The 106,973-nt window shown below is 47.3% G+C and overlaps 4 protein-coding genes across 8 annotated transcripts in view; 1 reads left to right on the top strand and 3 right to left on the bottom strand.

The window, feature by feature from the left end:
- Positions 1–20,684: 20,684 nt before the first annotated feature.
- On the bottom strand, positions 20,685–46,970 carry ABTB1 (ankyrin repeat and BTB domain containing 1). 2 transcript variants are annotated; one of them, XM_073575044.1, is made up of 12 exons: positions 46,703–46,970; positions 35,489–35,551; positions 32,027–32,082; positions 31,739–31,883; positions 30,917–31,076; positions 30,561–30,606; positions 30,325–30,441; positions 30,049–30,164; positions 28,000–28,098; positions 26,368–26,535; positions 22,658–22,858; positions 20,685–21,695 (listed from the first exon to the last, which is right to left on the bottom strand). In XM_073575044.1, exons 1-12 carry the CDS (start codon positions 46,756–46,758, stop codon positions 21,489–21,491), a joined length of 1,434 nt encoding a protein of 477 aa, XP_073431145.1. In that variant the 5' UTR covers positions 46,759–46,970; the 3' UTR covers positions 20,685–21,488. The 2 variants fall into 2 exon arrangements, with proteins under 2 accessions (XP_073431145.1, XP_073431147.1); XM_073575046.1 differs by lacking the exon at positions 32,027–32,082 and having other exon boundaries at positions 46,703–46,720.
- A 14,516-nt stretch (positions 46,971–61,486) lies between these two features.
- On the bottom strand, positions 61,487–80,133 carry PODXL2 (podocalyxin like 2). Its single transcript, XM_073575043.1, has 9 exons — positions 79,916–80,133; positions 79,373–79,594; positions 77,907–78,203; positions 74,925–75,472; positions 74,426–74,500; positions 70,344–70,500; positions 69,653–69,714; positions 64,370–64,549; positions 61,487–61,750 (listed from the first exon to the last, which is right to left on the bottom strand). Exons 2-9 carry the CDS (start codon positions 79,398–79,400, stop codon positions 61,556–61,558), a joined length of 1,542 nt encoding a protein of 513 aa, XP_073431144.1. The 5' UTR covers positions 79,401–79,594; positions 79,916–80,133; the 3' UTR covers positions 61,487–61,555.
- Positions 80,134–91,493: 11,360 nt separating this feature from the next.
- Positions 91,494–99,246, bottom strand: MCM2 (minichromosome maintenance complex component 2). Its single transcript, XM_073575038.1, has 16 exons — positions 99,104–99,246; positions 97,570–97,760; positions 97,323–97,492; positions 96,967–97,230; positions 96,628–96,847; positions 96,330–96,537; positions 96,109–96,243; positions 95,494–95,685; positions 95,307–95,400; positions 94,866–95,116; positions 94,656–94,782; positions 94,462–94,574; positions 93,525–93,767; positions 93,056–93,238; positions 92,764–92,919; positions 91,494–91,984 (listed from the first exon to the last, which is right to left on the bottom strand). Exons 1-16 carry the CDS (start codon positions 99,107–99,109, stop codon positions 91,874–91,876), a joined length of 2,664 nt encoding a protein of 887 aa, XP_073431139.1. The 5' UTR covers positions 99,110–99,246; the 3' UTR covers positions 91,494–91,873.
- A 97-nt stretch (positions 99,247–99,343) lies between these two features.
- Positions 99,344–106,973, top strand: part of TPRA1 (transmembrane protein adipocyte associated 1) — a 16,135-nt gene continuing 8,505 nt past the window's right edge. The window contains exons 1-5 of one of the 4 annotated variants that reach the window (XM_073575041.1): positions 99,344–100,050; positions 101,310–101,379; positions 102,072–102,295; positions 106,492–106,624; positions 106,944–106,973. The exon at positions 106,944–106,973 is cut by the window's right edge and continues 57 nt beyond it. In XM_073575041.1, coding sequence (XP_073431142.1) covers positions 102,129–102,295; positions 106,492–106,624; positions 106,944–106,973 — 330 coding nt within the window. In that variant the 5' untranslated portion in view covers positions 99,344–100,050; positions 101,310–101,379; positions 102,072–102,128. The other 3 variants (XM_073575039.1, XM_073575040.1, XM_073575042.1) reach the window with 3 other exon arrangements.

Below are 106,973 nucleotides of genomic sequence, written 5' to 3'. Positions count from 1 at the left end.
ACTACTATAATACTGCCCCCTATGTACAAGAATATAACTACTATAATACTGCCCCTATGTACAAGAATATAACTACTATAATACTGCCCCCTATGTACAAGAATATAACTACTATAATACTGCTCCTATGTACAAGAATATAACTACTATAATACTGCCCCCTATGTACAAGAATATAACTACTATAATACTGCTCCTATGTACAAGAATATAACTACTATAATACTGCCCCTATGTACAAGAATATAACTACTATAATATACTGCTCCTATGTACAAGAATATAACTACTATAATATACTGCCCCTATATACAAGAATATAACTACTATAATACTGCCCCCTATGTACAAGAATATAACTACTATAATACTGTCATCTATGTACAAGAATATAACCACTATAATACTGATATGTACAGGAATATAACTACTATGCAGTTGTGGCCAAAAGTATTGACACCCCTGCAATTCTGTCAGATAATACTCAGTTTCTTCCTGAAAATGATTGCAAACACAAATTCTTTGGTATTATTATCTTCGTTTAATTTATCTTAAATGAAAAAACACAAAAAGAATTGTCCTAAAGCCAAATTGGATATAATTCTACACCAAACATAAAAAAGAGGATGGACAAAAGTATTGACACTGTTTGAAAAATCATGTGACGCTTCTCTAATTTGTGTAATTAGCAGCACCTGTAACTTACCTGTGGCACCTAACAGGTGTTGGCAATAACTAAATCACACTTGCAGCCAGTTGACATGGATTAAAGTTGACTCAACCTCTGTCCTGTGTCCTTGTGTGTACCACATTGAGCATGGAGAAAAGAAAGAAGACCAAAGAACTGTCTGTGGACTTGAGAAACCAAATTGTGAGGAAGCATGAGCAATCTCAAGGCTACAAGTCCATCTCCAAAGACCTGAATGTTTCTGTGTCTACCGTGCGCAGTGTCATCAAGAAGTGTAAAGCCCATGGCACTGTGGCTAACCTCCCTAGATGTGGACGAAAAGAAAAATTGACAAGAAATTTCAACGCAAGATTGTGCAGATGATGGATAAAGAACCTTGACTAACATCCAAACAAGTTCAAGCTGCCCTGCAGTCCGAGGGTACAACAGTGTCAACCCGTACTATCCGTCGGCGTCTGAATGAAAAGGAACTGTATGGTAGGAGACCCAGGAAGACCCCACTTCTTTTATCTCGAGACATTAAAAAAGCCAGGCTGAAGTTTGCCAAAACTCACCTGAAAAAGCTTAAAATGTTTTGGAAGAATGTTCTCTGGTCAGATGAGACAAAAGCAGAGGTTTTTGGGCAAAGGCATAAACACAGTTTACAGGAGAAAAAAAGAGGCATTCAAAGAAAAGAACACGGTCCCTACAGTCAAACATGGTGGTCGGTTCCCTGATATTTTGGGGTTGCTTTGCTGCCTCTGGCACTGGACTGCTTGACCGTGTGCATGGCATTATGAAGTCTGAAGACTACCAACAAATTTTGCAGCATAATGTAGGGCCCAGTGTGAGAAAGCTGGGTCTCCCTCAGAGGTCATGGGTCTTCCAGCAGGACAATGACCCAAAACACACTTCAAAAAGCACTAAAAAATGGTTTGAGAGAAAGCACTGGAGACTTCTAAGGTGGCCAGCAATGAGTCCAGACCTGAATCCCATAGAACACCTGTGGAGAGATCTAAGAATGGCAGTTTGGAGAAGGCACCCTTCTAATATCAGGGACCTGGAGCAGTTTGCCAAAGAAGAATGGTCTAAAATTCCAGCAGAGCATTGTAAGAAACTCATTGATGGTTACCGGAAGCGGTTGGTCGCAGTTATTTTGGCTAAAGGTTGTGCAACCAAGTATTAGGCTGAGGGTGCCAATACTTTTGTCTGGCCCATTTTTGGAGTTTTGTGTGAAATGATCAATGTTTTGCTTTTTGCTTCATTCTCTTTTGTGTTTTTTCATTTAAGACAAATTAAATGAAGATAATAATACCAAAGAATTTGTGTTTGCAATCATTTTCAGGAAGAAACGGAGTATTACCTGACAGATTTGCAGGGTGTCAATACTTTTGGCCACAACTGTAATACTGCCCCTATGTACAAGAATATAACTACTATAATACTGCCTCCTATGTTGTGAGTTCATTCTCCCCTTCACCTTTGATGTCTGATGAACTCCCTCTGCTGGTGAAGAGAGGTAGTGAAATTGATTGGGATGGGAAGAACCTGTCATCTGAACAGGCGGAGTGTGATTGGACATCGGGAATTTCTGAGTGGATATAAGGCAGCTGACGCCCTGCAGGGCTGCTGGTGATCCTTTCTGCTCTGAGATCTTGCATCCAGCTTAGTTCCTGTCTACTAAAAGCTAAGTTTTTGCTCTACTATTATTCCATGAGATTTTGTCTGGTTTCCTTAGCGTTTCTATTCAGCCAGTCCTGGTTGGGACTGGCTGAATTCCATTTTTGTCTCTGATCAGTTGATCTCTTTGCTCCTGTTTTCAGAATATACCTGAGTGCTGATATAGTGATTTTGAAGTCTAGCGACTTCAGGGCCTTTTTCCCTATCAGACGGTTGGGACATTTTTGGTAGGTTTTGCGGATTGCAGCCAGCATCTTTTCTGTCCTTTTCTATCTAGTTAGTTGGGTCCCATCATTTGCTCAGCCTGTCTTTCTGTCTGTGTTTGTGTTTTCATCTGTTTTTCACCGACAATACATGTTGGGGGCTGTCTATTGCTTTGGGGTCTGCTCTGGGGCAGTTTAGATTTCCCCTTTCCTTCTTTAGGCTTATGTAGTTCTCCGGCTGTGACGAGGGGTCTAGGGCACCGTAGGAACCCCCCACGGCTACTGTTAGTTGTGGTGTATAGGATCAGGGGTCTGCAATCCGATAGCTACCAACCTCTCCGGTTTTCTGGACTTAGCTTGTATTTTTGTTTTCTCCTCCTCTGGTGACTCATTCATAACAGAGAAAGGGGAAATCTAAACTGCCCCAGAGCAGACCCCAAAGCAATAGACAGCCCCCAACATGTATTGTCGGTGAAAAACAGATGAAAACACAAACAGACAGGCTGAGCAAATGATGGGGCCCAACTAACTAGATAGGAAAGGACAGAAAAGATGCTGGCTGCAATCCGCAAAAAACCCTACCAAAAATGTCCCAACCGTCTGATAGGGAAAAAGGCCCTGAAGTCGCTAGACTTCAAAATCACTATATCAGCACTCAGGTATATTCTGAAAACAGAGCAAAGAGATCAACTGATCAGAGACAAAAATGGAATTCAGCCAGTCCCAACCAGGACTGGCTGAATAGAAACACTAAGGAAACCAGACAATCTCATGGAATAATAGCAGGACAAAAACTTAGCTTTTAGTAGACAGGAACTAAGCTGGATGCAAGAGCTCAGAGCAGAAAGGATCACCAGCAAGCCCTGCAGGGCGTCGGCTGCCTTATATCCACTCAGAAATTTCAGATGTCCAATCACACTGCGCCTGTTCAAATGACAGGTTCTTCCCATCCCAATCAATTTCACTACCTCTCTTCACCAGCAGAGGGAGTTCATCAGACATCAAAGGTGAAGGGGAGAATAAACTCACAACACTCCTATGTACAAGAATATAACTACTATAATACTGCCTCCTATGTACAAGAATATAACTACTATAATATTGCCCCTATGTACAAGAATATAACTACTATAATACTGTCCTTATGTACAAGAATATAACTACTATAATACTGCTGTCATGTCGGACGCTGTTCACACCACAGCATCCGGCAGGCAGAGGTAGTTCCACCTCCAGCCACTATAGCCTCAGTGGCGCCGGCCTGATCTTCAGGCTCTCGGGGGTTAATCCTGCTGGAGACCAGGTTGGATGGTTAGTCACGCCCACGGTCTTTAAATAGTCATGCTGGCCTATGGGCGTCGCCGATTATAGCTTGTGTTTCATACCAAGTGGTTCCGGTCTGGAGTGGAGGTGTTCAAGAGAGAGAGATTCATATCTGGTGTCGTATGATCCGTCGTTATCCTTTCTCCTTCCCATATTTGTGTTTAGTTGTGCCCTGTTCACATTACTGTATATTCCTGTGTGTGTGCGGCGCAGTGCAGTTTAAGTTCTCCCTGTCTGTCATTATTTGTGTGGGAGCTTTGGTGGTGACTTCTCACTGGGTGGAGGGTGGAGGGTTAAGTGCAGGGCTGAGCAGGAGATAAGGAAAGGTCGGAGGCTCAGGCATTTGCACCTTCAGCAAAAACCCTGGGTTGAGGGTCAGACAGGGTTTCCCCTAGTAAAGGGACACCACAGGGGCCCCGGGTCTTTCAGCCTTAGTTGAACTTAGCCCCCGTGACATTATAATCGGCCCACATTTTTCAGGAGTCCATGGATCCATTAGATTCCATAACCCGCCAGTTGGCGGCGCTGTCCATACAGGTCTCCGAGTTGAATGGGGCAGTTCAGCAGCATGGCCTGGTAGTAGCAAAGGTGCAAACGGCATCTGCAGGTATCGGTGCAGAGCCGAAGTTTCCGCTGCCAGAACGATTTTCAGGCGATCGCAGCAAATTTGTCGTATTTCGGGAGGCCTGCAAATTATACTTCCGCATGCGGCCAATATCCTCAGGTAATGAGGCCCAGCGAGTAGGGCTGGTGTTGTCATTACTGAGTGGTGACCCCCAAGCATGGGCATTTTCCTTACCACCTGACTCTGCTACATTTCATTCGGTCGATAATGTTTTTTCTGCCCTCGGGCTCATTTACGATGACCCTGACCGACTGGCTCTAGCGGAATCTAAAATCCGCGCCCTCCGCCAGGGGGAGCGCTTGGCAGAAGACTATTGTTCGGAATTTCGCCGCTGGGCTGTAGACACACAGTGGAATGACCCAGCACTGCGGAGCCAGTTTATTCATGGGGTATCAGGGAGGGTGAAACAAGCCCTCCTGATGTATGAGACTCCGGCATCATTGGAGTCTGCCATGAGTTTGGTGATACGTATTGATCGCCGTTTTCGTCAGGGGGCACAGGAGACGCTACCTCTGGGGGAAAACAGAGGTGCAGGTGTGGTTGAAGTAGATGAGTCCCCTGAACCTATGCAGATTGCTGGCGTGGCACAGGTTCGGCCTCGCGCTCCGGGAGTCCGGAAGTCCGGAGCATGTTTCTACTGTGGTAAAGGTGGTCATTATGTTAACGTTTGCCCGGTACTACCTAAGAGGGTCACACCGGCGGAAAACTGTTAAGCTCAGAGGGTATGGAGGAGACCCAACTGAGCGTATGCATATCCTCCATGATGGTATCTCAATGTATGCTCCCTGCCAAGGTTATTGTCGCCGGCAGAGAGCTACCTATATCAGTGTTTGTGGATAGCGGTTCCGCCACCAATCTCATAGATGAGGAGTTTGCACACACCGCCGGGTTTAAGATTGAAAAACTTCCTCACCCCATACAGGTGGTGACCATTAATGCTGTTCCCCTCCCTCAAGGGGAGATTACTGAGTTTGTGGCAGAGGTGAAACTCCACATTGGGGTCCTACATTCTGAGTCGGTTACATGTAGGGTCCTCCGTAATCTCCCAGCTCAAATGGTCCTGGGTTTTCCATGGCTGTCCAGGCACAACCCGGTAATTGATTGGAAAACTCAGGACATAGTACAATGGAGTGGTTTCTGCCAAGACAATTGCTTGGCCACATGTGTGTCCGCCGTGACGCCCAGCCTGCCGGAGGCTTTGCAGGATTTCGCGGATGTTTTCTCTGAGAAGGGTTGCTCAGAACTGCCTCCACATAGAGCCTATGACTGTGCTATTAGGCTAAAACCCGGGGCCAAATTACCTAAGGCCAGGATGTTTAATATTTCTGGTCCTGAGAGACAAGCTCTGAAAGACTACATCGCGGAGAGTCTGAGCAAAGGTCACATCCGGCCTTCGTCCTCGCCTGTAGCCGCGGGGTTTTTCTTCATTAAGAAGAAAGATGGGGGGTTACGCCCGTGTCTGGATTTCCGAGAGTTAAACCAGATTACTATCCGTGATCCCTACCCAATGCCGTTGATCCCGGATTTGTTCAACCAGGTAGCGGGGGCAAAATGGTTTTCCAAGCTGGACCTCAGGGGGGCGTATAACCTCATAAGGGTCCGTCAGGGGGATGAGTGGAAGACGGCGTTTAACACTCCTGAGGGTCATTTTGAGAGTCTGGTTATGCCGTTTGGGTTGACCACCGCGCCTGCCGTTTTCCAACATTTTATTAATGATGTCTTTGCTCATGTCCTGGGGAGATTTGTGATTGTATACCTGGATGATATCCTCATTTATTCTAGCGATCGGGACACTCATTTGCAGCATGTTAGGCAGGTGTTACAGTTGCTCCGGGAGAACCAGCTCTATGCTAAGCTGGAAAAATGTTTATTTTTTGTCCAGGAGTTGCCCTTTTTGGGATATATTGTGTCCGCAGCTGGTTTTAAAATGGACACCGCTAAGGTGCAAGCGGTGTTGCAATGGGAGAGGCCGGAGAGTCTGAAAGCACTCCAGCGGTTCCTGGGGTTTGCGAATTATTATAGGAAATTTATAAAACACTTTTCGACTGTCGCCAAACCGCTCACGGACATGACAAAAAAGGGTGCCGATCTGGCGAACTGGCCTGAGGTGGCTATACGTGCATTTGAGCGTCTGAAGAATAGTTTTGCTTCAGCCCCCATTCTGGTGCAACCAGACGTGTCTAAACCTTTTGTGGTAGAGGTTGATGCGTCGGAGGTGGGAGTGGGGGCAGTACTGTCTCAAGGCTCGTCCTTGAGCGAGATGCATCCATGCGCCTACTTCTCCAAGAAGTTGTCGCCGGCCGAACGGAATTATGATATCGGCAACAGGGAGTTGTTGGCCATCAAACTGGCTTTTGAGGAATGGCGACACTTCTTGGAGGGGGCGGCTCACCAGGTCACAGTTATCACCGACCATAAGAATCTGCTCTACCTGGAGTCGGCCAAGCGTCTGTCTCCTAGGCAGGCTCGCTGGGCATTGTTTTTTACTCGTTTCAATTTTCTTGTGACGTACCGTCCCGGGTCTAAAAACACCAAGGCGGATGCTTTGTCTAGGTGTTTTCCGGGGGGAGAACCTCGGGAAGAGCCGGTACCCATCCTCCAGAAAGGGGTAGTGGTCTCGGCTCTCACGACTGAGGTAGAGGCGGAGATTGCCGAGGCCCAAGAGGAGGTACCACCAGGACTTCCCGCCAACAAATCATTTGTACCCCTGCATCTTCGGCCTAAGGTGTTGAAGGAACACCACGATTCGGTACTGGCTGGTCACCCAGGGGTGAAGGGCACCTTAGAGCTGGTATCGCGTCGTTTCTGGTGGCCCAAAATCCGGCAGGACGTGGTCTCGTACGTGGCAGCTTGCATCACGTGCGCTAGGGCTAAGTCACCCCGAACCCGTCCTGCTGGCACGCTACAGCCTCTGGGGGTACCCAATAGGCCATGGACAGAAATCTCCATGGATTTTATCACTGACTTGCCAGCCTCGGCAGGGAACACGGTCATCCTGGTGGTGGTTGACCGTTTTTCAAAGATGGCGCATTTTGTGGCGTTGTCTTCTTTGCCCAATGCTAAGACGTTGGCTCAGGTATTTGTGAAGGAGGTGGTCAGACTCCACGGAATACCGTCTGACATAGTATCTGATAGGGGTACGCAATTTGTGGCGAGGTTTTGGAAAGCTTTTTGCTCAAGGTTGGGGATCAAGTTGTCACATTCATCGGCGTTTCATCCACAGTCTAATGGACAAACTGAGCGCATGAACCAAAATCTTGAACAGTATTTACGATGCTTTGTGTCCGACAACCAGGAGGAGTGGTCTACTTTCCTTCCTCTGGCCGAATTCGCATTAAATAATCACCGCCAAGAGTCATCAGGAGAGTCTCCATTCTTTTGTGTGTACGGTCAACATCCTCAGTTTTGTACCTTACGTCAGGGTGACTCCGGGGGTGTCCCGGAGGAGGATCAGCTAGGAGCCCAATTGTCATCAGTCTGGAGGCGGGTGAAACAGCGTTTGTTGAGCATGAGTGCCAGGTACAAACGGGTGGCTGACAGTAGACGCGTGCCAGGTCCGGACCTGTGTGTGGGTGAATGGGTGTGGTTAGCTACGAAGAACATAAAACTCAAAATCCCTTCTTTAAAACTGGGTCCAAGGTTTATTGGGCCTTTTAGGATTTCTGCCATCATTAACCCAGTGGCTTATCGGTTGGAACTTCCCGCAGTGTACAAGATACACAACGTGTTTCACAGGGCTTTATTGAAAAAGGTGGTAGGCTCTGTGGACACAACGCCGATGCCACCTCCAGTCATGGTGGATGGCGAGTTAGAGTTCGAGGTCGCCAAGGTAGTGGACTCTCGAGTAGTACGCCGTACTCTTCAGTATTTGGTGCACTGGCGGGGGTATGGTCCAGAGGAGAGGTCTTGGGTTCCAGCCTCAGACATACATGCGGATCGGCTGGTCAGTTCTTTTCACCGTCGTCATCCGGACAAGCCGGGTCCTATGAGTCTTGAGGGCCCTGGGGTCCCTCGTAGAAGACGGGGTACTGTCATGTCGGACGCTGTTCACACCACAGCATCCGGCAGGCAGAGGTAGTTCCACCTCCAGCCACTATAGCCTCAGTGGCGCCGGCCTGATCTTCAGGCTCTCGGGGGTTAATCCTGCTGGAGACCAGGTTGGATGGTTAGTCACGCCCACGGTCTTTAAATAGTCATGCTGGCCTATGGGCGTCGCCGATTATAGCTTGTGTTTCATACCAAGTGGTTCCGGTCTGGAGTGGAGGTGTTCAAGAGAGAGAGATTCATATCTGGTGTCGTATGATCCGTCGTTATCCTTTCTCCTTCCCATATTTGTGTTTAGTTGTGCCCTGTTCACATTACTGTATATTCCTGTGTGTGTGCGGCGCAGTGCAGTTTAAGTTCTCCCTGTCTGTCATTATTTGTGTGGGAGCTTTGGTGGTGACTTCTCACTGGGTGGAGGGTGGAGGGTTAAGTGCAGGGCTGAGCAGGAGATAAGGAAAGGTCGGAGGCTCAGGCATTTGCACCTTCAGCAAAAACCCTGGGTTGAGGGTCAGACAGGGTTTCCCCTAGTAAAGGGACACCACAGGGGCCCCGGGTCTTTCAGCCTTAGTTGAACTTAGCCCCCGTGACATTTGCCCCCTATGTGCAAGAATATCACTACTATAATACTGCACCTTTGTACAAGAATATCACTACTATAATACTGCCCCTATGTACAAGAATATAACTACTATAATACTGCTCCTATGTACAAGAATATAACTACTATAATACTGATATGTACAGGAATATACCTACTATAATACTCCTCCTATGTACAAGAATATAACTACTATAATACTGCTCCTATGTACAAGAATATAACTACTATAATACTGATATGTACAGGAATATAACTACTATAATACTGCCTCCTATGTACAAGAATATAACTACTATAATACTGCCCCCTATGTACAAGAATATAACTACTATAATACTGCCCCCTATGTACAAGAATATAACTACTATAATACTGCCCCTATGTACGAGAATATAACTACTATAATACTGCCCCTATGTACAAGAATATAACTACTATAATACTGCTCCTATGTACAAGACTATAACTGCTATAATACTGCCCCTATGTACAAGACTATAACTGCTATAATACCGCCCCCTATGTATTGGAATATGTATTTTCAGGTTACCATTCGTGTACCTATTCGACCCGGGATTAGTGATTGTGCCGCCATCCGTTTTCTTGTCTCCTGGTGTAGCGTTGACCCCGCTGATGGCACTGATCATATGAACCATTACGATGCATTGCAGCAAACTCGTTTGGAATTCATCCCCCATTTTGTCCCCCCCCCCGCGCTTCGCTCTCTTCATCACTAATCATCTCTTCTCTTTTTCTGCCATGTCTGCTTCAGCGGTTTTTTTTCCCCCTCATTTCCTTTTTTTTTTCCATGTGTAGCAGCACACACTCTCCCCCCTCCTTCATTCACAATCTGCAGCTGTGACGCCATCTTCAGCCCTTCACCCGGGCGTTAGTAATTGGCTGACAAATGCGCACACACGCTGCTGCGTTCTGGGCCTCTGCTGCAGGAGAAGTGGGCTCAGGGTCCGTTCCCCCCCTTTGTTACTTCAGGCCCCGCGCCGCACTCTGTAGTTATAGGGGGGCCGGCGTCAGATGCTATAAAAAGCTTTTTTTTGCCCTAAAATTGCTGTGAAGCAAATTAATACTCCAAGGCCGCTCCTGAGCGCAGAGGGGGCATCGATTTCTCGGGTTTATTTGGAACGCATTGTGCACTGATCCTGCAGGGTTTGACTCATGATGAACGGTTGGAAGAAATATTTCTTCCCATTTTTCTACTGTTTTCTCCGTGACTGAGAAATCCGCAGCTGTAGGTTTGGATTCCTCCTCGTATAGTTTTCTCTGTAAATTCCACTCCTGGTTTTGGTATCAAACACTGACCAAACACTGATGTATGAACGAGGCCTAAGATTTGGAATGCTGATTATCTTTCGGTCTCCTGTGACTTGTCCGGCCCATGATGTGTGGCTCCGGCTCGCAGACAATGGCATATCTACAGTCTGATGGGCCCAGAAGCAAAATTTAGACCTGGGCCCCCACAGTAGTAAGGGCAGTAATGCCCTGATGGCGGCACTGCCGATGAGCTCTGATGCAAAATTTAGACCTGGGCCCCCACAGTAGTAAGGGCAGTAATGCCCTGATGGCGGCACTGCCAATGAGCTCTGATGCAAAATTTAGACCTGGGCCCCCACAGCTGTATGTTGGTAAGGGGGCACCAGACCCCTCACAGCAATTATCTGTGCAGGGTCAGACCCCACAGAATTCATGGTAGGAACTGAACGCACAAACGTTTCTTTTTTTATCTAACTTGCCTCATTTTTAAAATATTAAATGTGTTGTCAACTAAAAAAAAACTAATAGCTTTGAGATGGAGCAGACCGCATTTAGGTTTTAGCGTTTGGTACCAACCGGTTCAGAACATTATAGCCCACAAAAATAATAAAAAAAACAACAGAATTTTATCGTAAGGGAACAGAAAAGTGTGAAAAACAAGCTATGACAAATACCGGAATGTTCAGAAAATATCGATGTCATCATTTCTACAAATCACATGATCTATGACGACATAAGAGAACACAAAAGAACTATTATAGTAATGACACAAGTGGGCCAGGCTTCAGTGTGCCACCTTGTGTACAGAATAGGGTACTGCACCAGAGTTGTTACATTACATAAACAATAATAATAATTTTATTTCTATAGCGCCAACATATTCCACAGCACTTTACATTATAGAGGGGACTTCTACAGACAATAGACGTTACAGCATAGCATAGCAATAAATAGATCAAAACAGATACCAATAGGAATGAGGGTCCTGCTCGCAAGCTTACATTATATAACAGAAAAGGGGAGACACGAAAGGTGGATGGTAACAATTGCTTTTATTGATTGGACCATCCTTAGTGTAAAAATGCACCCGTGACGAAACCCCCCCCGTACAAAAATGCATCTGGGACGAAACCACTCCCCTTTATGTAAAAATGCACCAGGGACGAAACCACCCCCCACTTACGTCCAAAAAAAGCATCCGGGATGAAACCACCCCGCCTTACATAGAAATGCACCCGGGATGAAACCACCCCACTACGTCCAAAAATGAACCCGGGACGAAAACACACCCCCTTGCGTAAAAATGCACCCGGGACGAAACCACCCCCCACTTACGTCCAAAAATGCACCCGGGACGAAACCACCCCCTTTACGTAAAAATGCAACTGGGAGGAAACCACCCCCCCTTATGTCCAAAAATGCACCCGGGTCGAAACCACCCTCGTTATGTAAAAATGCACCCGCGACGAAACTACCTCTCCTTACATTCAAAAATGCACCTGGGACAAAACCACCCCCAATTACATCCAAAAATGCACCCGGGATGTAACCACTACCCCTTATGTAAAAAAGCACCTGGGACAAAACCACCCCCCTTACGTCCAAAAATGAAGACGCGACTAAACCACCCCCCTTACGTCCAAAAATGCATTCTGGATGAAATCACGCCTTTACGTAAAAATGCACATGGGACGAAACCACCTCCCCTTATGTCCAAAAATGTAGTTGGGACGAAACCACCCACCTTATGTTAAAATGCACCTGGGACGAAACCACCCCCCCTTACATCCAAAAATGCACCCTGGACAAAACCCCCTTACATCCAAAAATGCACCCGGGACGAAACCACCCCCCCTTACGTCCAAAAATGCACCATGGACGAAAAAAAAAACCCTTACGCCCAAAAATGCACCCGGGATGAAGGCACCCCCCCTTACGTCTAAAAATGTACCCGGGATGAAACCACCCCCTTACGTCCAAAAAGCACCCGGGACGAAACCACCCCCCTTTACGTAAAAATGCACACGGGACGAAACCACCCCCCCTTACGTCCAAAAATGCACCAGGGACAAAACCACCCCCCTTACATCCAAAAATGCACCCAGGACGAAACCACCCCGCTTTACATAAAAATGCACCTGGGACAAAACCACCCCCAGTTATGTAAAAATGCACACGAGACGAAACCACCACCCCTACATACAAAAATGCACCCATGACGAAACCTCCCCTTCCTTACGTCCAAAAATGCACCTTGGACGAAACCACCCCCCTTATGTAAAAATGCACCCAAAACGAAACCACCCCCCTTACGTCCAAAAATGCACCTTGGACGAAACCACCCCCCTTTATGTGAAAATGAACCTGGGACGAAACCACCCCCCTTACGTTCAAAAATGCACCCGGGACGAAACCACCCCCCTTAGATCCAAAAATGCATCTGGGACTAAACCACCCCACTTTACGTAAAAATGTACCCAGGACAAAACCACCCCCTTATGTAAAAATACACCAGGGACGAAACCACCACCCCTTACGACTAAAAATGCACTCGTGACGAAGCAACACCCCCATTTGTCCAAAAATGCACCCGGGACAAAACCACCTCCCTTATCTAAAAAGGCACCTGGGACGAAACCACCCCCTCTTACCTAAAAATGCACCCGGGACAAAAACCACCCCCCTTGCGTAAAAATGCACCCGGGACAAACCCCCTCTTAAGTTTAAAAATGCACCCGGGATGAAATCACCCCCCCCTTACGTAAAAATGCACCCAGGACAAACCCCCCCCTTAAGTCCAAAAATGCACACGGGACGAAACCCCCCCTTACGTCCAAAAATGCACCCGTGACGAAACCACCCCCCCCTTACGTTCAAAAATGCACCTGGGACGAAACCACCACCACCCCTTACATCCAAAAATAAACCTGGGACGAAACCAGTCCCCTTTAGGTAAAAATGCATCCGGGACGAAACCACCCCCCTATGTCCAAAAACAAACCTGGGACGAAACCAGCCCCCTTTACGTAAAAATATACCCGGGACGAAAAACCACCCCCCATTACGTCCAAAAATGCACCCGTGACAAAACCACCCCCCCCCTACGTCCAAAAATGCACCCGGGACGAAACCACCACACTTACATCGAAAAATGTATTTATATATGCGGTTGGTGTAACATGGGCATCTCCTGTATATCTAATATATAAAGCTGTGTGTGTGTGTGTGTCCGGGATAGGCATCCACACCGTCGCAGCTACAGCCACAAAATTTGGCACAGTCACACGTCTGGACCCCGAAAGCGTCCTAAGCTATGTTGTGAGGCGAAATTTTAACCCCGCGCGTTCCAATTCACCAAACAATTTTGCCCCTATCTTCATACTGGGGAAACAGTGTGTGCGTTTCAAGCCCCGCCCCTCATTATGATGTCACAATGGTTGCCATGGTGACGCTGATGTCATCAAGCCCCGCCGCTCATTATGATGTCATAATGGTTGACTATGGGATGGAGGATGTGTGATGGGTATATGGGCACTGGACTATGGGATGGAGGATATGTATGATGGGTATATGGGCACTGGACTATGGGATGATGTGTGATGGGTATATGGGCACTGGACTATGGGATGGAGGATATGTATGATGGGTATATAGGCACTCGACTATGGGATGGAGGATGTGTGATGGGTATATGGGCACTCGACTATGGGATGGAGAATATGTATGATGGGTATATGGGCATGGGACTATGGGATGATGTGTGATGGGTATATGGGCACTGGACTATGGGATGGAGGATATGTATGATGGGTATATAGGCATGGGACTATGGGATGGAGGATGTGTGATGGGTATATGGGCACTCGACTATGGGATGGAGAATATGTATGATGGGTATATGGGCACGGGACTATGGGATGGAGGATATGGGCATGGGACTATGAGATGAAGGATGTATGATCGGTATATGGGCACTGGACTATGGGATAGAGGATAAATGTAATTTGTTATAACTAACCACAGTTAGTTACTATGCCCGGGCAGTGCCAGGCTCTTCAGCTAGTTTAACATAAAAATGCACCTGGGACGAAACCACCCCCTCTTACCTAAAAATGCACCCGGGACAAAACCACCCCCCTTGCGTAAAAATGCACCCGGGACAAACCCCCCTTTAAGTTCAAAAATGCACCCGGGACAAACCCCCCTTACGTAAAAATGCACCCGGGACAAAACCACCCCCATTATGTCCAATTATGAATCCGGGACGAAACCACCCCCCCTTACGTAAAAATGAAACTGGGAGGAAACCACATCCCCTTACGTCCAAAAATGCACCCGGGATGAAACCACCCCCTTTACTAAAAAATGCACCCGGGACAAAACCTCCCCCCCATTACGTCCAAAAATGCACCCGGGATGAAACCACCCCCTTTACTAAAAAATGCACCCGGGAAAAAACCTCCCCCCCATTACGTCCAAAAATGCACCCGGGATGAAACCACCACCCTTACATCGAAAAATGCACCTGGGAAGAAACAAGCCCCCTTTACGTAAAAATGCATCCGGGACGAAACCACCCCCCTTACGTCCAAAAATGCACCCAGGACAAAACCACCCCCTTACGTTCAAAAATGCACCCAAGACGAACCCACCCCCTCTTACGTAAAAAAAACACCTGGGACAAAAAAACCCCCCCCCCTTACGTCTAAAAATGCACCCGGGATGAAACCACCGCCCCTTACGTCCAAACATGCACCCGGGACGAAACCACCCCCTTACGTAAAAATGCAACCGGGACAAAACCACCCCCCCTTACGTCCAAATATGCAACTCGGTATCCTGAAGCTGTGGCCCTGTCCAGTATTACAGCAGTAAAGGTAGCCGAGGCCCTTGTTACCATCTTTACCCGGGTAGGGTTTCCTAGTGAAATATTGTCGGATCAAGGCACTCAGTTCATGTCAGATCTGGTCCAGTCCCTATGGCATACCTGTGGTGTTCGAGCCATTCGCACCACCCCATACCACCCGCAGACCAACGGACTATGTGAACGCTTTAATGGAACCCTAAAAAATATGCTGAGGGCTTTTGTTGACGTTGAAAAAGACTGGGAAAAGTACCTGCCACATCTCCTCTTCGCCTATCGGGAGGTTCCCCAAGAGTCCACAGGGTTCTCTCCCTTCGAACTACTGTTTAGCCGGAAGGTCCGTGGGCCTCTCACTCTTCTGAAAGAACATTTGGAGGGAGACATCTCAGATACCGGAATGCCCATCGTTCCCTATGTTCTAGAGCTCAGAGACCGTCTCGCCCAGCTAGCTACCTTCGCTAAAGAGCATCAGCGAATGGCCGAGTCCAGACAAAAAACCTGGTATGACCGTAATGCCAGGAACCGGGAATTTATGGAAGGACAGCAAGTGCTCATGATTACTGCTTCCCCTGCCAACAAGCTTCAAGCAGTGTGGGAAGGCCCTTACCAGGTTGTCAAGAAAATTAATGACACTATGTTATTGCCCTGGACTCTAGTGGTCGATGACAGAAAACCGTCCACATTAACATGCTGAAAGACTACAACGACCGATCTCTGCCTGTTCTAGCTGTCTGCCACCCCCCTGGTGATACCGCCGACGACGAGTATCTCCCAGATCTCCTCCAGGTTGCCCAAGCGGGAGGATCACTGGAACAGGTGCCCCTGGGCTCCCATTTATCGGATATACAAAAGGACGATATTGTCGCCGTACTAAGGCCGAGGGCTGCTGCTTTCTCCTCAAAGCCGGGGAAGACTACTCTCACCAGTCACCATGTGGAAACCCCCGGACAATGCCCCATCCAGCAGGCTGCCTACCGGGTTCCAGAGGCTGTTCAAGGCATGATAAAGAATGAACTGGAGGAGATGAAACAGCTGGGAGTTATTCAGCCATCTCACAGTTCTTGGGCCTCTCCTGTCGTCCTGGTCCCCAAGAAGGATGGTACAACACGATTCTGCGCTGATTACAGACGACTAAATGATGCCACCAAGAGTGATGCTTATCCCATGCCCAGGATTGATGATCTATTGGATTGTCTGGCCAGTGCCCAATTTGTGACCACGTTAGACTTGAGCAAGGGGTACTGGCAGATACCCCTAACGGAGGACGCTCGGGAGCGCTCAGCCTTCATTACTCCATTTGGGCTTTATGAGTTCCTGGGAATGCCCTTTGGGATGAAAACTGCCCCCGCTACTTTCCAGAGACTGGTGGATCGACTGTTACAACAATGTCAGGACTTTGCCTGTGCTTACTTAGACGACATCGCCATTTTTAGCACAACCTGGGAGGAACATCTTAAACACTTGGGCATAGTGCTGGACTGTATCCTTACTGCAGGACTGACCATTCGCCCTAAGTGCCAAATAGGGAAGGCTGAGGTGCAGTACCTCAGGCATAGAGTAGGGGGTGGGACACTAAGGCCTGAGCCTGCCAAGGTGGAAGCCATTAGCAACTGGTATAGACCCCAGACTAAAAAGCAGATACTAGCATTTTTAGGAACTGCTGGTTACTATCGAAAATTTGTTTCTAATTTCAGCACCTTGGCCAAGCCCCTAACCGACCTGACCCGCAAGAACATGCCTAGGAATGTGACGTGGACGACGGCATGCGAGGATGCCTTTTCAGCGTTAAAGACCGCTCTCATCACTGCTCCTGTCTTGGCTGCCCCTGATTAAAGCGCAGGTTCCTCGTGCAGACAGATGCATCCACCTTTGGGATTGGGGCAGTACTTAGCCAAGTGAACGCCGCCGGAGAAGAACATCCTGTTGCTTTTGCCAGTCGGAAACTACTGGATCGGGAAGTTGCCTATGCCACTATTGAAAAGGAGTGCCTTGCCATCCAATGGGCGCTAAAAAAATTGCAGCCATACTTGTATGGCAGAGACTTTACAATTGTTACAGACCACAACCCCCTCACATGGCTGAATCGCGTATCAGGGGACAATGGAAGATTGCTGCTGTGGAGCATATCCTTACAACCCTACAGCTTCTCCATCCAATACAAGCGGGGAAGCCAACACCAGAACGCCGATGGACTGTCTCAACAAGAACCATAGGCTATACAGTAATACAGTAATCATCGGTGACATTATGCACAGGAGCTCTGTATATAGTGTCAGTGTACAGGTAATACAGTGATCACCAGTGACATTATACACAGGAGCTCTGTATATAGTGTCAGTGTACAGGTAATACAGGAATCACTGGTGACATTATACACAGGAGCTCTGTATATAGTGTCAGTGTACAGATATCACAGGGATCACCAGTGACATTATACACAGGAGCTCTGTATATAGTGTCAGTGTACAGGTAATACAGTAATCACTGGTGACATTATACATAGATCTGTATTTAGTGTCAGTGTACAGATATTACAGGGATCACCAGTGACATTATACACAGGAGCTCTGTATATAGTGTCAGTGTACAGGTAATACAGTAATCACTGGTGACATTATACATAGATCTGTATTTAGTGTCAGTGTACAGATATTACAGGGATCACCAGTGACATTATACACAGGAGCTCTGTATATAGTGTCAGTGTACAGGTAATACAATAATCACTGGTGACATTATACACAGGAGATCTGTATATAGTGTCAGTGTACAGGTAATACAGTGATCACCGGTGACATTATACACAGGAGCTCTGTATATAGTGTCAGTGTACAGGTAATACAGTAATCACTGGTGACATTATACACAGGTGCTCTGTATTTAGTGTAAAGGTAATTCAGTGATCACTGGTGACATTACAGATAATTCGTTGATCACCAGTGATGTTATACACAGGAGCTCTGTATATAGTATATAGTGTGCAGGTAATAGAGTGATCACCAGTGACCCCTGTGGGCGCAATAAAATAATTTGTAGGCACACTTGTCATCGCCAGCCCCTACAAATCTCACGCACATGTACTGCAAATTTCTGCCGCATCACTGCATCTAGGTGTAGGCTTCCCGGCTTCAGAGGCACACTGAGCATAACCGGAAGACAACCTTCTGAATTTCCGGACCTGCGCTTTGCGCCTCTGTTCCTCGTGAAAACATGGAAAGAGGGCTGACTAGTCAGGTGCAACTAACGCCCCATTGACTAGTCAAAGCCCTCATTAGCATAGGAAACGGGAACTATATAAATGTTTTTTTTAAACCTCATTTTTACAAACGATATACAGGGATGGTTAGGCAGGGAATTCACTCATAAATAAGTGAATGCTGCTGAGTTGGCAGGCATGATGCTGTGGCCAGATCAAGGGACCTAGGGGGCACTGTCAGGGCAAAGGGACACAGTGACCCTATGTCCCTGTCTGTGCCCCCTAGGCATTACATTTCAGCACTGTGCACTGGCTCTGTACTGCCCAGATGCATTAAAGCAGTTCATCTAAGCTGACAGAATTGTGAGTGCAGCTCTGAAGTATAACACCGGCTGTCACACTGCAGTAGGACATTTGCGCCGACATCGTGTCTCCGTTCTCTGACCTTGTAATGTCACATCAGCAGCGACCTTAATAATCTGATAATTTATACGTCTGATCTTCTCCTCCTCCAGGAATAACTGAAGGTGAATGTCTCCATCTGATACAAGGATGACGATCTCTTATACGCAGATTGAGATGCGAGACGCCGGATCATTGTATAACGGTTTGGCGGTAAAATTGCGACCGGTAAAAAAAAAAAAAAAGACAATTTTCCTCTATATTTATTTCATCTCTGGCCGAGAAAAAAAAATAAAAGGAGGAAACAAAAAATAATAATTTATTTTCCAGAGATGTCAAACAGCGACACAGGTTTGAGCGCCGCACAGAAGAACCGCAGGGAACCTCCCGAGCCTTTATAAATAGCCAGCCTCGCTCTGCTCGCTAATTAGCCGCCAGACCGGATGCAAAAAAAAAAAAACAAACAGCAGAGCTGGTGATAGAATTGTAGGATTTTTTTTTTTTTGCTTCTAAACATTTACATGCAAGATTTAATGAAGACGTTGTGCTGACTGCATCTCCCCGGGATGGCAGCGACGAGGCCGCGCGTCCTCCGGGCATTTGTGAGCAGAAGCCGAGAATCTGTTACCTTAGTCATTTCCTAAGGAATTAATAAGACAAGGTTAGGACTGCGCGAGAAGACTGGAGGGGATGTACTGCTAATAAAGGCCACGGGGGTCCGTCGTTTAACCCTACAGGTGCCAACGGGACGGCTAAAGCCATGCCCGACCCTGGTGGAGTCACTGTGTACATACATTACTGATCCTGAGTTACATCCTGTATTATACCCCAGAGCTGCACTCACTATTCTGCTGGTGCAGTCACTGCGTACCATACATCACATTACTGACCCTGAGTTACATCCTGTATTGCATTATATTACTGATCCTGAGTTACATCCTGTATTATACTCCAGAGCTGCACTCACTATTCTGCTGGTGCAGTCACTGTGTACATGCATTATATTACTGATCCTGAGTTACATCCTGTATTATACCCCAGAGCTGCACTCACTATTCTGCTGGTGCAGTCACTGCGTACCATACATCACATTACTGACCCTGAGTTACATCCTGTATTATACTCCAGAGCTGCACTCACTATTCTGCTGGTGCAGTCACTGTGTACATGCATTATATTACTGATCCTGAGTTACATCCTGTATTATACCCCAGAGCTGCACTCACTATTCTGCTGGTGCAGTCACTGTGTACATGCATTATATTACTGATCCTGAGTTACATCCTGTATTATACCCCAGAGCTGCACTCACTATTCTGCTGGTGCAGTCACTGTGTACATACAGGATGTAACTCAGGATCAGTAATGTATGTACACAGTGACTGCACCAGCAGAATAGTGAGTGCAGCTCTGGGATATAATACAGGAGGTAACTCAGGATCAGTAATGTAATGTATGTACACAGTGACTGCACCAGCAGAATAGTGAGTGCAGCTCTGGGGTATAATACAGGATGTAACTCAGGATCAGTAATGTAATGTATGTACACAGTGACTGCACCAGCAGAATAGTGAGTGCAGCTCTGGAGTATAATACAGGGTGTAAATCAGAATCAGTAATGTAATGTACACAGTGACTGCACCAGCAGAACAGTGAGTGCAGCTCTGGTGTATAATACAGGATGTAACTCAGGATCAGTAATGTAATGTATGTACGCAGTGACTGCACCAGCAGAATAGTGAGCGCAGCTCTAGAGTGCTGCAGTGCCAGTGATTACCTTGAATTTCTTATTATTGAAGACTCTTCATCATTATTATTGGTGGGAACACAACATACTTTATTTGGAGGTCCACGGCTATATACTCTACTTCAGACGCCTCCACCGAATCATGTCACATGCAATGTAACCAGCAAAATAAAGGTACAAAAGAAGATGCGGTTCACACAGTGATGGCCAATGGTAAATGCAATAAATAGATCCCCATAAAAGGTTAGTGCGTCTGCTGACCCAGCAGAGTCTGAATAAGAGGTACAGCGGTGTCTTAAAGGGGTATTTCAGCCTTAGCAAAACTAATAAAAAACTGGAAAACTAGAACTTTTCATTGTATCAATTCCTCAAGATCTCGGCTTGCTGTCACTGCACAGGAACCTTTCCCTTCCCGCGAGCTGAATTCAGTCCTAGGACAGATGCAGGATTTGTCAGTACCGTTATCGGAGTGGAGCCTTGGAACGAGCCGCGCGCCCACAAGGTCACAATGTCGTCTGTGAAAGTATCTATTGAATGACAGCAAGCAGAGATATTGAAACAGCGAGAAACTTATACAGAGAACTGGAGATCTTTTCATTCTAAAGAGGGAAACAAAAACAGCAGCAGTTTTATTAGCATTACTGGAGTAATGTGCCCCTATCAACATTTACAGGGTTTGATCATTAATGCATCTCTGGCCAGGTATCAGGTCTCCCAGGACACATTACATGTAGGTGCAGGCAGCGCGGAGTAATTCTACAGTCTACCAGAATGAATGCATGGGAACGGCGAGAAGGCAGGACAAGTAGAGCGCGGCGTACAGAGCGGCGGACAGCGCGGCACAGCATAAAGCGATCCTTCCCGCGCTCAGCACTCCAGCCCTAGGCAGCCCAGCAGTCGCTCCAAGGCCTCCAGCCGCTGGTTCGCCTCTTCGATGGCGCTGTAGGTCTGCACATTGCTGGTGATGTGGAAGCGAATATCATCGATCAGCGGGATGGAGTCCGTCTCCTGCCGCTCTTCTACCGCCGCCGCGTCTTCTCGTACCGCAGAGGCAAACTCATCCGAATCCACCAACTGCAGAGCAAAAACGGGGAGAGGAGGCGTCACGGGAAACGCAGCAGAGCAAAGAAAACTTCTGCAAAAGTTACACAACTTCATGAAAGGCGCCGCGTGTCGAATCCGCGCCGTTTATAGAGTTTCTGTAGCCAAAAATATATATTTCAATTCAATGACGGCAAAACCCAGGAAGAATCCAGTCTCACGGGAACGCAGCAGGATCTCCTAATAAAGCAGTTTTACGACTGTCATATCGGCCGTTTTTCGCGTTCTCGCCGTTTTTAGGATTCCACCTTTCTGCTGGTAAATTGGAAGGAGCCAAAAATATAATTTCAATTTACTGGCTGAAAGGAGAAGTCCTAAAAATGGCGAGAACTCGAAAAACGGCACAGATTCGAAAGCTGCGGAAGCTTTCTTTAGTCGGAGATTCTGCTGCATTTCTGTAAAACTCGACTCTTCTCGGGATTTCAGACTCTGCAAGCAGCCAAAAAATAAAAACCCACCCAGACAGACGCAGAGCTGAGGGTTTGCTACAATGCGTCAGGCATTTACCGTACATTTTACCTGCACCGATACATTGTAGCAAACTATCAGAACAATCGGAGATTTGCGCTGCTGACGCTTTTAGCTCAGAGAGGATTCTCTAGATCAGATACAATTGCAACAAACCCTCAGCTAAGAGAAGAATTATTTTTTTTTATCTCTATAATCAAACATCAATGTTTCCATTCCAAGACATGGAACAGAGATGTTGAAAATCAGACGGCACAGTGATACAATGTATCCGTGTATAGCTACAGTCTGCAAGTGCGCATTTAGAGGTGAAAACCGCATCCCGTGTGTTGCCTGCACTGCTGAAGGTTTGTCACAGTGTATCAGTCTGGACAGAACCTGAACAACCCCAAGGTTAGAAGAAGCCTTCAGGCCCTCGTCTGCGATTGTGACATTTCGTTCCAATGTGTCAGGCAGGCCCCCTGTACCTTCTCGATGATTCTGGCCATGTACTCCGTGGACTGATCCTCCAGCCGCGTCAGCTGGAAAAGCTTCGCCGTCTTCCAGATCACGATCACATTGTCCTCGTCCAGAATCTGCGCCAAGATCTTGCCGCAAAGTCGCTTCAGCCCCGGGAGCAGATACATGTCAGCGACACAGAGCACCTCGTGAGCGTTCTCGGGGGACAGCTGCGGAGACCCCAGAACACACAGGGGTCAGAACGGGCGGTCACCGCCACAAACAAGAGCTCATTTGTAGGAGAAGGCGGTGAGGTCGGCTGGAAGCGGCCGTAAAGGGGATTTCTCATGCTGGACCAACCATCTCGGGAGGGGAGACTCCCAAAACTTTAGCCCCCACCAAAAAAAGTTTACAAATTCTTAAAATATGATTTAATATTTGCATCTTTTTATCAGTCTGCGGCGACTTTACATCTTCTCTATCCATAGGATAGGGGATCACTTGCTGACAGCGGTTGGACCCCCAGCTGAGACCCCCCCCCAATAATTGGGGCTCTTAATCTTAAGAACTTGGGTGCGCACCCCCACCCTGAGTGGGACATAGGAGCACATGCTCAGCCTCCACTCCCTTCACTGCTGGATATAACAGAGCGCCGTAGGTGGCAGTCCTATAGACAACTAACACGGCGCCGCTCCACGCAGGATGGGGCTGCAGAGTTCTCATGACAGCAGTCAGACACCCGGCAGTCAGCAAGTTCTAAGCTGTGCATAGGAAATACATAGCTTTTTATTTTATTTTTTTTGGAAGGGGGGGGAGTAACCCTTTAATTCCACTTTCAAACTCCAACACTGATTTGTCCTGATCATAATGTTCTGCTGCCACCTGCTGGTAGAAAATGGGATGTGACATCATACTGATGATTTCAGGGGACCCAAGTGAATTCTCTTAATAGCCAAAAATGCTGGAAATAACAATGCCACAGCCGTACAATGCAAGCCCACGTATAAGCAGGACGAGAGGTGGGCAACGGGTCACCCGTGGCCAAATATGTAATTATTTTATATTATTTACATAATTAGGATATGCATTATCAGCAAACTTCCTAATAAATGACCCTTGGGTGCCCTCTCAACATTACACTAATATAATTAAAAAAAAAATAATTAAATTTAAATATATATACACATATACGAGGGCTTAATGTTTGCAGTTATGAATGACCCCATTCATACTGAACCGTATAATATACTGAACAACAAGGAAAAAAAAATTCAAAATTGTGGTAAAAACTCATAATATAAAATTATCATTATTTAATATTATTTTATTAATTATATTATTTAATATATTTTACAACAGTTCCGCCCTTGTGTTTTGGGGGGAGGGGTGGGGGATATTGAATTTACAATGTTTGTGTGTGGTTTTAAAAAAAAAACAAAAAAAAAAACCACACCATACAGAACATATGATGTTTTCATTGGGTTTTTTTCAGTGGTTTTTTGGGGGGATAGTGCAGAGGTTTTTTTTTCCCACCTATTACTGTTTGGTTTAAATAAATAAAAGAAAAAGGTTTTAAAATTAATATACAAAACAATACAAAGCTGCGCAGCACTGAACAAATGTAAGAACATCGCAGGTTCAGCCCGGGAACCAGAGTAAATAATAATAAGGACATGGATTATTTCGCTATTTTGTTGCTATTAACTTTTTAATAAAAAAATGAACAGATTTATAAAAACAGTCTAAAAAGAATAAGGGCCTCACTTATCAAACCGAACAGTAAACCTGGCCTTGTTGCCCCTAGCAGCCAATCACAGCACAGCTTTCATTTCATTTTTGCTCTTGGAAAAACGAAAGCTGCGTTGTGATTGGCTGCTAGGGAAAGATGTACTCCTAGAGAGGTTTAAATAGTGCGGCCTGTCTTCTGTCACCTACAGTGCGGAACAGAAGTATTTGTTACTCTGCTGATTTTGCATGTTTCCCACCTACAAAGAATGGAGAGGTGTGTAATTTATATCGTAGGTACACTTCACCTGTGAGAGACAGAATCTAACAATAAAAACAGAAACTCACATTGTAGGATTGTTACATAATTAATTTGCATTTTATTGCAATAAGTATTTGATCACCGACCAACCAGCAAGAATTCTGCTCTCACAGACCTGTTAGTTTTTCTGTAAGAAGACTCCTCCTCTGCGCTCATTACCTGTATTAATTGCACCTGTTTGATCTCATTACCTGTATAAATGACATCTGTCCACACACCTACACTCCAACCTCTCCACCATGGCCAAGACCAATCAGCTGTCTGAGGACCACAGGGACTAAACTGTACACTTGTAAAAGGCTAGGATGTGCGACAGGACAATAGGCAAGCAGCTGTGGGCACAATTATTAGAAAATGGAAGAAACAAGATGACTGTCAATCTTCCTCGGTCTGGGGCTCCATGCTAGATCTCATCTCGTGGGGTAAGGATGATTCTGAGAAAGGTCAGGAATCAGCCCATAACTGCAAGGGAGGACCTGGTCAATGACCTGAAGAGAGCTGGGACCACAGTCATAATATTACCGCTAGTAACACACTATGCCGTCATGGATTAAAATCCTGCAGGGCACGCAAGGTCCTCCTGCTGACGCCAGCACATGTCCAGGCCCGTTTGAAGTTCACCAATGACCATCTGGATGATCCAGAGAAGCCATGGGAGAAGGTCACGTGGTCAGATGAGACCAAAATAGAACTTTTTTTTATATCAGCTCCACTCTCCGTGTTTGAAGGAAGAAGGATGAATACAACCCCAAGAACACCATCCCAACCGTGAAGCATGGTGGGGGAAACATCATACTTTGGGGATGCTTTTCTCCAAAAGGGAAAAGACGTCTGCACCATATTGAAGGGAGGATGGATGGGGTCATGTATTGTTTGATTTTGGCCAACAACCTCCTTCACTCAATAAGCGCACTGAAGATGGGTCATGGCTGGGTCTTCGAGCATGACGAGGACCCAAAACACAGAGCCTGGGCAACTAAGGAGCGGCTCCATAAGAAGCATTTCCAGGTCCTGGAGTGTCTTAGCCGGTCTCCAGACCTGAACCCAATAGAAAATCTTTGGAGGGAGCTGAAACTCTGAAAGATCTGTACGGAGGAGGGGGCCAAAATCCCTGCTGCAGTGTGTGCAAACCTGGTCAAGAACTACAGGGAACGTCTGACCTCTGTAACTGCAAACAAAGGTTTCTGGACCAAATATTAAGTTCTGTTTTCTTTTGTATCAAATACTTGTTTCATGCAATAAAATTCTAATTATTTATGTAACAATTCTACAATGTGATTTTCTGGATTTTATTCTTAGATTCTGTCTCTCACAGGTGAAGTGGACCTATGATAACAATTACAGACCCATCCATTCATTGTAGGGGGAAAACTTGCAAAATCTGAAGTGTATCAAATACTTATTTTCTCCGCTGTATAGGAACCTATTAAAGCGCAGCTTTCATTTTCCAGAACTGTTGGAGAAATTAAAGCTGAGCTGTGATTAGTTGCACAGGGCAAGAAAGGTGATATTTTGATAAATGAGGCTGTGGTGGTTAAACAAAGAAAAGGGGCCATATCGACCAATCAGATATCAGTTTTCATTTCTTATACAGGTCTGAAAAAATGAAAGCTGAGCTCTGATTGGTTGTAACGAAAAACAGTTTCATAAGTCCTCCCCACACCCTGACCTGATCCCCAGCGGAGGTCTCACCTCTGTGTCGTCACTGTATATGTAGTACAGGAGCCGGGTAAACGTCTCCTCGCTGATGTTGTGCAGGGTGATGACCGGGATGCTCGGCTGTGTCTGCAGCTCATGGCTCTCGCAGAAGTGATCTTGTAGCAGAGCCTTAAAGTAGTCGCTGCGACCACAGAAAAAAGACTGGAACGGGAGAGGGGAAAGGGTTAACTTCAGGGCAATATGGCGGGTGCATACTCGATACATCACAAAGAGGGGATTACTGCACCTTTAATAATGGGAACAACACCAGAGAGCCAAATTAAAGGGATTATCCAGGAACTGGATATGGATGACCTACATCAGACTGGCGGGGGTCCGACATCGGGCTGTAAACAAGGCTGGATGTAAGCAGTGACCGGAGCGGAAACAGCAGCACCATACACTGTGCCGCGGCCGTTCTGGGTACTGCAGCTCCGCCGCCACTGATGTGCCGCAGCCATTCTGGGTACTGCAGCTCCGCCGCCACTGATGTGCCGCAGCCATTCTGGGTACTGCAGCTCCGCCGCCACTGATGTGCCGCAGCCATTCTGGGTACTGCAGCTCCGCCGCCACTGATGTGCCGCAGCCATTCTGGGTACTGCAGCTCCGCCGCCACTGATGTGCCGCAGCCATTCTGGGTACTGCAGCTCCACCGCCACTGATGTGCCGCAGCCATTCTGGGTACTGCAGCTCCGCCGCCGCTGATGTGCCATGGCCGTTCTGGGTACTGCAGCTCCGCCGCTACTGATGTGCCGTGGCCGTTCTGGGTACTGCAGCTCCGCCGCTACTGATGTGCCGTGGCCGTTCTGGGTACTGCAGCTCCACCGCTACTGATGTGCCGTGGCCGTTCTGGGTACTGCAGCTCCACCGCTACTGATGTGCCGTGGCCGTTCTGGGTACTGTAGCTCCACCGCTACTGATGTGCCGTGGCCGTTCTGGGTACTGCAGCTCCACCGCTACTGATGTGCCGTGGCCGTTCTGGGTACTGCAGCTCCACCGCTACTGATGTGCCGTGGCCGTTCTGGGTACTGCAGCTCCACCGCTACTGATGTGCCGTGGCCGTTCAGGGTACTGCAGCTCCACCGCTACTGATGTGCCGTGGCGGTTCTGGGTACTGCAGCTCCACCGCTACTGATGTGCCGTGGCAGTTCTGGGTACTGCAGCTCCACCGCTACTGATGTGCCGTGGCAGTTCTGGGTACTGCAGCTCCACCGCTACTGATGTGCTGTGGCCGTTCTGGGTACTGCAGCTCCACCGCTACTGATGTGCCGTGGCGGTTCTGGGTACTGCAGCTCCACCGCTACTGATGTGCCGTGGCTGTTCTGGGTACTGCAGCTCCACCGCTACTCATGTGCTGTAAACGGGATCTGAGCTGCAGTACCAGAGAACGACCACCGCACGGCGCTGCGTTATTTCTGCTCTGTTCACACCCGATAGACACCGGAGCAGCAAACAACTGATTGTGGGGGCGCCAGGTGTCGGACCCCCCATTGATCTAAGTCCTAAGAACACCCCCTTTAAGGCCGCGAGCCCGATGATCCCTACTGGGGCTTTATTTTGGCCAAGTGATGGATGACCCTTGTCGCTGACTTACACTATTTTCTTCCCTTTATGGCGGGTTGTTACCTTGTGACAAAGGAAATTGTAGCCCATTATCTGGAAGCAGACGTCGGGGTAGCTGGAGAAATTATCGGTGCTATTGAATGGCAGCTGCCCGAATCCGACCTGCAAGAAAAACAGCATCAGACAAGTACTTCCTCCGCAGCGCCTCCAAAAGGAGAGAGTCGGTATTACACAGCACCCGCTTCCATCAATCGTGTACACAGGACAGGTCACAGACGCACTTTGCTCTCCATTCTGGCCTTGTGATGTGTCCCTTTAAATCCTTAATAGTGTGTATGAACATTAGGCTTAAAGCAAATCACCCCGTTAAAAATTAAAAAAAATAAAGTGGGGGAGGTTTGTCCAAAACCGTCATCTATATGGAACCTACTTGTGATCAGTGATCACCAAGGAAAGCGACACGCTCTCCTACAGCGGCCACTGCAGGAAAAACGTGGTATTACATGATGCCCATGTATTACAATGTCACACCAGAGGAAAAAAAAACAAAACCTGTTCCTTACTGTGGATAATGGAAGGGGCTTCAGAGCAGGTCACCTATACGGCACCGATACACCCCATCAGGCCATATGAGGGGGGGGGGGGGTTATATTGGGATCTCCCCTTTAAGTGCGTGTATTTGTACACCTGGCAATAGCGGCTTTCCAGCAAAATAAGACGAGTTCATCATGGAAGATAACGAGTCTGCGATCGGGAGCAGCGTCGCACAATGTGGATTATGGGACGATGACAAGAAAATGGCAGAATTAAGTACAGGGAAGGCGCAGAGCGTAATTACACGCTGCACCTTTACCAATCCCGGGGGCGCTGCTGGGGCGAGACACGCGCCCGGACTATTATAGGAGCTTACGAGATTTCTATCTGGATCATTCACATTTTCCTCGCAGATAAAAAGAGAAGTGGAGTCTCCATCTATGGCAGAACTACAACCCCCAGCATGCTAGTCCGAGACCATTAAAAGGGAACATGAATGAAAAGCCCTATGAGGTGGTGAGGAAGAGCGCAGCGCATCAGCAGAGGCAGGGGGGGGGGGGGGGGTCACATGACATACTAAGGAGTCCAGGGGGCGGAGCTAATGTCTGGACTAGATCAGCAATCGTTAGTGGGCCAGCAGAAATAAGACGGAATTGTATCAACAAGTTGATGTGTCATACTAAAGAGGGGGCAAAATTATAAATCAATGACTTCTTTTTTACCAGAAACAGCGCCACTACTGACTACAGGCGGGTATTGCGGTTTGGCATCAGTCAAGTGGCAAATGGATGAGATGCAAAACTACACACAGTCGGTGGCCTTCGTCTACGGTACTGCAGCTCATCTATAGACTAAACTGCAATACTAGACACAGCCTGTGGAAAGAGGAGGCGCTGTTTTTTGGGGAAAAAAAATGTAACACGAGTTATTTCATCCTGTCTTCAAAAGGGGAGTGCGGTTATTTGTAAATAACATGTTGGTTTCAATTGTTAAAACCTCTGATTGCTGTCAGTGAATGGGAACAAAGACAACCAATGTCTAGAACCAGATTTCAAAAGGAGGGCAATAGACAATGGTGGCCATACTGGAATACTGGCGGGTAGACTGCTCTTAACAAAGCCGCCTGGATCCCTGGCAACTCTCGGCCCAGAGGGTAAAGACATTCTGTTCCTGAATCGCCGGCCAGTCTTATATTTAGAAGCCATCCGGGTCCAGAAATCGTTTCCCGTGGACCCCGGTGGAGGGAAAATTCACATCAGTTCCAGAAAACGCTGTGTGACCACAGGACAAAAAGTTCTGCAACTTTGTAATAAACTTTGGGCTTCAATGTTCCCCACCGCTCTCAGCACCTCTGCTTGCTGTCAGTGGACAGAGAACGCCGGTTGCAATGTATCAGGGCAGAAATATCCCAGGAGTGAAGCTAAGGCACAGCACAAGCCTGTATCCCGGACTCCACTATCATACAGCCGCCGGGGTTTACCATTCACAGACAGCAAGCAAAGATGTTGAAAGCAATAACGAATTGAAACTGAAGAGTTTGTGTGCTCCAGGGATCATCTTAACGGACGGGACCCTCACCCGGAGCTCGGACGGGAGGGCGCAGTCAGCGAGCATGGCCAGATCCTCCTGCAGCCGTTCATTGCCGGAGGGCTCGATGGTCAGGACCTTCACACACGTTCCAGGCTTGGAAGACACTGATGGGGTGGAAGGAGATGTAACATTACAGATATAATCTACCCGGATGGAATAGTGTCATACCCAGGCAAAGCATATCAGGCCAGAACATCCCTTTAAGAGACCCCCCCCCCCCCCCCCCCCCCCGACTACCTACACATCAGCAAGGTCTCCACTTACCAAACTCGTAAACTTTTTTGCACTTCTCCTCCAGCTCTTCGATGAGATCCTGCAGGCGACATTGCTTGGCCAGTCTCTTACAATCCTCCACATGCTCCACATCGATGTCCATCCGACCTGGTGGGGAGAAAACAAAAGGCACAGGCGGCGCCACAGTCAGTGAATAGAAGCTGCGGAATGGTAGTCACACCCCGCCGATCCATCAAACCTGACGGTTTTCCTGGAAGCTCACTCACCTTTATACAGGTACTGGAGAATGGCGCCAAAGGCAGCTGGATTGATCTGCGGAGACAGAACTGACATTATAATAAACAAGGCAAAAAAATGTTGTCAGCCCCCCCCCTACTATGTGCAATTTATAGTACTGGAGTCCCCTCAGTCACCAAGACCCCTACTGCTGCGCCCCCTATGGATTGAACCTGCTTTGCGAAAGTTCAGCGTAAGACATGCATCAGGTGCCATCTAGTGGCTATAAGGTGGTACTACACAGACGCATTCTCCAAATCTTTTTGTTTTTTTTATTTTAGCCCCCCCCCCCCCCCGTTATCACCACTTTTTTTTTTTCGTTCTCTCCAATTATACCCAGTCTTACCAGCGGATGCTTCAAAGCAATCATTTTTTTCCCCTTCCACTTGGTCTCAAACATTTCAGCAAAGTAGGGGCTGCGAGCGCTGAGGATGCAACGGTGGGCGCAAAACGACTCCCCATGGACGAGAAACATGGTGTCACTATAGAAGCCTTGCTCCAGGAGTCTGTCGATGGAGAAAACAAAAAATTAGGGAAACAGCAGAGTAGGACTTTGCATATCTATGGCGTCGTGGGACGAGCAAATCAGCTTTTCAATAAATTTAAAGGGATTGTCCAGGATTAGAAAAACCTGACTGCTTCCGCTACTTTCATCCAGACACAGCGCCACCTCTGTCGTACGTTGTATCTGGCGTTACAGCTCAGCTCTAATGGAGTGAAAGGGGCCTGAGATGCAGTACCGCTAACTGCCTGGAGTCATGGGTGGTGCTGTTTTCCTTGAGGAAAGCAGGCAGGTTTTTCTATCCTAAATCGCAAAAGATGGAGACAATGGAGACAAGACACAAAAACCTTTTTTTTTTTTAAAAAATACAAAAAGTTCCAACTTAGTTTTAACCACTAAAACATATTAAAGAAATCCCTATAAGTTGGGTATCGTCATAATCGTACTGACCTACAGAAAAGCGCTACCGGGGTTCTTCACCCCGCAAAATGAACGCTGTAACTACGAACCCTCAGAAAATGTCAGAAGACAAGCCCCAGTACAGCTTCGCAGACGCAAAATAAAAAAAAGTTATGGCTCTTGAGAGAGGTTAAAAAAAAAAAAAAAAAAAAAAAAAATGGCTGTGGCAGGAAGGGGTTAAGTCGCTCTCACTTCTCGGCCAATCACCTTTGCAGGAAGTCATCGTAGAAATCCCTCTGCATGCACTTGGCCGTGATCTGCTTGTAATCCTTCAGCAGCCGGCGGATGGCGTCGCTCAGGGCTCCGTACAGGCAGCGCTCGCCGTCAAACGTGTTCACCGCACACTTCGCTCCTGAGACGGCAAATCATTAGATTTAGTAATAAGTGCGGGCGGATCAGCTGCATGTGTCAGTGGGGGGGGGGGGGCAAAGAGACACGTCATAAAAATCTGTCCACCTGCAGCCAACACTAGGGGGAGCTCCTCCACTGACTCACCATTGGCTAGAAGATACCGGACAAGCTCTTCATGTCCACAGAGACAGGCATAGTACCTAAGAGAGAAGACAGGCGCGGATCACAGCCAGTCCGGGGGCGGCGTCTGGTGTTCAGGAGAACAACCCCTTTAATAAAACAATGGCAGCCCCCAGGGGTCTAAATAAAGAGGGTCCCCGTGTCAGGACTCCCATGAAAACGAAGCGCCGCGATACAGAGACATGAAAACTGCAGCCGCGATCATTATAGAGAAAATGTAAATATTTTCAATATCTCTGCTTGCTGCAAGTAAATGGCAAACAGCCGAGACTGAGAAACTTTACACACAGGAAACTTTTTGAAGCCGGAGGAATTTTACACTTGTATTCAGTGTAGAAGCCGGAACTCAGAGAGATACATTGTAATTAGCAGCGAGGAGGAGGAAGCTGGAGAAGGATCAGGATTGTATTCAGTGCAGAAGCCGGAACTCGGAGAGATACATTGTAATTAGCAGCGAGGAGGAGGAAGCTGGAGAAGGATCAGGATTGTATTCAGTGCAGAAGCCGGAACTCGGAGAGATACATTGTAATGAGCGCTGGAGAAGGATCAGGATGGTATCCAGTGTAGAAGCCGGAACTCGGAGAGATACATTGTAATGAGCGGTGAAGCTGGAGAAGGATCAGGATGGTATCCAGTGTAGAAGCCGGAACTCGGAGAGATACATTGTAATGAGCGGTGAGGCTGGAGAAGGATCAGGATGGTATCCAGTGTAGAAGCCGGAACTCGGAGAGATACATTGTAATGAGCGGTGAAGCTGGAGAAGGATCAGGATGGTATCCAGTGTAGAAGCCGGAACTCAGAGAGATACATTGTAATGAGCGGTGAGGCTGGAGAAGGATCAGGATGGTATCCAGTGTAGAAGCCGGAACTCAGAGAGGTACATTGTAATGAGCGGTGAGGTTGGAGAAGGATCAGGATGGTATCCAGTGTAGAAGCCGGAACTCGGAGAGATACATTGTAATGAGCGGTGAGGCTGGAGAAGGATCAGGATGGTATCCAGTGTAGAAGCCGGAACTCGGAGAGATACATTGTAATGAGCGGTGAGGTTGGAGAAGGATCAGGATGGTATCCAGTGTAGAAGCCGGAATTCAGAGAGATACATTGTAATGAGCGGTGAGGAGGAGGAAGCTGGAGAAGGATCAGGATGGTATTCAGTGTAGAAGCCGGAACTCAGAGAGATACATTGTAATGAGCGGTGAGGCTGGAGAAGGATCAGGATGGTATCCAGTGTAGAAGCCGGAATTCAGAGAGATACATTGTAATGAGCGGTGAGGAGGAGGAAGCTGGAGAAGGATCAGGATGGTATCCAGTGTAGAAGCCGGAACTCAGAGAGATACATTGTAATGAGCGGTGAGGCTGGAGAAGGATCAGGATGGTATCCAGTGTAGAAGCCGGAATTCAGAGAGATACATTGTAATGAGCGGTGAGGAGGAGGAAGCTGGAGAAGGATCAGGATGGTATTCAGTGTAGAAGCCGGAACTCAGAGAGATACATTGTAATGAGCGGTGAGGCTGGAGAAGGATCAGGATGGTATCCAGTGTAGAAGCCGGAACTCGGAGAGATACATTGTAATGAGCGGTGAGGTTGGAGAAGGATCAGGATGGTATCCAGTGTAGAAGCCGGAATTCAGAGAGATACATTGTAATGAGCGGTGAGGAGGAGGAAGCTGGAGAAGGATCAGGATGGTATTCAGTGTAGAAGCCGGAACTCGGAGAGATACATTGTAATGAGCGGTGAGGCTGGAGAAGGATCAGGATGGTATCCAGTGTAGAAGCCGGAACTCGGAGAGATACATTGTAATGAGCGGTGAGGTTGGAGAAGGATCAGGATGGTATCCAGTGTAGAAGCCGGAATTCAGAGAGATACATTGTAATGAGCGGTGAGGAGGAGGAAGCTGGAGAAGGATCAGGATGGTATCCAGTGTAGAAGCCGGAACTCAGAGAGATACATTGTAATGAGCGGTGAGGCTGGAGAAGGATCAGGATGGTATCCAGTGTAGAAGCCGGAATTCAGAGAGATACATTGTAATGAGCGGTGAGGCTGGAGAAGGATCCAGGATGGTATCCAGTGTAGAAGCTCCGGAGAGAAAAATTGTAACGAGGGGTGAGGAGGAGGCTGGAGAAGGATCAGGATTGTATCCAGTGTAGAATCCGGAACTCCAGAGAGAAACATTGTAACAAGCGCTGGAGAAGGATCAGGATTGGTGCGGAATGTAAACAAGACTGTTCTCATTCACTGACAGCAAGCAGAGATCCGGGGAAGCCAGGAGCAGCTGGAGATACAACTACTCTCCCCATCGTAGACTTACATACATCGGGGTCCCACTTGTCTACAAATGGGGGCTTCCTGACCCTGGGGGTATTACTGCCGGACACACAGGTGGCTCCTCCATTCACGTTTACGGGAAGTGATCATTTTCTAACACGAGTTAAAAACAAAACCCCGGAGGTCAGGGGACCCCCAGTCTAGAAAAAGATGAGGGTCTCGCGCAGCTCAGACACATCCTGCAGATTAACCATAGACAGTATTATCACACGAGAAGTCCCAGATTCAATAATAAAGACAAATACTCAAAAATACATTGAAACCACAAAGAAGGAGGGAGTCTATAAACTACCGCCCAAGAGTATAATCCATTAAAATAGGATTTTATTAAATTATTCACTAAAAATAGGATAAGTAATAACCAACTGCTGAACACCAGTTTCACAGGGACAAGAGTTATCAATAAAATGCAAGAAGTCTGTTATGAAACGTGCGTTGGGGCGGCAGAGACACTGCGGTTATCCTTAACAACCAGTGAGTTGCATTTCCTATATCTCCTACACGCGTCACTGTATGTCTTAACCCATTGTGGGTTGTACACTTGTCACTAATCAGTGTACAGCACCTTTTGTGCAACCAGCGGTTTGGCACTAGGCACTTTAATGTGTCCAAACATCAGCAAAAGTAATGTGCTTGTTTCTTACATAAGTCCATCTTTAATTGGTCCATGTGTTATTTTATTCTTTACTTGATTATTCCAATGGAGCATTGCATTATGAACGGTCTTTAATTAAATTTCCCTTTTAGTATGCATTATCACTGATGCAATTTTTTGCACTTTTCTCTATTTTTTTGTTTTGCTGCTAAACCTATATAATGTATTAGTATATATGGAGGTGTACTTATCCGGCTCTGTTGACATGTTTTGCATTTTTGCATTTTATTGATAACTCTTGTCCCTGTGAAACGGTGTTCAGCAGTTGGTTACTATCCTATTTTTAGTGAATAATTTAATAAAATTCCATTTTAAAGGATTATACTCCTGGGTGGTAGTTTATAGGCTCCCTCCTTCGTTGTGGTTTCAGATTAACCATAGAGTGCAGAAATTAAAACGGCCCTCCCCTCCCGGGCAAAAAGAAAAACACAGAATCCGGCACTTACAGCGGAGTACTGTCCCACTTGTCCCGCACGTTCAGTTCCACGTCTCTCTGCTCCACAAGGTATCTGAGGAAGAAAAGACAAGAGAGTAAATGACGGATACAACCTGCAGAAAAAGACAGCAAGAGCAGAAAGCAAAGTGCAGCTCGGGGGAAGGGAGAGATCTCATGACAACAACATCCTCCTCATATCACAGTCTGGAGATACTCTGAAACAGCAGAGAAGGAATTCAGTGAGCACAGTGACTGCACCAGCAGAATAGTGAGCGCAGCTCTGGGGTATAATACAGGATCTAACTCAGGATCAGTAATGTAATGTATGTACACAGTGACTGCACCAGCAGAATAGTGAGTGCAGCTCTGGAGTATAATACAGGATGTAACTCAGGATCAGTAATGTAATGTATGTACACAGTGACTGCACCAGCAGAATAGTGAGTGCAGCTCTGGTGTATAATACAAGATGTAACTCAGGATCAGTAATGTAATGTATGTACACTGACTGCACCAGCAGAATAGTGAGTGCAGCTCTGGGGTATAATACAGGATGTAACTCAGGATCAGTAATGTAATGTAATGTATGTACACAGTGACTGCACCAGCAGAATAGTGAGTGCAGCTCTGGAGGATAATACATGATGTAACTCATGATCAGTAATGTATGTACACAGTGACTGCACCAGCAGAATAGTGAGTGCAGCTCTGGAGTATAATACAGGATGTAACTCAGGATCAGTATGTCAGGAACACAGCACTGAACTTGCTCACTGAGCCAGTGCGCGTGTCCTGAGTAAAACAAACTGTGCTCGGAGATACCTGTGGAGCGGTCAGCAGCAGAGAAGGTGCGTACTTCAGAACAGCATGACCTGAAACACGTGACTGCTGGGGGCGTGGCCTAAACATCAGAGAGCTAGGAGCTGCAGGAAAACTAGCAGGGTAACTACGGGACAAAGTTACCAAGGGGCATAGACAGGAACGAAAACAGATCAAGCTGGGGTCAAAGCACGAGCTAGCATGACAAAACCAGAGGATTAGACAGGAAGGACAGTCAGGACGTAGCCAATGAGTCATACACGGAGATAGCTGCAAAGTACAAGAGGGACGAGCAGAGAGTAGTCAGGTCACAGGCAATGAGTCATACACAGAGATGGTAGCGCAGTACAAAATCAACAGGCAAACTCACAACGGGGAACAGAACCAGGTCAGAACCATATAAGCAAGCTATAAGACAACGAACAGGCACACAGGGGTCAACACACTCGGCCAAAGGCAAAAGTATAACTGACAGGGACTGGAGTTTCTCAGGGGTATAAGAAGCTCTCCCTGAACCAAAGAGAGGCCACAATAATTAACCACAGGCGTGCAGGTCAAAGCCTGCACTGGGCTCCAGACATTAACCCGTGACATGCTGGTCAAAACCTGCACTGGGATCATGACAGTACCCCCCCTCTCAACGGGGGGGCCTCTGGACCCCCAGGCTTCCCGGGGTATTTGTCATAGAAAGCCCAAACCAGGCGATCTGCATGTACAGAGTGAGCAGGGACCCATGAGCGCTCCTCTGGTCCATATCCCTTCCAGTGGACCAGGTACTGCAAGGAGCGACGCACCCGCCGAGAGTCCACAATATGTCCGACTTCATACTCCAATTGACCCTCCACCAACACTGAATGACTCGGAGTCCTCCTTGACAGACCCTACGGGTTTCAGAGATTTATGGAACACATTGGATATTTTTAAAGAGGCGGGGAGACGCAACCTATATGCCACTGGGTTGACTATCTCCATAATCTCATACGCACCAATGAACTTTGGTCCCAATTTAGCTGACGGTACCTTTAAGTTGATGTTACGTGTGGAGAGCCAAACCTTCTCCCTCACCTGAATCATGTCTCCCGGGGCTCTCTTTTAGTCAGCAAAATATTTGTACCTCCCCTGGGCCCGAGAGATATTACGCGTGACCTCAGCCCAGAGGTTTTTTAACTGTTGAACGGACCCCTCAGCCCCTGGACAACCAGAATCCACCCGTGAAAACTCCCCAAAATGAGGATTAAACCCATAGTTAATCAGGAATGGGGACATGTTGGTGGACTGACTCACCCGGTTGTTAAAAGCGGATTCCGCCAACGGTAACGCATCACACCAATCCTCCTGTCTGGCGGAGGTCAGACACATGAGAATTTGTTCCAGGGACTGATTGGTGCGTTCTGTCTGACCATTACTCTCCGGGTGATATGCCGATGAGAAGGAGAGTGAGATGCCCAATTTCATACAGAATGCCCTCCACAATTTGTCCACAAACTGCACACCTCTGTCAGACACAACATTCAGGGGTACCCCATGCTATCGGACCACATGCTGCACAAACAACCTTGACAATGTTTCTGCTGAGGGTAATGCTGCCAAGGGAATGAAATGGGCCTGTTTCGAAAACCTATCCACCACCACCCAGATCACGGTATTGCCCCTGGAAGTCCATGGAGAGATGAATCCATGGCCTATCAGGAACCGGTAAAAGTATGAGTTCCCCAGCCGGCCGGTTATGCGAGTTTTTGGAACGGGCACACACACCACAAGCAGAAATAAATTTCTTGACATTGGACTTCAGTGAAGGCCACCAAAAACCCCTGGCTAATGCCTCTCTAGTGGCCGTGATACCAGGATGAGCACTCAGCCTAGACTCATGAAACTCCTGCAGAAGTCTAGGTCGCAATAAATCTGTAACAAACAATTTATCCCCTGGCCTGGTTGCCGGAGCTAGGGCCTGAGCCCTTAAAATTTCTTGTTCCAACTCTGATGAGACCCCCGCCACTACCACCCCTTGGGGAAGAATGGAGGACTGCAGCTCGGGGGGAGACACCAGGTCAAAACTTCTGGAGAGGGCATCCGCTTTAACATTTTTGGTCCCCGGTCGAAAAGTAATGGAGAATTGAAATCGTGAAAAAAAAAGTGACCAACAGGCTTGTCTAGGAGTAAGCCTCTTAGCAGATTCAAGGTATGCCAAATTTTTGTGATCCGTGATAACAGTGATAGGGTGAGCCGCTCCTTCCAAAAAGTGCCTCCATTCCTCAAATGCCAGCTTGACCGCAAGAAGTTCTCTATTGCCTACATCATAGTTTCTCTCAGCTGAAGAGAAGTTCTTGGAGAAGGCGGCACAGGGTTTGAGATTAGTAAGGGTGACCGGACCCTGGGACAGCAATGCCCCCACCCCTACTTCAGAAGCATCCACCTCCACAATGAATGGTTTGGACGGGTCTGGCGGGACCAACACCGGGGCAGACATGAAACATTTCTTAAGAGCTGAGACGGACTCCTTAGCGAGTACAGACCAATTTTTTTACATCAGCCCCCTTCCGGGTAAGATCCGTGAGTGGTTTAACCACTTGTGAGAAACCTTTAATGAATCTCCGGTAATAGTTCGCAAATCCTAAGAAGCGCTGGAGCCCCTTGAGATCTCGAGGCTGAACCCAGTCAGCGATCGCCAGCACCTTCTTAGGATCCATACGAAACCCCTCACAGGACACAATCAGCCCCAAAAAAGACAGCTCCTGTACGAAAAACGAACATTTTTCCAATTTAGCAAACAATTTGTTCTCCCTGAGTCTCTGGAGAACTGTCTGTAGATGTTGGAAGTGAGATTGGCTGTCCGGGGAATACACGAAAATGTAATCCAAATAAATAATAACAAAACGGCCTATCAGATCAGAAAACACAACGTTGATGAAATTCTGGAAAATAGCGGGTGCATTAGTTAACCCAAACAGCATTACCAGGTTTTCAAAGAGTCCTTCAGATGTGAGGAACGCAGTTTTCCACACGTCCCCTTCCCGAACCCTTATCAGATTGTAGGCCCCCCGCAGATCTAACTTGGAGAACCATTGGGCCCCAGCTAACTGGTTACATAAGTCTGGGATGAGGGGAAGCGGGTAAGAGTTCCTACCCGTTATTTTGTTCAGTTCCCGAAAGTCGAGGCACGGCCATAAACCACCATCTTTCTTCTTCACAAAGAAGAATCCTGCTGCCACGGGTGACACAGAAGGCCTGATATGCCCTTTGCGGAGACTTTCAGCTATGTACTCCTTCATGGCTTGGCGCTCAGGCCCAGACAAATTGAACAATCAAGCCTTAGGTAACTTGGCTCCGGGTACTAAATCAATGGCACAATCGTAGGGTCTATGTGGTGGCAGCGCCTCAGCCTCACTTTCAGAAAAAACCTCTTTGAAATTCTTCAGGTACTCCGGAATACCTTCCAGACCGACAGACGACACAGACACAGATTTAACACAGTTAACAAGATGTCCCACGTTACCACATTTATTATTGCATCCCCATTGAGTGATTTCTCCTGTAACCCAATCAATGGTAGGATTATGGCGTTGAAGCCAAGGCATCCCCAGTACCAGTCCTGCAGGCAAGTTGTCTAGCACCAGACAACTTAGTTTCTCCACATGAGTGGGACCCACTTTTAGAGAAAAAAGTTCAGACCTGCAACAGATACCGTCCTGGGTAAGAGGGGACGTGTCAATTGCCACAAGTTTAACAGGATCGTGAAGCCTGACTGTCCCTATGTTATAAAGAGTCATAACCTTGGTATCAATCAGGTTCACAGCAGAACCGCAGTCAATAAAAGCAGTAGTCTGAACAGGACCATAACCAAGTTCCAGTTCCACCTGCAGCACCATTTTTGTACGTGAGGAAAATTGTATCTGAAGGTCTGGGTAGCCTCCTCGACTTCTACCCAGACCTAGTCGTTTCCCGCCATCTTGGAGGATGACGGACAGGAGGGGCAGTCCTTCTTCCAATGTCCAGATTTCCCACAATAGAAGCACAACTGCTTCTCACGGCGGCGTCTTCTTTCCTTTTCCTCACAGGTGACAGCGCTCACTTCCATAGCCACAGGAAGAGTCCGGGTCTCATCTCCACTGAAGAAAAATGGCGTTTCCCGTTGCATAACGTCTCTAGCCCGCAGTCTGTGATCCATGCTAACCGCTTGGGTCATGGCATCCTCCAGGGAGTCAGGTGGAGGATGGAGTGCCAAAGCATCCTTCAGACGTTCACACAGGCCTCTGTTATGATTGAGTCACCGTAGGAGGCAAAAACAGAAATGCTAGCTAAGTCCAGAAAACCAGAGCAGTTGGCAGCTATCGGATTGCAGACCCCTGATCCTATCACAACAACTAACAGTAGCCGTGGGGGGTTCCTACGATGCCCTAGACCCCTCGATCACAGCCGGAGAATTAAATAGGCCTACAGAAAGAAAGGGGAAATCTAAACTGCCCCAGAGGAGACCCCAAAGCAATAGGCAGCCCCCAACATATAATGACGGTGAAGCAAGATGAAAACACTAACACAGACAGAAAGATAGACTGAGCAAAGACGGGGCCCAAACTACCTAGTTAGGAAAGGACAGGAAGGCTGCTGTCTGCAATCCGTGAAAAACCCTATGAAAATAAGAGCCAACAGACTGACAGTGAAAAAGGCCCTGAAGACGCTAGGCTTCAAAAAAGCTATGCCAGCACTCAGGAATATTCTGAAGACAGAGCAACAGGCAAAAGGAGAATCAGCTCACCCCAGCAGGGAATGGCAGAATCCAGAAAAGCAAGGAAAACAAAAACAACATAAATGCAAACAGGCAAAGCAGAAAACTTAGCTTTAGGGAAGCAGGAATCAGACTGGTGTCCTAGAAGTCCACAGAGAAATCACCCGCAGGGCAGAAGGGCGTCGGCAGCCTTATATCCAGTCAGTGACTCCACTCAGCCAGTCATCCTCATTAGTCTCAGGTGCCTGATAATCAGGCTCATTACCTTCCTTAACCAGAATAGGGAGTTCACCAGACCTCAGTGACAAGGGGGAAAATGAACTCACAACAGGCCTCTACGGAACAGCCCCCGAAGGTCGGCATCACTTGCAAGAAATCCCGGCTGCCCAACATCTGAATTCAGTACAGAACCACTCGGCCGAGTGCTCCCCCTGACAGACACTCATCAGCTTGTCCTCAGCCAAACGCACTCTATCTGGCTCATCATAAATAAGCCCTAAGGCTTCAAAAACGCATCCACAGACATTCTCTCGGGGCAGAAGAGGAAAGCGAAAATGCCCAGGCTTGTGGGGACCCCCTAAGCAGGGACATCACCACCCCCACCCTCTGTTTCTCAACCCCAGAGGAGCGGGGTCTCAAAGAGAAAAAGAGCTTACAGCCCTCCTTAAATGCCCTGAAATCATCTTTGTTACCAGAAAATGTATCTGGCAATTTAACCGGGGATTCGGGTGGGACTAAAATTACATCTCTATTCCCCACCTGCTGGAAGCCTGCGGAAAGTTCCCCCTGAACTGAGTCCTCAACCCGCCGATGGGACTGGGCCAGAGCTTGGTGTTCCAAACTAAGCTTCTGCAGCGACTGAGTCAAGCATTTCACCTGCTCAGATAAAGCACACATTGGGTCCATGCTGCAGAAGTGAGGAGAGAAAAAAAAATTGTAGGCCAGTTATAATGTCAGGAACACCGCACTGAACTTGCTCACTAAGCCAGTGCGCGTGCCCTGAGTAAAGCGAACAGTGCTCAAAGCTACCTGTGGAGCGGGCAGCAACCGAATAGATGTGTACTTCAGACCAGCAGGACCTGAAGCACGTGACTGCTAGAGGCGTGGCTTAAACTCCACAGAGCTAGGAGCTGCAAGACAATTCCTAGCAGAGTAACTGCGAGACAAAGTTACCAAGGGGCATAGACAGGGAGAATAGTCAGGACATAGCCAATGAGTCACACACAGAGATAGCTGCAAGGTACCAAAGGGGCGAGCAGAGAGTAGTCAGGTCACAGGCAATGAGTCATACACAGAGAGGATAGCACAGTACAGAATCAACAGGCAAACTCACAACGGGAAACAGAGGCGGGTCAGAACCATATAAGCAAGCTATAGCAACAAACAGGCACACGGGGGTCAGCACACTAGGCCAAAGGCAAAAGTATAACTGACGGGGATGGGAGTTTCTCAGCGGTATAAGAAGCTCTCCCTGAACCAAAGAGAGGCCATAATAATTAACTCAAGGCGTGCAGGTCAAAGCCTGCACTGGGATCATGACACAGTAATGTAATGTATGTACACAGTGACTGCCCCAGCAGAATAGTGAGTGCAGCTCTGGAGTATAATACAGGATGTAACTCAGGATCAGTAATGTAATGTATGTACACAGTGACTGCCCCAGCAGAATAGTGAGTGCAGCTCTGGAGTATAATACAGGATGTAACTCAGGATCAGTAATGTAATGTATGTACACAGTGACTGCCCCAGCAGAATAGTGAGTGCAGGTCTGGAGTATAATACAGGATGTAACTCAGGATCAGTAATGTAATGTATGTACACAGTGACTGCACCAGCAGAATAGTGAGTGCAGCTCTGGAGTATAATACAGGATGTAACTCAGGATCAGTAATGTAATGTATGTACACAGTGACTGCCCCAGCAGAATAGTGAGTGCAGGTCTGGAGTATAATACAGGATGTAACTCAGGATCAGTAATGTAATGTATGTACACAGTGACTGCACCAGCAGAATAGTGAGTGCAGCTCTGGAGTATAATACAGGATGTAACTCAGGATCAGTAATGTAATGTATGTACACAGTGACTGCAGCAGCAGAATAGTGAGTGCAGCTCTGGAGTATAATACAGGATATAACTCAGGATCAGTAATGTAATGTATGTACACAGTGACTCCACCAGCAGAATATTGAGTGCAGCTCTGGGGTATAATACAGGAGGTAACTCAGGATCAGTAATGCAATGTATGTACACAGTGACTGCACCAGCAGAATAGTGAGTGCAGCTCTGGAGTATAATACAGGATGTAACTCAGGGTCAGTAATGTATGTACACAGTGACTGCACCAGCAGAATAGTGAGTGCAGCTCTGGAGTATAATACAGGATGTAACTCAGGGTCAGTAATGTAATGTATGTACACAGTGACTGCACCAGCAGAATAGTGCAGCTCTGGGGTATAATACAGGAAGTAACTCAGGATCAGTAATGTAATGTATGTACACAGTGACTGCCCCAGCAGAATAGTGAGTGCAGCTCTGGAGTATAATACAGGATGTAACTCAGGATCAGTAATGTAATGTAATGTATGTACACAGTGACTGCACCAGCAGAATAGTGAGTGCAGCTCTGGGGTATAATACAGGATGTAACTCAGGATCAGTAATGTAATGTATGTACACAGTGACTGCACCAGGAGCAGAATAGTGAGTGCAGCTCTGGAGTATAATACAGGAGGTAACTCAGGATCAGTAATGTAATGTATGTAGTGAATGCACCAGCAGAATAGTGAGTGCAGCTCTGGGGTATAATACAGGAGGTAACTCAGGATCGGTAATGTAATGTATGTACACACAGTGACTGCACCAGGAGCAGAATAGTGTGTGCAGCTCTGTGGTATAATACAGGCGGTAACTCAGGATCAGTAATGTAATGTATGTACACAGTGACTGCACCAGCAGAATAGTGAGTGCAGCTCTGGAGTATAATACAGGATGTAACTCAGGATCAGTAATGTATTGTATGTACACAGTGACTGCACCAGCAGAATAGTGAGTGCAGCTCTGGAGTATAATACAGGATGTAACTCAGGATCAGTAATGTAATGTATGTACACAGTGACTGCACCAGCAGAATAGTGAGTGCAGCTCTGGAGTATAATACAGGATGTAACTCAGGATCAGTAATGTAATGTATGCACACAGTGACTGCACCAGCAGAATAGTGAGTGCAGCTCTGGAGTATAATACAGGATGTAACTCAGGATCAGTAATGTATGTACACAGTGACTGCACCAGCAGAATAGTGAGTGCAGCTCTGGGGTATAATACAGGATGTAACTCAGGATCAGTAATGTATTGTATGTACACAGTGACTGCACCAGCAGAATAGTGAGTGCAGCTCTGGAGTATAATACAGGATGTAACTCAGGATCAGTATTGTATTGTATGTACACAGTGACTGCACCAGCAGAATAGTGAGTGCAGCTCTGGAGTATAATACAGGATGTAACTCAGGATCAGTAATGTATTGTATGTACACAGTGACTGCACCAGCAGAATAGTGAGTGCAGCTCTGGGGTATAATACAGGATGTAACTCAGGATCAGTAATGTAATGTATGCACACAGTGACTGCACCAGCAGAATAGTGAGTGCAGCTCTGGAGTATAATACAGGATGTAACTTAGGATCAGTAATGTATGTACACAGTGACTGCACCAGCAGAATAGTGAGTGCATCTCTGGAGGATAATACAGGATGTAACTCAGGATCAGTAATGTATGTACACAGTGACTGCACCAGCAGAATAGTGAGTGCAGCTCTGGGTTATAATACAGGATGTAACTCAGGATCAGTAATGTATGCACACAGTGACTGCACCAGCAGAATAGTGAGTGCAGCTCTGGAGTATAATACAGGATGTAACTCAGGATCAGTAATGTATGTACACAGTGACTGCACCAGCAGAATAGTGAGTGCAGCTCTGGAGTATAATACAGGATGTAACTTAGGATCAGTAATGTATGTACACAGTGACGGCACCAGCAGAATAGTGAGTGCAGCTCTGGAGGATAATACAGGATGTAACTCAGGATCAGTAATGTATGTACACAGTGACTGCACCAGCAGAATAGTGAGTGCAGCTCTGGAGTATAATACAGGATGTAACTCAGGATCAGTAATGTAATGTATGTACACAGTGACTGCACCAGCAGAATAGTGAGTGCAGCTCTGGGGTATAATACAGGAGGTAACTCAGGATCAGTAATGTATGTACACAGTGACTGCGCCAGCAGAATAGTGAGTGCAGCTCTGGGGTATAATACAGGATGTAACTCAGGATCAGTAATGTAATGTATGTACACAGTGACTGCACCAGCAGAATGGTGAGTGCAGCTCTGGGGTATAATACAGGATGTATCTCAGGATCAGTAATGTAATGTATGTACACAGTGACTGCACCAGCAGAATAGTGAGTCCAGCTCTGGGGTATAATACAGGATGTAACTCAGGATCAGTAATGTAATGTATGTACACAGTGACTGCACCAGCAGAATAGTGAGTGCAGCTCTGGGGTATAATACAGGATGTAACTCAGGATCAGTAATGTAATGTATGTACACAGTGACTGCACCAGCAGAATGGTGAGTGCAGCTCTGGGGTATAATACAGGATGTAACTCAGGATCAGTAATGTATGTACACAGTGACTGCGCCAGCAGAATAGTGAGTGCAGCTCTGGGGTATAATACAGGATGTAACTCAGGATCAGTAATGTAATGTATGTACACAGTGACTGCACCAGCAGAATGGTGAGTGCAGCTCTGGGGTATAATACAGGATGTAACTCAGGATCAGTAATGTAATGTATGTACACAGTGACTGCACCAGCAGAATAGTGAGTGCAGCTCTGGGGTATAATACAGGATGTAACTCAGGATCAGTAATGTAATGTATGTACACAGTGACTGCACCAGCAGAATAGTGAGTGCAGCTCTGGGGTATAATACAGGATGTAACTCAGGATCAGTAATGTAATGTATGTACACAGTGACTGCACCAGCAGAATGGTGAGTGCAGCTCTGGGGTATAATACAGGATGTAACTCAGGATCAGTAATGTAATGTATGTACACAGTGACTGCACCAGCAGAATAGTGAGTGCAGCTCTAGAGTATAATACAGGATGTAACTCAGGATCAGTAATGTAATGTATGTACACAGTGACTGCACCAGCAGAATAGTGAGTGCAGCTCTGGGGTATAATACAGGATGTAACTCAGGATCAGTAATGTAATGTATGTACACAGTGACTGCACCAGCAGAATGGTGAGTGCAGCTCTGGGGTATAATACAGGATGTAACTCAGGATCAGTAATGTAATGTATGTATACAGTGACTGCACCAGCAGAATAGTGAGTGCAGCTCTAGAGTATAATACAGGGTGTAACTCAGGATCAGTAATGTAATGTATGTACACAGTGACTGCACCAGCAGAATAGTGAGTGCAGCTCTGGAGGATAATACAGGAGGTGTAATGATCTGGAGGGCAGTGAGCGCTTTCCATTGACTTCTATGAAAACATGTAAATAATTAGTAATGTGAAGCATAATGTGAGAACAGTGTGTCCCGGGAGGCCTCCGGCTCTTCTGCCCCGGTCCTCCCCCCGGTGTCCCGCTGTCACTCACTGCACTCTGAAGATGTCGCCCTTCCTGCAGCTGCTAAACAAGTCGCTGGTGTCCATTGGCCCGGGCCCGGCGCTGGGCGGAGCGAACGGCTCATTGACCCGGCGGGTACGGAGCGCAGAGACTAGAAGCACCGGGAAACTGCTGCGGTGTCGGGAGGAGGCGGAGGCCCAGGAACAGCAGCGAGGACAGCGGAGCCACACAGCGGAGCGCCGCACTGACACAGCCACGACACCCCGCCCCTGCCTGATGACCACGCCTCTGTGAGGCAAACCACACCCACATTTCAACGACTGCTCAAATAGCGAGACGATCCACTGTAACCCCTCCTACGCGCCACTCCCCTTACATAATTAGACACGCCCTCCAGCTGTTGACTTATTTGTGGTGGGTGGAGCTATGGCAGCCCCGCCCCCTGTGTCGGAAGTCCGCAGTGTAAACACGGGAACGTGTCCGCTCCGTGACATCGTCTTCCGTTTTCCTTTTCCGTTTTTTTCACCTTTCATTTTCTTTGTTGGGGGGAGGGGTAATGAATGTTTAGCAGTATTTTATAATTTGATAGATTATTTTTATTTATATTTATATATATATTTTTTTTTAACCTGTGATAGTCCGACTGCATCCGCTATATAACACAGTATTGCAGTATATAGTGTAAAGCGCGGTCTGCAGCCTACAGAAGAGGAGCAAGATGGCGGTGACGCAGCCTGGCTGCCATGGTAAGCCATCGGACCCCTGCAACTGTGTCATGGGGGCTGCTGGGACCAGATTGTTTCAGTGATTGGAAGCAGCATGCAAACAGTTAACCAGCAGTGATAGGAGCAACTCAGATCTGGCTGTAAAGCGCGGCGGGCACTGGACCTGCAGGGAGGCGGCACCGGACCTGCAGGGAGGCGGCACCGGACCTGTAGGGAGGCGGTACTGGACCTGCAGGGAGGCGGCACCGGACCTGTAGGGTGGCAGTACTGGACCTGTAGGGAGCTGGCACCGGACCTGCAGGGAGGCGGCACCGGATCTGTAGGGAGGCGGCACCGGACCTGTAGGGAGGCGACACCGGACCTGTAGGGTGGCAGTACTGGACCTGTAGGGAGCTGGCACCGGACCTGTAGGTAGGCGGCACCGGACCTGTAGGGAGGCGGCATCGGACCTGTAGGGTGGCAGTACTGGACCTGTAGGGAGCTGGCACCGGACCTGTAGGGAGCTGGCACCGGACCTGTAGGGAGGCGGCACCGGACCTGTAGGGAGGCGGCACCGGACCTGTAGGGAGGCGGCACCGGACCTGTAGGGAGGCGGCACCGGACCTGTAGGGAGGCGGCACCGGACCTGTAGGGAGGCGGCACCGGACCTGCAGGGAGGCGGCACCGGACCTGTAGGGAGGCGGCACCGGATCTGTAGGGAGGCGGCACCGGACCTGTAGGGAGGCGACACCGGACCTGTAGGGTGGCAGTACTGGACCTGTAGGGAGCTGGCACCGGACCTGTAGGTAGGCGGCACCGGACCTGTAGGGAGGCGGCATCGGACCTGTAGGGTGGCAGTACTGGACCTGTAGGGAGCTGGCACCGGACCTGTAGGGAGGCGGCACCGGACCTGTAGGGAGGCGGCACCGGACCTGTAGGGAGGCGGCATCGGACCTGTAGGGAGGCGGCATCGGACCTGTAGGGAGGCGGCATCGGACCTGTAGGGAGGCGGCACCGGACCTGTAGGGAGGCGGCACCTGACCTGTAGGGAGGCAGCATCGGACCTGTAGGGTGGCAGTACCGGACCTGTAGGGAGCTGGCACCGGACCTGTAGGGAGCTGGCACCGGACCTGTAGGGAGGCGGTACCGGACCTGTAGGGAGCTGGCACCGGACCTGTAAGGAGGCGGCACCGGACCTGTAGGGAGCTGGCACCGGACCTGTAGGGAGGCGGTATTGGACCTGTAGGGAGGCGGCATCGGACCAGGAGGGAGGCGGCACCGGACCTGTAGGGTGGCAGCACTGGACCTGTAGGGAGCTGGCACCGGACCTGTAGGGAGGCGGCACCGGACCTGTAGGGAGGCGGCATCGGACCTGTAGGGAGGCGGCACCGGACCTGTAGGGAGCTGGCACCGGACCTGTAGGGAGGCGGTATTGGACCTGTAGGGAGCTGGCACCGGACCTGTAGGGAGGCGGCACCGGACCTGTAGGGAGGCGGCATCGGACCTGTAGGGAGGCGGCATTGGACCTGTAGGGAGGCGGTACTGGACCTGTAGGGAGGCGGCACCGGACCTGTAGGGAGGCGGCACCGGACCTGCAGGGAGGCGGCACCGGACCTGCAGGGAGGTGGACACCGGACCTGTAGGGAGCTGGCACCGGACCTGCAGGGAGGTGGACACCGGACCTGTAGGGAGGCGGCACCGGACCTGTAGGGAGGCGGCATCAGACCTGTAGGGAGGCGGCATCGGACCTGTAGGGAGCTGGCACCGGACCTGTAGGGAGGCGGCTTCGGACCTGTAGGGAGGCGGCATCGGACCTGTAGGGAGCTGGCACCGGACCTGTAGGGAGGCGGTACTGGACCTGTAGGGAGGCGGCACCGGACCTATAGGGAGGCGGCACCGGACCTGTAGGGAGCTGGCACCGGACCTGTAGGTAGGCGGCTTCGGACCTGTAGGGAGGCGGCACCGGACCTGTAGGGTGGCAGTACTGGACCTGTAGGGAGCTGGCACCGGACCTGTAGGGAGGCGGCACCGGACCTGTAGGGAGGCAGCATCGGACCTGTAGGGTGGCAGTACTGGACCTGTAGGGAGCTGGCACCAGACCTGTAGGGAGCTGGCACCGGACCTGTAGGGAGGCGGTACCGGACCTGTAGGGAGCTGGCACCGGACCTGTAGGGAGGTGGCACCGGACCTGTAGGGAGCTGGCACCGGACCTGTAGGGAGGCGGTATTGGACCTGTAGGGAGGCGGCATCGGACCAGGAGGGAGGCGGCACCGGACCTGTAGGGAGGCGGCACCGGACCTGTAGGGTGGCAGCACTGGACCTGTAGGGAGCTGGCACCAGACCTGTAGGGAGGCTGCACCGGACCTGTAGGGAGGCGGCATTGGACCTGTAGGGAGGCGGCACCGGACCTGTAGGGAGGCGGTACTTTTTTCAAAACTTTTAACTCCCTCCTCCGCCCACCACTGCCCCCCTCCAACCTCCCTCATCTCTGCCGAGGACTTTGCCACACACTTCAATAATAAGATTGACCAAACAAGGCAAGTCTTCATCACTCAACCACCACAACCCCTTTGTATACCAGACCAATGCCCAAACCACATAACCTCACTCTCCAACATCACTGAAGGGGAGCTTAATCGCCTCTTCTCCAAATCGCACCTCACAACCTGTGCACTCGACCCCATCCCACCTCCTCCCCAACCTCGCCACCACACTTATCCTATCCCTAACCCACCTCTTCAACCTATCACTAACGTCCGATACCTTCCCTTCTGCTTTCAAGCATGCCACAATCACGCCTATCCTCAAAAAGCCAACCCTCGACCCAACCGCTATGTCCAGCTATCGCCCAATATCGTTGCTCCCATTTGCTTCTAAACTCCTGGAACAGCACGTCCACGCTGAACTTTCCTCCCACCTATCATCTAACCTGCTCTTTGACAATCTACAATCTGGTTTCCGCCCCCATCACTCCACTGAGACAGCCCTGACCAAAATTACTAACGACCTACTTACAGCCAAAGCTAACGGACAATACTCTATACTCCTCCTGCTTCTAGACCTGTCCTCTGCATTCGACACAGTTGACCATTGCCTCCTACTACAGATCCTCTCCTCCTTCGGTATCAAAGACCTCGTCCTATCTAGATCTCCTCATACCTTTCCAACCGGACGTTCAGCGTCTCCCACTCCCACACTACCTCCTCATCCCACCCTCTCTCTGTTGGAGTCCCCCAAGGCTCTGTTCTAGGACCCCTACTCTTCTCAATCTATACACTTGGTCTCGGGCAACTCATAAAGTCCTGTGGCGCCCCTGAGGCTCAGTCGCCACAGAGGTACTGCACCTCCTTCTGAGGTGTGGTATCCCACCATCCAGGTAAGGTAGAGTCTCCTGACCACACTCCAACACCTGCACCCCACACCACAATGTAGTGTAGCAAGCACCTTCGGCGGCTCCCTGCTTGGAGTATAGCAAAGCACCCATTGGTGCTTCCTGCTTGGAACACGAAACGCGCTGGGAGGTGGGTGAAGTTAGATGACATTACAATGAGCGGGCAGAGTTTAGGATTAGAAGTCAATTGGTTGGAGAGCGAGAGAGAAGAAGATCCCCGGAGAGAGGGATGGATGGATGGATGGAAGTGCTGCAGCAGATCCCAGTGACTTGGGTCTGCTGGCATGGGAAAGGAAGAGAGAGAGCAACGTAGACTGAAAGCCTGAATCTCCATAGCAAGAAAGGATTAGTACGGCACGTGAGGAGTAAAAGAGAACAGAGGACGTGGGTTAGAGGAGAATCCTTCCTAGAAGTTCTAAGCGCAAGGCCGGTGCCCGGTCCCCGAGGTTGTATGGATACTAATGGACCTGCAGCAGACAGCGGAGGAATAGAAGTAGTGACCACTTTATTCCCACACAAGACTTGGGGGCACAACAGCAACTGGAGAGTGAGCCGGGACTTAGTAGCAAGGAGTCCCCGAAGCAGGCTACTGCTGTCTGCCGTACAAGTAGAGTTCATAGGAACATCAGACAGGAGGAACTCCAGTGTAACTCAGTACTAGGAGTACTTCACTCAAAGGCGCTATAAGAGGAGACGTTCAGAAAGGCACATGTTGGCGGAGTGTTGGAAAGGAGTATTCCATCTGGCCTGGGGGTTGACTGAGTCCCTGACCCGGAGGATACGACACGGATGCAGGTACCTGTTTGTACAACAGACTGTGAGTAAAGCTTTGGAACTACATGCCCTGGTGTCCTCCACTTATTCCTGCGCCAGCCTGTCCGGCACTGCTATATCCCTTGCGCCTGACACCACACCAACTACGTGTCACCTCCCCTACTCTGCCCTGGGACTACAGCCCTGCCTGTGGAGGGCTATAACATCATTGCTGCACCACACCATCAGTCCCAGAGGATCTGCATGCAGTGTCGGCTTAATATCTCCCTTGCCGAACACCACAGGTGGCGTCACGAACTATTAATTTCCCCTACAAAACACCATTCAATCCCCCTTTTACTTGGGCACCCAGGGCCACGGACTGGGTCACCGCTGCTGTGACAATCCCCTCTGAGAGACCGGCCCGGTTCCGAGTACCCCACAGCCCTGGGAGGGCGACCCAGTCCCATGGATTCCAGTACCACCTGTATGCTGATGACACTCAGATCTACCTCTCTGGCCCAGATGTCAGCTCTCTGCTGTCCAGAATCCCGCAGTGTCTATCAGCCATATCCTTCTCCTCTCGCTTCCTCAAGCTCAATGTGGACAAATATGAACTCATCATCTTTCCTCCATCTCACAGATCTTCCTTACCCGACCTAGCTATAACAATTCATGACCTCACGCTTTCCCCAGTACCGGAAGTCCGCTGCCTCGGAGTAACCTTTGACTCTGCCCTGTCCTTCAAACCGCACATCCAAGCTCTTTCTACCTCCTGTCGCCTCCAGCTCAAAAATATTTCCAGAATCCGTCCTTTCCTCAACCTTCTATCTACTAAACTACTTGTGCATGCCCTCATCATCTCCCTCCTCGACTACTGCAACATCCTTTTCTGTGGTTTCCCTGCTAACACCCTCGCACCTCTCCAGTCCATCCTTAACTCTGCTGCCCGACTAATTCATCTCTATCCTCGCTACTCCTCCGCCTCTCCCCTCTGCAAATATCTTCACTGGTTCCCATTCCCTCAGCGTATCCAGTTCAAATTACTAATACTGACCTACAAGGCCATCTATAACCTGTCTCCCCCATATGTCTCTGAACTAATCTCCCGATACCTTCCCTCACGTAATCTCCGGTCCTCCCAAGACCTCCTTCTCTCCTCCACACTTATTCGCTCCTCATCCAACCGCCTCCAAGACTTCTCCCGAATAGCCCCCATCCTCTGGAATTCTTTGCCCCAACACGTCCGACTATCAACCACATTCGGATCCTTCAGATGGAACCTAAAAACCCATCTCTTCAGGAAAGCCTACAGCCTGCAATGACCCCGCTACCGCCTCACCACTACCGGAGATATCACCTCACCAACACCGGAGCTGCTGCAACCCCCCAACCTACTGTCTAGAGAAGAGAGAGAGGATTCAAAAAGATTTAAATAAACTGGAGAAGTGGGCAGCAACTAACAGAATGGTTTTTAACAGGGAGAAATGCAAAGTACTACATCTGGGCAATAAAAATGGAAAAAGCATATATAGAATGGGAGGAATAGGGCTAAGTGACAGCACATGTGAAAAAGACTTGGGTATACTAATAGATCACAGACTGAATATGAGTCAACAGTGTGATGCAGCAGCAAAAAAGGCAAATGCAATTCTAGGATGTATTAACAGAAGCATACAGTCTAGATCACGTGAAGTCATTATTTCCCTCTACTCCTCTTTGGTCAGACCTCATCTGGAATATTGTGTCCAGTTTTGGGCACCACATTTTAAAAAAGACATCAACAAACTGGAGCAAGTTCAGAAAAGAGCGACCAGAATGGTGACCGGTCTGCAAACCCTGTCTTATGAGGAAAGGTTGCAGGATTTGGGAATGTTTAGTTTGCAAAAGAGAAGACTGAGAGGAGACTTAATAGCTGTCTACAAATATCTAAAGGGCTGTCACATTGTAGAAGGATCAACTTTATTCTCATTTGCACAAGGAAAGACTAGAAGCAATGGGATGAAACTGAATGGGAGGAGACACAGATTAGATATTATAAAAAACTTTTTGACAGTTAGAGTGATCAATGAGTGGAACAGGCTGCCACGAGAAGTGGTGAGTTCTCCTTCAATGGAAGTCTTCAAACAGAGGCTGGACAGACATCTGACTGGGATGATTTAGCGAATCCTGCTTTGAGCAGGGGGTTGGACCAGATGGCCCAGGAGGTCCCTTCCAACTCTACGATTCTATGATTCCTTCCCAACCATCCTGTAGCATGTAAGCCCGAAAGGGCAGGGTCCTCTCTCTTCTGTATCTGTCTGTGATTGTTAGTTGGCTGTAAGTGATATCTGTAATTTGTATGTAACCCCTTCTCATGTACAGCACCATAGAATCAATGGCGCTATATAAATAAATAATAATGATAAATACTATAATACTGCCCCTATGTACAAGAATATAACTACTATAATACTGCTCCTATGTACAAGAATATAACTACTATAACACTGCCCCTATGTACAAGAATATAACTACTATAATACTGCCCCTATGTGCAAGAATATAACTGCTATAATACTGCCCCTATATACAAGTATATAACTACTATAATACTGCTCCTATGTACAAGAATATAACTAACACTGCCCCTATGTACAAGAATATAACTACTATAATACTGCTCCTATGTGCAAGAATATAACTGCTATAATACTGCCCCTATATACAAGTATATAACTACTATAATACTGCTCCTATGTACAAGAATATAACTACTATAACACTGCCCCTATGTACAAGAATATAACTACTATAATACTGCTCCTATGTACAAGAATATAACTACTATAATACTGCCCCTATGTACAAGAATATAACTACTATAATACTGCTCCTATGTACAAGAATATAACTACTATAATACTGCTCCTATGTGCAAGAATATAACTGCTATAATACTGCCCCTATATACAAGTATATAACTACTATAATACTGCTCCTATGTACAAGAATATAACTACTATAACACTGCCCCTATGTACAAGAATATAACTACTATAATACTGCTCCTATGTGCAAGAATATAACTGCTATAATACTGCCCCTATATACAAGTATATAACTACTATAATACTGCTCCTATGTACAAGAATATAACTACTATAACACTGCCCCTATGTACAAGAATATAACTACTATAATACTGCTCCTATGTGCAAGAATATAACTACTATAATACTGCCCCTATGTACAAGAATATAACTACTATAATACTGCCCCCTATGTACAAGAATATAACTACTATAATACTGCTCCTATGTACAAGAATATAACTACTATAACACTGCCCCTATGCACAAGAATATAACTACTATAATACTGCTCCCTATGTACAAGAATATAACTACTATAATACTGCTCCTATATACAGGAATATAACTACTATAATACTGCCCCTATATACAAGAATATAATTACTATAATACTGCCCCTATGTACAAGAATATAACTACTATAATACTGCCTCCTAGCTGTGAGGTTGTGTGTTTGTAGCTCTCCTGATGTCTGGAGCAAGCCCAGGGGGAGGCCACCCTGGGCGGGGTAACTCCCCAAGCAAGGCCCAGGCTTCCAGGCCTACACTTGGAAGTAACACTCAAGTTGTGTCTAAGGCGGATGCAAGTCCCAAAGTTGTTTCTGAGGGAAAGAAAGCTCAGAATGGAAGTAGCAGCAGCAGCAGCAGCAGCAGCAAGAAAGATGAAGCTGTGAAAGTGCAAAAAGTAACGGAACAAGGAAAAGCCATGGCTGTGGGTAAGAAAGTTCCAGTTAAGCAGTCGGCCAGCCAAGGCAAACAGAGTGAAGGACAACTAGGAGAAATCCAAAAGAAATCTACTGGTGAGAAGCTGAATGGAGGAAAGCAGCCTGCAGCTCAGGAGGTGCCATCACCGGCCTCAGGTGTGCAGCTGACTCCCAGCAGGCAGAGGAGAACCTCACTGGAGAGACAGATGCTCCAGGAGAACCTGCAGCGGAAGCATGTGGTGGCCAGCATGGCGAGCTCTGGGCGCACAAGGTCGCAGTCAGGTGGCAGCAGTAAAAGTGCTGTGGAGCCTGGAACCACGAAACCAGCGGTGGTGAAAGTTAAGGAGACGTCTGGTTTCAAGCATCCAGGGACATTGCTGAAAGCAGGATCCCAGGAGGGGACGCCATGTGCACCTGAGCTTCAGGTCGCAGAGGAGATCCCAGGACTGGTCAAGAGGCTCGGTGAGTTACAGCAGCACAAAGACTTGCTGCAGAAACAGATAGACATGGACTATAATGTAAAGGCTGCTAATCCTGGTGGGGATCACACCTTTTGTGATCAGACTCTGAACATGCTTGGTATACAGCTGGCGAAAGTGGTGACGGACATGGACTGTGTCCTAGAGAAGATGGGGCCCCTGGCAGAGACTTATAGGAACCAGGAACTGTTTATGTCACACAAACAGGACTCTGCAGGTTCCAGCTCAGACATTGTCCCAGGTGAGCCCCAGAAGCCGGTGCGGCCAGTGCTGCAGCCTGCAAGTTTCTGCTTCCAAAAGGGTCAAATACTGCAGCCGCAGCAGCCTGCGGCAGACCCCAAGCAGCAGCATGTTATGCAGATTCCAGCAGGTGTACCACAAGTCTCAGAATGCCCAGCAGAGCAGCCTGCAGCAGATTCCAAGCAGCAGCATGGACTGCACTTTCCAGCAGAGGGACTACAAGTCTCAGAATGCCAAGCACAACAGTTGGGAAGTGGACATGTGCCGGTCATTACTGATGGTGCCCAGCAGGGCTCTGATGCTGGGGATAACTGCACTATATCTGGGGGGTCGGGGGCTTGGGGGAGCACAGTATCTTTGGTGGATGCTGCACAGTCTGATAATGACATTGATGCTGATGATAACAATGTGCATGATAATGTCTGTGATTTCCCACCTTTAATTTCAAGCACACAAGGTGTGGCTGCCCCTCCTGCTGCAGACCTTCACCCCGTCAGTCAACCCAATGTGACCCCGCACGGTCCCCCCAGTAATGCCTGGAGTCGTGGTGCTCCGTCCTTTACCTCTGGTTCCAATTATACAGGCCAGGCGTTTAAACGGAGAAACGTTGTGCGTTTCCGGCACAGAGGTGCCAAGGAGGACCTGCCGGACAGGAGGTTTGTCGTCAGGGAGCTCTTGTGCCACCAGATGGGGTTTGTGCCAGTCAGCATCCTGGCAGTGATTAATCTTCCAGACAGGCAGGGCTATGATGTCAGCTTTAAGCTCATGTCTGACCTGGACAGATTCTGGTCTAGTTTCCCCAAGTTTAGAGACACGGAGGGCTGGAGTAAGTTCAGCTTTATTCCTATCTCTAAGCCAGATACTGTCACCGTAAATGTCATCTTCTGGAATGAGTCTGTTCCCCCGCAGGACATTGTGGTGTGGCTCCGGAGGCATTGTGACCTGGTCTCGGACCTCACCAAAAGCAGAGACAGTGATGGGATCTGGACGGGAGGGTGGCAGGTTTTGGTGAAACTGCGCCAATGTAATAACATCACTGCCCACTTACCCAACTCCTTCTTTATTGGGAGGGAGAGGGGTGTGTGTTTCTATCCTGGGCAGCCTCGTAAGTGCTTTAAATGTGGCAAGGCAGGTCACCTGGCAAATACCTGTACTGTGGTGAAGTGCAGCCTGTGTGGGGAGGTCGGCCATCTAGCTGCAGACTGCCAGAACATCAGGTGCAACCTCTGTGGGAAGATCGGTCACCCTCACAGGGACTGTCCAGACGCCTGGCACAATATCTGTAAGGACTTTCCTGACGAGGACTTGGTGGCAGGGGCAGAGATTCTGGAGGAGGCAGCTTTACTGTCAGGGGAAATACTGACCAGACCAGAGGTCCACCAGGGGTCTACTCAGCTAACACCAGAGCAGCAGGGTCCAGAGAGAGAACAGGGGAGTATGGAGGTTGTACCTCAGGGGCAGCGGTCACAGGAAGGCATTACTTCAGTGCTACCATCTGTGTCTGACGAGTATAGCAATAATCAGAAAAGGAAGAAAAAGGACAAGGCCTCCCGTAAACCTGAGGGGTATGACACTGGCCAAGGAGCCGGGAAGAAATTCCAGAGTTCTGCAGGTGTAATGGTCGTATCTAACAGGTTTGATGTTCTGTCTGAGTCTGACGGCGATTTTGAAGATGACCTTAAAAGAATTGACGCAGAGTGTGATAGGGACGTAGAGGACTGTCCTCCGCCAAAGCGGAAGCCCTTACCTGAGGGCACTCGGGAAGAGTCTGAGATGGAGACCGGTGGTGACCAGAATAACTCCGACTCAGATCTGTGACGCTGTCAACCAGATAATGTCCAAACTCAGATAGGGAAAATCATTAGGAGAAATTAGGAAATGTTAAGATAGAGAAGGATGAGTCACTGGGTAGGAACATGATGAGCTCTGCTTGCAAAGTGTTTTTTTTTTTTTTTTTTTTTCTCTCCTCAAACTAGGAGTATGGACTCTAAGTTAATTTGATATGTATAAACTGGATATGTAATGAATGTATGTACAATCTAAGTGAATTCAGTTTTGTATTATTGGAGGAATGTTATTTGTATTTGTTTTGTTTTTACAATAAAAATTGCCCCTATGTACAAGAATATAACTTCTATAATACTGCTCCTATGTACAAGAATATACTATAATACTGCCCCTATGTACAAGAATATAACTACTATAATACTGCCCCTATGTACAAGAATATAACTACTATAATACTGCCCCCTATGTACAAGAATATAACTACTATAATACTGCCCCCTATGTACAAGAATATAACTACTATAATACTGCTCCTATGTACAAGAATATAACTTCTATAATACTGTCCCCTATGTACAAGAATATAACTACTATAATACTGCTCCTATGTACAAGAATATACTATAATACTGCCCCTATGTACAAGAATATAACTACTATAATACTGCCCCTATGTACAAGAATATAACTACTATAATACTGCTCCTATGTACAAGAATATAACTACTATAATACTGCCTCCTATGTACAAGAATATAACTACTATAATACTGCTGCAATGTACAAGAATATAACTACTATAATACTGCTCCTATGTACAAGAATGTAACTACTATAATACTGCTCCCTATGTACAAGAATGTAACTACTATAATACTGCCCCTATGTACAAGAATATAACTACTATAATACTGCCCCTATGTACAAGAATATAACTACTATAATACTGCCCCTATGTACAAGAATATAACTACTATAATACTGCCCCCTATGTACAAGAATATAACTACTATAATACTGCCCCCTATGTACAAGAATATAACTACTATAATACTGCCCCCTATGTACAAGAATATAACTACTATAATACTGCCCCTATGTACAAGAATATAACTACTATAATACTGCCCCTATGTACAAGAATATAACTACTATAATACTGCCCCTATGTACAAGAATATAACTACTATAATACTGCCCCTATGTACAAGAATATAACTACTATAATACTGCCCCCTATGTACAAGAATATAACTACTATAATACTGCCCCTATGTCCAAGAATATAACTACTATAATACTGCTCCTATGTACAAGAATATAACTACTATAATACTGCCCCTATGTACAAGAATATAACTACTATAATACTGCCCCTATGTACAAGAATATAACTACTATAATACTGCCCCTATGTACAAGAATATAACGACTATAACACTGCTCCTATGTACAAGAATATAACTACTATAATACTGCCCCTATGTACAAGAATATAACTACTATAATACTGCCCCTATGTACAAGAATATAACTACTATAATACTGCTCCTATGTACAAGAATATAACTACTATAATACTGCTCCTATGTACAAGAATATAACTACTATAATACTGCCCCCTATGTACAAGAATATAACTACTATAATACTGCCCCCTATGTACAAGAATATAACTACTATAATACTGCCCCTATGTACAAGAATATAACTACTATAATACTGCCCCTATGTACAAGAATATAACGACTATAACACTGCTCCTATGTACAAGAATATAACTACTATAATACTGCCCCTATGTACAAGAATATAACTACTATAATACTGCCCCTATGTACAAGAATATAACTACTATAATACTGCTCCTATGTACAAGAATATAACTACTATAATACTGCTCCTATTTACAAGAATATAACTACTATAATACTGCCCCCTATGTACAAGAATATAACGACTATAATACTGCTCCCTATGTACAAGAATATAACTACTATAATACTGCCCCTATGTACAAGAATATAACTACTATAATACTGCTCCCTATGTACAAGAATATAACTACTATAATACTGCTTCCTATGTACAAGAATATAACTACTATAATACTGCTCCCTATGTACAAGAATATAACTTCTATAATACTGCTCTTATGTACAAGAATATAACTACTATAATACTGCTCCTATGTATAAGAATATAACTACTATAATACTGCCCCCTATGTACAAGAATATAACTACTATAATACTGCCCCTATGTACAAGAATATAACTACTATAATACTGCCCCTATGTACAAGAATATAACGACTATAATACTGTTCCTATGTACAAGAATATAACTACTATAATACTGCCTTTATGTACAAGAATATAACTACTATAATACTGCTCCTATTTACAAGAATATAACTACTATAATACTGCCCCCTATGTACAAGAATATAACGACTATAATACTGCTCCCTATGTACAAGAATATAACTACTATAATACTGCCCCTATGTACAAGAATATAACTACTATAATACTGCTCCCTATGTACAAGAATATAACTACTATAATACTGCTTCCTATGTACAAGAATATAACTACTATAATACTGCCCCTATATACAAGAATATAACTACTATAATACTGCCTTTATGTACAAGAATATAACTACTATAATACAGCTCCTATTTACAAGAATATAACTACTATAATACTGCCCCCTATGTACAAGAATATAACGACTATAATACTGCTCCCTATGTACAAGAATATAACTACTATAATACTGCCCCTATGTACAAGAATATAACTACTATAATACTGCTCCCTATGTACAAGAATATAACTACTATAATACTGCTCCCTATGTACAAGAATATAACTTCTATAATACTGCTCTTATGTACAAGAATATAACTACTATAATACTGCTCCTATGTATAAGAATATAACTACTATAATACTGCCCCCTATGTACAAGAATATAACTACTATAATACTGCCCCTATGTACAAGAATATAACTACTATAATACTGTTCCTATGTACAAGAATATAACTACTATAATACTGCCCCTATGTACAAGAATATAACTACTATAATACTGCTCCTATGTACAAGAATATAACTACTATCACATATCATATAACAGGACATATTCAGTGTATCGTGATGTTTTTAGATATCCACATTTTATGAAATATTTCATCATATTTTGTTTCATTCATTGACTCGACGATATTTTTTCCTTTTTTTTTAATTTGATTTTTTTATTTGTTTTTTTTTTTTGTTATTGTGTCAAGCTGTCAGGATCCACATTGCATGCGGGTGGGATGGGGAAGAGGACGAGTAGAGGAGGCGAAAAATTCTGGTCCTACATCACGACACGCAGAAAAATAAAAATACGACAATACTCTGCTCGGCGGAGGCCGACCTGGAATGCATCGGCAGGTAAGATTTGCACCGGAAAGTGGCTCCTAATATCATCTTTGGAAGAATAAAGTGCAATCATATCGATCGTTGTAAACTGGAGAGCGGCCAGAGGGCGGAGGAGAGTGCGGGCACCAGTGATCGGTACCGTGTGCTAACAATACTGTGCTGCTACAGGCCAACAATCCAAAGAGTCAACCATCTACTTACAGGAAAGTGACCTAAAACATTTAGAACCCACGTGCCCAACAAGAAAAAAAAAAAAAAAAGAAAAAGAAAAGAAGTGTTCGGCTTCCCCCCCTGGGATCTGCCCCCATTGGTGTCTACAGGTGAGTGTCTTCTTCCATGGTGTCCGTCTCGTCTTTGCTTGTTTTATTGATCAATGTCTCCCAGCCGTCAGCCCGGAGAGAGGTGCCGCCGTTAAGGCTTGTCTTCTTTTCTTGCATTTCGGATTGGCCGTCCATGGCCACGTCCAGGGTAGGGTTATCGTGGCAGCCGTTCTCAACAAAATGCAGCTCCTTATTGCAAAAACAACAGAGGATGAGTCAGCAACAGGCGAAACACTGAGACACACGCACCTAGCGTGGGGGAAGGGAACTGACAACTGATGGAAGGGTTTCTGATTATAAACGTGGTTGTCAACTCTGCAAATAGATTTCCAAACTAATTAGGTATATTTACTACATAAACATCAACAGCGTCGTCCAAGATTAAGACAACGATAACTTACCAGATCTATTCAAAGTCCGACAACCGGCATCCCAACCAACGAGCTCTTTATATGCTTCTATCACCCACAGGACAAGAATATAACTACTATAATATACTGCCCCCTATGTACGAGAATATAACTACTATAATACTGCCCCCTATGTACGAGAATATAACTACTATAATACTGCCCCTATGTACAAGAATATAACTACTATAATACTGCCCCCTATGTATGAGAATATAACTACTATAATACTGCTCCTATGTACAAGAATATAACTACTATAATACTGCCCCTATGTACAAGACTATAACTACTATAATACTCCCCCTATGTACAAGACTATAACTACTATAATACTGCTCCTATGTATGAGAATATAACTACTATAATACTGCCCCTATGTACAAGAATATAACTACTATAATACTGCCCCTATGTACAAGACTATAACTACTATAATACTCCCCTATGTACAAGACTATAACTACTATAATACTGTTCCTATGTACAAGAATATAACTACTATAATACTGCCCCCTATGTACAAGAATATAACTACTATAATACTGCTCCCTATGTACAAGAATATGACTACTATAATACTGCCTCTATGTACAAGAATATAACTACTATAATACTGCCCCCTATGTACAAGAATATAACTACTATAATACTGCTCCCTATGTACAAGAATATACGGTAACTACTATAATATACTGCCCCCTATGTACGAGAATATAACTACTATAATACTGCCCCTATGTACAAGACTATAACTACTATAATACTCCCCCTATGTACAAGACTATAACTACTATAATACTGCCCCCTATGTATGAGAATATAACTACTATAATACTGCCCCTATGTACAAGAATATAACTACTATAATACTCCCCCTATGTACAAGACTATAACTACTATAATACTGCCCCCTATGTATGAGAATATAACTACTATAATACTGCCCCTATGTACAAGAATATAACTACTATAATACTGCCCCTATGTACAAGACTATAACTACTATAATACTCCCCTATGTACAAGACTATAACTACTATAATACTGCCCCCTATGTACAAGAATATAACTACTATAATACTGCTCCCTATGTACAAGAATATGACTACTATAATACTGCCTCTATGTACAAGAATATAACTACTATAATACTGCCCCCTATGTACAAGAATATAACTACTATAATACTGCTCCCTATGTACAAGAATATACGGTAACTACTATAATATACTGCCCCCTATGTACGAGAATATAACTACTATAATACTGCCCCTATGTACAAGACTATAACTACTATAATACTCCCCCTATGTACAAGACTATAACTACTATAATACTGCCCCCTATGTACAAGAATATAACTACTATAATACTGCCCCCATGTACAAGAATATAACTACTATAATACTGCCTCTATGTACAAGAATATAACTACTATAATACTGCTCCCTATGTACAAGAATATAACTACTATAATACTGCTCCTATGTACAAGACTATAACTACTATAATACTGCCCCTATGTACAAGAATATAACCACTATAATACTGTCCCCAATGTACAAGAATATAACTACTATAATACTGTCCCCAATGTACAAGAATATAACTACTATAATACTGCTCCTATGTACAAGACTATAACTACTATAATACTGCCCCTATGTACAAGAATATAACTACTATAATACTGCCACTATGTACAAGAATATAACTACTATAATACTGCCCCTATGTACAAGAATATAACTACTATAATACTGCTCCTATGTACAAGAGTATAACTACTATAATACTGCTCCTATGTACAAGAATATAACTACTATAATACTGCCCCTATGTACAAGAATATAACTACTATAATACTGCCCCTATGTACAATTATATAACTACTATAATACTCCCCCCCTATGTACAAGAATATAACTACTATAATACTGCCCCTATGTACAAGACTATAACTACTATAATACTGCCCCTATGTACAAGAATATAACTACTATAATACTGCCCCTATGTACAAGAATATAACTACTATAATACTGCTCCTATGTACAAGAGTATAACTAATATAATACTGCTCCTGTGTACAAGAATATAACTACTATAATACTGCCCCTATGTACAAGAGTATAACTACTATAATACTGCTCCTATGTACAAGAATATAACTACTATAATACTGCCCCTATGTACAAGAATATAACTACTATAATACTGCCCCCTATGTACAAGAGTATAACTACTATAATACTGCCCCCTATGTACAAGAATATAACTACTATAATACTGCCCCTATGTACAAGAATATAACTACTATAATACTGCTCCTATGTACAAGAATATAAGGATCATTATTATATAACTTTCTCATTATGTTTTCTGCCTTTCTCACCATATTTTTCAGTTTTGGTAGTCGTTTCTGCCAGCAGATATAAATGAGTCCTGCAATGATGATCATAACACAAATGGAGCCGATAATGACCAACACAATGAAGAGTTTGCCGTAATCGGTCCGGGGAGGGCTGGGCCGGGACTGACAGCTGGCTGTGCTGGAGTAACTTTCAATACCAATCTGTAGAATAGTGAGAACAGTTCATTATTTATTTCTGTGGTTTGTTCATCTTGAAGTTAGATTAGTATTATATAAAGTCGCAAATACATAATGTTCCACAATACGGTAATATTATTAATATTATTTTTTACTATGATAGTTGCATGTATGGAAATGTTCAGATGTGTCCATTACTCTGCTATGTATAATACAGTAGGTTATGAAAATATTCGCCCTCTTGACTTTTTACCTATTTTGTTACATTACAACCTGTATTTAAATAATTTTGTAATCCCATTTGTGTGTGATACATCAGCACTAGTCTAGGTTGGTGAAGTTAGAAAAATATAGATACAAATTAAATTTATTGGATCAAAGAACTAAAAAATGTCATGTGGATATGTATTCACCTCTTTTGCTAAGAAGCCCCTAAAATTTTGTGGTGCAAGCAATTCCCTTCATAAGTTCCATGCTTAGTGACAGGACATCCCCCTGTGTGCAATCTAAGTGACACATCTGTCAGTATATACACTTTACCTTTTCTGAAAGGTCACAGAGGCTGCAGCACCATTACAAGAGGCATCACTAACCAAACACCATGAAGACCAAGGAGATCTCCAAACACCACCATGAAGAGCAAGGAGCTCTCCAAACAACACCATGAAGACCAAGGAGCTCTCCAAACAACACCAGGAAGACCAAGGAGCTCTCCAAACAACACCAGGAAGACCAAGGAGCTCTCCAAACAACACCATGAAGACCAAGGAGCTCTCCAAACAACACCAGGAAGACCAAGGAGCTCTCCAAACAACACCATGAAGACCAAGGAGCTCTCCAAACAACACCAGGAAGACCAAGGAGCTCTCCAAACAACACCAGGAAGACCAAGGAGCTCTCCAAACAACACCAGGAAGACCAAGGAGCTCTCCAAACAACACCAGGAAGACCAAGGAGCTCTCCAAACAACACCAGGAAGACCAAGGAGCTCTCCAAACAACACCAGGAAGACCAAGGAGCTCTCCAAACAACACCATGAAGAGCAAGGAGCTCTCCAAACAACACCATGAAGAGCAAGGAGCTCTCCAAACAACACCATGAAGAGCAAGGAGCTCTCCAAACAACACCATGAAGACCAAGGAGCTCTCCAAACAACACCAGGAAGACCAAGGAGATCTCCAAACAACACCAGGAAGACCAAGGAGCTCTCCAAACAATACCATGAAGAGCAAGGAGCTCTCCAAACAACACCAGGAAGACCAAGGAGATCTCCAAACAACACCAGGAAGACCAAGGAGATCTCCAAACAACACCATGAAGACCAATGAGATCTCCAAACATAGTAACATAGTTTTGAAGGCTGAAGGAAGACCTTATGTCCATCTAGTTCAGCCTATTTTTAGTGCAGCTGTTCTGCATTGTTGATCCTGGGGAAGGCAAAAAACCCACAGAGTAGAAGCCAATTTTCTCCATAGGGAAAAAAAATTCCTTCCCCTAAGCTGGGTCAACCATCTACCTATAATATTCTGTTATTCGTAACCTTCTATACTGTTACTCACAAGAAAAGCCTCCATTCCTTTCTTACATTCATTCAGTGAGTTGGCCATCACCACTTCCTCAGGAAGAGAATTCCAGAGCCTCACTGCTCTTACCGTGAAGAACCCTCTTCTATGCTGGTGCAGAAATTGTCTTTCCTCCAAACGAAGAGAACGCCCCCTTGTTCTTGTCACAGTCCTTGGTACAAACAGTTCATTGGAGAGATCTCTGTATTGCACTCTGATATAATTGTACATATATATTAGGTCTCCCCTAAGTCTTCTCTTTTCTAGAGTAAATAGACCTAATTTTGATAACCTTTCTGGGTATTGTAGTGAACCAACTCCATTTATCATTTTAGTAGCCCGCCTTTGAACCCTTTCAAGTTCAGTAATGTCTTTCTTGAGCACCGGCGTCCAAAATTGCACACAATCCTCCAAGTGTGGTCTGACGAGTGATTTGTACAGAGGGAGAATTATGTTTTCATCTCGTGTCCCCAGACCTCTTCTAATGTATCCCATGACCCTATTTGCTTTGGTGGCAGCTGCCTGACACTGGGCACTCCAATTTAGCTTCTTATTGACTAAGATGCCTAAGTCTTTTTCCATGTCTGATTTCCCCAGCAGTTTCCCATTTAGTAAGTAATTGAAGCCTCTGTTTCTCCTTCCCATGTGCATAACCTTACACTTATCTGTGTTAAACCTCATTTGCCATTTTTCAGCCCAATTCTCCAATTTACTCAAATCTGTCTGTAGTTGCAAACTGTCCTCCTTTGTGTTAACTACCTTACATAGTTTTGTATCATCTGCAAATACTGATATTTTACTGTGTAAGCCATCCACTAGATCATTAATAAATATATTAAATAGTAGGGGGCCCAATACAGAACCCTGTGGTCCCCCACTAGTAACCCTGGCCCAATCTGAGGATGCCCCATTAATAACCACTCTTTGTTTTCTATCACTAAGCCAGCTCCCTACCCATCTACACACATTTTCCCCTAGCCCAAGCTTTCTCATCTTACTTACCAATCTTTGATGTGGGACAGTGTCAAATGCTTTAGAGAAGACCAAGGCGCTCTCCAAACAACACCATGAAGACCAAGGCGCTCTCCAAACAACACCATGAAGACCAAGGCGCTCTCCAAACAACACCATGAAGACCAAGGAGATCTTCAAACACTAGGAAGACCAAGGAGATCTCCAAACAACAACATGAAGACCAAAGAGCTCTCCAAACAACACCATGAAGACCAAGGAGCTCTCCAAACAACACCATGAAGACCAAGGCGCTCTCCAAACAACACCAGGAAGACCAAATAAATCTCCAAACAACACCATGAAGACCAAGAAGATCTTCAAACCCTAGCAAGACCAAGGAGCTCTCCAAACAATACCATGAAGACCAAGGAGATGTCCAAACAACACCATGAAGACCAAGGAGATCTCCAAACAACACCATGAAGATCAAGGAGCTCTCCAAACAACACCATGAAGACCATGGTGCTCTCCAAACAACACCATGAAGACCAAGGAGATCTTCAAACACTAGGAAGACCAAGGAGATCTCCAAACAACACCATGAAGACCAAAGAGCTCTCCAAACAACACCATGAAGACCAAGGAGCTCTCCAAACAACACCATGAAGACCAAGGAACTCTCCAAACAAAACTATGAAGACCAAGGAGATCTTCAAACAACACCAGGAAGACTAAGGAGATCTCCAAACAACACCAGGAAGACCAAGGAGATCTCTAAACAACACCAGGAAGACCAAGGAGATGTCCAAACAACACCAGGAAGACCAAGGAGATGTCCAAACAACACCATGAAGACCAAGGAGATGTCCAAACAACACCATGAAGACCAAGGAGATGTCCAAACAACACCATGAAGACCAAGGAGATGTCCAAACAACACCATGAAGACCAAGGAGATGTCCAAACAACACCATGAAGACCAAGGAGATCTCCAAACAAATCAGGGGCAACGTTGTAGAGAAGTACAAGTCAGAATTGCATTATAAGAAAATTTCCCAATCTCTGATGATCCCCCGAGTACCATCAAATCCAGTGCCCTCACAGGAAAAAAATATAGCACCACAACAAACCTGCCAAGAGACGGCCGCCCACCAAAAATTTCAGGCCGGGCAAGGAGGGAATAAATCAGGAGCAGCACAGAGACGAAACTTAACCCTGAAGGAGCTGCAGAGTTCCCAAGCAGAGACTAGAGTATCTGTCCATACGACCACAATAAGCCGTACACTCCACAGAGGTGGCCTTTATGGAAGAGTTAAGAGAAAAAATCCTTTCCTTACACACAAAAATTGTAAGGCTCCTTTTGAGTTTGTCAAAAGAGATATGGCAGACTCCCCAAATGTATGGAGGAAGGTGCTGTGGACAGGTGAGACCAAAATTGAACTTTTTGGCCACCAAAGTAAACGCTGTGTTTGACGTGACGCCAAACCAACGGAGCTCCTGATCCCTAGAACACCATCCACACAGTGAAACACGGTGGTGGCAGCATCATGCTCTGAACCGCTTTTCGGCAGCAGGAACAGGTAAAATAGTCTGAGACAAGGGGATGGTGCAAAATACAGGAATATTCTTGTGTAAAACCAGTCTAATACAGTGAGTGATTTGAGACTATGATGGAGGTTCACTTTCCAACAAGACAATGACCCAAAGCATACTGCTAAAGCAACACTCGATGGGTTTAAGGGGAAATGTGTAAATGTTTTGGAGCGTCCGAGTCACAGGCCAGACCTTAATCCAATGGAGAATCTGTGGTCAGACTTGAAGATTTCCGTTCACCAGAGGAAACATCTAACCTGACTCATAATGACTTATCCATAGCGACTTACAGCTGTAAGGAGGCTCTACAAAGTACTGACTTTAGGGGGTGAATAGTTATGCACGCTGAAGTTTTCAGTTATTTTGTCCTATTAGCTGTTTGCTTCACAATAAAAAAGAAAAACAAAATGTTCACAGTCGTAGACACGTTCTCTACATGAACTGATGCAATCTTAAAATAAAAAAACAGTGAAATTCCAGGTTGTGAGGCAGCAAAGTACGAAAAATTACAAGGTGGTGAATAGATTGCAGCTTGTGAGCAGGGCCCTCACTCCTTTGGATATCGGAGAGATGTTTATTCTTTACTTTCTTTATTGTCTGTACAAGTCCCCTGTAAAATTGTAAAATGCTACAGAATATGTTGGCGCTATCGAAATATAAATGATTATTATTATTACTTTTGCACGCTGTGTTCTGCTACTTGAAATGTGAGCTGACTGCCCTCTACTGGACATCTGGTAAAATTACATGTGATGATTTTTTTGGACTTGACCATTAAATAGTTCTATTTTGGAGTCTGACGATAAATGTGTTACTGCTTTCAATGGGCGTTGTACAAAGCCATATACATTGGGCTCCACCTAGTGGTGACCGCAGGCAGACAGAACTTTATCATGCCTGTGCAGGGAGTTTGGAGCGCTGTATCCCAGAAACCACTATAAAGATCTATTAAGAAATGAATACAAGCTACGGTATGTATATAATATGTGTATATAAATATATAGTATGGACTACGAACCTCTGCAAGACTCCTCTTTATGTCTCCAAGTGCCGTGAAGACGTCTTTTACAGGAACCACACCTGTACACAGCAGATAATGGGATTAGCTGGATGCAAATGTTAGGGGTCCTGATGCTTCTCACAGCTGGGTGTTCGTTACATTTGTTTCCGCTGTAGACTATCCTCCTCCTACAGCTACACACAGACTGATAGATTATATCTGCGCTGATACTTGGTGATTGAGGATTGGTCTAGACCAGGGATCAGGCAGCTCCACAGTTATTGTGGAACTACAACTCTCAGCATGCCCTGACAGGAGGGGACTGCTGATTGTTGTAGTTTTCACAGCCGCAACTTTTCCTGACTGTTCTGATTTAAAGGGATATTTCCATCTCATAGAGCGGTGGCAATGTTGGATATATCGTCACTTTATAGTCGTGGGGGTCTGACCATATTAATCCTCACTGATCTTATTGAATGCCGTAGTGATATACCCCTGATTGATAGGTCAGGATCAGTGGGGGTCTCAGAGCTCAGACCCCAGACGACCATAAAGTGATGGCATCGCCTAATGATAGGCAATCAAGTGTATGAGAAGGGAATACCCCTTTAATAGTGATTTTGCACCACTCGTCCTGCACATTGGTGCCCACCATTATCTATAGCCCCCCGGTATGTGCCTCGTGCGGCTTCATGAGTCCGAGACTTACGCTCTTCGTCTGTGATTGTCATCAGCAGGTGATTATCATTCTCGTTAGGTTTGCTCAGGAAGATCACCCAGTCCCTTTGAGGAGGGTCCGTTTTCCATGCTAGTGCCCCCTCCAGCAACGACAGTAGATGTTGCCCCTTCTGCCATCTGAACTCCTCCTATAAAAATAATACCGCAGTTAGGCAATGCAGCATTTGTACGGCAATCCTCCGTTACCACTTATTAAACCCATTAAATGAAAAAAAAAATATTATAACTTATAGCTTTCAATGCAAAACCACAGTGGACATCCAGTAGGGAAAGACAGAACTTGTGTGTAGTGGGGCACAGGATGTTTTGGGCTCCTGTCTGTACTGAAGAACGGAAGAAAGTTATAACAGCTAGAGTTTTCACCAGCTGTTGTAACATGATCCAGACAGATCTGTCTGAATGGAGGGAGTGCAGAGGGCATCTGAGCCAGGAAAAGGGAAGACCTCCTGCAGGAGAGGAAAATGTGTGCCTAATGTGCATGTGCATGTGTGTATGCATCTGAAATTTGCATTTGTATGTCGGGTGTAACGTGTATTTTAATGTGGATATTTGTGTGTGTAATTCGCGTACGTATGTGTGTATCATGTAGCAGTAGTATATGTGTGTGTATAATGTGCGTGTGGATAATGTGCGTGTGTGTAACGTGCATGTAAGTATGTGGAAAATGTATTTGTACTATATGTATGTGTGTATGTATATGGGTGTAATGTGTGTTTAGTGTGTATAGTGTGTCTATTGTGCATCATGTAGCAGTATGTGTGTGTATAACGTGGGGGAGTAATGCGCATATATATATATGGGGGAGTAATGTGCATATATATATTTGTGTGTGTAAAGTGCACCATACGTTATGTGGGTGAATATATGACAGATATATATGTATAGATATATATTTTTGTCCCATCTCCCGTCCCTGTTACATCACTGCTGATTCCTCACTGTCTACTGTTTATGTTCCATTTCCAGGCTCTGCTACATCATTGCTGAATCCTCTCTGTCCAATGTTTCTGTCCTGTCTCCCGGCTCTGCTACATCGTTGCTGAATCCTCACTGTCCAATGTCTCTATCCCGTGTCCTGTCTCTGCTACATCGTTGCTGAATCCTCTCTGTCCAATGTTTCTATCCAGTCTCTCGGCTCTGCTACATCGTTGCTGAATCCTCTCTGTCCAATGTTTCTATCCAGTCTCTCGGCTCTGCTACATCGTTGCTGAATCCTCTCTGTTCAATGTTTCTGTCCCGTCTCCCGGCTCTGTTACATCGTTGCTGAATCCTTTCTGTCCCGTCTCTGCTACATCATTGCTGAATCCTCTCTGTCCAATGTTTTTATCCCGTCTCCCCGGCCTGATTACATCATTGCTGAATCCTCACTGTCCAATGTCTCTATCCCGTGTCCTGGCTCTGCTACATCATTGCTGAATCCTCTCTGTCCAATGTTTCTATCCAGTCTCTCGGCTCTGCTACATCGTTGCTGAATCCTCTCTGTTCAATGTTTCTGTCCTGTCTCCCGGCTCTATTACTTCAGTGCTGAATCCTTTCTGTCCCGTCTCTGCTACATCATTGCTGAATCCTCTCTGTTCAATGTTTCTGTCCCGTCTCCTGGCTCTGCTACATCGTTGCTGAATCCTCACTGTCCAATGTCTCTATCCCGTGTCCTGGCTCTGCTACATCATTGCTGAATCCTCTGTCCAATGTTTTTATCCCATCTCCCCGGCTCGATTACATCGTTGCTGAATCCTCGCTGTCCAATGTTTCTATCCAGTCTCTCGGCTCTGCTACATCGTTGCTGAATCCTCTCTGTTCAATGTTTCTATCCAGTCTCTCGGCTCTGCTACATCGTTGCTGAATCCTCACTGTCCAATGTCTCTATCCCGTGTCCTGGCTCTGCTACATCATTGCTGAATCCTCTGTCCAATGTTTTTATCCCGTCTCCCCGGCTCTATTACATCATTGCTGAATCCTTTCTGTCCCGTCTCCCCGGCTCGATTACATCGTTGCTGAATCCTCTCTGTCCAATGTTTCTGTCCCGTCACCCGGGTCTATTACATCGTTCCTGAATCCTCTCTGTCCACTGTTTCTGCCCATCTCTGCTACATTATTGCTGAATCCTCTCTGTCCACTGTTTCTGCCCATCTCTGCTACATTATTGCTGAATCCTCTCTGTCCACTGTTTCTGTCCCGTCTCCCGGCTCTGCTACATCGTTCCTGAATCCTCTCTGTCCACTGTTTCTGTCCCATCTCCCGGCTCTGCTACACCATTCCTGAATCCTCTCTGTCCACTGTTTCTGTCCCGTCTTCCGGCTCTGCTACATCGTTCCTGAATCCTCTCTGTCCAGTGTTTCTATCTTGTCTCCCGGCTCTGCTACATCGTTCCTGAATCCTCTCTGTCCCCTGGTTTCTGTCCCGTCTCCCGGCTCTGCTACATCGTTCCTGAATCCTCTCTGTCCTGTTTCTGTCCTGTCTCTGCTACTTGCTATTGATTTAGTTCATTTCCACGGACATAAATTCTGGTTTAGCACCAAAGTCCGGGGTATCAGCCGGGTACCTTAAACCTTAGCTGAAGTTGCTGTAAAGGATTCCTTACAAATGAATGGACCAACGCAGAAAAGTGAGACCGGCACCGTAATAACGACCGTGTATAATAAGTCCTACGGATATTAAGGATACGGTGTTGGGGGGGGGGGTCACATACTGTGTATGACACATGGAAAAAACGATGTAAATGATGGAACGTGAACAATAAGATTCTCATCCTTGCAGCGGTAAAACGCAACATAAAAGGCCGTGGACTTGTATTATCAGCCCATGGCCGCCGGTCAGTGAAGGCTGCCCCGTGGCCACTAATGAGGGCCTCCTCCGTGTACCCGGCGACGCTCTGCTGGTACAGAAAGGTCACCGAGCGCTTCCACATTCCTCCCGCCCGCCAGGCAGGCTGTCTAATCCCAGCTCCTGTTGCCATAGTAACGCAGAAACCCTGGAGATGGTTAATAAAGACAGTCGACAGTTGTCATGGCGACTGCTAAATCTCAGGGCAGGCTCCGGCCTGCGCTCCAACAATGCAATTTGGAGGCAAAAGCCGACACAAATTCCTCGCCAGCTATGGAGGCGATAGCTCACCGCAGATGATAATTGGGGGTTTTGTGATAAATGTGTCCAGGCGGGCGGCTCACGCTACCTGTTGTGCGTACACCATCCACAGGCCCGCATGTAAAAAAAAAAAAAAAAAAAATGTCTACTGCAACCGCGCTGCTTCAAACAGAGGAATGGAAAGGTATACCGGCCCAATGGAGGCCAAAAGCTTCATGGCGTGAGTTTATGAGCCGTACATCACCAAGCACAATGCCGAGCGTCGGATGGAGTGGTGTAAAGCCAAAACATATCGTGTGGAGTGACGAATCATGCTTCAGAGCTATCAAAACATGTTGGGAGTTATAGTTCCACCCCAGCAGGAAATTTAAATATTGGACATCGTCTTTATCCAAGTCCATTGTATTAAAATGGGGTAATGGGGGAATAATGGCGATCAGTGCTTACCTTAGTAAAGACTGGAAGCGACCGCTCCTTTACCAACCACTTTAGTACAGTCGGAGTACTATTTAAAGGGGTTTTCCACTTTCAGAAAACTCATGTCCTCCAGCTGCAGTTTGTTTAAAAACAAAACAAAAACTGTGCTCAACTCACCCTCTCCAGGTCCAGTTGCTGAGACTCCGCCACTGCTCCTGGTGCCTGTTATTGTCTGCAGCGCTGACATCACGAGGACAGCGCTGCAGTCAATCAGTGAACTCAGCAGTGCTGAGCGGCATTGTGCCGTCAACTCGGGCAGAGAAACTGAGCTCACAATAACATATACTGGGAGCAGTAGTGCAGACTCAGTCCTGGACCTGGGGAGGGTTAGCAAAGCATTTTCTTTTTTTACAAATTGCAGCCAGGGAACAGGGGCGGCTTTTTCTGAAATTGGAAAACCCTTTTAATACTGATTATGGCGCACCAGGCCCCATTCAGCTCTGGGCTCATAATAAGAATTATGACGTTTCAGACAAACACACAGGTACTTACGCAGTCAATATCATCCGACATGTTCAGTATAACATAGTTCTTTCCAGCCAAATTAATCCAATCCTTGCAGATTACCTGGAAATAAAATTGGTAAATGTAACTCGAAAAATAATACATCGACAGAAATGCGGTAACGTCAGACTGGTCCTTAAAGGAGCTCACACACCAGATACTATGGCAAGACTAGCGCTGCAAACATGGAATATTTAGGAAGTAACCACCAGCTCCGAAGGTTCTTCTTGTGGCTGGTCCACATTATTACTGAGGACCTGATATCTCCAGAAAGTCCTCTGGTGGGCTAGCTTGACCTCAGACTTGAGATCTGATCTGAGAATGACATTTAAAAATATATTTATGGTTTATGGCCCAGAGTACATTATGGCCCATCACCACTACGAATTCTGACTGTCTCAGAATCTCAGCACTCGCCCTACCCCAAATCCTACAACTGTGATTCCAGTGCTCAAGAAACCATAGAGCGTTCATTGCCCGGCCGTACCTGATGTGACCCCATTGATACCTCGCTAGGGACCACTGCCTTGGTGGAATATTCATCTCGTTGGGTAGAAATCCTAATTTTCCCTTCTTCACTGACAATATGCAATGACTGGGTTGATAGGCCGTCATCTTCATGATATCCAGGTCCATGAAGGGAATGTCCTGCTGGAAGCCCCCGTGAATCAGCTGGAGGTCCAGGCCGGGTGTTTGACTCGTGGTTGTGGTTTACATGATGGTTCTTGGACCATGAATGTTTCCTGTTCTTCCTGGAAGGTTTGGCCGTTGGGTGAACAGTAGTAGTGACCAACAGCTTGGAAAGTGTCCTATCCTCAATATTAGGAAATGGTGCTATCCTCTCATTCTGTGCTGTTGTCTGGATGGTGTCCTCTTCTTCTGGGATCTTGGCGCTTGGAGATGCAGGTTTGGAGGAGTCATCGATGTCCGTAGACCGCAACGTTGTAGATGTTTCCGGGATGTCTTTAGGTAAACTGCTGCGATCCGTGGTCTCTTCATGGTTAACACCATCGATATTTGTGGTTTCTGGTCCATCTGTGGAGGAAATCACATATTATCTTCTGTTTTTACATGTGAGGGGTGTAAACCCATTTTTATCTATTACCTCTCAGAGATGAGGGCTTGTTAAAAAGTAGACAACTATTTATGAGCTGAGTATAAACTGCAGCAATGTTATCTCCTGCCCTGATAGTTTGTACCTTTATTTTCCCCCTGCACTGACACATTGTATTTGTTTTGCCCCCAAAATATTTAGTTTACTGAATATTTTCTAGGCAGGAGACAATTGTAACAACTGTGTAAAAGGTTTGGTCTTCAAGAGTTTTCTGCTTCAGGAAGAACAGAGAACTTAAAGTGGTAAAAATAACAAATCTAACAAAAAGAACATTAGAAAGAATTTTTATTAAAGAGTGATTGAGAATTATATACTCAAGACTGAAAGAGTCAGAGGTGGGGACCATGAATTACACAATGGTCTCATCATGCAGTCAAGTCACCTCCAATAAAAGCTGATTTGATAGCACAGACCGCCCCACACAGTACAAACACACTGCAATTTATGCCCTCCACACTCCTGACAGAATGTTACTATGAGACTGATCCTGAACTGATCCTGAGTTACATCCTGTATTTTACTCCAGAGCTGCACTCACTATTCTGCTGCTGCAGTCACTGTGTACATACATTACATTACTGATCCTGAGTTACATCCTGTATTATACTCCAGAGCTGCACTCACTATTCTGCTGGTGCAGTCACTGTGTACATACATTACTGTTCCTGAGTTACATGCTGTATTATACCCCAGAGCTGCACTCACTATTCTGCTGGTGCAGTCACTGTGTACATACATTACATTACTGTTCCTGAGTTACATGCTGTATTATACCCCAGAGCTGCACTCACTATTCTGCTGGTGCAGTCACTGTGTACATACATTACATTACTGATCCTGAGTTACCTCCTGTATTTTACTCCAGAGCTGCACTCACTATTCTGATGGTGCAGTCACTGTGTACATACATTACATTACTGTTCCTGAGTTACATGCTGTATTATACCCCAGAGCTGCACTCACTATGCTGCTGGTGCAGTCACTGTGTACATACATTACATTACTGATCCTGAGTTACATCCTGTATTATACTCCAGAGCTGCACTCACTATTCTGCTGGTGCAGTCACTGTGTACATACATTGCATTACTGATCCTGAGTTACATCCTGTATTATACTCCAGAGCTGCACTCACTATTCTGCTGGTGCAGTCACTGTGTACATACATTACATTCTGTATTATACTCCAGAGCTGCGCTCACTATTCTGCTGGTGCAGTCACTGTGTACATACATTACATTACTGATCCGGAGTTACAACCTACATCACATTCCAGGGCTGCACTCACTCTTCTGCTGGTGGAGTGACTGTATTAAAAAAATAGCAAAATTGTAGGTGTAGCTTTAATAAGAATAAGTAATGTAATGTATGTCCAAAGTGACTGCACCAGCAGAACAGTGAGTTCAGCTCTGGGGTACAGGATGTAACTCAGGATCAGTAATGTAATGTATGTACACAGTGACTGCACCAGCAGAATAGTGAGTGCAGCTCTGGAGTATAATACAGGATGTAACTCAGGATCAGTAATGTAATGTATGTACACAGTGACTGCACCAGCAGAATAGAGAGTGCAGCTCTGGGGTATAATACAGGATGTAACTCGGGATCAGAAATGTAATGTATGTACACAGTGACTGCACCAGCAGAATAGTGAGTGCAGCTCTGGGGTATAATTTAGGATGTAACTCAGGATCAGTAATGTAATGTATGTACACAGTGACTGCACCAGCAGAATAGTGAGTGCAGCTCTGGGGTATAATACAGGAGGTAACTCAGGATCAGTAATGTAATGTATGTACATAGTGACTGCACCAGCAGAATAGTGAGTGCAGCTCTGGAGTATAATACAGGATGTAACTCTGGATCAGTAATGTAATGTATGTACATAGTGACTGCACCAGCAGAATAGTGAGTGTAGCTCTGGAGTATAATACAGGATGTAATTCAGGATCAGTAATGTAATGTATGTACATAGTGACTGCACCAGCAGAATAGTGAGTGCAGCTCCGGAGTATAATACAGGATGTAACTCAGGATCAGTAATGTAATGTATGTACACAGTGACTGCACCAGCAGAATAGTGAGTGCAGCTCTGGGGTATAATACAGCATGTAACTCAGGATCAGTAATGTAATGCATGTACACAGTGACTGCACCAGCAGAATAGTGAGTGCAGCTCCTGAGGAAAAGTAATGTAGTATATTTCCTAACTATGTATATGTTGCTTTCAGCGTGGCACATACACATTTCCCAGGTTTCCCAGGAATCAGTGGTTTTCAGACCCCACATATCTGACCGTATATTTGATGTCGCTCGACCTTTAAGCATTAGGTACAATGGGGTCTCTGCTCTTACCTGTCTGACTTCTGCTTTGATCTTCGCTACCATTCGATTTCCTCACTTCATCATCCCAGAAATATTTTGGTGACTGAAAAATGGAGATTTCCTCTGTCTCTTGGCTGGAAAATCCAGAGCCCTGAGGTGCATTGAGGAGGTTGTGCCGAAAGTCGGTGTCTGTGTAGCCTTCGCCGCCTCGCTCGCTGGAATCCACGCTCTCCAGATTGGACAATGATGACACGTCCAGCAGAGAGGTGGAGGAGAGCCCTTCTGTATGGGGGTCCTCACAGGTGACCAGGAGGAAGCAGGAGACCCCTGCGGAGAGAGACCCGGCCACACTAATATATAACAATATCACTGCGCCTCCCAGATGACACACTACAACTCCCAGCATGAGCAGGATAACAAACTGATGCATTTTAGTCCCGGTGTGAACCCCAAATGCGTCAGTCACATAAAGGATGATGGATTTTTATTTCACTATATCCAAAGACGTAGTTAAAGGGAAGATCATATTAAAGGGGTTGTCCGATGAACCACATTTATCACCTAATCACAGAAATATGATAAATATATGATGAATTCTGACAATGGGGGCGCAAAATCCTCTATGTGCATGGAGTGGTAGCGGGCATATAGGACCACCACACATGCTCACTATCGCTGCATTCACAAGGGGACTATAGGACCCCAGTCTTGGGATTACTGGGGGTCCCAGGGGATCATACACTTATCTACAACAGAGATTATGTACATTGTTTATGGGACAACCCCTTTAAGAATAAAGGATTAGTCTATCACGCCATATGGCAGCCTTATAGTACATAAATAATACCGCCACATAGTGTCTTATTAATACCACTGTTACGATGTGTATTTGTAAAATATTACCACCGCCAACACCACAAGTTTAGACAATGGAGGGGTGGAAAGGTGGAGGCGCTAGGTAGATTGCCCCCTTCGCCCGTGCTATGCACGGCGGTTGGAGGGAGTAATTGGTTAAAGACTAACAACCACGATCTGCGTCCAAGAAAGCGGTAGTTCTCAATTACAGGAGCGGCGTTACACCCCCTGATGGGAGGACGCGCGTCGGTGTCACGCAGACACATTGCTAAATTAATGATGTGATCCTCGAGGGGCCTGTTTAGCGTGATGAATGTCTCGCAGCCGCGACAGATCCCTAATCTCATTACATGTTCTGAGACGGGAGGACGTGCGCCAAATAAAGCAGACGGGCACTTCTGCCAGGCCGGGCCCAAAGAGCTTGCACTCTAATTAGAGTGCCAGACGTCGCGGGACACAATGGCCTCTATATATACAGATTCCTGCTGGGCTGGCAGGCCTCCTCTGGACAGGACCCAAGGTGCCATTGTGAGACGTGCCCTCCCTTTGCTGCATGAATTTTTAAAATAGCATGCATGGTGTCAGACACTGCGACACAATCCGCCGGTGCCACTCAAATGCCGGAATGAAGCAGATCTTACCCAACAAGAGGTGCCAGGCTCGCAGCATCTTCACGTCAGTATGTTAGGTCCACCCTTGGAGCAGAGGACATCCCTATAGCCCAGGAATGGATGGAGGGCGCTGCAATGCCAGCTTGCTTCTTTTTTTCTTTTTTCTCCTTACCGGGGTCTTTCTTTCTGCAGGGTGAGATCTACAGGTGTCGGAGAATCGCTGCCCACTTCAAAGTGTCACCGGGCAAATTCCTGTTGAGAAAGAACCATCAAAATCACCAGGGTATTTAGAGGCAGCGTGGACATTTACTACTGGGACCGGCGGGCCAGCATTGGACATTGGGGCATGGGTCAGCTCTTAGTAGGGTGACGGAGGGAGATCTCCCAGCACCGGCTCGATCTTCTAGTATAAGGAGGGCCAGGAACTGTAAGAGGCCATAGGGGCAGGTGGCAGGGGCATCGCCTAATCTGTGCTATGACCCAATGACCAAGCCCAGGGGTCTGTATCCTCCACCACTGACTGATACATTCGCTGCATCTCCCTGATACATAGCATCGTGCACAGATACTCACCTCCTCCCTGCAGGGCTGGCGCAGTGTCTGTCTGCAGATCTCCGCTCACCCTCATGGTCCTACTGCCCGCATTCTGCAGACAGCTCCTCCTCCGTCCCCAATGACAATACTCTGCACAGAAGGGGCTGCAATGGCAACTGGACCCCTAAAGCCAGCACGTAGCCCCCCCACCCCATATAGGAGCAGCGTGCTATGGAGACCATTACATCTCACTCTAGATGATGTAGGGACGTAAGCAGTCCCGGAAGCTTGCTTTGTAACATCATTCACTATATTTTGTTATCCATTAAAAGGGATCACACCCACAAGATTCCTATTTTGTTTCTCTCACTGAGAGCACTTTATATATTTATCTCACTATAGACAAACAATGGTGCAGGAGACCGCTGGCAGCGAGGCCAGAAGAGTTGTCATAGTAGCTTCCCGAAAAGAAACAACCTGGGGGCGCGATTCATCATTTGCGTTTCCTTTTATATTTTAAATTTTTGTGTTATTTGCTGAGGTTTTCCTGGGGACACATCAGAAGGAGCCACGCGGTTATTTTTTGCAAAATTATTAATTTGCATCTTTTTATAGTCAAAAAGTCACATGTTCCGCTAAAATGACAAAAAAAAATGTGCCAAAATTTCAGGCGCGTGTAAAATGGCTCCAGGGGGTGGTGGACGGGACTGGAGCACATTTTTTTCAAGAAATTTTGTGACCCTTAGAAAAGTCGCAAACGAAGAATCAGTTCTAAATGCCCTAAACTCGTCCACAATAGTGAACTAAAAAACAGTGCAATAGAAAGGTGAAAAAGGAGCAAAGCCCTAAAAACGCGACAAGTAACAGGCACAAATGTACAGGAAAGGTATCAACCACGGAGGACTCAATTCTAAATATTCTTCTAGGCACAAATGTAATAATGAACCAGGCGCATTGTGATGGTGCAGGTTACCCGAGAAGTTGTGATGTCACACCTGCTCATCTAATCTCCACTCGTGATGTCACAGCTGCTCATCTAATCTCCACTCGTGATGTCACAGCTGCTCATCTAATCTCCACTCGTGATGTCACAGCTGCTTATCTAATCTCCACTCGTGATGTCATAGCTGCTCATCTAATCTCCACTCGTGATGTCACAGCTGCTCATCTAATCTTCACTCATGATGTCACAGCTGCTCATCTAATCTCCACTCGTCTTGTCATAGCTGCTTATCTAATCCCCACTCGTGATGTCACAGCTGCTCATCTAATCTCCAATCGTGATGTCATACCTGCTTATCTAATCCCCACTCGTGATGTCACAGCTGCTCATCTTATCCCCACTCGTGATGTCATAGCTGCTCATCTAATCTCCACTCGTGATGTCATAGCTGCTTATCTAATCCCCACTCGTGATGTCACAGCTGCTCATCTAATCTCCACTCGTGATGTCATACCTGCTTATCTAATCCCCACTCGTGATGTCACAGCTGCTCATCTTATCCCCACTCGTGATGTCACAGCTGCTCATCTAATCTCCACTCGTGATGTCATTGCTGCTTATCTAATCCCCACTCGTGATGTCACAGCTGCTCATCTAATCTCCACTCGTGATGTCACACCTGCTTATCTAATCCCCACTCGTGATGTCATAGCTGCTCATCTAATCTCCACTCGTGATGTCACAGCTGCTTATCTAATCCCCACTCGTGATGTCACACCTGCTTATCTAATCTCCACTCGTGATGTCATAGCTGCTTATCTAATCTCCACTCGTGATGTCACAGCTGCTCATCTTATCCCCACTCGTGATGTCATAGCTGCTCATCTAATCTCCACTCATGATGTCACACCTGTTTATCTAATCCCCACTCGTGATGTCACAGCTGCTCATCTAATCTCCACTCGTGATGTCATAGCTGCTCATCTAATCTCCACTCGTGATGTCACACCTGTTTATCTAATCCCCACTCGTGATGTCACAGCTGCTCATCTTATCCCCACTCGTGATGTCATAGCTGCTCATCTAATCTCCACTCGTGATGTCATAGCTGCTCATCTAATCTCCACTCGTGATGTCATAGCTGCTCATCTAATCCCCACTCGTGATGTCACAGCTGCTCATCTAATCCCCACTCGTGATGTCACAGCTGCTCATCTAATCTCCACTCGTGATGTCATAGCTGCTCATCTAATCTCCACTCGTGATGTCACACCTGTTTATCTAATCCCCACTCGTGATGTCACAGCTGCTCATCTAATCCCCACTCGTGATGTCATAGCTGCTCATCTAATCTCCACTCATGATGTCACAGCTGCTTATCTAATCCCCACTCGTGATGTCATAGCTGCTCATCTAATCTCCACTCGTGATGTCACAGCTGCTCATCTAATCTCCACTCGTGATGTCATAGCTGCTCATCTAATCTCCACTCGTGATGTCACAGCTGCTTATCTAATCCCCACTCATGATGTCATAGCTGCTTATCTAATCTCCACTTGTGATGTCACAGCTGCTCATCTAATCTCCACTCGTGATGTCACAGCTGCTCATCTAATCTCCACTCGTGATGTCACAGCTGCTCATCTAATCTCCACTCGTGATGTCATAGCTGCTCACCTAATCCCCACTCGTGATGTCATAGCTGCTCATCTAATCTCCACTCGTGATGTCATAGCTGCTCATCTAATCTCCACTCGTGATGTCATAGCTGCTCATCTAATCTCCACTCGTGATGTCATAGCTGCTCATCTAATCTCCACTCGTGATGTCATAGCGTACCCCAGAGCAAACACCCGAGTGCCTCAGTGAGGGAATAGTGAGAAAACCACCCCAAATTGCATTGAATGATGCAGAAAATATGGCGGAAGTGACCATTTGGTTTAGAGAAGGACAAATTGACCAATACTTGGGTTATCGGGATCCAATCGCAGTCAGTGTTTCACAGACGTGTGAATTCGGTCTGAGGTGGGTGGTCTTCTCAAAGAGGTTTCACTGTACCCAACTACTACTATATAACAGTGGAGGCTATCCAGAGAACGCCTCATTCATAGGTCCCCAGAAAGTCCCCATCCCGGCACCACGATGTCACCCGGAGGCACCGCCGACCGGTAGACGTCATTATTAGAGGGTCGTAATGCTGCACACACACACTGCCCCCGTGAGATCGGTGCTGCTCCCCGACGTGCGATGAGCCAGTGACCTGCAGAGACTACAACTCCCAGCATCCCACAGGCTGACAGGCAGTTATCGCTTTTCCCAGAACTGGAGAGTAACACGAGGAATATGGCAGAGGCTGCCGAAAATAACCTGTATACGTGCACCAGAGATCGTAACCGTGACTGCCCTACTATACAGGGTGGGCCACGAACACCGGCCTCTGTTCTCATTGTGCGGTTTATACAGGATGATATTTATCAGGCCTCATTCATCAGAGCTGTCTGACAGCAAAATGGCGTGTTGCCCATAGCAACCACGGTCAAGTTATCATTTTACCATAGCAACCAGTGCTCCACTTTCACTTTACCATAGCAACCAGAGCTCTGCTTTCACTTTACCATAGCAACCAGAGCTCTGCTTTCATTTTACCATAGCAACCAGAGCTCTGCTTTCATTTTACCATAGCAACCAGAGCTCTGCTTTCATTTTACTATAGCAACCAGACTGTTATAAGATGTATACAAGATGGAAATGAGGTAACAGCATTCATGGCCAATGCCTTAAAAAAAAAACAACTATGTGTCTGGACAGCTGACTTTGTTGCACATGAGGAATAAGAGAAGCCGCAAGAAATCAAGAACAGGAGAACAACATGGCGGCCTGCCCTGAGCCTTCAAGTGTCAGCAGTGACAGGGTTAAAAGGACTGTCAGCGCAGAATGACTGTGCAAACTGCTTCCGCTTGGCCATGAAGCAGCGATGCTTGGTTTGTACATTCTGTGCTGACAGTCCCTATAAAAAGGAGGGGGAGACAGGAGTGCAGGATTGTGGCTACCAAAGAGTAGACGGCCATGGATATTCATTAGTTCAGTCTTCATCAGTAGTAATATATCAGCATCACACAGATCGCGATGAAGCTTTTAGTCCCAACCATAAAACCCATGGTCGGCCCCGGACATGCCCCCTTTATTGTGTAGAGGCGGGATGCAAGAACCCTCTAAGGAACATATATTACAATTTTTGCAGTGGGGGGGGGGGGGGGGGATGCAAATTTTGGCATATAAAACCCCATAACATTCCAATTAAATTGCGCCATCTCAGGCTCCAGTATACTGAGTGCTCAGGATGTGCCGAATATAAGCGACGCATACAATACTCTAAACTTGTCGCTTTCGACCTGTTACAAAATCTACAACGCCCACCGTGGCCCATCAGACGCATGCTTCATAACATGGAAGCACAACGCCCCTTTAAGGCAGGCGGTGCTGGAAAGCCCACCTATATGTAAGGTGCGGCCCGTACATCATAGTGGGATACAGACGATACCCCGGACACCCAGACTATAAGGAAGCGGCCCAGCTGGCAGATGCCAGTCTGACCCGATTTAGCAAATCTCTGTTGCAGTTCACCTCTAATTACCCATCTGCTATTTAGATTCTTCAGAGCTTAAGCGTCAATCTGCTGCTGAGTGTCAGACGTCAGCTGCCACCGCTATTCTGTACGCCGCAGACATCGCAGATCTGACGGGCAGGTTTATCGCTCACCCCTGGTGTATTTCACCCTTTGCACTGCAGCGTAAAGCGGCGGTCTGAAGATCTGCCCTGCAGGTCAGCTTACGATGCAGATTTATTTATTTTTTACAGTGTTGCAGCATTTCCAACCGATGGGGCGGGTGCACTAATTTTCCTGCTTTAATTTCATCACAGATCTGCAGCAATTCTGCACACACCACATGCGGATTTCATGCTCTGCAAAAGCAGAAACCTACACCGATAAGTAAAATTTTGCACTAGATTGCAGTATTTTGTCCTCTAGACTCCCGCACCCGATTATCATTACCCTCTCCTATTGATGACCCATCCTCAAGAGAACTCCTGCACAACTCCTATAAGAGGCATCATACGCCAGGACTTTATTTCTGATGGCACAGCCTGCAGGATCTAGAATAACAGGAGTCCCATCAGTCCTATTAAACATCAATAGGTCATATGGAAAAGGCACATGGTGCGACTTCTGTTCTAAATGGTTTATTCGGAAAGTAAAAAACAGGATTTTTGGGTTGCTTACCGTAAAATCTGTTTCTCGGAGCCTTCATTGGGGGACACAGAAACCATGGGTGTATGCTGCTGACACTATGCAAATAAAGTTAGCTCCTCCTCCACAGTATACACCTCACCGACAGGAAGATTCCAGTTAGTGAGAAAGCAGTATAAGAAACAGAATAGAGAATAAACAGACAACTCAACTGTAATCATAAGACACATAGCAAATAACAGGAGTTGCAGAACATGGGAGGGTGCTGTGTCCCCCAATGAATGCTCCGAGAAACAGATTTTACGGTAAGCAACCCAAAAATCCTGTTTTCTCTATCGCTTCATTGGGGGACACAGAAACCATGGGACGTCCCAAAGCAGTCCCTGGGGAGGGAGAAGCAAACTTCCATCAGGTCAGCGGACTCACCACCGCTGCCTGCAGGATCCTTCTACCTAGGCTGGCATCCGCCGAAGCGTAGGTGTGGCCCCTGTAGAATTTCACAAACGTGTGAAGAGAAGACCAGGTTGCCGCTTTGCAAAGCTGCCATGCAGAAGCTCTGTGGTGCACCGCCAAGGAGGCACCCACTGCCAGGGTAGAGTGAGCTCTAATTCCAGGAGGGATCACTCGATGCTTGACCCGGTAGGCTTCCAAATTTGCCGATCTGATCCAGCGAGCAATAGTAGCATTGGAGGCCGGCTGACCTTTCCGCGCACCATCTGGAATGACGAAGAGAGAGTCTGTCTTCCGCAAGGGGGTCGTCCTAGCGAGGTAGACTTTCATCGCCCTGACCAGGTCTAGCTTGTTCAAGGAGTGTTGAAGAGGATGAGTTGGACCCGGACGAAAGATCAACATCCTCATACGGGTGGAAAGTGGACACCACCTTAGGAAGGAAAGAGGGCAGAGGCTGCAGGACCACCTTATCCTGGTGGAGTACCAAGAAAGGGGAGCGACAAGAAAGGGCCGCCAATTCCGACACGCGCCGGATGGAGGTGATGGCCACCAAGAACGCTACTTTCCAGGAGAGAAGGGATAGGAAAAACTTCCCTGAGAGGTTGGAAGGGTGGACCTTGCAGAACCTCGAGAACCAGATTAAGATCCCATGGATCCACAGTCGCGCGGTACGTAGGTGCCGCATGAGCCACTCCCTGAAGAAAGGTCTTCACCTGCGGAAGGGAGGCCAACGACTTCTGGAACAGAATGGAAAGCGCCGAGCCTTGACCTTTTAAACAGCTGATGGCAAGGCCAGTATCAAGGCCTGTCTGTTGGAACGCCAGGACAGAAGGGAGTGAAAAGGACATGGGCGGAATGTCATTGGCCTCGCACCAAGTGAAATAGGCCTTCCACGTAAGATAATAAATTTTGGAAGACGAAGGCTTTCTAGCCCGGATCATGGTGTGAATAACCGGATCTGAAAAACCTGACCGTTTCAGAACCGCGGTCTCAACAGCCACGCCGTTAAATTGAGCGGCCGAGAATTGGGGTGGCAAATCGGACCCTGAGACAGCAGATCTGCTCTGTCTGGAAGCTTCCAGGGGACGTCCGCGAGCAGGTTGACGATGTCCGCGAACCAAGATCTTCTGGGCCAATCCGGAGCGATGAGGATGACTGGGACCCCTACCGCCTTGATTTTCTTCAACAGCTTGGGAAGAAGAGGAAGGGGAGGGAACAGGTAGGGGAGCTTGAACTGAGACCAGGGAGTGGTCAGAGCATCGGCGCCCACTGCAAGAGGATCTCGGTCCCTGGATACGAAATGTAGGACTTTCCTGTTCAAGGGAGACGCCAGCAGATGTACGTCCGAAGTCCCCAAACGACGGCAAAACTGATGAAAGATGCCTGGATGTAAGGCCCACTCTCCCGCTGCGAGACCCTCGCGGCTGAGAAAATCGGCGGCCCAGTTGTCCATGCCGGGAATATGCACCGCAGAAATCGCTGGGACTGATACCTGTGCCCAGTGAAGAATCTTGGACACTACCACTAGCTGAGGAACTTCGTGTCCCCCCTTGGTGATAGACATATGCCACCGCTGTGGCATTGTCTGTCTGAATTTGGATTGCCGACCGCTGAGGAGCCTTTCCCAGTGAAAGAGAGACAGATAAGGGCGATTTATCTCGAGGACGTTGATGGGCAGAGTTGTCTTTTGAGTCGACCACCGACCCTGAACAGTGTGATTGCGAAACACTGCACACCAGCCAAGAGGACTGGCATCCGTCGTCACAAACTGCTAGTGAATCGGGAGGAATGACCTGCCCAGAGAAATGAGAGGTGATGTCAGCCCCCAATTGAGGGATTGTTTGACCCGGGGCGAAAGGAGAATTGGCCGATCTAGGGAAAGGACAGACCTGTTCCACCGAGACAGGATGGTCTGTTGAAGCGGTGTTGAGTGAAATTCGGCAAAGGGAACCGCTTCGGCCATCGTCACCATCTTTCCTAAGACTTTCATGGCTGACCAGAGAGATGGAGGCTATGTGCTCTGCAGCGATCGTACATCTCGCCACAGAGATATCTTTTCTTGAGCAAGAAAAATTCTCGATCAACGGGTGTCGAACGATAGGCCTAGAAACACAAGACGTTGTGTCGGAACAAGGCAGGACTTTTGTGTTGACAAGCCACCCGAAATTGGACAGGGTGTCGGAAACGATGGTATGACTTTGGCGAGACTGGTGAAAAGACAGAGCTTTGATCAGAATGTCATCAAGGTATGGAAAGAGGACGAGACCTCTGATCTTTAACAAGACCATCAACGTCGCCATGATCTTTGTAAATACTCTGGGTACGGTGGTGAGACCGAACGGCAGGGCGACAAACTGGTAGTGGTCCAGGTGAATCGCGAAACGCAGGGATCTCTGATGCCCGGAAAAGATGGGAACATGCAGAAGGGCATCTTGAATGTCTATTGAGCACATGAATTACTGCGCTTCCATGGAAGCGATTACTGAACGAAGAGACTATCCTGAAATGTCGTAGGCGGACTCTGTTGTTCAGTAACTTGAGGTCCAGGGTGGCTGGACCACGCCGCCATTTTTTCAGTACTACAAACAGGTTTGAATAAAACCATGTGAAGCATTCTGACTCGGGAATGGGCACGATCACCCCGGAACTAAGGAGGGAGGCGATGGATGAAAAGAAAACTCGGAACTAAGGTAGGGTCCGGGGCCAAGAAGCGAACTTTATCTTGCATCCTGAGGATACAACCTCCCTGACCCAAGAGTCTTCTACTGAGGCAAGCCAGAAGTCTGAGAAGAAAAAGGAGTCGACCGCCCAGTTGGGAAGGTGCCTCGGGTTTCGTTGATAGTCATGCTGATGTGGACCGTCCAGTTCTGGACCTGGAGGATCTGCCTTGGGTGAGATCGCCAGGAGGGAGTGGGCCTAAAGGAGACCTTGTTCCTATCCTGCTGTACTCGCGGCCTTTGTTGGTTGGAAGAGTATTCTGCCGTCGCGAAGTGGCGGGAAGACCGAAAGGGCCGAAACTGACGCCTTGAGGGGGGTCTATGAGGCTTGGACTGAGGGAGAAGAGAGCTTGTGTCTCCAGTGGCGTCTTAATAGTCTGGTCCAGCTGGGATCCGAAAAGACGCACTCCCTGAAAAGGCAGATTGGTAAGGGACTTTTTGAAGACCAATCCGCCTGCCAAGCTTTGAGCAAAATTGTACTCCGGATTGCAACCACGTTGCTGGACGCTTGAGCGCAGGACGCGGCATCCAAGGAGGTCAAGACCAGATAAACCCCCGCGTGGGAGATCTGGTTGGCTAGCTCGGCCAATTGCTCTGGTTGGGCCAGAATGCCCTGGCGGAGATCCTCCGCCCAAGTAGCTATGGCCTTTGCTACCCAAGTGGAAGTGAAGGCCGGGCTTAGCACCGTCGCAGCCGCTTCGAATGCTGACTTTGCTAAAGATTCTATGATCCTGTTAGAATTCTTTAGAGACGCCACACCTGAAATCGGAAAGACCATGTTGTTAGATAGTCTGGACATGGGAGCGATAACAGAGGGGGAAGCCGACCAGTTGTCAGTGAGCTCTTGAGAAAATGAATACAGCACGCCGAGGCGCTTCCCTCTTTGAAAGCACCTGGTCAGATTTTCTCTTTGCCTGGCAGGGTGCTTGCCCAACTCAGAGTGCAAAATGAAGACTCTGGAAGGTGTTTCTGCCCGTCTGAACGAAACCTCCTGATCTGAGGATTTCGCAGGGGAGTCTGTGGTTTTGAAGGTGTGGTTAATCGCTGCAATGAGGTTCTGTACCGTAACCTTCATGTCCGCGTCATATTCCGAATCCAGCTGTAAAATCTGTTCGGATGGCGCGTCTGAAAACGCCTCGCTTGACTAGACTGCTGGGAAGGAGTATGCGGTGAGATGGGGCGAGTGGAGGATTCCGGCTGGAGATCCTGCCTGGGCCTTTTGCGGCTTATGCTGGCTGGCTTAGATTGGGCCTCTTGTAACCTGCTGGATCCTGCAGAAGTGTCCAGGGGCACCTTATCAAGAACGGTCACTAGGGACTGAGACACCCTGGTGAGTTCTGCCACTGATTGTGATAGAGAAGAAGCCCAGCCAGGAATGGGGGGTTCACTCCCACGTGACGCAATAGATGGCTCCCGGCGGCGACGGACTGAATGGGATTGCTGCAGTCTAGGCAGAGTACGATTGCACGTTAAGAACTTGAATAAAGTGCAAGTGGGAGCCGGAGGACGAGCACGAACAGACTTAGGGATAGACATAATGAAGTAAGGTCCCTGAAGCAGAGCCGGAAGGTTGGGGGACAGAATGGCAGAAGTGTCATTCTGCAGCTGCAGAGCTACTCACGGTCCGGTGATACCCCCAGTAAGCGATGCTACATGGCTCGTCCGGCTTGCAGGCCCCAGCAGAGAAAAAAGGAGTCCGCTGACAGGCTGAAGAAAAAAATGGCGGCAGCCTGAGGGGAGGAGCGCGCTCCCAGGGAAGATGGGCGGAGCTAATCGCCTAGAGAGAAGATGGCACCGCCGGCTGTAATATTAGAGGCTAGCCAGGGAAGAGCCGGTGGGCAGGCCTAAAACGGGCAGGAAAGAAGCCAGTCTATGACTGAAGGCGGGGGGCATGGCCGCGACGCAGCCGAAGCCTAAATCAACCGCGGCGGCCGCCTGTCAGCGTGGAGGCCTCGGAGCCCTGCCGCGGCGACCGCTCCCGAGGACCGCCGCTGGCCGGGCGGGAAGGTCGCCTGAAGATGAGAGGGAAGAGCTGTGAAGCTGGGTCCTGGCGTAAATGCGGCAGCCGCCGGGAGGCGCGGAGGTCCCGCAGCCGTGCCACAGCGACCGCTCTGTGGTGCACCGCCGCCGTATGAAGCTGCTGAGGACGCGACTCGGGGGCCCAACTGTGATCCGTTTGCTGAGTACCATTAAAATCCAACGCTGTCTGATCCGTCAGAATGATGTCCGACATCCAACCGACAGGCTCTGGTAGGCGAGTGGGTGGGAGACGGGGGGTGAGGACCATATGTGCTGAGCGGCCGTGCTAGGCTCTTGGTCCTGCCGTGGAGCGCTATGAGGATACGGGGTAGCAGTACATGCCCTACTCAGTCTCTTTGTGGGACTACAGATGCGACTATTCACTCTGTATCCCTCCGGAACCTGAAAGAAAAACGCCGCACACTGAGGTAGATAAGGGTCTAACGAAAGACCCGTGTCCACCTCCTACTGACACCAAGCTAAACTGGATATCTTACTTCCTGTCGGTGAGGTGTATACTGCGGAGGAGGAGCTAACTTTTTTATTTGCATAATGTCAGCCTCCTAGTGGCAGCAGCATACACCCATGGTTTCTGTGTCCCCCAATGAAGCGATAGAGAAAAGGGGTTTTCTGATCAGAGACGCCACTTTAGAATGAACTTAAGCGGCTGATTACCTATATGGTAATATGACAGCCGTTTAACAGATACTCCAGAAGAGCGGCTCAAACCTGGCAAACGTACGGAGTGCACATGGCGTGGCTCCGAGATGTAGGCTAAAATGTGGTTAAGTTATGGCAGTCTAAAAGCCCCTGTACAGGCAGGTGCAAAGACCCCATACAAGAGCAGGTACATCGCTGCTGCTCTGCCTTGCGATGGAACATGGCTATCATTTTCATTTTTCGGCACAGATTTGGAAAGAAAAAGCTCATGTGCTCGTCCTCCCTGGGTCCAGTGCCATAAAGTCACCGCTGCTCCGATCTCAGGGTTTTGACATCAACAGCGAAGTCAGTGAACTTAGCAACTCTGCTGCTGTAGAAGCCAAGAGCTGCTGAGCGATTGGCTGCAGCGCTTATGGATGTTGAATTAACAGCGACGCTACCGATACAACGATTGCTTATTTTACATTAGTAAACTTTTCTAAAAGCAAAAAACCCCTTTAAATTACATCGATGAGCCCATCACAGATGCATGAACCCCCAAGACTCTAACCCTTCTGATTAGACAATCATACAGGAAAATATCAAACTTGTTATATTTTACTAGAAAATTACATGTTGCATCAGCTTCAAATATACAAGAGAAGTCCTATCGTAGAAGTAACGTGTCCCGGGCCGTGCGTGGGCAAGACTCAGAACGTTGTGCACATTGCTCTAGAAAGAAGGTAAACCAGTAACATTAAACTGGGGGCGACAAGCTTTCTATGGAGAGCGGTCTGTCCGACGCCAGTTTGCCACGGCATCGAGAATTCAGTCACTTTAATGAAGATTAGCGCGGGCGTCACGCCTCGGGTGCCGCTTCTTGGTGCAAAAGCAGATTTGCCACAAAGATCTTTTTTCTCGCCCCACTTTCCCTCATTATATGCTGACAAAGGTGCATGTGTCCCGCAGAGCGTGCCGGCTCAGAACTGCTGGATAATGAGTTTCTTCTTCACGTCGTGCGAGAACCTGTTCATCTTGAACAAGTCGCTGTCGTAAAATGCCGACAGGTTGTGGATATTAATCTGCCGAGCCTGGGGGGAAAATACAAAGAGGCTTAAACATTGGAGCATTAGTAAAGACCAGGGTCTATTTACACAGAGTTTGCATTGCACATTTGGCGCAGATGTCAAACATCACCAGTTTACATCCTACAGCAACAACGGATTGAAACGTTCCGCTGGCAATAACCGCTGCTGTACCCGCAAGGTATGAACGCGGCCACAGAAAACATTTCTGACTCTGGATTCTGCAAGCGAACGCTGTCACCATTAGCTAGAATTTACATTGATGGAAATGGTTTCTTTTTTTTATTTTCTTAAAAAAAAAAAGAAGCAGTCAACTTATTAAATGTTTTATCTATGATCATAGCTGTTCATCACTCCATCCCTTGATGCTGCACCCCGAACACAATCGGTGACGCTTGCACCATTGGTATATACAGTGCAAGCGAGCGGGAAATGACGCCATCGGCCCTGGTCACTTCCGATGTGGACGTAGCTGGATAATCCCTATAAATCCTTTATAGTTGCAATACTCTTTTGGACATCAGGTGACATCACGATAAGTCAGACTGCAGTGACACAGGAACGTTTTAGCATCCGTATCCTACTGCAAGTCAGCCTTGGCTCTGCTTCTACTGACCACAGTGCATTAATGATCCCTACGATCCAGTAGGTTCTGGTCTTAATGCCTTTAATTGGGCTGGAACTGGCAGTCCTAATGCCGCAGCTAAAAATGCACCAGCGTTACAGCCACCGACAGCACCGGTGATGGACATTTATAGTATGACAGCTGCTGCCATGTAATCTACCTTGTCTATGAGATCTTTCTCGGAGACCTCGATGGAGTCCTGCTGTGCGCCGTATCTGTTCCTCTGGTAGGTCACTTGCTCGGCCACCAGCTGCTTCACTATGAAGAGCAGAAGTTCGTTGTTGTCTCTTCTGAATGCCAAGTATCGGGCAAACGTCTGCAATAAATACATATTGCACATTAAATCACTTTTCAGTCTAGCGCTCCTGCAGACGAGTCCCGCAAAAAGTCGCATCGCCTGCACGATACATTGTGTGATGCAGGTTTGCAGCGTGATGTGCACAGTGACGTACCTTTCTCATGGTTCTCATAACACTGAATTTCTGTGTGTCAATGAAACTCTCCAGCATCACCCTTATGGCCATATTCACATCATCTTCGACCACATAATCCCTCAAATGCATTCGCGCGTGTGCCTCCGCCATACGAATCATTGATTCAATGTGTCGCACTGTGATGGGGATACTGCCGGTTGCCTGAAGGAAACAAAGAATTAAAACAAGAGAAGGAATATTACATTATGTACCAGCTGTGTGACATAAGGGAAAAACAGTAAAAGTACAAAAAAAAAAAAAAAAAAAAAAAAAGGGTAAGGGGCCACAGCGCCACCTGGTGGCAGGAAAGTAGAATACAGCAGCACCACCTGGTGAACAAACCGTACTACAACAGCGCAACCAGGTGGACAAACCGTAATACAGTAGCGTTACTTTTTTTTTTTAAATCAAATTTGGAAATTGTAAATTAGATAGATGTAGGGCTTACCATGGACTCTTTCCTGAGGTCACTGTACATTTTCGCCACTTTATCCTGATCCATCTGGTTCAGCTTTGGGTGGACCTTCTCCTTGGCATATATAATGTATTTCTTCAGCACTTCTTGGGGCAGTGGCTCCACGCCAAATGTATTGGGCAGAACGACTTCTTCTGCGTCGCCATTTACAACGTCTTTGTTGCTAGGATGATGCTTTATATGGCTGCCGACCACAAACCTGGCCAGCATTTCATCCTAAAAATGACAGAAAACAGTTATTACGACAAAGAGGCCACGTGATGAGCCACGCTGCTGAGCAGAGCAAGGAAAGGAACATTGAATGGAAGAATCCTACAGCACTGATGCTTCAGGCTCCCTCTAGTGGCTAAAAAAGAAAAAAGAGCAGAGTCTGACTCTTTTATTCCAATAATTAAATAGTCCCTGAACTGTCCAACAATAAAATATATTTTAATAGTGCGACAATCTGCAAAATCACTAATATTTATGTAGTTTTATTAATTTTTTTTTCACCCTGGAGTAATGGCCGCCAACCGTTTTCCTGTTGTAAAAGCTTTAATCCATCACTAGAGGAGATATCAAGATCAACTACAGGGGCAGCGGGGGTGGGTACGTGCCCCCACATCTGGTCTCCTGTCTGTCACACTACATACAGGCATAACAGAGGAAGGCTTTCAAACCAGGACAATTGAGCCATTGGGCAATGACAGGCACAGTGCACGAGGGAAAGACAGTTCCGGCACCAATAGCTCTGGCCGAATGCGGATTAAGAGGGGATGCAGCGTTACATACAGAGCATGACAAATTGGGACAATACATAGGTGTGAAATGAGCATTTCTCCTTTTTGGGGAGCATCATTGCTAAAATAGTTTGGAATTATGGGTTTTAGTCAAGAGCTTTGAATAAAATGAAATTCAGAAGGTTCTTCACCTGCACGGGGTCCACCGTGTCTCTCACCACACACAGAACGTCAAATCGAGACACAATGGGCTCAGTTAGATCCACGTTCTCGGAAAATGTTAACGATGGATCATAACGTCCTCCTAAAAAGTAAGTAAAAGTCATTGAGGGATTGGCCTGGTGCAAGGCTTGTGACTAGGTGGGGGGGGACCACACGTTTTTACCAATGGGGTTGGCTGCAGCAATGACGGTGCAGCGAGCCTGCAGGGACGTGACAATGCCAGCCTTGGAGATGGAGATGCTCTGCTGCTCCATGGCTTCGTGGATGCTGGTTCTGTCCTGGTCGTTCATCTGCAAAAGTGACAGATGCATAAATACACAAATAGGGGGAAGGACGGAATCTTTACATGCTGCACCTACGACTTAGAACTCACCTTATCAAACTCATCGATCAAGCACACTCCCCTGTCCGCCAAGACCAGAGCGCCGGCTTCCAGTGTCCACTCCTTGGTCACCGGATGCCGCTGGACGTAAGCCGTCAGACCCACAGCGGAAGCCCCCTGGCCGGTTGTGAATACAGCCCTGCTGGCGACTTTCTCCACGTACTTCAGAAATTGTGATTTTGCTGTCCCGGGGTCACCGCACAGCAACACATTGATGTCCCCACGGACTTTGTGCTTTCCACCTAAGGGGGAGAAATAAATCATTTTTAAGACTAAGATCTTTATCCAAGATTATAAAAAATCCTTCACATCCGATGGTAGCTGCAACAACTGCATGGCCTGGTGGAAACCAACCCCTTCATTAGCTATTAAAGGAGCAAAACCCCACTAACTATACGCTGGACACATTCCTGTGTAGTTTTCTGTACCCACCTGGGTTTTTCGGTTCTCCTCCAAATAAAGCGAGCGCAAGGCCTCTCTTGATGTCTTCGTGTCCATAGATAGACGGACCGATGCTGGCAAAAATCTGCAATAAACCCACCACTGACATTACAGACCAGTCACTGAGAAAAGAGCCAGGGTCGCGAGTACAGCTCGTTAACTACGTCTCCCCTCTCACCCGCTCTCCAATCCGCTCGTCTTTGGAAAGGGCCACGATGGCTTTCACGTCTTCATCAGTCAATTCACCCACGGCCACCTTATCGTCTTTCTTGGTGATGTGATTCGCAAGAATGACGGTGGCAAATACCGGGAAACCATTGGCCGTGTTCAGAGATCCATCGTAGTTGTTGTGATAAATCCCAGTGAGCTCCTGTCAGGAAGGACAACAACCCCAAATTATGTAATAGGTGCCCTAATGATTTCCAGAGAGTGGTTTTTAAAAGAGGTACTCCCGTCTTGAAGTGGAGACATATCACCAGAAACTTCATAACTGGAGGGTGTCCGACCTGAGAATGAAGGAGCGCCCCCAACCACAGGAGAGAAAACTACAACGGTGCCCTGTCCATGCACAGAAAATGGATAAGGGGGCACAGCATTGAATTGGGACTGCACCTCTTTCTCGGTTTTTCACGCATTGTCTGCAAACCACGGTGCTGCTGTGATACATTACCAGTGGTTAAGGTGCCGCTGTGAAGTGATGCCAACTGGTGAGGGTCCTGGACCAAGCAATGGTGACTCCTATGCCACCGCTTTATAAGGTGGGAATACCTCTCTAACTTTAGGCAGAACTCACGATTTCATCTCCTGGTTTACAGCTGTCCACCAAATCAGCAAGCAGGATGGCATCTTTGGAGCGAGGAAGCCTGCCGGCCGCCACCTTCCCTGGGCTCTCCTGAATGGTGATACGCTGGTAGTTCTGGTACACAGTCTGGTAAAGAAAAAAAAAAAAATACATTAAGGGCAAGAAAGGAAACCTTTTTGCACTTGCAGAACTTTATTAAACTAGTGTCGTACCTCCTCCATGTTGATTTCAAAAGGCCCCAGGGACTGACATTCCGGACAGGATCCCGGCTTCACCTCCTGGTTCTGAGACTGGAAGAAGGGCCCCAGGACAAAGTTGCACTTGTTACAGTTGTACTTCACCATGCTGAGTTGCGGCAGGACCCCCGTACAACATGTCACCACCCCGCTGGTACGGATCAGCTGGTTCAAGTGCAGCTGCCTGGATGGGACGTAACACAAGACGCACGGTCAGATAACGGCACAAACGCACCACGTTAATCCTGAAGCCACGGACGGCAGCCGGACTCACCTGAGCGACCGGAGCTCTTCCACCAGTGGGAGGTGAGAGATGCGGACGTGGATCTCACGAGCAATGCGGTCGTATTTGGGGTACATGACCAGAACGACCTCCTTCGCAGCCTCGTCGAAAACCTTTAACATTTCCGCAGGGGCTTCAGGGAGGAAATACGCCAAGACGTGCTCCCGGGCGGCCAGGTCCTCGTAGTTCACCACCAGGCTCTCCTTGTTCTCTGGAAGGAGATTATCATACAGATCACTTTATGGAACGTCCATCTCCAGCCCCCCCCCGATATCAGAAGGGGACGTTTACACAAACCACAAGAATCCCACTATGGAGGTCTCCCGTTACCTTTGCACATGTCGCTGATCTTCTCCTTGAAGACATTGTGCCCATGCTCGTCGACGTGGGTTCTCAGGAAGTTTTTGAACCGATGGTAAATCTCCAGGCGCGTGGCGGCCATTGACACCCACTCTCTCACCGTGTAGCCTTTCATATCTTCCAGGTTTTCAATGCTTTCAATCATCTCTTCATCTTCATCCAGGGCGCCTTCTGCTGCGCGCTCGGCCAGACGACGTTTACGTGCCGGACGATCCTCCTCCTCTTCGTCACTGTCTAATCAGAAGGAAAAAAAAACCCCAAAGATCCACATCTGGTTTCCATTCAGTGACAGCAAGCAGATCTTACACAGTTACCATTAAACCTACCATAGAGCAGCCCTCTGCGCATGCGCCCCAAATCCCGGCCCATCTCTCGGTCTCGTATTCTCATGGCCTGTTCAGCCGCGTCTCTCTGACTGGCGGTGAGATCCTCGACATCCTCATCGTCCAGCCCCTCGGCCTCGTACACGTCCAGCTCAGAAATCGCCCGGTAATCCCTGAAATTAACAGCAGAGATGAAAATGCTGACTGTAGCGTGGGCCGCCGGCAGCCCGGGTGGTCGGATTATCAGTACCTTTCCATGCCGTCTCCGATCAGCTCCTCTCCATCTTCCTCCTCGTTAACCGGCAGACCCTCATCTCCCAAGAGACCTTCAGACTCATCCTCGAAGGGAGGAAGATCTCGCCCGGGACTGGATGTGAGGGCATCGCCACGCCTGGAGCCGCCTCTGGGGCTTGTGGCAAAAGAGAATGATTCTGAGGAATCCTGCAATTGAAGGGTTAATGGTCAGCAGATGCAGAACTTCTACAAAACTTTATTCTGGTCTGATGGATGGTGGGAAGGAAAACAACAACGGATCATTCCAACATGGAGGTGTGCATTGCCCCTCAGTATCCGGGGCGAAACGTGCTGCTGGACCGCGGCCCCGAGGAGCAACTCGCTCCCCGTTACACCGTCTACATGAAGATCTCCCTCCATCACCAGGGTCCAGGCCACAAAGCTGCATCACAACACGGTGACGCCGCCTCGTAGGAAACACAAGACGAGGAAAATCACCACCACCCAGGTGCTCACAGGACGGTCACAGAAGCCCCCAGGCCGAGGAACATCTCCATATGGACATTTAATATTCTACGGGTGACGCCGCCACTAACCGCAAGCCAGATCATCACCGGCGGCACCGAACAGTCAGCGGTTTATTCTGTGTGCAGACATTTATTTTAATGGTCATAAGTGTATTTCAGCCGCGACGTGCCGACAGAGGCCGCCGGAGGGGAAAGTGGGCAACCGGGGGACGCCCCGCGACCCGCCGGCAGTGGGGGGACGCCCCGCGACCCGCCGGCAGTGGGGGGACGCCCCGCGACCCGCCGGCAGTGGGGGGACGCCCCGCGACCCGCCGGCAGTGGGGGGACGCCCCGCGACCCGCCGGCAGTGGGGGGACGCCCCGCGACCCGCCGGCAGTGGGGGGACGCCCCGCGACCCGCCGGCAGTGGGGGGACGCCTCGCGACGTGCCGACAGTGGGGGACGCCTCGCGACGTGCCGACAGTGGGGGACGCCTCGCGACGTGCCGACAGTGGGGGGACGCCTCGCGACGTGCCGACAGTGGGGGATGCCTCGCGACGTGCCGACAGTGGGGGACGCCTCGCGACGTGCCGACAGTGGGGGACGCCTCGCGACGTGCCGACAGTGGGGGACGCCTCGCGACGTGCCGACAGTGGGGGACGCCTCGCGACGTGCCGACAGTGGGGGACGCCTCGCGACGTGCCGACAGTGGGGGACGCCTCGCGACGTGCCGACAGTGGGGGACGCCTCGCGACGTGCCGACAGTGGGGGACGCCTCGCGACGTGCCGGCAGTGGGGGACGCCTCGCGACGACAGAGCCCGCCGGTGGGGAACGACAGGTGTGTAGTCAGCGACATCTCTACATAAAATGATGACAGTAGTAATAACTGGTGATAAGTCTCTTATTACACCGCATGGATTTCTCTATACTCCGCGCTCCTCTGACGCTCCGGCCCCAAACTGGGCGACATAGTCCCACAGCTGGCTGCCCGTGCTCCTTTATCCCTCTCTCTGTCTCCCTCTCGACTCCCCGTTCCCCGCTCACCGCCATGTCGCTGTTACTCCGGAGTCACACACTTCTGCCTTTCTCCTTCACGCGGTTTGGCGCGAAAATAAAATACCACGTGACCCGCTCAAGCCCGCGAAAATCTCTTCGTTTGCATAAACCTCGCCTTCTCAAGGGCGGAGCCTCGCATCCTCCGGGCTTCCAATTGGTCATTACAAGGGGGCGGGGTAACATGGCTCCTGAATAAGTGAGCGAGCTTGTGACAAGAGGCGGGGTTACGCCGCGGGTGGGTGGGGCGTCGGGTGATCGCTGCGGCAGAGCGCCAGCGGTTATGTCGCGGTTTTCTTTGCATTGGATTGAACAACAAAAGCCTGCTGCGGTTTGTGTATATAGAGCTATATCCGGGGAACTACAACTCCCAGCAATGCCCCCAATTCACAGAAGGGTCTGGCGTTATAGAATATTCAGGATTCTATGGGGGCATGTCTGTCACCCGGAGCCACGCCCCTGTATCACCCGGAGCCACGCCCCTTTGTCAGGACTACGGAGCCCCTGTATCACCCGGAGCCACGCCCCTTTGTCAGGACTACGGAGAATAAGCATGAAGTTAAAAAGTGCATAAATTCCTACAAATAAACACTGCAGCAATGCAGCGGAAAAAAACGCATGAAGAACGCAGCCATGTTTATTTTGAAAAAAAAATTCCCACTGAAATTATTCAAAAAAAATGAAAAAATCAGAACTTTTCCGCTGGGCACCTGTCGCACAGATCAGCCCGATGTCGAAAGCTCCGGGCTGTTCCTCCTTCTCTCCGACAGGCGGCGCTGCGGAGTCACCCGTCACGTGACTGCTCTCCAGGTCCGTCACACGGAAGCCGCTCCATCGCTCGGCGCTCCGCGGGGATCCTGGCAGAGCGCGGAGTCATCGATCATCACGGTCAGACCAAAATAGAGGATTGTTGCTAACAGCGGACGGCTCCGTGAGAGGTAACCGGGCACCGGAGGGAAGGAAGCGGGGCGGAGAGGACGCACAGGAGGGACTGTAGACGGCGAAGGGAGCAGAGGAAACCGAGGCGAATACAGGCGGATTAAGGGGGTGCAGAGGGCTGAGGGGGGGGCAGGTTGTGTGTGTGGGGAGGGGGGGGGCAGGTTGTGTGTGTGGGGAGGGGGGGGGCAGGTTGTGTGTGTGGGGAGGGGGGGGGCAGGTTGTGTGTGTGGGGAGGGGGGGGCAGGTTGTGTGTGTGGGGAGGGGGGGGGCAGGTTGTGTGTGTGGGGAGGGGGGGGGGCAGGTTGTGTGTGTGGGGAGGGGGGGGGGCAGGTTGTGTGTGTGGGGAGGGGGGGGGCAGGTTGTGTGTGTGGGGAGGGGGGGGGCAGGTTGTGTGTGTGGGGAGGGGGGGGGCAGGTTGTGTGTGTGGGGAGGGGGGGGGCAGGTTGTGTGTGTGGGGAGGGGGGGGGCAGGTTGTGTGTGTGGGGAGGGGGGGGGCAGGTTGTGTGTGTGGGGAGGGGGGGGGCAGGTTGTGTGTGTGGGGAGGGGGGGGCAGGTTGTGTGTGTGGGGAGGGGGGGCAGGTTGTGTGTGTGGGGAGGGGGGGGCAGGTTGTGTGTGTGGGAAGGGGGGGGCAGGTTGTGTGTGTGGAGGGGGGGCAGGTTGTGTGTGTGTGGAGGGGGGGCAGGTTGTGTGTGTGGGGAGGGGGGGCAGGTTGTGTATCTGGAGGAGGGGGGCAGGTTGTGTATCTGGAGGAGGGGGCAGGTTGTGTATCTGGAGGAGGGGGGCAGGTTGTGTGTCTGGAGGAGGGGGCAGGTTGTGTATCTGGAGGAGGGGGGCAGGTTGTGTGTGTAGAGGAGGGGGCAGGTTGTGTGTCTGGAGGAGGGGGCAGGTTGTGTATCTGGAGGAGGGGGGCAGGTTGTGTGTCTGGAGGAGGGGGGCAGGTTGTGTGTCTGGAGGAGGGGGGCAGGTTGTGTGTGGGGAGGGGGGGCAGGTTGTGTGTCTGGAGGAGGGGGCAGGTTGTGTGTCTGGAGGAGGGGGCAGGTTGTGTGTCTGGAGGAGGGGGCAGGTTGTGTGTCTGGAGGAGGGGGGCAGGTTGTGTGTCTGGAGGAGGGGGGCAGGTTGTGTGTCTGGAGGAGGGGAACAGGTTGTGTGTGTAGAGGAGGGGGCAGGTTGTGTGTCTGGAGGAGGGGGCAGGTTGTGTGACATCCCAGACTCTTTTGGAGACATCTGCACCATCAGTGTTTATGTTACATTCTCTAGATCTCGCTCCCCTGAGTCACTGGTGACAGAGGGTTAATCTCCCAGTATAACCAGTCAGGACACCGATCAGGTGATTTCCTCCTTCCTGTTGGACATTGTTTCCTTCTTTCATTCTTGTATCTCCTGCACTTGTGACTGCCGGGGGATTTCCTCTGTGTAGCCGCTCTCACCTTTAGGGCTCCGTGGGTTCCCAGGACCCCTGTTCTTGTGATTGGGGGTCTGACCTCTGGGACCCCCAGCATTGTGGGGTGACCAGGCTTTGGGTAAAGCCGTGTTACTGTCTGACAAAGTAATGGAAGATCGATAGGAGATGCCGACGTGTTTCGCTCACTGGGGGTTTAGTCTTTGGGGACTTCACAGCGTGCGCTCCGCTCCGCTTTTTGCCTTGTAGATACGCAATTACTTTTAGAGATGGAAATACCCTTTTAAAGGGGTTGGGCAATTTTTAAGAAGGGGCTGACTGCTCTCCTCTCCTGCTGTCACAGGGGTGGGCTTATCTATTGTGCAAGATTTATTAATTAAAGCGGACATCCCCTTTAAATATCTTCCACAGGTTGTGTGCACGGTGACTGCTGCTTAGTTCCCTACATGTTTTATCCATGAGTACAGATATGACCAGTCATGTGTGTGGGGGGGGGACTATATGTAGACCGCCGGTTTATTAACCCTTCATGTGGCATGTTATAGATGTTTTTCCATTTTGCGGGGAGAGTGCTGGTCGCCCGACTTCTGCTCGTCTCACTTTGGCCGTTATCTCTGCAGGAAGTGAAGTTCCGTGACTCCCGTCTCACAGTTGTGTCTGCTCACATCACTCTCAGGATGTTTTCGGAGACTCAGAACAGCTCCCTCCCCAGTGTCACCTCCCTGCCCTTCACCGCCTCATCCACATCAATGCTGCCAACAACACCTCCCAGCATCAGCGGTGAAAATGTGACTGTGCCGCATGTGTGTCTGGTCATCCTGTATGAAGACATTGGAAGTTCCAGGTAAAAGACTCCTATTCCGTATTCTAACAATGTCTGAATCAGGAGTTACTACCTGTATTATACTCCAGAGCTGCATTCACCATTCTGCAAGCTCCAAATATCACATCACTAAGAATCTTCCACTTATTAGTCATCTGCAAAAAGCTTACGACGATGATGTAATGTATGTACACAGTGACTGCATCAGCAGAATAGTGAGTGCAGCTCTGGAGTATAATACAGGAGATAACTCAGGATCAGTAATGTAATGTATGTACATAGTCACTGCACCAGCAGAATAGTGAGTGCAGCTCTGGAGTATAATACAGGATGTAACTCAGGATCAGTAATGTAATGTATGTACACAGTGACTGCACCAGCAGAATAGTGAGTGCAGCTCTGGAGTATAAGGCCTGTTTCACACTTCCGTTTTTGTGTCCGCCAAACGGATCCGTTTCCGTTTTTTTGACGGAAACTGATGCAGACGGATCCGTTTTTAAAAAAACGGATCCGTTTTTTTGACGGATCCGCGGTAACCACTAATGTAAGTCTATGGGACAAAAAAACGGATCCTGCAAAAAAATGGCGGATCCGTTTTTTTACGGAAACCAACGGATTTTGACGGATTTGAAAAAACGGAAGTGTGAAACAGGCCTAATACAGGAGGTAACTCAGGATCAGTAATGTAATGTATGTACATAGTCACTGCACCAGCAGAATAGTGAGTGCAGCTCTGGAGTATAATACAGGAGGTAACTCAGGATCAGTAATGTAATGTATGTACACAGTGACTGCATCAGCAGAATAGTGAGTGCAGCTCTGGAGTATAATACAGGATGTAACTCAGGATCAGTAATGTATGTACACAGTGACTGCACCAGCAGAATAGTGAGTGCAGCTCTGGAGTATAATACAGGGGGTAACTCAGGATCAGTAATGTAATGTATGTACATAGTCACTGCACCAGCAGAATAGTGAGTGCAGCTCTGGAGTATAATACAGGAGGTAACTCAGGATCAGTAATGTAATGTATGTACACAGTGACTGCATCAGCAGAATAGTGAGTGCAGCTCTGGAGTATAATACAGGATGTAACTCAGGATCAGTAATGTAATGTATGTACACAGTGACTGCATCAGCAGAATAGTGAGTGCAGCTCTGGAGTATAATACAGGAAGTAACTCAGGATCAGTAATGTAATGTATGTACACAGTGACTGCACCAGCAGAATAGTGAGTGCAGCTCTGGAGTATAATACAGGATGTAACTCAGGATCAGTAATGTAATGTATGTACACAGTGACTGCAGCAGCAGAATAGTGAGTGCAGCTCTGGAGTATGATACAGGATATATATCAGTATCAGTAATGTATGTATACAGTGACTGCACCAGCAGAATAGTGAGTGCAGCTCTGGAATATAATACAGGATGTAACTCAGGATCAGTAATGTAATGTATGTACACATTGACTGTACCAGCAGAATAGTGAGTGCAGCTCTGGAGTATAATACAGGAAGTAACTCAGGATCAGTAATGTATGTACATAGTGACTGCACCAGCAGAATAGTGAGTGCAGCTCTGGAGTATAATACAGGATGTAACTCAGGATCAGTAATGTAATGTATGTACACAGTGACTGCACCAGCAGAATAGTGAGTGCAGCTCTGGAGTATAATACAGGATGTAACTCAGGATCAGTAATGTATGTACACAGTGACTGCATCAGCAGAATAGTGAGTGCAGCTCTGGAGTATGATACAGGATATATATCAGTATCAGTAATGTATGTATACAGTGACTGCACCAGCAGAATAGTGAGTGCAGCTCTGGAATATAATACAGGATGTAACTCAGGATCAGTAATGTAATGTATGTACATAGTGACTGCACCAGCAGAATAGTGAGTGCAGCTCTGGAGTATAATACAGGATGTAACTCAGGATCAGTAATGTAATGTATGTACACAGTGACTGCATCAGCAGAATAGTGAGTGCAGCTCTGGAGTATAATACAGGAGGTAACTCAGGATCAGTAATGTAATGTATGTACATAGTGACTGCACCAGCAGAATAGTGAGTGCAGCTCTGGAGTATGATACAGGATGTAACTCAGGATCAGTAATGTATGTACACAGTGACTGCATCAGCAGAATAGTGAGTGCAGCTCTGGAGTATGATACAGGATATATATCATTATCAGTAATGTCTGTATACAGTGACTGCACCAGCAGAATAGTGAGTGCAGCTCTGGAATATAATACAGGATGTAACTCAGGATCAGTAATGTATGTACATAGTGACTGCACCAGCAGAATAGTGAGTGCAGCTCTGGAGTATAATACAGGAGGTAACTCAGGATCAGTAATGTAATGTATGTACATAGTGACTGCACCAGCAGAATAGTGAGTGCAGCTCTGGAGTATAATACAGGATGTAACTCAGGATCAGTAATGTAATGTATGTATACAGTGACTGCACCAGCAGAATAGTGAGTGCAGCTCTGGAGTATAATACAGGATGTAACTCAGGATCAGTAATGTATGTACACAGTGACTGCATCAGCAGAATAGTGAGTGCAGCTCTGGAATATAATACAGGATGTAACTCAGGATCAGTAATGTAATGTATGTACACATTGACTGTACCAGCAGAATAGTGAGTGCAGCTCTGGAGTATAATACAGGAGGTAACTCAGGATCAGTAATGTAATGTATGTACATAGTGACTGCACCAGCAGAATAGTGAGTGCAGCTCTGGAGTATAATACAGGATGTAACTCCGGATCAGTAATGTAATGTATGTATACAGTGACTGCACCAGCAGAATAGTGAGTGCAGCTCTGGAGTATAATACAGGATGTAACTCAGGATCAGTAATGTATGTACACAGTGACTGCATCAGCAGAATAGTGAGTGCAGCTCTGGAGTATGATACAGGATATATATCAGTATCAGTAATGTATGTATACAGTGACTGCACCAGCAGAATAGTGAGTGCAGCTCTGGAATATAATACAGGATGTAACTCAGGATCAGTAATGTATGTACACAGTGACTGCATCAGCAGAATAGTGAGTGCAGCTCTGGAGTATGATACAGGATATATATCAGTATCAGTAATGTATGTACACAGTGACTGCACCAGCAGAATAGTGAGTGCAGCTCTGGAGTATAATACAGGATGTAACTCAGGATCAGTAATGTATGTACACAGTGACTGCATCAGCAGAATAGTGAGTGCAGCTCTGGAGTATGATACAGGATATATATCAGTATCAGTAATGTATGTATACAGTGACTGCACCAGCAGAATAGTGAGTGCAGCTCTGGAATATAATACAGGATGTAACTCAGGATCAGTAATGTAATGTATGTACACATTGACTGTACCAGCAGAATAGTGAGTGCAGCTCTGGAGTATAATGCAGGATGTAACTCAGGATCAGTAATTTATGTACACAGTCACTGCACCAGCAGAATAGTGAGTGCAGCTCTGGGGTATTATACAGGATGTAACTCAGGATCAGTAATGTAATGTATGTATATAGTGACTGCACCAGCAGAATAGTGAGTGCAGCTCTGGAGTATAATACAGGATGTAACTCGGGATCACTAATGTAATGTATGTATACAGTGACTGCACCAGCAGAATAGTGAGTGCAGCTCTGGAGTATAATACAGGATGTAACTCAGGATCAGTAATGTATGTACATAGTGACTGCATCAGCAGAATAGCGAGTGCAGCTCTGGAGTATAATACAGGATATATATCAGGATTAGTAATGTATGTACACAGTGACTGCACCAGCAGAATAGTGAGTGCAGCTCTGGAGTATGATACAGGATATATATCAGGATCAGTAATGTATGTACACAGTGACTGCACCAGCAGAATAGTGAGTGCAGCTCTGGAATATAATACAGGATGTAACTCAGGATCAGTAATGTAATGTATGTACACATTGACTGTACCAGCAGAATAGTGAGTGCAGCTCTGGAGTATAATGCAGGATGTAACTCAGGATCAGTAATTTATGTACACAGTCACTGCACCAGCAGAATAGTGAGTGCAGCGCTGGGGTATTATACAGGATGTAACTCAGGATCAGTAATGTAATGTATGTACACAGTGACTGCACCAGCAGAATAGTGAGCGCAGCTGTGCATATTATACATCCCCTCTATGTGTATAACATAGATTTCTTGTCTTCCTTTTTAGAGTTCGATATTGGGACCTGATGCTGTTAATTCCCAATGTCCTCTTCTTCATGTTTCTGCTGTGGAAATTACCCTCTGCCAGAGCGAAAATCCGAGTCACTTCAAGTCCAATTTTCACCACTTTCTATATCCTTGTAAGTCAGACTTATGTGCCTGGCGTTGCTCCCTGGGAGGTGAGCGGTGCTGAGGACGTTATATCGGCACTCTGCTGCACGTGAGGACGGTCTCTTTACAGCCTAATTCTGCGCAGTTTTGCCAATGTTTCTCTCCCCCCCCATGTCCCTTTCCACCTGACCTCTGTTCTACTGCCCCGTCCCCCGTATCATTGATTAGCAGTGCAGGATTTTGCGCTCTGTAATTAGGGAACCGAGCTCTGACCGCTGTAATATCTTTTTTAATGAATTCACACAATATTTCTGACCTGTTTTTGCTTTTTCCTGATGCCGGACGCAGGTGTTTGTTGTGGCCCTTGTGGGAATCACG

This window comes from Dendrobates tinctorius, unplaced genomic scaffold (genome assembly GCF_039654945.1).
Source record: "Dendrobates tinctorius isolate UK_male_01 unplaced genomic scaffold, ASM3965494v1 ptg000041l, whole genome shotgun sequence".
Lineage (NCBI taxonomy): Eukaryota > Metazoa > Chordata > Amphibia > Anura > Dendrobatidae > Dendrobates > Dendrobates tinctorius.
Note: the sequence above shows the minus strand (reverse complement) of the source record. Positions and strands in the feature narration are given on the sequence as shown.

Bases quoted from the DNA above. Each gene is read 5' to 3' on its own strand.
- ABTB1 (XM_073575044.1), bottom strand. From the start codon at position 46,758: ATGGACACCAGCGACTTGTTTAGCAGCTGCAGGAAGGGCGACATCTTC. The intron at 30,165-30,324 runs GTAAGTGGAGAC...CCACCCCATCAG, and splicing joins CAAAAAAGTTTACGAGTTTG to TGTCTTCCAAGCCTGGAACG. The intron at 22,859-26,367 runs GTGAGACCTCCG...GGGTCTCCGCAG, and splicing joins TATACAGTGACGACACAGAG to CTGTCCCCCGAGAACGCTCA.
- PODXL2 (XM_073575043.1), bottom strand. From the start codon at position 79,400: ATGCTGCGAGCCTGGCACCTCTTGTTGG. The intron at 74,501-74,924 runs GTACGGCCGGGC...TTTTATTTCCAG, and splicing joins TATCAATGGGGTCACATCAG to GTAATCTGCAAGGATTGGAT. The intron at 64,550-69,652 runs GTTCGTAGTCCA...ACTATTCTACAG, and splicing joins TAAAGAGGAGTCTTGCAGAG to ATTGGTATTGAAAGTTACTC.
- MCM2 (XM_073575038.1), bottom strand. The intron at 97,231-97,322 runs GTAGGTTTAATG...CCTTCTGATTAG, and splicing joins GCGCAGAGGGCTGCTCTATG to ACAGTGACGAAGAGGAGGAG. The intron at 96,538-96,627 runs GTGAGTCCGGCT...CGTCCCATCCAG, and splicing joins GAAGAGCTCCGGTCGCTCAG to GCAGCTGCACTTGAACCAGC.